The sequence below is a fragment of the Lissotriton vulgaris genome, chromosome 1_1 (assembly GCF_964263255.1).
Source record: "Lissotriton vulgaris chromosome 1_1, aLisVul1.2, whole genome shotgun sequence".
Classification (NCBI taxonomy): Eukaryota; Metazoa; Chordata; class Amphibia; order Caudata; family Salamandridae; genus Lissotriton; species Lissotriton vulgaris.
In genome coordinates, this window is record NC_141685.1 from 78,945,318 (window position 1) to 79,089,496 (window position 144,179).

A 144,179-nucleotide genomic window follows, 5' to 3' on the forward strand; every position below is an offset into this window, starting at 1 on the left:
TGGGTGCCCTTAACGAACTGTCCTGTTCTATATCGCTGGCCACTTTACGTTCCCTTCCACCTTAATAGGTTAGTGGCTGCACAACATGACCAGCGCCATGCATTGCGTTTTTCCTCGATCCCAGATCTCTTATGGCGCACAATTCTCTTAAAGTCCTTACCCTTAACGTGCGTGGCCTGAACAACCCAATCAATCGCAGGGCTATACTACATTACCTTGAGCATTCTAAGGTGGACATATGCTTACTCCAAGAGACCCACCTCCTCTCCAAAGATCATCACAGATTGAAGGCTAGGGCATTCCCCTTCCAGTTGTTCTCCTCCAACACCACAAAATCAGCAGGGGTGGCCATCCTAGTCTCCCGATCCTTCTAGGGGAGGGTGCTACAGAAGCAAGCAGATCACAGGGGTCGCTTACTGACATACAAGTTTTTGTTGGGGGACACAACCTTTGTCATAGGATCTATTTATGCACCTAACGAGGGGCAGATGACGTTACTTCTCAAGGCTATAAGGGAGGCGGCTGCTGCCGCAGATAGGCATTTGCCGATTGGGGGAGACCTTAATGTTGTTTTTGACAATGACCTAGATCGCTCCTGCCAGAGGACGACCCAAGCCGGGGTCTTCCTGCCTTCAGGGCAAGCATTGCTTCAGGAGCTGGGATTATCTGACCTTTGGTGACATTCCCACCCCCGCACTCGTAGCTACACCTTTTACTCAGGGGCACACACAACCTATGCATGCCTGGACTATCTTATAGGCTCCTCCTCCCTCCTGACCCATATGCCCAACATTGATATTTTGACGGCCTCTCTCTTGGATCATTCCCCTGTCCTGGCCAATTTTCACCTCCCTTGCTCACCGCGCCCCTTCAGACACTGGCGCTTGCGTGACACGCTGCTGCAGCTCTCACCTGTACGGACTCAAATCCAGAAAGCCATCACAGATTTTCATTCCGTCAACACTACTCCGGACACTTCCCTAGCTAAGCAGTGGGCAGCCCTAAAGGCAGTCCTCCGGGGGGAATTCATAGCGATCTCTTCGGCTCAAAATCAAGATAGAGAACGTAAGAGAGCGGAACTCACCAAGAGGGTCTCAGACCTTGAACAGCTACATCAGAGGACGGAGGCAGCCAGAGCATGGCGCCAGCTTTGCCTAGAGAGAAAACAACTTGAAGCCCTAGATCAAGATAAAGCGGAATACGCAGCCCTTCGGGGGGGGGTGGGGGGGACAGGTGCAGTTGACTTCTTGCCAACAAACTCAGTGAGGCTAGACAGCCACAAGGGGTCCAGATCATACATACGCCAAGGGGCGAGCCAGGGACAGATGATGGGACTATAGCTGAAATCTTTTGGGATTTCTATGTGGACGTCTACACCGGAGACCCGCTTGATCCCCAATGTAGTGCAGACTACATCGCTGGATCTAGCATGCCCTCCCTTTCCTCAGCGCAGGCTGAGTATCTTGACAGGCCCATACAGGTGGAGGAGGTCAGCTCGGCTATTTCCCGCCTCAAAGTGGGTAAATCGCCAGGCCCAGATGGCTATACTGCCGCCTTCTACAAGACCTTCTGCACCCAATTGGCTTCCCACTCTAACACGACTGTTCAACTCTTTCGAACACACAGGCGCGATCCCAGGGGAGATGCTGGAGGCGGCAGTGGTCATAATCCTGAAACCCGGAAAAGACAAGACGACCTGTAGCGCATAAAGACCTACCTCACTGCTTAATATCGATATTAAACTTTACACCGGCCTCCTGGCGACCCGATTGGCGCCTTACATGACGCAATTGGTCGAACCTGACCAGGCCGGATTTATTTCAGAGGCAGACCAGCGACAACACTAAGCACATATTACACCTAATAGAGAAAGCATCCCGCACCCAAGGCGAATATATGCTTCTGGCCATTGATGCAGAGAAGGCCTTTGATATGGTGCACTGGCCCTATCTGGAGATGGTGTTGATCACAGCTGGCTTTGGTGAAAAGCTCCGCACCCGCATCCTAAACTGCTACAGGTCGCCAATGGCGACAGTCCGCGTTAACTGCCATACGTCTTCCCGGTTCTCTATCGGGAGGGGCACTAGACCCTTCTTTTCGCACTTTATATGGAACCCCTAGCAATCAAAATCCGTCGCCATCCCCTAATTAATGGGATTAAGTTTGGAGGGGATACCTATACCATCAGCCTTTATGCTGTCAATGTCCTACTATCCCTTTCCGACCAGATCATGTCCGTGCGAGCCCTCTTCATAGAACTACACAATTTTACCCAGGCGCCGGCTTTAAAATTAACATGGCTAAATCTCTGGCCCTTAATCTCTCCCTTTCTCCACATGTCCTTGCCCACCTCCAAGAGGAACACCCGAAGCAGTGGTCAAATGAAGCAATTCCATACCTAGCCATCCAGCTTGCTCCCACCACTCAGGCCACCTCCGACATTAATTACTCCAACCTTGTCAGAAAGGAATTGAACAGGTGGAAACACTGCACAGTATCTAGGCTGGGTAGGATAGCAGCTATCAAAATGACTGTCCTCTTCCAAATTATATACATATTTCAGACCCTTCCCCTCCGACCACCGTCTGGTTGGATCCAGCAAGCACAGGCAGACCTCTCACGTTTTATATGGCACGGCCGCAAGCCGCGCTTCCGCCACCAGGTCGCATTTCTATGTCCGGAAAAGGGAGGAGTAGGGGTGCCCGACCTTCATACATATTTTCATGCCGCTCAGCTCAGAGCCATCTGGTGGAGTGGCAGCGGCTGGAATCAGGAAAGCATTGGCTGTTTCAGGACCAGGCAGTGGCTGGCAGACCGCTACAAGGGATCCCCTTTCAACACAAGACTCACCGGCCAGCCAATCTTTAGGCATCACAAGCACCATTTTGGAATCCTGGGATCACACCAATACTCATGCACAATTGACCACGTTCCCATCACCTCTCACACCGCTATTCGACAACCGGGAGTTTCAACCCGGTACTGAAGCCCGAGCTTTGAGCCTGGCGTTCCTCCCCATGCAGATCCCTGGGACACGTTTTTGACTTAGAGGGTATTATCCAGTTTCCACAGCTTAGGGAAAACTATGGCCTCCCCGAAACAGAATGCCTGTCATACCATCAGGTCTGACACTGGGCACTACATCCTCACATTAGGCCACAAGCGCAACAGCTACTATCCCCTTACGAAAAATGGCTGATAACTCGCACCTCTGATAAGAGTATTATATCTGATCTCTATAAGATGCTCCTGGGGCCCACCATTCATACCTATAATGCAGGCCGCGCCCGATGGGAGAGGGGCCTGGGGAGAACCTTCAGTCATACGGAATGGGAGGGTATTTATCACAGGGCACGGCACTCGGCGTACCATATGGGTCTCACGGAGACCTTGACCAAGATAGTTACTAACTGGTACTATACGCATCGCTTTGACCCTCGATGTAGCGATCTGTTGCTGGAGGGAGTGAGGAGAGAAAGCAACATTGGAACAGATCCTCTGGAGTTGCACCCACATACAGCCTTACTGGTTCCAAGTACTGGATGAAATAGATCTTCACTTAGAAACTCGGCTCCCTTGTTTTCCCTCCTATATCCTCCTGGGCCTGCCTAATCCATTGATGTATCCACTTAAATCCCGAAGGGAACGACTAATAGCGATTGCCATAGGGGCGGCCTTGAAGAACATCTTCATTCCCTTGTGCACCGCCAGAATCCCTACACTCTCCGGCTGGCTTCAACGGCTTTGGATGATACTGGGTATGGAGAAACTCACACTCACACTGGCTGGTAGGGGGTTGGAGTTCCCTGAGTTGTGGCGACCGTTCTTGACCCTCCTGGTGTCCGAAGTTTGAGAGTTGACACGCCCCAGATATCTTCGACTAGTGCATGTCCCAGACACGCAGATTCCTAGTGACAGTTCCACGAAAAGTCATACAAGACGACGCTGATCAGGGCGTAGCCTTCCCCTTTTTCCCTCTTCCCTTCCAATTTTAAGTTTTTTGGTGGACAAGGGACGGGTGGGAGGTTAGTTTGGGAAATTCTTTATTTGTTCTTCTCTTGTTGATTCCGTCAACCCGCTCCATGCTTCTTGCCTGTGGTAATGTTATACATTGCGACCTTGTGGTCTCCTTTGCATTCTGTTGTGGGAGCTGAGGGTCCTGTTTTTCTTCTGTCTAAAAATTTATAAAAAGATTTAAACTATAAATATTTGGGCGTGTTTATTACGAGGGAGCCGCAGGCAGGAACATACTCCAGAAATTAGACCGGCTTCGCTGGGATGCCCCACACTTGCGGGCGCTCCCGCTCTCCTTACTGGGCCGAGTTGCCCTATTTAAAGTGACCCTCCAGGGTCTCCTGTACATCGTGCAAAAAACGTCCTTTAAGATCCCACCAGACATTTTCTTTCAAAAGGTAGTCTGAGAACTTTGGCTCCTGCTGTGGGATGGTGGCACTTCGTGCTTAGTAAGGTGCAGAGGGGAGATCAAGGTGGACTGGCGGTCCGGAGCATTCGCAGGTATTACTGGGTCACGCAGCGGGTGGCATTCCACAACTGGGTTTTTGCGGACTGTGAGGATCCTGCTTACTGGGTAGATAGATTGGCCATGGACAAGAGAGGTTACCCCACCCCGGTGCTGTATCGAAGAAAGTATGAGTGCACCCTACCTACTCATACCCAAACAGTGGTAAGGGTGTGGAGAGGCTACCAAGTATTTAGGCTGAGAAGGTAAGTGGACTGAAATTACTCCACTGTAAGATGGTGATCTCTTAAGTGCAGCTGGAGTGTTGCAGGGCTTCACAAAATGGGGATTGATTAGCTTAGAACAGCCGGGCGATGTGTGGAGGGGACAGGCACTTGTGTCCTTCACGATCCTACAACAAAGGTATGAATTAGGTGACTAAAAACGGTTCTGACATTTGTAGGTGATACAACCAGCAAGGAAGTTTATAAGCTGGCACTCAATGCCTACGACCTATCCTGCAAAATAGCCAAGGGAGCTCATACCAAAAAAACTATTTTAGAAGCCCAATGCAATTCCAGCACGCTTTTCAAAGTCCTAAAGAACCTAACAGGAGCTGCACTCCAACCAGAGCCCCCGACACGGTCTACCACACAATGCAATTCTATTGCTAATTATTTCAATGAGAAAATAGACAAGATCTACTCTAATTTCAATGAAGGATGTGGTCCTACAGCCATCCCACTGGTGCCCCCAGCTCCTAAGAAGTCTGCTGACAGGGACAGTACTCCCGAAAATCGACTCGCTGCCTGGCACCCACTAGACACTATTACTTTCATGGGAATACTAAACAGTATCTCCTCAGGCTCACCTTTGGACCCTATGCCTGCACGTATCCTGAAACAGCTTGATCCATACATTTTGGATATAATTAGAACACTGTTAAATACTTCCCTAGTGGAAGCAGTGGTACCCGCAGACTGGAAGCATGCCATGGTGGTGCCTCTGCTGAAAAAGGCGAACGGAGACCTGGAGCTTATTTTAACTTTCGCCCAATATCGCTTCTGCCTATTTTTTCTAAAATTCTGGAGAAACATGTGCACAAACTACTAGCGGAGTTTGAAAACAACAACAAGTTATTACATCCCTCCCAATCAGGCTTCAGAAGGACCACTCTACTGAGTCCACCCTATTAGGGGTAACGGAAGCGATCCGGCAGGAATTAGACAGTGGTGGCACGGTGGCACTCATTCTTTTAGATTTGAGTGCAGCCTTTGATACCATTTCCCACAACACTTTGCTCCCGAACCTAGAGGACATAGGGGTAAGAGGCAAAGCACTGGAATGGCTGGAACAATTCCTCTCTCACCGGACCTTCCAGGTCTTCTCTAAAAACAATGCCTCAGCTGTCCTAAACTCCCCGTACGGCGTTCCCCAGGGCTCCATACTGAGCCCGCTGCTCTTTAACATTTATGTGACGCCGCTGGCCAAAATAGCTGAGGAAATGGGCCTCACAATTTACTCCTATGCGGACGATACTCAACTAGTGTACCCTCTATCAACCACCGATAAGTCCAACACCCCTTCTCTCCGCTGTGGGCTCTTGAAAATGGCAGACTGGTTACACACTAAGAAATTAAAACTTAACGGGGACAAAACTGAGTTGATCATTTTTGGGGAACATAGGGAACTCTGGGGTCCCATGCACTGGCCGACAGAAATGGGTCCTCCCCCGGTTGCGGTCCAATCTGCGCGCAACCTGGGTGTGATAATTGATGATAAACTGTCTATGCGTGTCCAAACTGCCACAACTGCCTCAACCTGTTTCGCAATCCTAAACTGGCTGAGGAAAATCCTATGGCAACTTCCAGAAGGGGCGCAGAGAACGGTCTTACAGGCTCTTTTTGGCTCCAGACTTGATTATGGGAATATCCTATATCTAGGAGCCAATAAAGCTATCACCAATCGACTTCAAGTCGTTCAAAATGCGGCCGCAAGGCTGCTTCTCCATCTTTCTGGACGCACGAGTGTTGGCGATCATCTTAAGAAATTGCATTGGCTAAAGATAGCCAATAGGGTCAAGTTTAAAGCTCATGTTATATGTTTAGGATCAGCACGGGGGAAGCTCCTGCCTATCTTTGTAAGCTGGCGCAGAAATATCTACCCTCTAGAAACTTGCGGTCAATGCACCAGGTCAAATTTTCCGTCCCTAGATTCAAACGGGCACGATTGGGCGGGCGCTCCTTCGCCTATTTGGCACCGGTTCTGTGGAACTCACTGCTGCTCGAGCTGCGTCTTGAATCAAGCTATCTTCAGTTCAGAAAGGGAGTAAAAACTTGGCTATTTAACCAATAGATTCCTTACTCCTTGTAGTAGCCTCCACCTTAAAAAAGCTCTACTCAGATCCAAGGTGCCGGGAAACCCTCAGGGTAGCTGTTGCGCCATATAAATGAAATACATAAATAAATAGGTGGATCACGCTCTGCAAGGTCACATCTGGGAAGGGGGGGAAGTTGCCTGATGCATCCCCACTGGAGGACCAGCTGCTAACTAATCCCCTGACCGAAAAAGCAATCTCAACCATCTATAGGAAGTTGATCTACAATTCTCTGGATCCCTTGGGGATATTTCAGGCGGCCATTCACCAACTTTTACGTTTTTCAAAAACAAGCTTCTAAAGCTGCAGTTGGTTTTTAAAAACCAATAACTAATCACCTTCACACCCATGGAACGTTCTCCCTGATTAATTTACTCCCAGGAAGTGGGATTCATTTAAATACAAATTCTCATCACGACTGCCAGGTATTCCCTGGTGGTCTTGAATAAGAGAACAAGCATTTGCAATGCAATAGGTCTCGCATTAATTAAGTTTGAGCTATTGGCATTGCAAAATATTGCAACACCAATTGCAACAAAAGTCTATAAATCGTAGGCCAAAAAAAGTTCTTTCTTTTTGTAGTAATGGTGGCATGCTGCGCTTTAGATTAATATGTTTAAAAGTAAATTGTGCCATACTGCTATTGCTACAATAGTTAATTGTGGATGCGTTAACAATTGATGTGTGCACGGACGGGTGGTGGTGTGTGTGTGCCTGTAGAAATTGTGCACTGATGGCTGGTGGTGTGTGTGCCTGGTGGAAGTGTGCACTGAAGGCCTGGTGGAAGTGTGCATTGACGGCCGGTGGTGTGTGTGAGCCTGGTGAAAGCGTGCACGGACGGCTGGTGGTGTGTGTGAGCCTGGTGAAAGCGTGCACTGATAGCTGGTGGTATGTGTGTGCTTGGTGAAAGCGTGCACTGACGGCTGGTGGTATGTGTGTGCCTGGTGAAAGCGTGCACTGACGTCTGGTGGTGTGTGCCTGGTGGAAGTGTGCACTGACGGCTGGTGGTGTGTGTGCCTGGTGAAAGCATGCGCTGACGTCTGGTGGTGTGTGCCTGGTGGAAGTGTGCACTGACTGCTGGTGGTGTTTGTGCCCAGTGAAAGCGTGCACTGATGACTGATGGTGTCTGTGCCTAGTGGTTGTGTGTGTGGTTGTGTGTGTAGTTTTGTGTGTGTGGGGTTGTGTGTGTGGTGTTGTGTGTGTGGTTGGGTGTGTCGTTGTGTGTGTGTGGGGTTGTGGCCGTGATTAAGCTTGGAGTTTCTAGTTTCATGCTGCAGTTCAACTTGCCCCAAATCACACAATGCAGAAGCAGAGATGCCGTGATTAAGCTCAGATTGTGGAGGAGGAAAGGGGAAGTGAGAAGGAGGGAGAAAGCAATGGGGAGGAGCTGAATAGGGAGAGCGCGAGCGAGGGAAGGGGGTGAATGTTGGCTAGCTGTGGCACGGCGAGGAGGATGCTGAGAGGTGGTGAGCCAACAAATTAACACGGAGAGGCGAGGCAAGCGGAGTCTTGAGGCAGGCGCCTGCTCCAGCCCCAAGTCTCCAACATGTAAATCACACACAAGCCCCATCAAAGGGACAATCATTGCATCGGACAATTTGCAAAGTAGTGACATTTCTTCTGAAGTACTGAGGGAGAGAAACTCAACATAGGGCGAAAGCATGGGGATTTAAGCTAAAGGGCTCTAGTCATCAAGAGTATCTGGCTGTTGGCAAAGCCACGTTTAGAAGGAGGGGCGGGGATGACGGTCAATTTAATATGTTCAGTTACCAAAAAAAAGTAATGTTGAAATTTAAAAGCTCATTACAGCAAGCTTTACACTCTTCTTTTTTGCAAGCCATATTTAATATTAAATTCCCAAAACCTATTGGTCGGACTGGATCTGCCACTATTAGTCTTTAATTTATGGAGATGGGGGGAGTATATGTACTATTTCCATGTCACAGTTTCACTGTGGTTTACAGAGGTTTTCCACATACTGAAAGACAGTCGGCAAAACAGTAATGAGGAGAAAAACAAGCTCTCTGCATTGCGGGCAGGGGAGCGGCTTCCTTTGAAGTCTGATGCCGAGGCTCAGACAAATGGTGTGGGTGTGCGATGTTGCTGGAGATGTGCACGCGCCCAGCTCACATGAACTGTACCTAATCCGCAGTTTGGGGAAACTTTTCGAAAGCCTTACTATAATCTCGCCAACTATCCCTACGGGATGGCTTAGATGAGACCTAAAAAGGAATAGCGCCCACATTTATTTCATAGAGTGGCATCTGCCATCAGGCGTGCATAGGATCAGCAACACATTTTTTTGCACAGCATCGCCCAGAAGCCTTGGCAAAGCCAAGGAGACCCAAAGGCAAGACCTGTTGGCTTTACCAGTGCTTGTTTTCTTTTCTTGGTAAGGTGGTGGCAGAGGCTTTTCGCTTTCAGAGTGGGGGTGATGGGAGTGGGAGGTGACTGAACGAGGCAGAGCTACTATGTTCTTACGTGTTATTGATGTGTGTTTAATTTTTTTTGGGGGGTGGGGGTGTCTTCTGATCTTGCCTGGCTGCTCTAGGGGATTGAAGGATGTGTTCGGAACATATTTAATAAAACATTATGTAGTGCTTCACAAGGCACGTTGCCATTTCTGAGCACTGTAATGAGCCGCCGGAAGTGTTACTTTAGTTTATGCTACTCAATTTACCAACTTCAAAAGATGGCAGTCCGATCCAGCCATGCCTGAATTCGTGACTTGTAGGTCAGTGGGATGTCGGTGCAAGGGCTGACTCACTGGGCTATCTCGCGAGTGATGACGAGCTATTGGTTTTATATATTGTCCATAAATAGGGGAGGGGCGTGCCTGTCCAAAGGCGGGCTCGGGAGAGGTCTGAGGGGGGGGGGAGGGGGAGGTCTGACTGGAAGTCTTGAGCTGCGGGGCCTGATGGATGCTCGGGTCTAAACCCGCAGCCCCTCCCCCCGTCGTCTAACGTACTTTCCCTTGGATAACGCTGTTAATCTAGGGGGGGGGGGGGCGCACCAGCTGTGCCCTGCCGCCCAAGCCAGCAGGTGCCGTCGCTTCCTGCGCTGCAGCACCGCACTGCCCCCCCTCCCGGAGCAAGGCTTTCCTTACCCATTATGTCTTACCACCCTCCTGTGGTGGCGCGCCCTCGTAATTTTGGCTCTCAGTTCTTGAGTGAGATATAAAAGTGCTGGTACCCGCTGTCTCAGAGTGCCGAGAAGTGCGGGTATCTCCCATCCATGGCACTGTTCCAGCCCTCTGCTGGGCTCACTGTCCTCCCCAGAGGTGGTCTCACCCCTTGGTTGGCACTGTGGCACTGCCTCTGTGGTTGACAGCCCTCTACTGGGCACACTGCCAGCCACAGAGCTGGTCTCACCCCTCGGTTGGCACTGTGGGCACTGCCTCTGTGGTTGACAGGCCTCTGCTGGGTGCACTGTCCTCCCCAGAGCTGGTCTCACCCCTCGGTTGGCACTGTGGGCACTGCCTCTGTGGTTGACAGGCCTCTGCTGGGTGCACTGTCCTCCCCAGAGCTGGTCTCACCCCTCGGTTGGCAGTGTGGGCACTGCCTCTGTGGTTGACAGGCCTCTGCTGGGTGCACTGTCCTCCCCAGAGCTGGTCTCACCCCTCGGTTGGCACTGTGGGCACTGCCTCTGTTGCTGACAGCCCTCTGCCGGGCGCACTGTCCTCCCCAGAGGTGGTCTCACCCCTCGGTTGGCATGGTGGGCACTGCCTCTGTGGTTGACAGGCCTCTGCTGGGTGCACTGTCCTCCCCAGAGGTGGTCTCGCCCCTCGGTTGGCACTGTGGGCACTGCCTCTGTGGTTGGCAGCCCTCTGCTAGGCGCACAGTCCTCCCCAGAGCTGGTCTCACCCCTCGGTTGGCACTGTGGGCACTGCCTCTGTGGTTGGCAGTCCTCTGCTGGGCGCACTGTCCTCTCCAGAGCTGCTCTCACCCCGCGGTTGGCACTGTGGGCACTGCCTCTGTGGTTGGCAGCCCTCTGCTGGGCGCACTGTCCTCCCCAGAGTTGGTCTCACCCCTTGGTTGGCACTGTGGGCACTGCCTCTGTGGTTGGCAGCCCTCTGCTGGGCGCACTGACCTCCCAATAGCTGGTCTCACCCCTTGGTTGGCACTGTGGGCACTGCCTCTGTGGTTGACAGGCCTCTGCTGGGCGCACTGTCCTCCCCAGAGCTCGTCGCACCCCTTGGTTGGTACTGTGGGCACTGCCTTTATGGTTGGCAACCCTCTGCTGTGCGCACTGTCCTCCCCAGAGCTGGTCTCACCTCTTGGTTGGCACTGTGGGCACTGCCTCTGCGGTTGGCAGCCCTCTGCTGGGCGCACTGTCCTCCCCAGAGCTGGTCTCACCCCTTGGTTGGCACTGTGGACACTGCCTCTGCGGTTGGCAGCCCTCTGCTGGGCGCACTGTCCTCCCCAGAGGTGGTCTCACCCCTTGGTTGGCACTGTGGGCATTGCCTCTGTGGTTGGCAGCCCTCTGCTGGGCGCACAGTCCTCCCCAGAGGTGGTCTCACCCCTTGGTTGGCACTGTGGGCATTGCCTCTGTGGTTGGCAGCCCTCTGCTGGGCGCACAGTCCTCCCCATAGCTGGTCTCACTCCTTGGTTGGCACTGTGTGCTGTGGCTGGCTGGCTGGCCTCTGATTTGAAAACACAGACATTTTCTGCCTGTTTTGAAGAAACTATCTCAATCCTCTCCGGCGCCAGGGATCCAACTCCCCTTTCTCTCTCTCCAGGGGCGTCAGAGCTGATAACGCCCCCCCCCCAGATTACCACGCCCTCCCCAAACTTGGCCGGTGCTGACTTGCACCCCCTTCTCTGTCTCCTTCTCCGTCTCCCTCCAGTTTCCTCTTCGCAAATACCTCCAAATCTCTCACTTACCGCGCCCCCTCCCCCCTCCTGACTCTATCCTGCAAGTGGGCAGTGAAATCCCTCTAGCTGGACCCCCTAGTTGCCAAACCTTACTTGATGGCCCTGGATCTGTGAATTGCAGCTGCTCCCCCCCTTAGTAACTACTTTAGCTGTGACTTCCCCGGTTGGCAGTGTTCCCCCCCTCACACATCCCCGCCGCCCCCTGTTGCTACTGAATTTAGCCCATCCGATCACTTAGTCCGCAGTGCCAACTCCGACTCCATTATTTGTCATTAAAGCCTTAATCTGCCCCCTCTGCCCACGGCCCGGCCCCCTCTGTCCACGCCCCCTCTGCCCATGACCCCGCCCCTCTGCCCACAGCCCCACCCCCTCCTTGGGGGCTCTCTATCTGGATAGAGTGCTCTGTGGCGCAGCAGCAGCCCCCCCCCCCCCCAGTACAACTAGTGCCGGGAGTGGGAGGGGCCTGGGGTAGAGTCACATCTGGACTGCAGGGCCCTGGAGATGCGGGGACAGTAAGTGTGGGCGGGTCTCGGTGGGAGGCGGCCCCCCTCCCCTCACCGAAGCCTCACTGGCTGCAGCGTCCAGGGTGGGGCCCCCAGGCACCTCCCGTGAGTACACTATGTAGGATTGTCTAGCGCCTAGCAGCGTGGAGAGGGGTGGGCTGTGGGGTCAGCGTCTCTGTGCACCATTTGCACTGGTGTGTCTTAGAACGATTGTTTCTGATGTGCTTGTGAGTGGAACAAACTGGTGCATTCAAGGCTGTCTGACGGCAGCAGCTTCTGAAAACTCGCCTACTGTATGAGAATGTGTCTGTGTGTCTGTGACCGCTTGTCTGTGTCTGTGACAGCTTATCTTTGTGTCTGGGACAGCTGATCTGTGTCTGTGACAGGCGAAAGCTTATCTTTGTGTCTGGGACAGCTTGTCTGTGTGTCTGCGACAGCTTGTCTGTGTGTCTGCGACAGCTTGTCTGTGTGTCTGCGACAGCTTGTCTGTGTGTCTGCGACAGCTTGTCTGTGTGTCTGCGACAACTTGTCTGTGTGTCTGCGACAGCTTGTCTGTGTGTCTGCAACAGCTTGTCTGTGTGTCTGCGACAGCTTGTCTGTGTGTCTGGGACAGCTTGTCTATGCGACAGCTTGTCTGTGTGTCTGTGACAGCTTGTCTGTGTGTCTGTGTGGAAAGGTCACTGTACCTGCCGTAGCTAAGCGACATCTTCGCGCGGGGAGGGGTCCGTCTAACATAGATGATGCCTTGTTCCCTCTCCATAGGACTTCTTCTCTATCTCTCCCCCTGCAGGGTTGCCGAAACCAGAAACCGGAAGATCGACACCCGGATGCAGTTCAACCTGAACCCGGAAGTCCCGCCCCCGGCTACCTCCCGGAAGGTATAAAAACCAACGAACCTCAACAAAAGGGGTTCCAACCCGCGGACTTGTGGCAGGAGGCAGCAAGGAAGGAACCGGAGCTGAGAGCGAGAGACGAGGAGCCGGAGCTCCAACCGAAAGACGTGGAGGAGGACGCCGACGGCGACGTGTGGTCTGAGGACTGGTGGAGTCCTCAGGAGGTTGCTGGAGAGCGGCCGCAACTCACCAGGGAGTTGCGGCGGGCCACGTGAGTAACCGTCATCCATCTCCGTGTGCCGTTTGTAGATAGTTGTAATTAAGTGTAAATAATATAGCCCTGCACCTACTAGAGCACGAGAGCACTGTATATATATTGATAGATAGGTCCCCACCTTCCTACACCTCGAACACCCTGTCAACCCTTGGTCTTCCCTCCTATTCTTTGGCCTCTTTCACCTCCCCGTTCTACCCGCCCCTCACTTTCCATTTTCTGTGTCCCCACCTCCCGGTGTCGGTGATAGTTGTACAGACCGAGAGGAGTGCAAGACTAACGGTCCTCTATTATCTTTTCTCTCGCCCCAAACCTCCGAGGCTCACCTGCAGAAGTCAAAGACCCACGGCAGTACCGAGAGGGAAACCTCACCCTACCCGGAGGACGTCAGGAGCGGACGGAGCCCTCCCCTTTCCCCACCGACCGGAAGACATCTCTACCTCTGACGTTCCCAGGAGAACTCCATCGATCGCCCTGTGTTCAGAGACTTATAAGCCTTCCAAACTTGTATCTACAATAAACCTCGCTAAACATAGCGCACTATATCTGGCCTCCCCGCCTGTTATTCCGGCCCGCCACATCCCACACCCCACAAGTGGTGTCAGAAGAGGGATTTCCCGGAGGCATGGAGGCCGCAGTCAAGAAGCTGGCCGAAAGCCAGGAGCAGCTCGGACAAATGATGGAACGCTTCCTGAAGACCGCCGAGGACGACCGGGGCCAACTTCACGACGTCCTGAAAGGGCAAGGGACTGCACAGGACCAGGCTCTAGGGAAGCTCACGGAGGCGATGGGACAACAGAGGCCTCTGGCTCCATTACCATCGGTCGTCCTCCAGAAATATGTCGCGGGGGAAGACCCCGACTTTTTCTTCACGAATTTCGAAAGACTGGCTCAAGCCGCCAACTGGCCTGAAGACCGCTGGGGTCATTACTTGGGACCGTTGTTGACCGGGGAGCTACAATCGGCCTATCAACAGGCCAATATACAGGGGCAGACGCCCTATGCCGACATAAAGAAATGTATCCTCGAGCGTCTGGGGATAGACGATGAATCCTATAGGATCCGCCTACGGCAAGTACGAGAGGGGCCCCAAGAAACTCCTCGAGCCCTCTCATATCGCATTCAGGACCTGACGTCCCGGTGGCTGAAAACTACCACGTCAACCAAGGAGGAAATAGTCGCTAAAATCAACCTGGAACAATTCCTCGCCTCCCTCCATCCGAGCACCCAAAAGTGGGTGCGGCAACATGCTCACCTGACACTCGAACGAGCAGTCGAGATAGCCAGTGCCTACAGCAAAGCCCAAGAAGTTCAGAAGAACAAAGAAGAACACCTCCCTCGGAGCTCGCATGGAAGCCACATCCGGCCTCCTCGACCACCCGTTCCCCGAAAAGCAGAACCTACTCCTTTCGTACCCTATCCTATGATGCCTCGACCAAACCCACCTGGACCCCAATGTTACCACTGCGGTGGTTTTGGACACATTGCCCGTCACTGCCCCCAGAAGGAGGAGCCTATGGAAATCGGGGTGACTCGGAACTATGTATGTCTCACCGCGGGAACCTCACCCCCGCCGTTTAGGTGTCCTGTGAAAATCAACAACCAACCCCTTATGGCGCTGGCCGACACTGGATGTAGACACAGTGTAGTGCGACCTCAAGACATGCCGAAACCCGTCGGCCCTTTCACGGGATCAGTAGCTATCAAGTGCGTACATGGAGACACCAAAAGCTATCCCACAGCCCGAGTCACGGTGCAAACCAGTACTGACCACGGAAGAACCCTGAATGTAGGATTGATTCCTAACTTGCCAGAACAAGCCATTCTGGGTAGTGATTATAGTGGTCTTCCCCTTCTCCTCAAAGACACTACCGACTCCTTGGAAAAATGGTGGAAGGAAGCGCCTTTCTCCCAAAACCACCCCTTTGGTCCCTCCTCCGAGAAACAGACTAAAACCAAAAGCCAAAAGAAAAAGGAAAGAAGGAGGTACACAGAAGCATATCCAGTCCAAGAGGCACTGCATCCCTGGGAAACGGACCGTGAATTTAGAGCTGCACAGCAAGAAGATCCCATCCTGCAAAACGCCTGGGGGCAGGCGCTTGACAACGAGGACCCGTTACATGTAGGTCCCTACTTCTTCCGTTCTAGGGGCCTATTGTATCGAAAAACAGACCCACAGAAACCTTCACAGTTGGTTATTCCGGTTCCCTTCCGGGACAAGGTGTTATTCCTTGCCCACAGTCATCTCCTGGGTGGCCACTTCGGGGAAGAGAAGACAGGACAGGCAATACTCGAAAAATTCTACTGGCCGGGCGTATATAGCCAAATCAAACAATATTGTAAGGAGTGTGCCATCTGTCAGAGGAATAGCCGGTACAGACCCCCAAGAGTACCCCTCCGGCCCCTCCCTCTCATCGACATACCCTTTAGCAGGGTAGGAATGGACCTTATCGGGCCCATGTTGCCCTCCAGGAGCGGTTGCAGGTATGCTTTGGTGGTGGTGGACTATGCCACCCGCTTCCCGGAAGCTGTCGCTCTGAAACATCCCACCACCCAGAACATAGCGAAAGCCCTGGTGTCTATCTTTTCTCGGGTAGGCTTTCCACGAGAAATTTTAACGGACCAAGGAACCCCGTTCGTGTCCGCCTTGATGCGTCAGGTATGCTCACAGCTAGGTATCAAGCAGCTGAGAACCTCAGCGTACCACCCACAGACGGATGGGCTAGTGGAACGCTACAACGCCACACTGAAAGCTACTCTGAAAAAGCTATTGGAATTGGAAAGCAAGCGGTGGGAAGAGATGTTGCCCCTGGCACTGTTCGCTATTCGGTGCAAAACCCAAAGTAGCACCGGATATTCCCCATATGAACTATTGTATGGAAGACCTCCCAGAACCCTCCTAGATATGGCCCGCGAGGCGTGGGAGGCAGAACCGGATCGAACCCGGCCCCTTCCCGAGTACGTGGAAAATCTAAAGACCCACCTCACTCAAGTCCGGGACATTGTACGGCAACACATGGAAAAGGCCCAAACATCCCAAAAACAACAGTACGATAAAGGAGCCAAGAAGAGGGTCTTGGCTGTTGGCGATTTAGTGTTGTTGCTACTGCCCTCCTCTGACCACAAGCTTCTAGGGCAATGGCAGGGTCCATTCACCGTCCTTCGTCAGGTGACCCCTGTCACCTACGAAATAGAGACCGAGCCTACCAGAGGAGTTAGGCAAATCTACCACATCAATCTCTTAAAAAAGTGGGAGGGGCCCGACCTGCCTTATCTGGTGAACCAGTGCATACCCCCCTGTCCTTTGAGGGTTGCATAGACCCGGATCTACCCCCGTCCTTGACAGAAGAACTAAAATCCATGTTGTCTCCGGTCCAGAATGTCTTCTCCTCCCTGCCAGGACGTACAACCCTAGTGGAACACGCCATCCAAACTGATCCAGGGGTAACTGTACGACAACGGCCCTATCTGCTTCAGCCCAGCGGTGGGCGCCATCTTGAGTGTGGCAGGTGGGGACAGTGCTCAAGTCGGGCCGTCCTTCCCGCCCTTCTGGTGTACTTAATAGAGCCCTTTGCAGCGCTCGGCGCCCTACAGTCGCTCTCCCTGGTGAGGGAAACTGGGGCTGCGAGCGACAGAGGAATTGTTATAACGAATTAGGCGAGCTATGTGCTAAAAATCGGCGCGTTTTTGCGTCTTGTATTAATTTTAAAAAACCGTCTCATTTTATCCTTGGGGGTCTTAGCTAAAGGGGAATTGTTTTATTAGGCACTCTGACACCCCTACCACATTTGTTTCACTTATTCTTATTGTTCTGCTTCAGCCCAGCGGTGGGCGCCATCTTGAGTGTGGCAGGTGGGGACAGTGCTCAAGTCGGGCCGTCCTTCCCGCCCTTCTGGTGTACTTAATAGAGCCCTTTGCAGCGCTCGGCGCCCTACAGTCGCTCTCCCTGGTGAGGGAAACTGGGGCTGCGAGCGACAGAGGAATTGTTATAACGAATTAGGCGAGCTATGTGCTAAAAATCGGCGCGTTTTTGCGTCTTGTATTAATTTTAAAAAACCGTCTCATTTTATCCTTGGGGGTCTTAGCTAAAGGGGAATTGTTTTATTAGGCACTCTGACACCCCTACCACATTTGTTTCACTTATTCTTATTGTTCTGCTTCAGCCCAGCGGTGGGCGCCATCTTGAGTGTGGCAGGTGGGGACAGTGCTCAAGTCGGGCCGTCCTTCCCACCCTTCTTCCTTCCTATATAATGTGTAAGCCAACCAGACGGCGCAGCGGGCTGGCGCAGCGGGCGCGCCGGACGCGCGCCGAAGCCGCGCCTAAGCCAAGCCCGTCTGCGCCCGTCCGCGCCAGGACAGCGCCGGGCGCGGGCCATGCTGCCCAATTCAACCCTGTTCTCAGGTATGACTCTAACACGCTACTCGCTATGCGCCCGACAACATCTAGCCATAGCTGCAAGGTTCACCGTCCCATTGCTCACCTCTGGGGACCATTTTCATGCCGCTCCTGTAGATGGTCATCCTTGGGACCCACGGGCACCATCCCACACCCTTCCCCTCCACCGTTGCATAAGCCGATCACTTTTCGTTGTGGTCTCATCAACGCCAGATCCTTAGCTTGTCATGGACAAGATATCCATGACCTCGTACTTGCCCATGACCTAGACGCACTGTTCATCACTGAGTCTTGGCTAAATGACTCATCTAATCCTGATCTGGTAACTGCCCTTCCCCCTGATTTCACGATTCTCAGACGAGACAGACCAGTCGGCAGGGGAGGTGGGTTAGCTATCATCATCAGAAAAGATGTTAGATTCCACACATTTGAACTGACCTCACTCAAGGACTGTGAGAGCTTAGGCTTCGTGATTCATATTAACTCCTCCACCTCTCTTACGGGTGGACTTGTGTATCGCCCCCCGGAAATGCCACGCCCTTTCTGGATTCCCTCGATGACACCCTTGGATCTTACCTGACTCATTACCCCAGCTTTACTCTTCTCGGCGATTTCAATCTTCATTTGGAATCCCGCGCAGACCCCCACACCTCAACTTTTCAACAATCCCTTGATATCTTTGGCCTTTCTCAACTGGTCATGCCCCCCACGCACTTGGCCGGACACACATTAGATGGCATTTGCTCCAATTTAGCCACTATAACTGTATCCCCCCCAATCCCACAAATTTGGACTGATCATCATTTTATACCTTTTTCTATCAAGGTAAAACCCTCTTCCCACCCACACAGTAAAAGTTCTCCCTCAACCTTTGCGATAAATTGGAAGAAAGTAGCTGAGTCCATTAAGTCTCATCCTCAGCTCCCTGCCCATCCTCCCACTATCATAGGAGATGTATCGCAAGATTCCAAAAACTTCCACATCTGGATCAATAAATTGGTCCGGGATAAGTCCAACCCAATCAACCAAAAATCAATCTCCCATAAAAGGAAGCCCAATGCCCCATGGTATACTCAGGCCCTCACTGACAGCCATCGTACGTGTAGGGTCCTTGAAAGAAAGTGGAGGAAAACATACGACCCCACCTCTAAAATCCTATACATTCGGCAGAGGAAACTATATCTGTCACACATAAAGAAAGCCAAAAAAGAGTTTTTCACCACAGCAATAGAAACAGCTAATCAAAAACAACAGACCATCTTTAATATTGTTAAGTCCTTCACCCACCCCAAAGCCCTGGCACTGGAAATCCCCCCATCCCAAACTCTTTGTAACCAAATCGCTGATTTCTTTGTCGACAAAATTAATAACATCCACAAGGATTTCCCTCCCCCTGCCACCCCCCCCTTACTCCATAACACTGATTCACCTTCATTTTGCAGTTTTTCACCAGTTTCCTTGCTTCAATCCCAGAAGGCCATCATGACCTGCCGCTCGGGAGCCCCCACTGACTCCTGTCCCCCGGCTATTCTACATCTTCTCATTGAGGCCGTCAACCCTCTTATCAACTCCATCATCAATCAATCCCTCAGCTCAGGCACGGTTCCGGCTGATTGGAAGAAAGCCATCGTAAAGCCTCTAATGAAAAAGCACAATAAATCCCCTACAGACCTTTCCAACATGCGCCCAATTTCCCTGCTTCCAGCATTAGGCAAAATTACCGAGCAAATAGTACATGCTGAACTAAAAGCCTTTGTGGAAAACAACCATATTCTCCATCCTCAGCAATCTGGTTTCCGCTCCAGCCACTCTACTGAAACTGCCCTGATCGAGTTATCCGACACCATCAAGTTCCTGCAGGATGAGGGGAAACACGCAGTTCTCATCCTGCTCGACTTAACCGCAGCATTTGATACCATCTCTCATGCAATCCTTATCCACAGAATGCGTGAAATTGGTGTGTCGGACACCGCTCTGAAATGGATATCCTCATTTCTGTCTAACAGATCACAAACAGTCTCACTTGGCCCCTTCCTCTCCAGCGAAAGAACCATTCTATCAGGTGTGCCCCAGGGGTCCATTCTGAGCCCACTCTTCTTTAATATTTACATGGCCCCCCTGCTTACCCTGATTGAATCCCATGGCATCCTTGTAACATCTTACGCTGACGACACCCAACTTGTCGTCACCCTTGACAAAAAACTCCCCGACGCCGCTCTCAGATTCCAGAATTGCCTTTCCCAAGTCTTTACCTGGCTCAATAATAATCACCTCAAGTGCAATAGCGCCAAAACTGAGATTATACCCTTAGGCAAAGACACCCTTTTTTCTCCGAAAGATTGGTGGCCCCAACACTCTGAGGCACCTCCCAGTGCAGTCTCATCGGCCCGCAATCTGGGTGTCCAATTCGACTCATCCCTCAGCTTTGACGACCATGCGCGCATCACTGCAGGGTGCTGCTTTAACCTCATTAGACAGCTAAAGAAATTTTTCGACTTTCTCCCTATTTCCGCCAGGAAATCAGTGGCCGTGGCTCTGATCCTGTCCAGACTTGATTATTGCAATGGTCTTCTGGCAGGTATAAAAAAGTCCACCCTCAAGAAGCTACAGAGCGTCCAGCACGCGGCGGCCAGGCTCGTTCTCGGACTTCCGAGAAGGTCCTCGGCCTCGGCGGCCCTCAACACCCTCCATTGGCTGCCCCTCCATAAAAGGATCTTTTTTAAACTTCTTGTTACTGTTTTTAAGGCCACTAAGAACACAGGCCCCTCCTATCTTGTCAAGCGCTTCCCCCAGTACACTCCATCGCGTTGCCTGAGGTCATCAGGAGCTAATCTGGTTACCATACCCAGGTTTAGGCTCAAAACGAAAGGTGGAAAAACCTTTTCACTCCTGGCAGCTAAGGCCTGGAATGGCCTTCCCTCTAACCTCAGGCACGCCCCTTCAGAAACCCTCTTCAGAAAACTTCTGAAGACTTGGATCTTCCTTCGACCCGACTCTTTAGTCCTCGCAGCCATATGATTTCCATCTCCATCAGGTTGGTTTCTTCTGTTTGCTTAGCGCCAAGATGCTCCTTTCGGAGCGATAGTCGCGCTATATAAAAATTAATAAATATCAAATATCAAATATCGGGTCCCGGAAGCACGCAGAAATATCATAAAGAAAGAAACAGAGCAGATGTTGCAGATGGGCATTATCGAGCCGTCGGTTAGCAGCTGGAACTCACCGATAGTACTGGTCCCCAAACCCGACGGCTCGGTGCGGTTCTGTATAGACTTTCGAGCAGTAAACAAAGTCTCGCGATTTGATTCCTACCCTCTTCCACGGGTTGATGAGATGGTGGAAAGAATAGGAGCCGCAAAATACATCAGCACGCTCGACTTATGCAAGGGGTATTGGCAGATACCCCTGAAAGAGGACGACAAACGAAAGACTGCCTTCTCTACCCCTGAGGGCCTATTCCAGTTCAGAGTAATGCCTTTTGGCCTACATGGCGCCCCCGCCACGTTTCAGAGGGCCATGAACCGGGTCCTACAACCTCACTCCCTCTATGCTGGGGCTTATTTGGACGATATAGTGATCCACAGCAACACCTGGGACCAACATTTGGGGCACCTCCGGGCGGTGGTGGCCGCTCTGGGCAACAGTGGGTTTACTATAAACCCGGCCAAAACTACCTTGGCCGCCCAAAGCGTCAAATATCTGGGGTATCTTTTGGGGGAGGGTCTCATCCGACCCCAAGACAATAAGATAGAGGCCATCCGTTCCATACCCTTCCCTCAGTCCAAAACCGAACTCCGGGCCTTTCTGGGGCTTCTGGGGTATTACAGACGGTTCATACCAAACTTTTCCCAAACAGCTGTCCCCCTGACCGATCTACTGAAGAAATGTACCAAGACAGATGAGGCCTTAAGACATCCCTCAGTACCCCTACTGCAGGCCTTCGAATCTTTAAAACAGGCCTTAGTATCCAGACCAGTCCTTGTAAGCCCTGACTATAGCCAACCTTTCATCCTCCAAACAGACGCCTCCGATCAGGGGTTGGGGGCCGTCCTGTCCCAGAGAGACCCCAGTGGGAATGAAAGGCCCATTCTGTATATAAGCAGGAAGCTCTACCCCAGAGAAATGAACTATGCCTGTGTAGAGAAGGAGGCCCTAGCCATAAAGTGGGCAGTGGACAGTCTCCGTTATTATCTAGAGGGGAGGGAATTCGTGCTCTACACAGACCATGCCCCTCTGGCGTGGATGGCCCGCAACCGAGGCCATAACGACAGGGTCCTTAGATGGTTCCTTTCCCTTCAGCCCTATAGGTTCACGACCGAACATAGGAAAGGGGCGGAACAGGGGAATGCGGATTACCTCTCTCGCTTTCCCTGTGCTTCCCCCCCTACAAGAAAGACAGCTAGGGAAAGGGGATGTGGAAAGGTCACTGTACCTGCCGTAGCTAAGCGACATCTTCGCGCGGGGAGGGGTCCGTCTAACATAGATGATGCCTTGTTCCCTCTCCATAGGACTTCTTCTCTATCTCTCCCCCTGCAGGGTTGCCGAAACCAGAAACCGGAAGATCGACACCCGGATGCAGTTCAAACTGAACCCGGAAGTCCCGCCCCCGGCTACCTCCCGGAAGGTATAAAAACCAACGAACCTCAACAAAAGGGGTTCCAACCCGCGGACTTGTGGCAGGAGGCAGCAAGGAAGGAACCGGAGCTGAGAGCGAGAGACGAGGAGCCGGAGCTCCAACCGAAAGACGTGGAGGAGGACGGCGACGGCGACGTGTGGTCTGAGGACTTGGGGAGTCCTCAGGAGGTTGCTGGAGAGCGGCCGCAACTCACCAGGGAGTTGCGGCGGGCCACGTGAGTAACCGTCATCCATCTCCGTGTGCCGTTTGTAGATAGTTGTAATTAAGTGTAAATAATATAGCCCTGCACCTACTATAGCACGAGAGCACTGTATATATATTGATAGATAGGTCCCCACCTTCCTACACCTCGAACACCCTGTCAACCCTTGGTCTTCCCTCCTATTCTTCGGCCTCTTTCACCTCCCCGTTCTACCCGCCCCTCACTTTCCATTTTCTGTGTCCCCACCTCCCGGTGTCGGTGATAGTTGTACAGACCGAGAGGAGTGCAAGACTAACGGTCCTCTATTATCTTTTCTCTCGCCCCAAACCTCCGAGGCTCACCTGCAGAAGTCAAAGACCCACGGCAGTACCGAGAGGGAAACCTCACCCTACCCGGAGGACGTCAGGAGCGGACGGAGCCCTCCCCTTTCCCCACCGACCGGAAGACATCTCTACCTCTGACGTTCCCAGGAGAACTCCATCGATCGCCCTGTGTTCAGAGACTTATAAGCCTTCCAAACTTGTATCTACAATAAACCTCGCTAAACATAGCGCACTATATCTGGCCTCCCCGCCTGTTATTCCGGCCCGCCACATCCCACACCCCACAGTCTGCGACAGCTTGTCTGTGTGTCTGCGACAGCTTGTCTGTGTGTCTGCCACAGCTTGTCTGTGTGTCTGCGAAAGCTGATCTGTGTGTCTGCGACAGCTGACCTGTGTGTTTGTTACAGCTTACTTGTGTGTCTTTGTAATAAAGTTATCTGTATTACATATTTATTTAATCAAGTCAAGTTTTGTGTGCATTTAAAAGGCAGGTGTCCGCAGTCACTATCAGTGCATCTTGACGTTATCTGTCACATACATACATCTGCTTGCACTACAGTTGCGCGCCTGCAGTGTCTCATGTACCTGTAACATGCATGCATTACAGACAAGCAGTTGTGTTTGTAACGCAGTTATGAGTCTTTTGTTAGTTCTGCTTCTGTGTCCAGCTCTGAGTGTGTGTGTGTCCAGCCCGGAGTGTGCATGTGTGCCCAGCTCTGAGTGTGCGTGTGTGCCCAGCTGTGAGTGTCCGTGCGTGCCCAGCTGTGAGTGTGCGTGTGTGCCCAGCTCTGAGTGTGCGTGTGTGCCCAGCTCTGAGTGTGCGTGTGTGCCCAGCTCTGAGTGTGCGTGTGTGCCCAGCGCTGAGTGTGCACGTGTGCCCAGCAATGAGTGTGCACGTGTGCCCAGCTCGAAGTGTGTGTGTGTGCCCAGCTCTGAGTGTGCGTGTGTGTCCAGCTCTGAGTGTGCGTGTGTGTCCAGCTCAGAGTGTGCGTGTGTGTCCAGCTCTGAGTGTGCGTGTGTGCCCAGCTCTGAGTGTGCGTGTGTGTCCAGCTCTGAGTGTGTGTGTGTCCAGCTCTGAGTGTGTGTGTGCCCAGCTCTGAGTGTGCGTGTGTGCCCAGCTCTGAGTGTGAGTGTGTGCCCAGCTCTGAGTGTGCGTGTGTGTCCAGCTCTGAGTGTGTGTGTGTGTCCAGCTCTGAGTGTGTGTGTGTGTCCAGCTCTGAGTGTGTGTGTGTGTGCCCAGCTCTAAGTGTGCGTGTGTGCCCAGCTCTGAGTGTGCATGTGTGTCCAGCTCTGAGTGTGCGTGTGTGTCCAGCTCTGAGTGTGCGTGTGTGCCCAGCTCTGAGTGTGCGTGTGTGTCCAGCTCTGAGTGTGTGTGTGTCCAGCTCTGAGTGTGTGTGCATGTGTGCCCAGCTCTCAGTGTGCGTGTGTGCCCAGCTCTGAGTGTGCGTGTGTGTCCAGCTCTGAGTGTGTGTGTGTCCAGCTCTGAGTGTGTGTGTGTGTCCAGCTCTGAGTGTGCGTGTGTGCCCAGCTCTGAGTGTGCGTGTGTGCCCAGCTCTGAGTGTGCACGTGTGCCCAGCAATGAGTGTGCGTGTGTGTGTGCCCAGCTCTGAGTGTGCGTGTGTGCCCAGCTCTGAGTGTGCGTGTGTGCCCAGCTCTGAGTGTGCACGTGTGCCCAGCAATGAGTGTGCGTGTGTGCCCAGCTCTGAGTGTGTGTGTGTGCCCAGCTCTGAGTGTGCGTGTGTGTCCAACTCTGAGTGTTTATGTGTGTCCAGCTCTGAGTGTGCGTGTGTGCCCAGCTCTGAGTGTGCGTGTGTGTCCTGCTCTGAGTGTGTGTGTGTGTCCAGCTCTGAGTGTGTGTGTGCCCAGCTCTGAGTGTCCGTGTGTGCCCAGCTCTGAGTGTGCCCGTGTGCCCAGCTCTGAGTGTGTGTGTGTGTGTGTGTGTCCAGCTCGGAGTGTGTGTGCGTGTGCCCAGCTCTGAGTGTGTGTGTGTGTCCAGCTCTGAGTGTGTGTGTGCCCAGCTCTGAGTGTGTGTGTGTGTGTCCAGCTCTGAGTGTGTGTGTGTGTGTGTGTCCAGCTCGGAGTGTGTGTGCGTGTGCCCAGCTCTGAGTGTGTGTGTGTGTCCAGCTCTGAGTGTGCCCAGCTCTGAGTGTGTGTGTGTCCAGCTCTGAGTGTGTGTGTGCCCAGCTCTGAGTGTGTGTGTGTGTCCAGCTCTGAGTGTGCCCAGCTCTGAGTGTGTGTGTGTCCAGCTCTGAGTGTGTGTGTGTCCAGCTCGGAGTGTGTGTGCCCAGCTCTGAGTGTGTGTGTGTGTCCAGCTCTGAGTGTGCCCAGCTCTGAGTGTGTGTGTGTCCAGCTCTGAGTGTGTGTGAGCGTGTGTGTGTCCAGCTCGGAGTGTGTGTGCGTGTGTCCAGCTCTGAGTGTGTGTTAGAAGGGGTGGTCCCCGGGGGCCAGGATTTGCGCTCCCGTCAACGCCGAGTTCCACCTCTCTCTCCAGAACGGACACCACACTGAGAGTTCAGTACACAAGTTCTTTATCAGCAGTAAATTCAAGTAAAAGGCACACGTATTTACAGGCAATCGAGGGATCGCAAAGGTCTCTGAGGCAAGGAAGAGGGAAGCGGGACAGTCTCGGTATCAGGCCAGTACACAACATACCATATGCACAGCTCTCAATCCTCGAGCCGTGGGGTACGGAGATGGGGATCGTACTGCTGTTCCACTCACTTCTTTTCATACCAGGTCGTGTCGGTAGCGTTGCTGGTCCAGCCGGACCAGGTTCCTCCTCGAGCCACGACAACGTCAGCAGGGCTCGATCCGTAGTGTTGAACAGGTCTTGCAGAGCACGTCAGCAGGGCTCAGGGTGTTACGAATGTCCTTAAGTCTTAAGGGCGAGCCGCGACGGGGTCAGCAGGGCTCCCAGGTTCTAGTTCCTTCCTTCCGTAGTAGAGCCGCAACAGCGTCAGCAAGTCTCGATAGTTCCAGAGTTCAGTCTGCTCCTCAAGGTATGCTGCGATCAGATCAGCAGGGCTCTCTTGTCCAGGATACAACTGCCCGCTAGTTCTCGGACGGGGCTTGGAATAGGGCAGTAGCCCTTTGATATCCGGACTCTCGCAGGCAGAGATCTCAGGCCTCGGGGCTGGTCTTTGGAGGGCTCATCGGTTGGCTCTTTGATCCTTTGGAAGATGCGTCTGGGGATTGCCAGACGCTCAGCATGGTCTGGAGCCAGCTCTTGGGGAGGCCAGAGGTGCCATCGAAACCAGCCCACAGGGGAGGCCAGAGGTGTGAGAGAAACTAGTCTCCCAGGGGAGGCCGGAGGTGCAATCGAAACTCCTTGGGCTTATCTCATTCAGGAGGCCCTCTACCACCCAGCCGGGCATGGCGCGTCTGAAGTCTAAGTTCCGCTGGGGCTGGAGTCATGCCTCTTGGGACGGTTAATGGCGGCCGGGTGTCCTGGGGGGAATGCAGGTTCAGGGCGCCCGGGACTGGGAAGGAGGAATGGCGGAATGCGGGGATGGTCGTCTGTCAGTAGGGGCGTGTGGGTAGCAGGGCGGACAGGGAACTGGACGACCAGGGGTGCTTCGGGGTGCAGGACGGGGCTAACGGGGTGCTGGGGAATGGGTGGAGCCACGCCACGAGGCCGGGTCCAACACGCGTCCCCCCCAGCTGAAAGGCAGAGAGAGCTACCCATCCCCTTGGGGGTTCTCTTCAATGAGGCGGAAGAATCGGGACAGGCCGTCCGCGTTGGAGTGGTCAGCACCAGGCCGGTGTTCAACAGTGAAGTCCATCCCCTAGAGGGAGATGGACCATCTCAACAGTTTGGGGTTTTCCCCTCTCATTTGCATTAGCCATCGGAGGGGTCAATGGTCGGTTTGGACCCGGAAGTGAGTACCGAACAGGTAGGGCCTCAGCTTCTTCAGGGCCCAAACCACAGCAAAGGCTTCCCGCTCGATGGTGGTCCACCTTTGTTCTCGAGGGAGTAACCTCCGGCTAATGAAGGCTACGGGCTGGTCCAGGCCTTTGTTGTTTACCTAAGATAGGACGGCTCCGATGCCATGCTCGGATGCGTCCGTTTGGACCACAAACTCTCAGGAGTAGTCGGGGGCCTGCAGTACGGGCGGTGCACATGGCGTCTTTCAAGGTGTCAAACGCCTCTTGGCAGGCGGGAGTCCAGCTAACTTTTTGTGGCTGCTTTTTGGAGGTCAATTCTGTGAGGGGGACTACGATGCTGCCATACCCCTTTATAAATCTTCGGTAGTACCCCGTGAGCCCCAGGAAAGCCTGCACTTCCGTCTGGGTCGTGGGGGCCTCCCAGGCAACAATCACATCGATCTTGGGTTGGAGGAGGCCACTAGGCCGCTTCCGACCTGGTGCCCCAGATAGACCATGGACCCCTGTCCGATCTGACACTTACTGGCCTTGATGGTGAGGCCCGCACGACGCAGGGCCATCAGCACCTCCCAGAGGTGCTGGAGGTGTTCGGACCAGTGGGCGCTGAACACCGCGATATCGTCCAGATATGCGGTGCTGAAGTCCTCCAACCCAGCCAGCACCTGGTTAACCAGCCTCTGGAAGGAGGCGGGGGCATTTTTCATTCCGAAAGGCATCACCCGGAAGTGGTAGTGACCATCCGAGGTAGAGAACGCGGATCTCTCCAGGGCCCCCTCTGTGAGTGCGATCTGCCAGTACCCGTTAGTCAAGTCAAAGGTGCTGAGATAGCGAGCCGACCCCAGGCGGTCAATGAGCTTGTCTGCTCGGGGAATGAGGTGAGCGTCGGCCCTGGTGACTGCGTTGAGCCCGCGGTAGTCCACGCAGAACCTTAGCTCGGGAGCCTCGCCAGGGGCGGCCGCCTTCGGAACCAGGACCACGGAGCTGGCCCATGGACTGTCAGAGGCCTCGACCACTCCCAGGGCTAGCATTTTGGAAACTTCGGCCTGGATGCAGGCTCGGACTCTGTCAGGAACGCGGTAGGCTCTGTGCCGTACCGGAGGGCTGTCCCCGGTGTCCACATCGTGGACACACCAGCTGGTGACGCCGGGGACGAGGGAGAAAAGGTTGCAGTACTGCCCCTAGCAACTGGCGACAACCCTCGCGTTGCTCGGGGGTGAGGGAGGAGGAGAGCCATATTCAGCCTACAGAGCCGTCTTTCTCTTGTGCACCCAGGAGATCGGGGAGAGGCTCCGTGTCTTCTTCTGCTTTTATGTTATACCTTTCTCAGATAGGTAGTCTGAATGTGGTGTTTTGTTGTTAGGCATTCTGGGAAGGGACTGTGATGAGTAATTACTTTATAGCTAACTAGCTGAAACACCAGAAAAGTAGGAAAATATCAGTCATTACATCAGTCCACACGAAAAGACAACCCTCCTCCACCTGTTGTAGTTGCAGACAATATTGCATATGAAGAAAATCGCATTATAGATGCAAAACGTATACATGGTCGATTACAGTATTTAATTGACTGGAAGGGTTATGATGCGTCAGAAAGATCCTGGAAACAGAAACACATGTACATACTCCAAGATTGGTCAGATCTTTCCATGCCTTGCATCCGGAAAAACCCTGTCACATACGAAGCCCTTTGGGGGGGCAGGAGGCATTTCCTGCATGTGTAAACGGTCATGAATTACTTGGGAAAGATCTTGAGCCCAAATCACCTTCACATGCACACGTGAGAAAACCTGAGACCCAAAGCTATTTAAACCCCACCCACTTGGTTCCCGATGCTTCGCTTCGTGCCTAAACACTCACCTTATTAAGCAAGTACTGTGCACACGTCAAATGTACAAAAAAAACACTGGTTGGTGTTAAGTAGTAGGTGACAACAAACAAAGGAGACACCAGGGTTCTTTAGAAGGTAATGTAGTTTAGTTCATATAATTCATCTTGTTTAGTTTTTCAAAATAGAACATCAGCCGACACGTGTTTCGTCAACAGGATGACCTGTGACTCATCAGGGCTGTGAAGGATATACAACAATAGGAAAATAATTACAAATCAATATACAAGTTTTTGGTATGTAGAGGCGCTACAACAACCAAGCAGCACTGTGAACGAAAAAGAAAGGGGGGAAAAAAAATGAAGTAAAGTGGCCCATGTGTGATAATCTGGACCTCCGCATGAAAGTGTCTACATATGTGAGAATGTGCACCAAAGTACAGACATTACTGTGGGAAAAGGTGCGGGATAACACAAAGGGATGTGCAAAATAACGAGGGGGAATACGTGTGACCTCCACATTAAAACCATGTGGATCGCCTGTGAAGTTGTGAATGAAGAGCATCCAGTCCATGGTGAGAGTGGTGTAGTGAAGGACTGTTCAGGGTAAAAGGATCAGACCCTATTTTACCGAGTACTTGGAGAGAAATAAATATTGCCTACATGTTTGTGTAACGTCCCGAGTGACCCAAGGGCTTCAAGTGACCGTTAAACAGGTGATAATTATAAAGAACCACGTAGGTTTATACGTTTGTGCGATGCAATGATTTAGGAAGTCTAAGTCATAACGTGGGCTAGCCGGCGTGTGACCATGCTGGTGGTGGCGTGACATAACTTAGTACATCTGACAATAAAAAACGGCACACGAACGTCTATGTCGAACAAGTCAACATCGCACAATTTAGGACATTATCCCCGAAAGGTTGTTAGAAGGCAATGATGGTACACAGTGATCATATTACAATTATTACCATTTATACGATGACACGCGAAATCTGCAACGTGCACCGAACAGTGTGAATGAAAAGTCATCATCAACAATCTACAAGGGCGGAAAAGGAGGCACTTAAGGTAGAACTCCGTCACGGTACAGTGCATGCACGGTTAAATACACTTCACATCAAAACAAACGGCAACTGTCAAGTTCAATGCGTATAAGTAAAAAGGTAGCTAATGCCAAGAAACAATGTGCTCAGTACAAAAAGCCGGATGCGGCTCTACAGATTCTATAATGCGATCCCCGGGAGTAGCTGTAAATAAGTAAGGGGTGGAAAAAGAAAAGGAAATGACTCGTGTGCCCATACCTGTAGCGTTGTGTATGGCTTTGAGCTGTAGGGATTAAAGAAAGAGGGAAGAGTCGAGTAAGAAATCAGGCCGATGTAAACGCAGAAGGCGTGGCCGGTTAACTACACATAGCAACAAATCTCACCGGTAATATGTAAACTTGGCGCGTGGTAGGGGTTCAAGAGAAGGTGAGGCAAGGGTAAATAAAAAGAAGGCAAAATGGTGCGCTGGTGGCAAGGTCGGTTGAATATAACTAACACCAAGTCTCACCAGTAAAGTAGAAACTTGGCGCGAGGTCCCTGGTATTTTGTAGGGGACTACGAGCAGTCAAAATAGGAGTAGGTCCGTCAATGCCGTCGGGTCTGACAGGCACACGATCTCCTGTAGGTATTAAGAAAACAAAGGGGGCCATGAGTAAGACTCCAGTTGCTACTGTCACCAGTAATTGTACTCTGTTACATAGCCTCGGAATCCAAACGGGGAAATGCACTCTTACCTGACGTGTATGTCAGTACGCGGGAAAGTTCTCCGGCGTTGGTCGAGATCACCGATGAGACCGAGGGACTCGGCTTAAATGTGAAATTATGGCCGTGCACATGCGCACTGGAGCGTAGTTCCGGAAATGGGAGACTCCCTGGAGCTACTAGAGCGTGTCTAACCAATTTGAAACAGAAGTATGAAAAAATTTGTTGACACAAGTCTTCCTTCCCAACATCAAAGGATACATAATGGAGCAATAAATATATAATCTGTCAGCGTGTACACCGGGGATCGCATTAGTACAATGGTTGTGAATACTGTTTTTTTTACAATGTAGAATGTAAATTACCACCAAACTGTCAGTAATAAATGCTTTTAGTGCGGTGAACATTATAGAAAATAGTTATAAAAGATTACTTTGCCCGAAAATGCATTAAGTGGCAAGCAAATGAAACCTGGCAGAAATTCATCATAATTTAAATATCAATATGCAAAGCTGGTCAAAGTCGACGGTATATTAAGTCAAGTACATACTCATTTTAAAGAAAAACACTCACCTGACTCCGGACCTTGGTGGCAGATCATCCGAAGCTCTTTAGCGCTCCACCCTGCTTCCTTCCCTGTCTTCACTCAGTGTCTTCGGCTGTGTTCTTGCTGCCCGGAGCACATTTCAGCCGTTCCTTCCTGTTTCTGAATTTCCGGCTCCAAATCCTCTCCCGGCACTGTTTCTGATTTCCTGCAAAAGAGAAAAGAAAAGAGAATCAACAAAGGGTTGCCAAGCAACACCTCGCTCTGAATGGTAAAGCGTTATCATGCTTGAACACATACCGGTAAGAATTTAAACTTTATGAAAACTGTGGCAGAACTCTTGACCTAATATAAATCAAGAGAACGTTTTGAAACTCTTCCTGAAACAATCCAAGGACTTTAAGGACATTGAGTAAGTGAAGAATGTTAAAGTAAAACGGACTTTTGTGTAAATACCTTGAGTCTGATTAGAAGACTGAAAGGAAACAGAGAGCTCGATTGTTGTTATTATTTATATATATTTAATGTGAAATTACGGAGCAAATATTGTAAAGGAAATCAGTAACTCTTGAGATAATTTAAGCAATCACAGATTATTAGTGCACCTGTAGTGTTTTTTTTGTTTATTCTTTCTTTTAGTTTCAAGAATCCTTTTGAGAAAAGGTCAAGGGTAATTCAGGTATACCTAATTAGGAGTTCCAAAGCAGATGTTTGACCTAAAGAAGTGATTTAGGGTGTTCAGATGAATCGGGTACATTTATCAGATTATACACGAGCTGAAAACTGAAGCCCAGTAACACTTTGCCTTTCTCGAGAGACATTCTACACGACTGAATCGGTCTACAAGAATCCAGTGTGTCTTCTCTTTTCTCTCGTCCCTATTCCCCCCTCCCCCGGGGTTCGATCAGGGCGGCAAGTGAATCCTATCCTTGCCTATCTGGTGGAGTTCAGAGGGGGTTGGGTAATAGCAGTATCAAGGAACGAACAAACCGGAGTACAGGTGGGTGAATTCGTGACACCCTGGGCCCCGGGACCACTACCTCCAAGGGGCTTTGTACTCATTGGGAGGGGGGGCGCAGCCCCCATTCTAGAGCCCTTGATGGCCTGGGGACTATCACCCCCTAGAGCCAGCTTCAATGTCTCCCGCCATGCCATAGCAAACTTTGCTTTGCCTATTGGAAGCGAGAGCAGGAAACCTGCTCTCGCTTCCAAGAAGCAAAGCAGAATTGCTTTTGGGCAAGGGGAGCTGCATGTTAGCAGCTCCCCTTGCCCAAAAGCAATTATGGCTCCCGCAGGAGGCGAGGAGCCGGCAGGGACAGTGGGGGCATTGAGGCTCCCCCCAAATTGAAGGTCGGCCCCCAGGGATGGGGTCCCTTGAGCCACAAATGGCATGGGAGGAGGGCCACAAAGCCCCCTCCCCTTTAGTTTATTGATTTTTTTAATGGAAGGGCAGCCCTGGGGGATGTGGTCCCCGGGGGCTAGAGGTGGCCCAGGGGAGTGAGGCCACTCTGCCCCCCTACCGGCAAAATGTTTTACCACAAGGCCAGGTCCTGGGGGATTGGGTCCCCGGGGTCAGAAGTGACCCAGGGGCATGGGGATCCCCTCCCTGCAAATAAATAAATAAAATAAGGCTGGGCCCCGGGGGATGGGGTCGCTGGGGCCAATAGTGGCCCAGGGAAGCGGGCCACACGGCCCCCTTCCTGTTTTTTTTTAAATGCTCAGGCCCTGGGAGATGGGATCCCTAGGGCACAAAAACTGTTAAGAGAAGGCGGGCCACACAGCCCCCTCCTAAAAAACGAAAAAGAAAACCGAAGCTGGATCTCATCGTAGGCCCGCCCCCTCCCTGTACCACTTGAAAACACGCCTTCTGGCACGTTTTGGGTTGGGGGATGAAGTCCCCGCGCATCTTATGGGTCTTTAGGGGCCAACTAGCCCACCAGGTACCTCCAGCAAGCACCACACAGTGGGATTGCTGAGGGGTGGTCCGAGGACACGCCTTTTTTACACCACTTTGCAAACGCGCCTTGTGGCGCATTACTGATGGGGCAATGAGGTCCTGTTGTGCCCTCAGGACTAAAGTGAACTTCATCCCCTGAGCAGCAGTGCGCCAGGAGTCGCGTTTGCAGAATGGTGTAAAAAGGTGGCGTGGCCTTTGAACACTCTCAGCAATCCAGCTGTATGCGGCTTACTGGAGGTAACAGAAGGGCTAGTTGGCCCTGAGGGACAGGGCACTGTCGCAATTAAAACTCACATGTGATTATTTTTTTTTTGCAGAGTTTTATATAGCACGAACTAGACCCGAACCGAATCGGGTATCAGAGCGCTTTACATAGCACCAGTTACGTTACAGGAGGACAGACACACATTCATTATAGGCACGGGGAAATTAAGTGATTTGCCCAGAATCACAGGAGATTTTGGCGTTGTTACCGAGACTCGAACCCAGATCCCCAGGTGGCAGTGGTCTGCATTTTCTGAGACTCTGGCTTTACTGCCTCACTGATGAGTGATCCTATCCACTTACGGGTACTCACTGACACCCAAGGTGCTCCTCAGCCCTTACCTCTACGCTCAAAGATATCAATTTATAATAGGATCTTCCAGTTAAGCCATAGGCTAGTTAGTAAATTCTCTCTCTCTCAATCTATGCAGCCTCCATTTGTAACTGCTTCGACTGCCTACTCTTTGGAGGGCAGCACGTTGGCAATCAAAGTCTTGTATAGATCATGATTACTGGACTATTTATACTTCACAGATGTGCCTGGGATTACTCCGTGGCATACTATTTCCCTAAAACAGCAGTCTACAGACAGTATTTCCTTGTGAGAACTAGTTGGCACTGAAAGTCGATGTACCATTCTATTGGGAGTTAACTTCAAAACTGTTTATCCTGAATTTTTTTAATGGATCAATATTGCTGATTTTTCTTTATTCCCACCACCTACAAGTGGTGTAATTGTTTTGATTTTCATTAGTAAATCTCAGTGCAAAAGACATTGCTACCTGCGCCTGGTTATAGTATTTATGAAAAGTGCGTCAATTTATGAGAAAAAAACCTTTAACATCACAAATTCCTTCTCTGCAGCCTTTCTTCTCAGTCCACTTTACTTTCGCTCCTTACATGTCTCTCACAAATGTGGTCCCTCTTCTATCCTTTTCAGCCTCTCATTCCCTCACTCTGGTGGTCCTTCATGCTCTTACTTTATTTCTTACTTTCTCTTTCTAGCTTCTCACTTTCTTTCTCCCGTATTATCTCACTGTTTTCTTTTAACTCTCTTCCTCTTTACCAACAGCCTTTTATTCTTTCAATCTTGTTTTTCTCTCATTCTTTTTTTTCTTGCTTTTCCTTTTTATGTCTCACTGTCTGTTGTATGTTCGCTCTCTTGATCTTGTTCTCTTCTGCTAGCTCTGCTGCTCTTTTTATCCCTCTGTTCTTCTCTCATCCTCATCTTGGTCTCCTTTTATCTCTCTCTTTATTTTTGCCTTATTTGCACTTCTTCTCAACCATTGTCAGCATCACCCTCTTTCTTTCCTCTTTTTCACTCTGTTCTCTGATACCTTTGGGGTTCCTCTTGCTCTCCATTCTCATCTTTCTCACTCTCCACCCTACTTGCAGAGTGTGCACCTTTAAGCACTCTCAATAAGGGGGACATCATATTATTATTATTATTATTATTGCATTTATTGAGCGCACAGCTACCCGGAGGTTTCCCGGCGCTTGCCTTGGGAACCCGTCCTGGCTTTTCCCTGTGAGATAGCCCCTACAGGGCATCCCCAAGGTGAAAGTCAGGCATCCCGCCGCAGGGGGCCGTTGTGGAGATTAAGCAAGCTTAATGCCCAGAGTTGCAGAGTGAGAACCCATGATTAGAGCAGGCACCGAAGCGAGAATTATCGAGTCCGTGGACATTTGAGCTCAAGACCCTGCCGCGTCGGGAATTGAACCCTGGTCCCGGGTCTGACCTCAGCTTCCGGGTCTGCCTGCTCTACACCGTGAGCCACACTTCTCCACATATCTGACAATCTCTGGCTGATATCCATCATCTCACAAATTCTAAATGCTAACCTTTGACTTTTTCACTCTATTCTATGATTCCCTTGATTTTGTGGTCACTTTCATGTTAATTTGTTTCTCTTTTGCTCTGGTTCTTATCCTATTTCATTCTCTCATGCTATTTCTCACTTAGTTTTCACATTCTCTTAGTCTATCTTTCTATCTCTTCTGCTATTTTGGTCACACATAAGACTACCAGATTTTGAAAACAACAAAAAAACGGTATATTTAAAAAAATCTAAAAGAAGAACGACTATTTTACATCAACTGAGGGGTATGGGAAGACAGTGCTTATCAACATCGAAATGCCAAGGAAATAAATAAACGGCCATTTTAAACACTGGTTCATACCTGCTATTAAATTGCTTTCTGATAACAGAAACTAGCCAGTCCTCCAATGGAATACATAAAAATGTGCCTCTTTCAGTTAGCCCCCTATGAAAATAGGGACACAAGACAAATTTCTTGAAATTTGAAAAACTGGGGTTGTCCTGGTAAATCCGGGTCACCTGGTCACCCTAATCACACACGCACTTCATAACCTTTGTTTCTCCTTTGCTGTTTATTGTTCTGTTTTTCTACAACATTCACTGTTTTTTATATCCCCATTTTCTCTTTTGCTTTGTTTTTTTATATCTATTCTCTGCATATCAGGTTTCAAAGAGGCCTTTCCGGGTCGCAGAGTTGAAAGGGTCTTATCTAATGTATGGTTCATATGAGGGCAGATGGAGTCACATGAGGGCACATAAAAGTAAACAGCCCAGTGCAACCAACTCCCAGTGCACCGAAGGTTAGGGATCAAAGTGCAAAATGCTCCTAGGACACAGAACATAGGCACATCTATTGTTAGTGCAGCAGGCACAGTGGCATCAGGGCTGAAGAAGAGGTGAGAGCCGGGGCCGTGGCCAAGCCGGAGACCAAGATGGTTGCTCGGCTTTGAAGCTCTGCCAGCAGTTGTTGCAACAACGTGATTTCCCGCTATCCGGCGTGGCTACCGGGCAGGGAAAAGATGCCTAAATGCAGCAGAAGGGATCCTGATTAAAAGTCTCCCTGCGGTGCTGCGAGAAAACCACCGGAACGGCAGAAATCGGTGACTACAGGCGGAAGGACGACTGTCAAGATGGCGGCATCGACGATATGAGGAGACTCCGGGTGCGGCGGCGGAGGGACTGAGCCAGCAGCTGGGGTGCTGTGAGTCACCGGGCCACGGGCCGGAGCGTTGAGCGGCCACATTCTGGGCAAAGCGGCGCTCGGTACTGGCGGGAGGTTCGTTTGACCTCCGGTGGTCCGAGCGCGGCACTCTTATGTCTGCGCTGATCGTGGGGGCACACAGGGACGGTGCTTGTGATCGTTCCCCCGTCGACACCTGGTACAGCATTTCCAGGGCGCCCTTTGGGATCTCCTCCCCACATATGCACTCGCTCAGCCGCGGCCTGCGCTGTTCTCCCCCTTTTCCCCATAGGGCTCCATTGTTGTAACCCTTCCTGGCGTGGCTGCGCTGCTCCCGGAGCCAAAAACGGAATACAAACCTCAGCAGTGTCTCCGCCCCAGCCACCAATTTATGCTGCAGCAAACTTGAAACATTAACTGCCGACTGCACATTGCCCAAATGCTGCTGCGCCACAAGCTCCATTGTGGGAGACAATAGTGAAATACCCAAAACCTCCCCTGTTGTCACGAAAATACAAACACGGGTTGGATGCCATTCCTTGCTGATCAGTTCTGCTTGCCTAATCTCTCTTCGCCAGCTACTTGCACCGGCTCTGCGGCCATAACCAGAAGACTCTGGCATTGGGCTTAATTAATACTTGGCGGGTGGAACTGCGGTATGGGCCGCAAAGACCCCAAACAGCACCTTCTCCCCTTCGAAAAGGTCACCGAAGTAGCCCAAGAAGCCCCTGACAACATGACGAAAGGTGGCCAGAAAGACACAACACCAGAGGGTGATAGCAACCAATTAGGCTCCCTGCTACAAGAGATGAGAGCGGGGTTCAGAGCCTTAGATGTGCGCTTTGATGCCCTAGACAGGCACATGGTGGATCTGGGATCGAAGATCCAAGTTCACGACAGAAAACTCGACGTGGTGGAATCGCATACATCAGATCTAGGAGATGGAACGGCTCAATCCTTGAAAAGGCTCGGCCAAATGGAACGTTACCTCAAAGACGTCGCGATCAAGAAAGAGGACTTAGTGGCGCGCAGTCGCCAAAATAACGTGCACATTTTGGGTGTTCCGGAATCGACAGCCGCTGGTCGCATGGACACCTTGGTAGAAACAATCCTGATAGACTTGTTTTGTAGAGAAGTCTTCACTATGGGCTTTGTGATAGGACGCGCTCACAGATCACTAGGTCCAAGGCCCAATCCTGGTTGCCCGCCCAGACCCATCACTGCCCGTGTCATGAACTTTTGGGATCGAGACACGGCCATGCGCCTGGCACGAGAACGGGGCGAAACGGCATGGCAGAGCTCCAAGCTGTCCCTATACCCAGACTTTACAATCATGGTACAGGAGGCCAGGTGAAAATACACTGGAGCTAAGGCAACATTCAGAAATCTAGGACTGCTCTATCCAGCTCGGTTACGTGTTGAGATCAATTCTCCTTAATTGACATAGGTTGTACGCAAAACCCGCATAGCACTGACTATATTCACTACACTGGCAGTCATACCACATGGACGAGGCTCGACTATTGGCTGGCATCCCCAGAACTTATCAGCTGGTGTCATGTGATCCAGACGCTTCCTCGCACATATTCGGATCACTCCCCTGTATTATTAACATTGAAGGTGCCGCGACCCGAGGGGTTTGAACGACAGTGGCGATTCCCCAGCCACACATTAGATGATGACGTTTTTAGACAGGAATTACGAGAAGCGATAGAGGACTACTTCGTCATTAACACTGGTTCAGTAGACACTGTGGCAATGTTATGGGAGGGTTTTAAAGCATACATGAGGGGCGTGTGTATATCCAAAAATGCCGGTGTAGTGCGGGATTTGTGCAGTACGTTAGCCCGCCTGAAAAAGGACCTAGGGCCGTTAGACTCTGAACAACGCCAGGCGACAGGTCCCGAAATAGACAAGCAACGTTTGTCCCTGCTCACAGAATTCAAAGATACCGCTGAGAGGGAGATCCTTTTTATGGGGAAATACTACAATGCCAGGAAATACGGCGAAGGTGAGCGGCCGGGACGAGTCCTAGCACAGATGATTAGACCTCCCTATTGTAAGGCATACATCCCCGAGTTGAGAACTTCGTCGGGACAACAGATCACTGACCCACTGGATATCCAGGTGGAATTTATGTCCTATTTTAAAACATTATACACCACTAGATTGGGTCAAGACAGGGTGCAGCAGAAGAGTTATTTGTCTGAGGTCGCTTTAGTTTATCTCGAGAAGTTTATGCAGGACTTTCTCAGTGAGCCTATCTCTGAGGAGAGCATTGATGAGGCATCTCTGCCCTGAAGAGTTCCTCGGTCCCGGGGCTCGACGGTTTCACAGCGGATTTTTATAAGGCCTATGAAGATTTATTGATTCCCCATCTCCTTAAAGTATGTGCAGAAGCCCTGGAGAGGCAGATAATACCTCCCACCCTGTGTGAGGCAGTCATCATTCTTCTCCCCAAACCTGGCAAGGACCCCCTGCTATGTGGTTCCTATCAACCGTTATCACTCTTAAACCTAGACTACAAAATAATGGTAAAGGCTCTGGCATGTCGCCTGTCTCTCTTAATAGAATCTATCATTTCCCCGGCCCAGTCTGGTTTCATACCCCATCGCTCGACAGCCTTCAATCTACGCACATTATTTAACATTCTGCATAGAATTAACCCGGTAATCCCTGCTGCGGCAATCCTATTTGATACAGAAAAGGCATTTGACTCCCTTGAATGGCCTTTTATTTTATCCAACATGGAGCGCATGGGGATGCTGTTTGGTTTCATTGGCACAACTGCCCTGCTATACAGTCAACCGCTGGCCCAACTCCAACTAAATGGTACATTGACGGCTCCCTTCTCACTTTCACGCGGCACGAGACAGGGCTGCCCGTTGTTGCCTCTGTTGTTCATTTTAGCCATGGACCCACTAATACGGCACTTCCAAGAGAAACACCTTCATAGATGTTTACAGTTCACCACCGGCCCATTGTTAGTATCATTGTATGCAGATGACACGATTTTATATGTACGCAACCCCCAGACTAATTTGGATCCCCTTATCCGGGAAATTCTGCGCCTTGGCAGACATTCCCGACTGGGAATCAATTGGAACAAATCTGTAATTTTTCCACTCACTGCCAGCACAGACAAGTGGGACTTGGAATTCCCCCTGGAATGGAATACTGACTCGGTTAACTACCTGGCCATACATATACACTTAGAAACAGAGCAGATCATCCGTCGTAATTACGGACAGCGATTTCCAAATTAGAGACTCAAACAGAGAAATGGCTAAAGCTCCCACTATCCATGGCTGGACGAGTTTCCCTCATTAAGATGGTCGTGCTTCCTACATTTTTATATCTATTTCAAAACATCCCAATCCCTCTCACAAATAAATTCTTTTCGACCCTTCGATCACACTTAATAAGATTAGTATGGGGTGGCGGATACGCCAGGGTAAACTGGCGGGTTTTGACACTCCCCTGCGATAGAGGTGGGTTTGGGGTCCCTGATTTACAACTGTACTATTTAGCTGCACAGTGCAGTTTTGCATAGACATGGTACCACCCTGATGCCAGAATTCCATACCTCCGACCAGAGTCTGACTTAGTCCTCCCGGACATTTTAGAAGCGATATTACCGAAGGGTTTCCCCAAAGATATCTAACGCGCATCGACCACTAGTTGGGCATGGGAGAAATTGTGTTGCATAACACACACACCATTGCTTTATTCTTCCGATCTCCCACTCCCGAACCCTAAATGGATACCTATAACTAGCAAAAAGCTCATGCAGAAGACATGCGCTAAATTTGACATTGCTAAGATAGGCGTTCTATTTCCAGATGGACATATTTCTGATCCTGATGATGATTCCTTGTTCCCTGGTGCCACATTCATGGACAGATACGTCCTTCTATAAATCTGTTCTGCCCTGCGAGCTATTTTACCGGACTACCCTCTGGAACCTCCTTTCTTCCCCCCACTCACGACAGTGATAAGCAGCGAGAGAGGGGTACATCTAATATCCCAGCTCTTTAAGGCATGCGCGCAATCGTAGACAGAGTACGCAGTGCATGGGAGACTGACTTGGGTAATCCGATCACAGACGAACAGTGGGCTGCCTGCTGTGCAGTTACGAAAAATGTCTCCCTTAATGGCCGACACAAACTAATACACTTTACGTTTCTTCGTAGGATATACATTACCCCCTCCAGACTCCACAGGATAGACCCTGCCAGACCGCACCATTGTGCAAGATGCAGCGCTCCAAATGAAGACTTCGCCCACCTCGCCTGGACCTGTCCACGCAAACACTCATACTGGGTAGGAATACATAAGATAGTGAGTGGCTTGGTTAAGGTACCGATGACCCCCTTGCCAGAGATTGCCCTGTTGGGATATGTAAAGCATTTCCCACCGGTAATTCGCAGGTTTGTTGCCATCAGCTTACTTCTGGCCAAAAGGAAAGTATCCATTCATTGGGGTGGCAGAACAGCACCCTCGGTGAAGGGATGGCTGAAGAGCATGGCGTCCTGTTCCACACACAGCGACCTATTCGCAATAACGGTCCCCTCCCACCTCCAGGCCCAGAGATATCTGGGGAACTTTCACAACATACCTAGAGGCGCAGCAACAAGACCTCCCCTACCCAGAAAGAACAGGGCATAGTCCCAACATGGGTGGGTTAGACTGTCCCGAGATACATGTCTATAATCAACTACACCGGATGCTAAACACCTTTTTTGATGTCGGTACAGAGGATGTATTCCCATGCCATGATTATAAACAGCGTTTATGTGAATCAGAGTCAAGAACGATTGTAACAGAAAATATGTTAGCAGTCGAGGGACATGCTTTATTAGGTCGAGGACAGTAGGCTGCGCTTGTGCAGTCTCTGTGAGAGATTTAATGTTTTGTAGTATGGGGGCTTGAACCTGCCTATCTCCTCCATTGGCTGGCTTCCTAAATGGAGGCCAGCCATTGGAGGAGAGGGGCATCACTCCGTTCAAGCCCCGTCTCTTTCGGATTCGTGGGCGTGGTTTTGCTTTCTTTCGACCTGGACGTCATCCGTCACTCAGAACGCAAAAAACATGCCCGATTCCGGAATTTTCAGAGCTTTGCGGCCGCCATTTTGCTGCTCGGTAAAACCAGGAGAGCAGCGTCTACCGAGGACATGAGGTAACTATCCCTTGTCTTGCCTCTGCCACCCTGTTTGTGCCGTTTTTCATCCCAGCCTCCACTCCTCTGAATCCTCCTGGACAGGCCTCAACCACTTTACACCACTCCCAGATACGCCTCACCTCCTCTGCACCCCCAGCCAGGAACAGGTACCACCTCCTCTGCACCACTGGACAGGCCTCACCTGCGCTTAAGCCCCTGGACAGGACATGCTTCACCTCCTCTGCACCGCGGACAGGCCTCGCCTCCTCTGCTCCTCATGGACAGGCATCTCCCCTGCACCCCTCAGGACAGGTCTCACCTCCTCTCCACCCGGGGACAGGCCTCACCTCCTCTGCACGCCCAGGACAGGCCTCACCTCTTCTGCTCCCCCTAGACAGGCATCTCCTCTACACCCCTCAGGACAGGCATCTCCTCCTCTGCACCCCCACGGAACAGGCCTCAACTCTTCTGCATCAGCTTTGCAGGCCTCATCACTTCGGCACCCCTGGACAGGCCTCACCTCCTCTACTCCCCCTGGACAGGCCACCTCCTCTCCTCCCCCTGGGGAGGCTTCACCTCCTCTGCACCTCTTGGACAGGCATCACCTTCTTTGCAACCCCCCTAAAAAGGACATGCCTCATCTCCTTTGCACCCTTTGGACAAGCCTCACCTTCGCTGTACCCCCCAGGACAGGCCTCACCTCCTCTGCACCCCGGACAGGCCTCACCTCCTCTGCACCCCTGGACAGGCCTCACATCCTCTGCATCCCCGGACAGGCCTCACATCCTCTGCATCCCTGGACAGGCCTCACCTCCTCTGCACCCCTGGACTGGCCTCACCTCCTCTGCACTCCTCTGAACAAGCCTCTCCTCCTCTGCACCCCCTGGACAGGTCTCACCTCCTCTGTACCCCCAGGACAGGCCTCACCTCCTCTGCACCCCTAGAGAGGCCTCACCTCCTCTGCACCCCTGGACATGCCTCTCCTCTTCTGTACCTCTGGACAAGCCTCACCTCCTCTGCACCCCTGAACAGGCCTTTCCTCCTCTGCCCCCTGGACAGGCCTCACCTCCTCTGTACCCCTGGAATGGCCTCTCAGTGCTTCTCCCAGGAGCTCTCGGTGAAGGATTCTCATTAAGGACAGAGGAGCCCAGACATCATTCCACCCCATACTGCACCTCTCACTCCGCCCTGAGCCTGGCGGCGCTATGCACAGCCCTCCGAAGAGAGACACTTCTCCGCTGGTCAGGCCTCACCTCCTCTGCACCGATGGACAGGCCTCTCTTCCTCAGCACCACTGGACAGGCCTCTCCTCCTCTGCACCCCTGGACAGGCCTCTCCTCCTCTGCACCCCTGGACAGGCCTCACGTCCTCTGCACCCCTGGACAGGCCTCACGTCCTCTGCACCCCTGGACAGGCCTCACCTCCTATGCACCCCTGGAATGGCCTCGCCTCCTCTGCACTCCCGTGGACAGGCCTTTCCTCCTCTGCACCCCTGGGCAGGCCTCGCCTCCTCTGCACCCCTGGACAGGCCTCCCATCCTCTGCACCCCTGGACAAGCCTCACCTCCTCTACTCCCCCTGGACAGACCGCCTCCTCTCCTCTGCATCCCTGGACAGGCCTCACCTCCTCTGCACCCCTGGACTGGCCTCACCTCCTCTGCACTCCTCTGAACAAGCCTCTCCTCCTCTGCACCCCCTGGACAGGTCTCACCTCCTCTGTACCCCCAGGACAGGCCTCACCTCCTCTGCACCCCTAGAGAGGCCTCACCTCCTCTGCACCCCTGGACATGCCTCTCCTCTTCTGTACCTCTGGACAAGCCTCACCTCCTCTGCACCCCTGAACAGGCCTTTCCTCCTCTGCCCCCTGGACAGGCCTCACCTCCTCTGTACCCCTGGAATGGCCTCTCAGTGCTTCTCCCAGGAGCTCTCGGTGAAGGATTCTCATTAAGGACAGAGGAGCCCAGACATCATTCCACCCCATACTGCACCTCTCACTCCGCCCTGAGCCTGGCGGCGCTATGCACAGCCCTCCGAAGAGAGACACTTCTCCCCTGGTCAGGCCTCACCTCCTCTGCACCGATGGACAGGCCTCTCTTCCTCAGCACCACTGGACAGGCCTCTCCTCCTCTGCACCCCTGGACAGGCCTCTCCTCCTCTGCACCCCTGGACAGGCCTCACGTCCTCTGCACCCCTGGACAGGCCTCACGTCCTCTGCACCCCTGGACAGGCCTCACCTCCTATGCACCCCTGGAATGGCCTCGCCTCCTCTGCACTCCCGTGGACAGGCCTTTCCTCCTCTGCACCCCTGGGCAGGCCTCGCCTCCTCTGCACCCCTGGACAGGCCTCCCATCCTCTGCACCCCTGGACAAGCCTCACCTCCTCTACTCCCCCTGGACAGACCGCCTCCTCTCCTCCCCCTGGGGAGGCTTCACCTCCTCTGCACCTCTTGGACAGGCGTCACCTTCTTTGCAACCCCCTAAAAAGGACATGCCTCACCTCCTTTGCACCCTTTTGGCAAGCCTCACCTCCGCTGTACCCATCAGGACAGGCCTCACCTACTCTGCACCCCGGACAGGCCTCACCTCCTCTGCACCCCTGGACAGGCCTCACATCCTCTGCTTCCCTGGACAGGCCTCACATCCTCTGCATCCCTACACAGGCCATACCTCCTCTGCACCCCTGGACTGGCCTCGCCTCCTCTGCACTCCTCTGGACAAGCCTCTCCTCCTATGCACCCCCTGGACAGGTCTCACCTCCTTTGTACCCCCAGGACAGGTCTCACCTCCTCTGCACCCCTGGACAGGCCTCACCTCCTCTGCACCCCTGGACATGCCTCTCCTCTTCTGTACCTCTGGACAAGCCTCACCTCCTCTGCACCCCTGGACAGGCCTTTCCTCCTCTGCCCCCAGGACAGGCCTCACCTCCTCTGCACCCCGGACAGGCCTCACCTCCTCAGCATCCGTGGACAGGCCTCACCTCCTCTGCACCTCTGGACTGGCCTCGCCTCCTCTGCACTCCTCTGAACAAGCCTCTCCTTCTCTGCACTCCCTGGACAGGTCTCACCTCCTCTGTACCCCCAGGACAGGCCTCACCTCCTCTGCACCCCTAGAGAGGCCTCACCTCCTCTGCACCCCTGGACATGCCTCTCCTCTTCTGTACCTCTGGACAAGCCTCACCTCCTCTGCACCCCTGAACAGGCCTTTCCTCCTCTGCCCCCTGGACAGGCCTCACCTCCTCTGCACCCCTGGACAGGCCTCTCGGTGCTTCTCCCAGGAGCTCTCGGTGAAGGATTCTCATTAAGGACAGAGGAGCCCAGACATCATTCCACCCCATACTGCGCCTCTCACTCCGCCCTGAGCCTGGCGGCGCTATGCACAGTCCCCCGAAGAGAGACACTTCTCCCCTGGTCAGGCCTCACCTCCTCTGCACCGATGGACAGGCCTCTCTTCCTCTGCACCACTGGACAGGCCTCTCCTCCTCTGCACCCCTGGATAGGCCTCTCCTCCTCTGCACCTCTGGACAGGCCTCACGTCCTCTGCACCCCTGGACAGGCCTCACGTCCTCTGCACCCCTGGACAGGCCTCACCTCCTATGCACCCCTGGAATGGCCTCGCCTCCTCTGCACTCCCGTGGACAGGCCTCGCCTCCTCTGCACTCCCGTGGACAGGCCTTTCCTCCTCTGCACCCCTGGGCAGGCCTCGCCTCCTCTGCACCCCTGGACAGGCCTCGCATCCTATGCACCCCTGGACAAGCCTCACCTCCTCTACTCCCCCTGGACAGACCACCTCCTCTCCTCCCGCTGGGGAGGCTTCACCTCCTCTGCACGACTTGGACAGGCGTCACCTTCTTTGCAACCCCCCTAAAAAGGACATGCCTCACCTCCTTTGCACCCTTTGGACAAGCCTCACCTCCGCTGTACCCATCAGGACAGGCCTCACCTCCTCTGCACCCCGGACAGGCCTCACCTCCTCTGCACCCCTGGACAGGCCTCACATCCTCTGCATCCCTGGACAGGCCTCACATCCTCTGCATCCCTAGACAGGCCACACCTCCTCTGTACCCCTGGACTGGCCTCGCCTCCTCTGCACTCCTCTGGACAAGCCTCTCCTCCTATGCATCCCCTGGACAGGTCTCACCTCCTTTGTACCCCCAGGACAGATCTCACCTCCTCTGCACCCCTGGACAGGCCTCACCTCCTCTGCACCCCTGGACATGCCTCTCCTCTTCTGTACCTCTGGACAAGCCTCAACTCCTTTGCACCCCTGGACAGGCCTTTCCTCCTCTGCACCCCTGGACAGGCCTCTCGGTGCTTCTCCCAGGAGCTCTCGGTGAAGGATTCTCATTAAGGACAGAGGGGCCAAGACTTCATTCCACCCCATACAGCGCCTCTCAATCCACCCTGAGCCTGGCGGCGCTATGCACAGTCCCCCGAAGAGAGACACTGCTCCCCTGGACAGGCCTCACCTCCTCTGCGCCCCTGGATAGGCCTCTCCTCCTCAGCACCCCTGGACAGGCCTCTCCTCCTATGCACCCCTGGACATGCCTCTCCTCCTCTGCGCCCCTGGACAGGCCTCACGTCCTCTGCACCCCTGGACAGGCCTTTCCTCCTCAGCACCCCTGGACAGGCCTTGCCTCCTCTGCACCCCTGGACAGGCCTCGCCTCCTCTGCACCCGTGAACATGCCTCACATCCTCTGCACCCCTGGACAAGCCTCTCCTCCTTGGCACCCCTAGACAGGCCTCTCCTTCTCTGCACCCCTGGACAGGTCTCACCTCCCCTGCACTCACTGGACAGGCCTCACTTCCTCTGCACCCCTGGACAGGCCTCCTCACGCCTCTGGACAGGCCTCACCTCCTCTGCACCCCTGGACAGGCCTCTCCTCCTCTGCACCCCTGGACAGGCCTCTCCTCCTCAGCACCCCTGGACCGGCCTCTCCTCCTCTGCACCCCTGGACAGGCCTCACCTCCGCTGCACCCCTGGACAGGCCACACCTTCTCTGCACCCCTAGACAGGCCTCACCTCCTCTGCACCCCTGGACGGCCTCACCTCCTCTGCACCCCTTGACAGGCCTCGCCTCCTCTGCAACCCAGGACAGGCCTCTGCACCCCTGGATAGGCCTCACCTCCTCTACATACCCTGGACAGGCCTCACCTCCTCTGCACCCCTGGACAGGCCTCACCTCCTCTGCACCCCCTGGAGAGGCCTGACTCCTCTGCACCCCACTCAGGCTCAGCAGCAGGAACAGCTGAGCTCTCCTGTCCTCACCTCCTCTGCACCCCTGGACAGGCCTCTCCTCCTCTGCACCCCTGGACGGGCCTCACCTCCTCCGCACCCCTGGACAGGCCTCTCCTCCTCCGCACCCCTGGACAGGCCTCTCCTCATCTGCACCCCTGGACAGGCCTGGCCTCCTCTGCACCCCTGGACAGGCCTCATCTCCTCTGCACCCCTGGACAGGCCTGGCCTCCTCTGCACCCCTGGACAGGCCTCACCTCCTCTGTACCCCTGGACAGGCATTACCTCCTCTGCACCCCTGGACAGGCCTCTCGGTGAAGGATTCTCATGAAAGACAGAGGAGCCCAGAGTTCATTCCACCCCATACAGCGCCTCTGACTCCACCCTGAGCCTCGGGCACTATGCACAGGCCCCGAAGAGAGACACTGCACCCCTGGACAGGCCTCACCTCCTCTGCACCCCTGGACAGGCCTGACTCCTCTGCACCCCACTCAGGCTCAGCAGCAGGAACAGCTGAGCTCTCCTGTCCTCACCATGAATGTCAGGCCGGGGGGAATCTGATCCATGGATTAATAAATTGCAGCCAAGTGAGTTGACAGCTCGCCTACCTGAGCAGAAACCTGTCCAGGCTCTCTCCTCCTCCTAGGGGAGCGGGTCTGTGAGGGTCTGAAGATGAAGGTAACTGCACAGACAGAAAGGGCTCCTTCCTCTTCTGCAGCACACGAGGAGAGACAGGAAGTGATGGCAACACCGCTGCTGGTGCTGTCTCTGCCGCCACTGACCCGGAAGAGGAAACCCTTCTCCCTTCCATACAATTTTCAGCTCAGTGGTTTCATCAGCAGGCGAGGAGCGCCCTCTGGTGGCTACTGACGGAACCACTGCCTCCAGGCTCCAGCAGGGAAACAAGCTTTGGTGACTGTAAAGAACTGGGTTTTTAAATGTCACAGAGGTGTGGACACTCACAGTCCATGACAGGGTCTTGTATGGGAAACAAGCATTGGCACCTGCAAAGGAACAGACATGACATCCAGGAGTTAATTTAAATGAGGACTTGTATTTCATTCAATGTGTGAAATGTAGATTCAGCTGCTGCAATGAGGCTGAGCAGTGTTTCTAATGTTCCTGTTCCTGGGGGTGATTCTGTATATTTGACAGGGCTGTGAATCCTCAAACCATAGCTGCCAAAGTTTCAGATTGCTATGTGTGACATTTTCATAATTTCAATGACTATGAGTGGCACTGACTTGCCGCGGGCAAAATCAAGTAATGAAGATTAGGGAAACAGATAAATATCAGAAATTACCCCCATTTGAGCAACAAGAAACTCTAACAAGGTCTTAAAACTGCAGCAAAGCAGCAGAAATGGAAGGAAGGGCACTAACCGGAGACAGCAGCATGACTGCAGCTCTCAGAGACAGAGACATTTTCCCCTGAAATAAAACTAAACACATAAATCCATGGAAAAAGCGAAATATCAGAAATTACTACGCCCTTTAAAACAGTAATAAGCTTTGGAAAGACGTTCAAGCTTCTGCAAAGCCCCTGAATTGCAAACTTACTAACCTACAACCCCTTTCTAAGATGAATGTTACTGGAAGGGGGCCTGCTAGCAAAAGGCATATGTTTTAAAACTCACTATTCACAAAGAAGGGGAGAGGGTCAAAGAAATAATACAACTCCACCACCCCGAACCCTCTAAGGCAAAGTATACACAGTAGAAGGGGTGGAGAGATTAGAGTACACGTGTAACAACACGAGACAGAAAAAAGAAATCTGTTTTGAAAACTGCCCTCTGTTGGACAGGCCACATGAAGGGCTCGCTCCCTCCCCGCATGACAGGGCCCGGACACCGGCTCTCCAGGTGCTACCCACAAAAGCAACCCGCAAACCGTCTCCTACGGGACTCCTGCTCCCGGACATCTCTGTATCACGGGCCCGGGCCACCGTCAGCACCATTGCCCGGCCCAGCCGCCATCTTAGACACTGCACCACGAGGCCGCATGGCCTCAGCTCGACCCCAACCCTGGGCCTGGCCAGGCCCCGACATCCCGGCACCACCATCCACCCAGGAGGTGAACGGACCACTTGGCAGGTCAATGGGAGGAAGAAGTGTCGATGGCTCTCACCCGCCAGGTGCCGATCGCCCCCAGCCTCCCCGGGCGCTGGCTCCACCCCCCTGCTGGGTGTCTGGACTCCCTCATCCCGGACCTCCCGACCTCCAAGTGCGAGGGTCCGGACATCAAAGGGGACCAGACCTATAACTGAGGCAGCCCCAGAGCAGGAAGGCAGTTGTATCCTGGAGTCGAGAGACACCTAGAAGAACTCATCCTTGACGGACTGCTGGCGCTGCCGCAGCCCTGCCTTGTGAACTGTCGTCCTGCCCGCTGGCGCTGCCGCGGCCCTCTGCAACCTTCATCCTCGCCGGGACCTGCTGGCGCTGCCGCGGCCCGTTGTAACTGCCATCTTCGTCGGGACTTGCTGGCGCTGCCGCGGACCGTTGCCACCTTCGATCTCCTCGGGACCTGCTGGCGCTGCCGCGGCCCGTCCTCCTAGAACGCCGAGCTCGAGGATTGTGAGCTACCCATCATCTCATCGCAACTGCCAGATTGGTAACAAGACTGTCCCGCTACCCCCTTTTCCCATCCAAGAGACTAGAATCGAGGGGACCCCTGAGTCCAGACCTCCTTGTACCATTCTACCGTACTTCAAGATTGCTTATAAAGAACGTTAAACCTTATCTTTGTGTGGTGTCCATCTGTGGGGGGGAAGTTACTTGTCTGTACGATCGCTGGAGATGGCTCTCCCCAGAGACCTCTCCCCTTGTCCTCGGCCGACCCTCCAGGTCCCGTCTAACATTGGTGGCCAGCGGCGCGATCCGAACCAACGCGTAATCGTACAGAAAGCAACTCACCCCACGACTAAACCACAATGTCGACCCAAGAGAGCGGATCTACAGAGAAATTCCAAATGGAAAAACTGGAGGAGTACAGCCATCGAGAATTAAAACAATTTTGTATGGAACTGGGCATTGCTACCACCGGTCTGAGCACAAAAGATGACTTTAAACACGCCCTAGAATCGTGGGCGGAAGCAAATACCGCCGGTCCCCAGGACCAACACATCGAAGCACCGGAGACAAGCACCGCTCCTTCCGAAGAAAGGAGAGCGGGTCTCTCCCGGGAAGAGATCCAAGAGCGAGAAAAAAGCAGACTGCACGAATTAGAGTTGGCACGGCTCAAGTTGGATGGAGAACTAAAACTAGCGGAACAAAAAATGAACCTAGAACACTTACGGCTCCGAGAAGAGCGGGAAGAAAAGCAAAGACAAAGAGAGCTCGAAGAAAAAAGACTGGCATACGAACACGAGCGCAAACTGGCAGAGATAGAACTACGGAAGCAAAACAAAGACCTGGGGGTGCCCGAGCCACCGCGCACCCCAGGAGCTACAGAACCAAAGGTCCACATTCCCAAAGATGTCGTCCGAGAGTATTACCAAAACGACGACATACAACAGTGGTTCAAGGCCTACGAGATCGCCATGACCTCCCACCGGATCGATCGGAGTGACTGGGGAGCCGGTCTATGGGGGAGGTTCGTCAATGAAGGCCGTGATGCCCTGTTACAGCTCCCGGACCATTAAATGACGTCCTATGACCACATGAAGGCCGCCCTCCTCACTCGATATGGGCTGACACCCGAAATGTACCGCCAGAGGTTCCGCGACTGCACCCGAATCCCGGGTACAACTTGGGTGGAATATGTAAACTATTTCAGCCGAGCCTTCGAGGGATGGATCAAGGGGAGCCGCGTAACGACCTACGAGCAGCTTTTTAACCTCTTCGTGTGGGAGCACCTCTCCAACAACTGCTTCGTCGAGCTCAGGCAGCACCTCCTCAACAGTAAATTGACTGATCCACGGCAGCTCGCCGCCGAGGCTGACCGATGGGAAAGCACCCGAGTGGGCCGGGGTGGGCCGAACGAGCAGAACAGGAACAACCAAGGTCATCACCGTCCCCGAGGAGGAGGAGGAGACCAGGGCCGGGGGAAAGACGCCGTCCCGGCCGCTCCCGCTACCAGCACCCCGCCCCCGGCCGGCCGGGGCAACCCCCCGATGCGCCCGGATTCAGAGCCAATGTCACTTGTCACCGATGCCAGCGAGTCGGTCACTACGCCAATGACCCGAACTGCCCTAAGAACCAGACTCCGGGGCCCCGCCAGGTAGCTGCCGCCGCCCTAGGAGAAGAGCAAGTCTCCGAAGAGCATGAAGAATACGAACAGGAGCAACAAGAGTGGGAACTGGCTGCCATGGTCCTGGCGTGCCTAGGGGGAAGAGACATGATCCCGCGGGCTCCCCTACCCGCCAACACCAGAAAATACAGTCAGAGGGTGAACATAAATGGGCGCAAGGCTGAAGCCCTACGTGACACGGGGGCCAGTGTGACGGCCGTCCGCTGTCACCTGGTGACCCCGGAACAAATCCTACCGAACGTTCTCTGCCCCGTCCGTTCAGCCGACAATTCCGAGAGCCTGTGTCGGATGGCCTGCGTCCCATTCGAATGGAGAGGAGTATCCGGCATGCTGAAGGTGACGGTCCGCGATGATGCCCCCGTGGACTGTCTCCTGGGGAACGATCTCGAGAGTTCCCCGTGGGCCGCCGTGGAAAGAAGAGAGCACCTGGGGATGTTGGGCCTCCCGGACTGGGCGTGCGTAACCACCCGGTCCATGGCAGCCCGTGCCATCCCCCAACCCGAAGAACCCGAATGGCCAGCACCTCCTCCTCCGATCGCTCCAGTGGGGGACGCCGACCACGCCGACCCCCCGGCACAAACCCAAGAAGGGCTCGCTCAGCCCCAGGACCTTCCAGACCTGGCTCAGTGGCGTCAAGAAGGGGGACCCACCCAGGAACAATTCCGTCAAGAGCAAAAGACCTGTCCCTCTCTCGAGGGACTACGACAGCAAGCCCTCGCCCAGAGCGCGGGAGATACCGCCGGGGCCCACTGGATCTATTGGGACAATGACCTATTGTACAGCGAACAAAGAATCGGGGGCCAGTCGAGTGTTGGTGGTGCCCCTCCGCTTTAGAGACTTCCTGTTGAACTTGGCCCACGATGTCCCCCTGGCTGGACACTTGGGTCAGGACAAAACCTACAACTGCCTGGTGACCCACTTTTACTGGCCAAAAATGAGAAATGACGTCCTCAACCACTACCGGTCATGCCCCACTTGTCAGGCCAGCGGGAAGAGCGGCCGCAAACTCAAGGCACCCCTGCAACCCTTCCCAGTTGTTACCACCCCGTTCAAAAAGGTTGGAATAGACATTGTGGGGCCCCTGGACCCCCGAACAGCACAAGGGCATCGATTCATCCTGGTACTGGTGGACCACGCCACCCTCTATCCCGAGGCCGTCCCCCTTCGAACTGTAACAGCACCGGTGGTCGGCCGAGCCTTAATGGGGATCTTCTCCTGGGTGGGCTTCCCCCGGGAAGTCGTCAGTGACAGAGGCACAGAGACATAAACTTTATTTCAAAATATATGAAATCCCTCTGGCAGCAGTGCGGGGTCACCTACCGATTCACAACCCCCTATCACCCGCAAGGAAAACGGACTGGTTGAGCGGTTCAACCGCACACTCAAGGGAATGATTATGGGGTTGGAAGAGCCCCTCCGCCGCCAGTGGGATGTGCTACTCCCGTGCCTCCTCTTCGCCTACCGAGAAGTCCCCCAGAAATCCCTTGGCATCAGCCCCTTCGAACTCTTGTACGGACACCCTGTTCGAGGGCCCCTCAGCCTAGTCAAAGAAGGTTGGGAGATGGCCCCCCTGAAAACCCCTCCAGACGTCTACAAGTACCTCCTGACCCTACGCAATCAGACCAGACGATTCAGAGAGATCGCCAAAGCCAATCTTGAGGCCAGTCAGGAGGACATGAAGAAATGGTACGATCAGAACGCCTCCTCCATAGAGTTCGAACCTGGCCAGCAGGTATGGGTGATGTCCCCCACCGAACCTTGTGCCTTGCAGGACAAGTGGACGGGGCCCTTCAAAGTGGTCGAGCGCAAGAGCCCCGTCACCTATCTTATCGACATGGAATCTCCCCGGAACCCCCTCCGGGTCCTCCACGCCAACAGACTCAAACCCCACTTTGTGCGCTCGGAGCTCAGCCTACTGATCGCTACAGACAGTGGAGCGGAAGAAGACTCCGAGCCCCTCCCTGACCTACTGAGGACCCGTGAAAAAGATGGCTCAGTAGACGGGGTCCGACTCTCAGATGCCCTAACCCCGGAGCAGCGCCAAGACTGTCGGGCCCTCCTGCTGCAATTTGCAACCCTATTTTCCCTCACCCCAGGGGTCACCCCCTGGTGCTTGCACGACGTGGACACTGGGGACAGTCCCCTTATCAGATATCGGGCGTACCGCGTACCAGATCGGGTACGTGCCTGCATCCAAGAAGAAGTGTTGAAAATGCTCACACTCGGAGTCATCGAACCCTCGGACAGCCCCTGGGCCAGCCCAGTCGTGCTGGTCCCCAAGGCTGCTGCCCCCGGCACCACCCCTGAGCTACGATTCTGCGTCGACTATCGGAGTCTGAACGCTGTCACCCGAACCGACGCTCACCCCATTCCCCGAGCAGATGAACTGATCGACCGCATGGGGGCGGCCCGCTACCTCAGCATCTTCGACCTGACAGCGGGCTACTGGCAGATCGGCCTCACCCCCAGGGCCCAAGAGCGATCCGCTTTCTCCACCCCGGATGGCCACTACCATTTCAAAGTGATGCCATTCTGCATGAAAAACGCTCCAGCAACCTTTCAACGCCTTGTGAACCAGGTATTGGCGGGCCTCGAAGAGTTCAGCGCCGCCTACCTGGACGATATTGCTGTGTATAGCCGCCACTGGTCAGACCACCTCCGCCACCTCCGAGAGGTCCTGCAGGCCCTCCAACAGGCCGGCCTCACAATCAAGGCCAGCAAATGCCAGATTGGCCAGGGGTCCGTGACCTACCTCGGACACCAAGTGGGGAGCGGTCTGGTGGCCCCCCTCCAGCTCAAGATCTCTGCCATCCAGTCCTGGCAGCCACCCGTCACCCAAACCGAGGTCCGAGCCTTCTTGGGGCTCACCGGATACTACCGGCGGTTTGTGAAGGACTATGGCAGCATTGTGGGGCCCCTCACGGCACTTACATCCAAGAACCAGCCAAAAAGAGTCGACTGGACTCCCGACTGTCAAGCGGCCTTCGAGAAGCTGAAGGCCGCCATGTGCACCGCCCCTGTACTCCAGGCTCCCGACTACAGCCGGGAGTTCATCGTCCAGACTGATGCCTCCGACCATGGCATTGGGGCCGTCCTCTCCCAACTGAATCCCGAGGGAGTCGACCAACCAGTGGCCTTCATCAGCAGACGCCTGTTGGCCCGAGAACAGCGCTGGAGCACCATCGAGAGGGAGGCCTTCGCAGTAGTGTGGGCCCTCAAGAAGCTTCGGCCCTACCTCTTCGGTACCCACTTTCGGGTGCAAACAGATCATCGCCCCCTGCAATGGCTGATGCAGATGCGGGGGGAAAATCCCAAGCTATTGTGATGGTCCATCTCCCTGCAGGGGATGGACTTCACTGTGGAGCACCGCCCTGGCCAGGATCACGCCAACGCGGATGGCCTGTCACGCTTTTTCCGCCTCGACGAGGAGAGTCCCCAAGAGGATGGGTGACTCTCCCAGCCTTCAGCTGGGGGGGACGCATGTTGGACAGGCCACATGAAGGGCTCGCTCCCTCCCCGCATGACAGGGCCCGGACACCGGCTCTCCAGGTGCTACCCACAAAAGCAACCCGCAAACCGTCCCCTACGGGACTCCTGCTCCCGGACATCTCTGTATCACGGGCCCGGGCCACCGTCAGCACCATTGCCCGGCCCAGCCGCCATCTTAGACACTGCACCACGAGGCCGCATGGCCTCAGCTCGACCCCAACCCTGGGCCTGGCCAGGCCCCGACATCCCGGCACCACCATCCACTCAGGAGGTGAACGGACCACTTGGCAGGTCAATGGGAGGAAGAAGTGTCGATGGCTCTCCCCCGCCAGGTGCCGATCGCCCCCAGCCTCCCCGGGCGCTGGCTCCACCCCCCTGCTGGGTGTCTGGACTCCCTCATCCCGGACCTCCCGACCTCCAAGTGCGAGGGTCCGGACATCAAAGGGGACCAGACCTATAACTGAGGCAGCCCCAGAGCAGGAAGGCAGTTGTATCCTGGAGTCGAGAGACACCTAGAAGAACTCATCCTTGACGGACTTCTGGCGCTGCCGCAGCCCTGCCTTGTGAACTGTCGTCCTGCCCGCTGGCGCTGCCGCGGCCCTCTGCAACCTTCATCCTCGCCGGGACCTGCTGGCGCTGCCGCGGCCCGTTGTAACTACCATCTTCGTCGGGACCTGCTGGCGCTGCCGCGGACCGTTGCCACCTTCGATCTCCTCGGGACCTGCTGGCGCTGCCGCGGCCCGTCCTCCTAGAACGCCGAGCTCGAGGATTGTGAGCTACCCATCATCTCATCGCAACTGCCAGATTGGTAACAAGACTGTCCCGCTACCCCCTTTTCCCATCCAAGAGACTAGAATCGAGGGGACCCCTGAGTCCAGACCTCCTTGTACCATTCTACCGTACTTCAAGATTGCTTATAAAGAACGTTAAACCTTATCTTTGTGTGGTGTCCATCTGTGGGGGGGAAGTTACTTGTCTGTACGATCGCTGGAGACGGCTCTCCCCGGAGACCTCTCCCCTTGTCCTTGGCCGACCCTCCAGGTCCCGTCTAACACCCTCACTCACACAAAAGTTTGACATGCTTCATCATCGGGTCTGCTTACAAAACGCTCTGGTGTAGCCACACTCAGGGCGGAGCATAAGGGAAGGGGAAAAACTAATAATGTGTTGAGAACCTAGTCTTCTCTTCTAACACGACCCATCCTCATTCTTTTTAATCCTGGTTGTGGAACCTATAAATAAAGGTTTCATTGGTATCCACAAACCAGTTTTAAAGCACTTTCCCATTAACTGCACTTTGTCTTATCACCGTTCCCAGTCACAGGGTGATATTCACTGTTCTATCACTCGGTTTGTTACATTTGTGTTGTGTCTTGTCATTTCTCGATATTTTATTATTTTTTCCCCTTCCCTTAGGCTCCGCCCTGAGTGTGGCTACACCAGGGCGTTTTGTCAGCATATGTTTTAAAACTTCATGGGATATAAATTGCACACAGATGATCAATCATGGTAATTAAAAGATCATTTTTAGAAACATTAAATGTGAACTGTATCTCGTCCAAGCATGTTTTTTTTTAAGAGACCACGTCTCCCTTTTCCGTCTTCATACTGCGTTTCAAAAAAGGTTTTTGTTTTGGCGTTTATAAAAACAGAAGAGTTCAGGTCTTACAAGCAATATTCTGCTTAGGCGGCATGTGGAGAGCAGGGCACGTGCACACTCCAGTACGGATGACAGCACTAGGTCAGGTGTAACATGAAAACGAAGTACAGAACTCCCATGATCGCTTTTAGGTGACCTCAGAAACAGCCCATGGAAAATAAAATGGAATAGTTTTGACAAAAACGCAGTCATGTAGCTAAGAACCGGAGTATGTGCAAAACGAGAAGTTCGGTATTAAATACACTCATATCTCTGCTAAACAATTCCCAAGCAGGCCTCTGCAATAGGTTATGAAATAATTGCATAACATTATGATGTGAATGCAGAGCCCGCACACTGCCCAGATGAACAGAAGGGCCCTGCACACATTTGTTTTCAGAAGTTGCTGTCAAGGAGAGCTACAACATAGATACTGAGCACGTGAGCTGTGCTGAATTAAGTTTGCTAGAAGAAACCAAGAGAACCCGTTTACTAAATAGAATAATTCAGTCTAAAAACAAAGCTACATTGGCCCAACTAAGCTGACTAGCTTAGACAATTGTGACAAATGAGGCCTCTGTCTTTACAACAATGGAATAAGACACCTGCAATGTATTCGCATGTCTTGTAAAAAAAAAAAAAAGCTCTGTCACACATGCTAATTACATGATGAAAGAGAGCGCACAACGGGAACGTCGTACCACACATAAATCAAGGACAATTTGCAATTAATTTTTTTTTTACTTTTTATGGAACGCTACAAATTGAAGATATTTTCCATTCTTATTGAACGATGCCACTCCAGTAAGTAAAAACATAGCCAGGACTGCATAGAAGAGGGTTTCGCTGTGAATAAGCAGCACAACCTTTTACTATTTAGTACAAACAACTCAGGTCACAAACTGGCACTGAAAGTATTAGGAACGGCAGCACTGGCAGCGCGCTAGCGCTATTAATAAAATGTGAAGTACACTTTGACAAAAACTGATACCTCTCGAGGAGCAGCAATTGTACGGGCCGGACCTCGCCGCAATGACTACCTCCGACAATCAACACACCACATTAGGGGTTGCATTTCTCTGCTGCTTTCTTTTCACCTCCCCCTTCAGGGGATCCCTCAAGAAAACAAGGAAAGAATCAGGTTGTAGTCACAATAAAGTCATGAGACAGAACTATCAGGTGTCACATAAACGCAATTTCTCACACCCCGGGATCATAACATAACATCTGTTAGTGCAGGTGTGTCCAACACAGGCCCTGGAAGGCTGGATTCAGACATATTTTCAGGATATGTGCATGAGCTAGATATACAAATAATTAATGAATATAGCAAATTGGCAAGGTCCTGGCTCTACTTGGTCGCCAGGGGCTATTAAAACATTCAAAAATATTGAGCAGAGTTTAAGAACTGTTGCGCGGCCTCATGGGAAGTCCAAATCTGCAAACAGTTCTTTTAAATGTCAGCACTTCTCTAGTTGAAGTGTTGCAAGAGATACTTTACATAATCCGCACCATGTGCAACGCCCTCTCCATGTTTTGTTTGCGGTCATCTGTTTGCCGCGCTGGCAGACCCACTGTCTGTATCAACAAACGAATACTGCACAGAGGTATAATTACAAGGATGGCGTCACTGAAAAATCCGGGCTGGCCCGTTGCTATGCTTTCACACTGCACACAGTTTTTAGCAGCAGTTGCTTGACCGACACAACGAGCGACCATCCTGTTACATGCACTCCCCCAGCACTATGTTTCCATCCCCTATTACACGTACCCACTCACTCCCTGCCCATTACTCGCTAACATGGGTATGCATATGTAACTGATAGCCCGGTTTGAAATACACAACGCTTTAATGAGTCAAGTCAAGTCAAGTCAACAAATTTGTATAGCGCACTACATACCCAGAGGGTTTCAAGGCGCTTGAGAAGGGGAGGAGGATTATTTGTCAAATATCCACGTTTTAAGCTGCTTTCTGAACGCTAGGTGGTTCTGGGTGAGGCGAAGGTAAGCGGGGAGTGAGTTCCATGTTTTAGCAGCCAGGTAAGAAAAGGATCTGCCTCCCATGGTGGTCTTGTTGATGCGGGGTACAGTGGCGAGGGCTTGGCTGGAAGAACGAAGTTGGTGGGAGGGGGTGTAGAAGGACAGTCGAGAGTTGAGGCAATCTGGTCCGATATCGTAGAGTGATTTGTGTGCGTAGGTAAGCAGTCGGAAAGTGATTCTCTTATTGACGGGTAGCCAGTGGAGGTCTTTAAGGTGACCAGAGATGTGTTCGTTGCGTGGGATGTCTAATATGAGCCTGGCTGAGGCGTTTTGGATTCGTTGGAGTTTCTTCTGGAGTTTAGCGGTGGTACCTGCGTAGAGGGTGTTTCCGTAGTCCAGTCGGCTCGTGACCAGAGCGTGGGTGACTGTTTTCCTAGTTTCGGAGGGGATCCAGCGAAATGTTTTTCTGAGCATGCGAAGTATGTTGAAACAGGAAGAGGATACGGCGCTGACTTGTCTGTTCATTGAGAGTGAAGAATCCAGGATGACTCCAAGGTTCCGTGCGTGGTCTGTTGGGATGGGTGCTTTTCCGAGGGCTTCCGGCCACCAGGAGTCGTCCCAAGCGGAGGGGGATGTACCTAAGATGAGGACTTCTGTTTTGTCTGAGTTCAGTTTCAGACGGCTTTGTTTCATCCATTCGGCAACTTCTTTCATTCCTTCGTGTAGGTTAGTTTTGGCGGTGTTGGGATCATTGGTGAGGGAAAGGATCAGTTGAGTGTCGTCCGCGTAAGAGATGATGTTGAGGTTGTGTTGGCGTGCGATGGCCGCGAGGGGGCTCATGTAAACGTTGAAGAGTGTGGGACTGAGTGAGGATCCTTGAGGTACGCCGCAGATGACTTCAGAGGCCTCGGACTTGAAAGGAGGAAGGCGGACTCTCTGGGTTCTTCCGGTGAGGAACGAGGTGATCCATTCAAGTGCTTTTCCTTGAATTCCGATGTTATTGAGGTGTTGTAGAAGGGTGCTGTGGCAGACTGTATCGAATGCTGCAGAGAGGTCGAGGAGGATGAGGGCGACTGTGTCTCCATTGTCCAGTAGAGTTTGAATGTCGTCTGTTGCTGCGATGAGGGCGGTCTCAGTGCTGTGTTTTGCTCGGAGGCCAGATTGTGAGGGGTTGAGGGATTTATTGGCTTCGAGGAAGGCGGCGAGCTGGTTGTTGACGGCTTTCTCGATGACTTTGGCCGGGAATGGAAGAAGTGAGATGGGGCGGTAATTTTTGAGTTCGGTGGGGTCCGCTGTGGGTTTTTTCAGAAGGGCGGTGAGTTCAGCGTGTTTCCAGTCTTCTGGGAAGGTAGCGGAGTTGAAGGAGAAGTTGATGACGTCTCGGAGGTGCGGTGCTATGACGGAGTCTGCTTTGTTGAAGATGTGGTGAGGACATGGGTCTGTGGGGGATCCTGAGTGGATGGAATTCATCAGGCGGATGGTGTCTTCAGTGGAGATTGGGTTCCAGGCGTTAAGGGTGTTCACGGGGGGAAGGTGATCAGCAGGTGGTGGGGTGGATTGGATTCCGGGTTGGTTGTTAAAGCTGTTGTGGATGTCTGCAATCTTGTTGTGGAAAAAAGAGGCTAGGGAGTCGCAGAGGGTTTGAGAGGGGGTGATGTCGTTGGAGTGGGCCGAGGGATTGGAAAATTCCTTGACGATGTTGAAAAGTTCCTTGCTGTTGTGGGCGTTGTTGTCAAGTCGATCCTTGAATGCTGTTTTCTTGGCTTTTCGGATCAGTTGGTGGTGTATGCGGGTGGCGCTTTTGAAGGCGTCCTTGGTGCTGGTGGTTGGGTCTTTTTTCCAGGCCTTTTCAAGGGAGCGGCAGATTTTCTTGGACTTCTTGAGATCATCGTTGAACCAAGAGGCTTTCTTGCTGCCAGGTTTGCTTTGACGTTTTTTCAGTGGAGCTAAGGTGTCGGCGGTGTTGGATAACCATAGGGTGAGGTTGGCGGCAGCTTCGTTGACGTTAGAAGAGAGGGCTGGGGAGTTTCGAAGGAGCGATGCGGAGATTTGGTCCGTGGTGATTTTGTTCCAGTTTCTTTGCAGGGTAGGTTGGGAGCGGTTGATGGGTTTTGGCTTGTTGTAGGTGAAGTGAACGCAGCTGTGGTCGGTCCAAAGGAGCTCCGTAGTGTGGCTGAAGGAGACATGATTGCTGGATGTGAAGATGGGGTCGAGTGTGTGCCCTGCGATGTGGGTGGGTGAAGTGACTAGTTGTTTAAGTCCGAGGTTGGCGAGGTTGTCCACGAGGGTGGCGGTGTTGCGGTCGTTGATCTTTTCAATGTGAAAGTTGAGGTCTCCTAGAAGAATATAGTCTTTGGAGGGGAGCGCGTGTGGAGAGATGAAGTCTGTGATGTCTTCACTGAATTTTGCGCGGGGTCCTGGTGGTCTGTAGAGGAGAGTGCCTCTGAGTGTTGTTTTGGGGTCGATGTGGATCTGGAAGTGAAGGTGTTCGGAGTTGGCGAGGTTGGCGTCAGAGCTGGTTGAGATGCGGATGGATTTCTTATGGACGATAGCGATTCCTCCTCCTGTGTGGCTGGTACGGTCTTTGCGAGTGATCTTATAGTCTTCAGGGATGGCAATGGTGATGTCTGGTGCGGAGGAAGCGTTCATCCATGATTCCGTTAGGAAGGCGACGTCTGGAGAGATGGTGTCTAGTAGGTTCCATAGGTCAATGGCGTGCCTGTGGACCGATCGGGTGTTGAGCAGGATGCATTGTAGGTGATTGGGGTCGGGAATCTGTGGTGTGGTTGTAGCGGGGATGTTGTTGGTGCCGCTGAATTTGCAGGAGTAGCAAGAGAAAGGTCCATGGGTGTGTCCGGGAGCGGCTTGGACGCAGTTGGGGGCGCGACCAGGGTTAAGGGCTAGGAGGGAGGCGGCATCGTAGGTAATGCGGGAGGGCTGGGCAGCGCGAGGGGCAGGGGGTATGGCACTGGGCGCGGACCAGGCGCGGACGGGCGTAGACGGGCTTACCTTTGGCGCACCTTCGGCGTGTACGTAGCGCGTGGACGCTGCGCGTGGGGGCATTGGCCATAAATGGATGGTGGAGGGGGCGGAGCGTGGGAGGGTCAGCAGCTGGGAGGCGGTAGCAGGGAGGAGGGGCGGGCCAGGGGTCACACAACAAGATGGAGGGTCACAGGGCACCGGGGGCTAAAGGCTGAATTAATTAAACAGACACAGCGCGAGGCTGAATTAATTACACAGACACAGCGCGAGGCGGAATTAAATAAATAAATGCAGCGCGAGGCGGAATTAAATAAATAAATGCAGCGCGAGGCGGAATTAAATAAATAAATGCAGCGCGAGGCGGAATTAAATAAATAAGCAGTTACAGCTCTGTAGTCTCGAAGCGGTACCACCAGATCGTCAACAGGAGCTGGGATCAGGGAGCATGGGGGGAGCGACCGTGCTGGATGAGGTCCAGGTGATCACAGCGCGTCAGAGGAGGTAGGGAGCACTCTGTTCGTGGGTGGGAGGGTCAGCAGCTGGGAGGCGGTAGCAGGGAGGAGGGGCGGGCCAGGGGTCACACAACAAGATGGAGGGTCACGGGGCACCGGGGGCTAAAGGCCAAATTCAATAAACAAACACAGCGCGAGGCTGAAATAAATAAATAAATGCAGCGCGAGGCGGAATTAATTAATTAAATGCAGGTAGGGAGCACTCTGTTCGTGGGTGGGAGGGTCAGCAGCTGGGAGGCGGTAGCAGGGAGGAGGGGCGGGCCAGGGGTCACACAACAAGATGGAGGGTCACAGGGCACCGGGGGCTAAAGGCTGAATTAATTAAACAGACACAGCGCGAGGCTGAATTAATTACACAGACACAGCGCGAGGCGGAATTAAATAAATAAATGCAGCGCGAGGCGGAATTAAATAAATAAATGCAGCGCGAGGCGGAATTAAATAAATAAACACAACGCGAGGCAAAATTAAATAAATAAGCAGTTACAGCTCTGTAGTCTCGAAGCGGTACCACCAGCCGGCCAGATCGTCAACAGGAGCTGGGATCAGGGAGCATGGGGGGAGCGACCGTGCTGGATGAGGTCCAGGTGAGTACGGTTATGAATATGCAATTGATAGTCCTGTTTAAAATATATAATGCCTTAATGTGATTTTTAAGCATGTACTGAATATGCATTGCCCTATAAATACTTATCGCCACAGAAAATACAGAGTATACATATTGACTGACATGAGATGGGAAGCCCTGATTCGAACATGCAGTGCTGTAGAACATCTGGGTGACCAGATGTGGTTTGGATATTATTGGGCCCCCGACTTTCATGAGGGGATGACTGCCTCGGGTTGAGTCACGTATGTGGACTTATGGTGAAATAAGGATTCTCGAGATGGTTTCCTTGGTTGTTGGAGTTGCTATGAGTGAATGCTGTAGAGATGAGTGCAGGCCCCTGCCTACTGTGGGGGTAGAGGTGAGTGCAGGCCTCTGCCTACTGTGGGGGTAGAGGTGAGTGCAGGCCTCTGCCTACTGTGGGGGTAGAGGTGAGTGCAGGCCCCTGCCTACTGTGGGGGTAGAGGTGAGTGCAGGTCCCTGCCTACTGTGGGGTACTGTGGGGGTGGGGTACTGTGGGGGTAGAGGTGAGTGCAGGCCTCTGCCTACTGTGGGGGTAGAGGTGAGTGCAGGCCCCTGCCTACTGTGGGGGTAGAGGTGAGTGCAGGTCCCTGCCTACTGTAGGGTACTGTGGGGGTGGGGTACTGTGGGGGTAGAGGTGAGTGCAGGCCTCTGCCTACTGTGGGGGTAGAGGTGAGTGCAGGCCTCTACCTACTGTGGGGGTAGAGGTGAGTGCAGGCCTCTGCCTACTGTGGGGGTAGAGGTGAGTGCAGGCCTCTGCCTACTGTGGGGGTAGAGATGAGTGCAGGCCCCTGCCTACTGTGGGGGTAGAGGTGAGTGCAGGCCTCTGCCTACTGTGGGGGTAGAGGTGAGTGCAGGCCTCTGCCTACTGTGGGAGGCTTTCGGGGAATGTTTGGACAGAAGTACAGTCCCACTGCCTTTTGCTGGTTGCTTGCCCATATATCTGTATTATTGCTCAATATGCTGCTCTGTCCCTGTTAATTTATATGTGGATAGTCCGTTTGGTTCCGTTTTGCGTGCTTGGAGAGAAATCTACATATATACATATATTTTCTCGCGCTCTGTAATGCTTTGCGACCTGGGTTGAGTTTAGGGGTCTGTTTTCTGCGGGAGGTACCTGTCAGGTTGGGGTCTTATTGCATTAACTGCCCCGGGCTGAGGGACCCCGCGCGCCCTGCACAGGCTCCAGATTCCTGGCACAGCTGTGGTGTGTCGTGTCGTTCTGCGCATGCTCAGCTGCGAGCAGAGGCCCCTCCGTGCAAGGTCAGAAGTGGAGAGCAGTCTCTTCTCCAAGGCAGTAAACAGTAACTCTGCGCATGCTCAGAGGTACGTGGCTCTCTTTTTTCTGCGCATGCTCAGAGGTACGGAACCTACTTTTCTCTGCGCATGCTCAGATGTACCCGGCTCCCTTTTTCTGCGCATGCTCAGATGTACGTTGGTTATCTTTTCTCTGCGCATGCTCAGTTGTACAAAAAGTCTCCTTTTTGCTCATGCTCTGAAGTGACAAGTCGATCCAGCAAATGTGTCTCCTGCGCATGCTCAGATGTACATCCTGTCTTGGGCCGCTCAGCGAGCCCTTCTCCCGCGCATGCCCAGAAGGTAAGATTCAACTTTTGCGCATGCTCAGATCTGCAACTTATTGTTTTTTTTTCCCCTTGCGCATGCGCTTTAGGCTGCGTATTCCTTGTCCTTTAACCCGCTTTATTCCTTGTGCTTTAATCCTCAGTGAAGCCCGGAAGTCGTCCTCCTCGGCTCCTTCGTTGAGTTTGGATCGAAGAGTTATTGTCCTGCCTTTGTCTCTCCTCCCTGCAGCCTCCCAGAGACTGACTCCTCCCTGCCCCTGCCTCCTCCCAGGCTCCTTCCTTTCACCGCCCCCCTCGCAGGATGAAACTGAGACAAGGTAAGGAGTGATGGTTCTTGGTCCCCACCCTGAATGGACAAGGCAGGGTCACTGGGGGTCGGACCTGCGATGCTTCTGTTGTCTGTGTGACTGCTAGAGGTGGGCGAGTCCGAGAATTCGTGGGAAGGGCCGAGCCATGGCAGGGTCACTGGGGGTCAGGCCTGCAATGCTTCTGTTGTCTGTGTGACTGCTAGAGGTGGGCGAGCCAGAGAATTCATGGGAAGGGCCGAGCCATGCTCTCAGCTCTAAGAGCCAAAGCACGAGCCGAGCCCAGGAAATAATCCGTCTGTTGGTAAACCACATAAACAGCATAAGTTAAGCCACGTGGCAGTTTACCTTTCATTCTCAGCCCTGCCAGTCCCTCCTTTCTTATTTTCCTGAAGCCGTTCTTCTCTTTGCCACTCACTTCAATGTATTATTTCTCTATTTCTATTCTTCCACTTCCTGCTTTTCATCTCATTGGTGAGACCTTCCTATGTTTTGTGTATATACTACCTATGTCTTTTGAGAGCTAATGGCTGAGCCCTACCTGCCCTCACCCCCGTCTCTCTGCTCCTTCTCTCTCTTTCCTGACTTTATTTTAAAAGGGTGGATTCAGCTTTGGGTGCAAGAAAGCGCTGTAAAGAAATTAGTGACAAAATTCAAAACTAACTACGATAGGAGGCAAACTATCAATCAATCAGTAAAACTGTATTCAGTGGCAGTTAGCCACCCATAAAAGCAATATATAAAACAGCATACGTTTAAAAAGCATAAAAAGCAACGCATGGCACCAAGTCAAAATATATGCCCAATCGAATCAGAAGACCACATAAATAATAGAAGTTTAAAATGAATAACAATACCACAATATAGCATTAATAAAAGACAGATGTGCATCAGTAGAAAGGGCAGAATATAAAAGACCTTCACATCTAGATGGATTGTTTCTCCACATTCACACAGAGTTCCTACAGCATAGTCGTCTGAAATTCAGCGAAACCAGAGCAGAGAAGGGGGAATAAAAACCTCATAATGGGTCCGCCATGCACTCCCCATCTGCCCCAGCAACACACTTACATTTCTCAATTGTAGGACCATAGATGAACAGTATATACAGTAGATAAAATACACTTTGAGTGCATAATACCACCCAGCGTTGCAGCATAAGATTATACACTGTATCTTGTTACTATGGAAGAGGTAAAGACATTTGTTTTCTGGCATAAAAGACAGCCCATAAAAAAGATGTCATATTGCAGCAAATCTCTAAAGTGGGGAGAGATTGTAGGTATAAATAAACAGGTCGACATTGCGTAAAGCGTATAATAGGTATAATATGGCGCTTCCTCTAGTGGTTAAAAAACTTTCAGAAGAACACCACATGCATAGTATTCTGCGCCATTGCATCACCGTAGGGACAACTAGGTAAAATTGTGGACCAATCATTCATGTTTGGAAAACTGACCAATCAGTGGAAAGTGCCTAATCTTAAACGAGTCAGCACAAACCTGCGTCTTGCATTTAGAACTGCTTCAAGATACGGTTGCATATCATAGGTAGTTAAAATAATTTGATTTTTTTTTTAAAACATTAGGTTTACAGATTTTAAATGCAAGTCTAACATTCTCCAAATGGGTTCATTTTTTAGGTCAAGCCGAGCGGCAGCGCACATGCGCTGCTCACTCTGAAAGACTGCTGTAGGAGAGTATGGGAGAGAAGCCACGCCCACTCTCCACCCATATTTTACATTGGCTTGAGTCATTGTCTTTCGTAAATGTTGACTTCGTATTCATTAATAGGCTTGTTAGTCCCTCCTTAGTACGGCATTGTCTTCATTTGTAACCGCCCATGATTACTGGCCCCTTTTACTTTAGTTGTTACACAGGATCCAGGAAATTTGTCTCCTGCGCACGCTCAGATGCACAAAGTGCTGTTTCCCCCTTGCGCATGCTCAGATGTACAAAGCTGTCTTGACCTGCTCAGAGATGCATGTTCCCGCGCATGCCCAGAAGTAACAATCTGCATTGTGTGCATGCTCAGATCTGCAAATGTTTTTTTCCACTTGCGCATGCGTATTAAGCTACGTATTCTCCGTACTTTAACCCACACTGAACCCCGAAAGTTGGCCTTCCTCGGCTCCTCTGCTACTTCGTTGAGTTTGGATCGAATAGTTATTTTTCTGCCCTTGTCTCCTTTAGCCAGGACAGTACGTGGGCACCATTTCCCCCCTGGTAGGCGTGGGCCAACTTTATGTACTCTTTCCAGTCGAACCTCCGGGCCGTCTTCTCCGAGGGCAGAGGAGAAGAGTCCCACCATGAACGCCTCCGAATCTGGACCCTCGCTATCCTCCTCAAGGCCTTGGACTCGTTTATTATCGCAACGAGAACGATTTTCCAAATCTTCGCCTTTAAGTAGTGAGTTGCGTAGTTGCTTGTGAATGTCGGCTGTGGTGTCTTCTAGAAGTTTGAACTTACCCGCCGCCTCCTGTTGCTGTGCCTCCAAATTGAGTGTGCGTGTACCCACGGAGTCGACATCTGCCTGGATAGAGACCAGCTTTTCGCGCACCTCCGCGCAGAAGGTCTCAAAGGAGGCTAATAAGTCTGCCTTAATGTCCTCCCGAACCTCGGTGCGTAGCTCCTGCTTGAAGTCACGCAGGGAGGACAGGAGATCCTCTCAAGTCAGTGCCATGGTCGCTCCCTCTACCGTCGTCCCCCTTCCAGCCGAGGTGAAGTAGATGGAAACCCTGCTGTTGAGGTGGTTCTTGGGTGGCATATGGGGCCCTCCACCAGGTCAGGCTGCGATCGTCCCTCACACACTGAAGATCTGTTCCTTCTTGGATATCGCTAAAAGTGGCCCCATAGTGGGCCTCTGGGGGCCCGTTACTCCTGCGCCTTCTCTGGATGAGCCTGCCATTTTCTGCGGCGCCATCAACGTAATCAACACAATCAATCAACGCAATCAATCAATTGCTGTCCGGGACTCTACCAAGCATCTCTCGAAGCCTCATGGTCCATGATCAAGCGCACACAGGGCAGCGATATTGCTGCATTTCAAAATCCGCGGCTGTCAAGATGCCTTCATGCCCCTTAGTCAATAGGGCCCGGGACGGAGCCGATCGGTCTCACGTCCAATCAGCCATGTTAGTTGGTCACACCCCCGGGATCTATGTTTTATCGAAGGTTTATGTTTTTTAAATCTTTCTGACCACTCTAAATCTATCCAGTCTCATATTAATGGTTTACCTGAATTATCTTCAGAAGTCCGACAAAATTTGAATCAGGGATGGTGGGATTGGCTCTTCGGGTGGTTACCTGACCAGTTGGTGAGGTGTTCCACTAATTCTTATATTTCTATTATTCTTATCTAACTATCTTCTGTTTTCAGGTTCTATACATTTATATACATATGAGTTCTATATATGTTTTACTGATTACATTTAGCAATTGCCTAGGTGTTAGTTTGAGGATGGATATTTGCTTATAATACAATTTGGCCTACTGTGTATTCATGATACTAATAAAGAAACTCCAGAGTATATAATTATTTGTTTGTGTTCCTTGTGGAGGAAGGTCTGGCCCCTTTTTTACCAAGTGCTTACGGAAGGATGGGTGAATTCCCTTCCAATGGGAAATTGTTGATACGGGAGGGAAACCGGCTCCCAGCAAGGAGTGAAATTCTAATTCTTCCACCCCCAGCATTGTTGTAAGAGGCATTGTGTGTATTTGTGCATTGGGTATATGTTGTTCTTCCTAGGTGAGTATTCTGTAGCGGATTGAAGCAGCAAATTGCCTCACACACAACGCCTGTCTCTAGGGAGATTGTAGTGTGTATGAGCCCTCTCGGCAAGGCATAGTATTATTATTAGTCCTTTTTTTGGGAAACATCCTTTACAACGCAACTAACACAACGCACTAACATTACAACAAAACTTTTACAACGCAAGATCCATTACAATGCATGCCATTACAACGCAGCTGCTATTACAACGCATGCCATTACAACATAAGTATGGGTAAGTATTTAATTAAATTTTAACCCCTACACCATCCAACACTTACCCTACTATTACGTCCCCCTGGAGTTAGAATAATAATTTTAACCCCTACACTATCCAACACTTACACTATAAATTACTTACCCATACTTACGTTGTAATGGCATGCGTTGTAATAGCAGCTACGCTGGAATGGCATGCGTTGTAATGGCATGCGTTGTAATGGATCCTGCATTGTAAAAGTTTCGCTGTAATGGCATGCGTTGTGAAAGCATGCATTGTAATGACATACATCCCTTTTTTTGGGTAAGAAGTGTGGAGTGGTGTGTTGTATCTTTTGGTCCCAATCGGAATGAACTTGCATGGCCTGATTATTGGCAAAAATCGCTCCATTACACCGGCTCCATTTTATGCACTCTATCTCTCTCCTTGTCCTCCAACTCTCTTGGGGACATGTCCTTTGAAGAATCACAGCTGCCTGCTCTGGAAGGGACATTCCTCCCATCCAGGCCCACTGGCCCCTCTAGCTGCCCATTTAAATTCTCTACCTCCTCTCTAGGCTCTTCAGGAGGCTCAGTGGCATTCCTACATTCTACCCAGGCCTTCAGCCGCCTTCTAGTATTCCTCATTCTTGGTGAGGCCTTTCATAGAGACTTTAAAATTTCCTCTAAGCAGCTTTGAGATAAGATGCAGTGTAAGTCAGTCAGTCAGTCAAAACTCTTTAATTCGATTAATTAAAATCATAAAAGAAGCAGCAAGACATACAAACATCTATACATAAAATCAATACAAATTAAAGGAATTAATACAATAAATAAATATATATACACTTGTGAGCAGTCATATATGTACACAATTTACAGATCATATGATGTGCAAAACAATACATGTGTTGTGCAAAGCAATACATTATTTATCTGACCACACTGTGTACAATGTTAAAAATATTTTTTTTTAAAAACCCCAATTCATTTTCCGGAATAAAAAGGACTCGATACCCCCCTCCTCTTCTCCCACTACATTGCTTTGCTTAGTGCATGTCAATGTTTTTTTTTGTTATTTATTCTAGCTGCAGCTACCAGAAAGCTGGCAACGCTAAAAATGATAAGTGTAAGTGTTAATCCCATCTTCTTCGAAATTAATGTCAACAGATGCAATGGATGCTGCTTTGCTCATGGTGAAAAACAGTTGGTAGTTCTCAAAAAGCAAAAAGAGGCTCCAAGGAAAATTCTACCAAAATGTATGTGGTTGCGTTATGGTCTGCACTCACAAGTAGTGTACACCAATCACTGTATATGAGCCACAAATGCAAGTCCAAATCCTCACTCCTGACCACCAATGTTAGAAATGGGCATCTCTAGTTGGCAGAGGTAGGTACCTTTGACCATATAGGGACCCTTCCTTCTAGTCAGGGTACAGGGCTACCCTTCTAACATAACCCCTGCAAACCCCCTTGGTAGCTTGGCACGAGCAGACAAGCTTATCTCATAGGGAATGTGAAATTCAGGGGGAGCTGGTGGTGAAGTCTTTGTGTCCTTGAGACTTCAGAACAGGAGGCAAGCTCAGCTTCAAGCCCTTTGAGATTGTCCTCAAGATCGTAAAAGTACACATAAAGTTCCTTTTTTCCTTTCCTTGGAAATAAAGTAACCACTGCAGGCCAACGCCAACAGCACTCCTCCTTCAGCTTCCTTGGTTCTACTCCTTGGCAAAGGTGTGTCCCCATTCCCAGAAGTGATATAAAGTTCTGGGATCTGGTCCCCAATATTTATACTGCAAAATCCTTTGTCTTCTGAATGCAGAGGGTGCCTGTGTTCAGCCAAAACCAGTTCTGGGTGCACTATGCCAATGCACAACTTCTTCCTTTGTCAGTGTGGGCCAGGGTCATCAGACACACCACAGGAGGTGGAACCAGCATTGTGGAAGGCAGGCACAGCCCTTTTCAGGCCTGTGTGCTACTCCTCCAACCACTCCAAATGCATATAGGTCTATTCAGCCCAGTGCTGACTCACCCTCCCTCCTGGAGTCACCCCAGCCTCTATCACTCACAAACCAGACATGGAATACATAACCTAGGAGAGGCAGGCTGGATGGTTAGGCAAGAAAATACCTACTTTCTAAAAGTGGTATTTTCAAACACAGAATGTTAAAACCAACTTTACGAAAAGGTGTATTTTATCATTCTGAGTTCACGCATACAAAACTCCAATTTCTACCTAGTTCCCTGGGTCAGTTAGGATTATAAGATGTTATTATCAAACTGCCCATTCTGGCCTATGGGAGCAGGTAGCATTGCAATAGTGAAAAACGAAATTGGCTGTAATTCACTATCAGGACATGCCACACACATCGGGGCTTGCCCTACCTTTTACATACAATGCACTTTGCCCATGGGGGTACCTTGGGCCTACCTTAGGGGTGACTGATATGTAGAAAAGGGGACATTTAGGGACTGGCAAGTGAGTGCACTTGCCAAGTTGACTTGGCAGCCCCAGGCTGCTCACAGGCTCTGCCATGGCAGGCCTGAGTCACATTTTACAAGCTGCTTCTGTGGGTGCACAACCAGTGCTGCAAGCCCACCAGCAGCGGCTACACCAGCAAAAACATAGGCGGCAACAGCAAAAAATGGAAGGGAGACCCACACCAATGGTGCCAGGTCTAACAGAGCACATGTGTATGAGTGCGAATGAACTGCACCTGTACTATATTCATGCCACTCCTAAATGCACCAAGAGGATAAGAGGGGATCAGACCGGAAGAACAAATCTGATACTAGGGAGGAGAGGGGTGGACAGGAGGGAGCGCAGCACCTGCTAACTTAAGAGGCTAGAGATATTGACTTGTTTTTGATTAATGTAGTATGTAGTATTGGGTGCAACTGAGAAAGTAAAGTACATTTTTTTGGCAAGATAAGCAGTGTGCTGGTCATTCTTTCTATTGCGACTCTTGGTTTATTGTTCAGCGCTGAGTTCAAGCAGCCGACATTACCAAGCTGAGAATTCTGTAACTGCTCGCCCTCGCTACCTTGAGAGTCAAGTACAAAAAGGATTTACTCAGCCCAGTTTGCACAGTCATTCTGGGATAGGTCTCGGGACATCAAAGGAAAATAACCTCAACCCAGTAGCCCCTGCTTACACCGTGCCACCGGAACTGGACTGAACATAGAGGCTGGAAAGAAAACCCCTTGCTAGGGTTTGTCAAGCTAAGGCCTTTGATCCTTGGCAAGGGACATAGCAGTGTCTTGTCATTCACTTATTCCTATGCAGTAGGTCACATACAGACAGCTTTCTATCTTTTTCTTTTCTCTCCTCTTCTATTTGTCAATGATCAATACTCTGGGCCTGATTTTAGGTCCAACGGGCCGCCTGCCTTGTTTCGAGATTTTCACTGGCCCTGTCAGTTCAAAGGAGCCACAGTGGTTTCTCTGAAGGCATGGAAAGATTGGTGAGCGGCTGCAATATTTCAGACGGCCACTCACCAACGTTGGTATTTTTTATAAACACGCTCCCAAAGTGGGTGTTTGTTTCTGAAAAAACAAATAACTACTCACCCTTGACATTTTCTCCCAGGGAGTGGGGTCATTTAAAAGTTTTTCTGTTCATGACCACCACGTTTTCCCTGGTAGTCCCTAAGAAGAGAAAAATACAGACAGCCCGATCTAAAGAGGATGGGCATCCCTATGTATTTACATCGACGGCACCCAAGTAAGGCTGGACGCAAAACAATCCACCGGACTTGCACTAGGTCAGGCAGACGATCCGTTTGTTGGACAGGATACTCCACCACGCTTGTGAAGGAGTACCCAGCTCACCAAACTCTAAATCAAGACCTTCATCTTGTCTGTGCTATGCATGTATCTCTAGGTCTGCTTCATTATGTCCATCAGTCTTTGTATTATCTACCTGTTATTGAGGCCTGTGTGTTTAGTACAGGTTTAATCTTGATGTGTGTGTGTGTGTGTGTGCGTGTGTGTGTGTGTGTGTGTGTGTGTGTGTGAGAATGTAGGTGTATTGATACACGGCGACCAATAACTCTGACTGTTTCGTGTTCCTCACTGGAGACTAGTTTGTCCTTACGCTTCAACTGTGGAATGTGTTTTTCTGGAACCCGAATCACTCCAACTTTAGTTTACAGTGTGTCATTTTTAGCGGATTTATACTCTGTAAATATGTTGCCATAATATCTAATCCTATATACTTCGCTCTATTGTAAAGCGCTCTGACACCAAGTATGCGCTATAAAAAAATGCCTAAATAAATCCAATGCCCTGCGACCAGGCTGTTGGAGACTCGTCTTGGCCTTAGGGCTCCCAGTCACACGTCCTCAGGTCTGTAGACTAAAGACGGTTGCAGCTTGCAACTCAAAACTGGCAATTCCTCAAGCTCCGGCGGGCTGCTTTTGGAGGCTTCAGGCATGATTCTGAATACTGCAGTAGTCAGCGAATCTCAAGTTGCACATTCTTATCTTTCTCCTGGGCCACCGCAACCACGGACTTTACCCACTTGCTGCCCGCATCTATAAATGATGTTTTTTGACACAAGTGTGTCCACATGAGCATCTTTTAATTTGGCTTATCTGGGATGTTACATGGGGCTTGCTGCAAATATTTTTAGGTCTTGCCTACGCACGCACAAGCACTGCTAAGGCGGGACCTCTTGGAATCGCTCAGGACTTTTGTTTAAACTCATGAATGTTTTGCATTGTTCTCTATTGGCACTTGTGCACGTTTGGTGTTTCCCTTGCAAGAGCACCATCTGTTTTCAATTATCTCGCTTGCGCCTGTGCTGCACGGTAGGTAGCCCTACATAGGCTCATGACCTGTAAACTAAGGGCCACTAGTAGGCTGCAGCACTGCTTGTTCTACCCACTTAAGTAGCCCTTTAAACATATTTCAAGCCTGCCACTGTACGAGACATCCCTGGCAGGATAGGAGGGAGGTAGTGCAACTAACTAGGACCCCCTGTAATTCACTAACTCATCAACACAGACAACATGATAACAGGAACTCATTGGGGCAAGTAAAATAACTACTTTAAAACATATAGGAAATTTATTTTATTCATTTTTTTAAAAAATTCACACGGAAAAATCAAAGCAAAATTGTGGTGCATCATAATTTAGGTACAATTCAATTGTTATGTGATATGACAGAGCCAAAATGTGGTCTAAAATCGAAAACGCACATTAATACATATACACAAACGTAATTTGTAACCGTCTTACAAAGACAAATAATATGAGGTGGCTAGTCTGGGTCGAGTGGACGCTGAGTCTCGCAGCAGTTTTTGCGAGGTGAGTCTCCTGCTGCATCACATCACGCCTGGGCTCGCATTTTTTGTGGTCTTGATCACAGGACCACCCCCGCAGCTGCCGTGGCCCTTGCTATGCGGCTGGTTTGATGTTCGAGGGCACGGTTTTCTCTGTCGATATGCCTTGCTGTCGATCATCACACTGTGATTTCAAGTGCACAGGCTTTTTGAGTGCTGCCGGTTGAGCCCACTTATGAAAGATCTTCGGGACCTTACGTGCAAAATGGTGCTGGTGGATTTTTATTTCTACATCAGCCGTGCCGAGAGCAATTTCAATCCCCTCTGAATTTGACCTGCGACTTGAATTGGCCGTTTGAACTCCCGGACAGTGAAATCCCCACCGAACTCTACCTGATTGTGCCTGCCGTAGCTCCGGTCCTGTCAGTTTCAAACCAAGTAACATCGATACCGATATCGATACAAGCTCGCTTGGAGAGCCTCGGCAGCCCCCGCTCCTACTGACTGACCCGCGGCTGGCTGCCTCCAGCACTCTGCACTCTCCCAACACCGTGCGGAGCCACACCTGCTTCAAGGCCTCCCCGAAATGTACACATGGCCCCTTCACCTGCTGGAACTGCAGCTACACCCGCCTCAGAGCCAACGAACCACCAGCCAAGAAAGACCCCAACCACCTCCGATGCATACTACTGAACACCCGCTCCTCAAGCAAGCATGCCGTCGAGCTCTGGGACCTGATCGACAAAACATCCCCGGACGTCGCCTTCCTGACAGAGACCTGGTTTAACAACCCCTCCGCACCCGACATCGCCATAGCCATCCCAGATGGCTACAAGATCACCCTCAGAGACCGCACCAATCGAGTCGGAGGAGGAATCGCCATCGTCCACAAGAACAACATCCGAATCTCGACTAGCACCGACGACGCGCTCAGCACCGCCAAACACATGCATTTCCAGATCCACACAGACCCTAACTCCACCCTCCGAGGCAGCCTCGTCTACCGACCCCCCCGGACCCCACCCCCAGTTCAGCGACTCCATCACCGAGTTGATCAGCACGCACGCCCTTACCTCCACCGACTACATCCTCCTCGGAGACCTGAACTTTCACCTTGAGAACAACAACAACTCCACAACCCTGATCGATAACCTCGCCAACCTCGGACTGAAGCAACTCGTCACAAAGCCACCCACTCCGCTGGCCACACGCTCAACCCCGTCTTCTCCTCAAGTCCGCACGTCTCCGTCAGCCACACCACAGAACTTCTCTGGACTGACCACCGCTGCATCCACTTCGCCTTCCAGAAACCAACCACACACCACCGCACCCAGCAGATCTCCCGCCGCTGCTGGAGCAAAATCACTGAAGACCAACTACACGCAAAGCTCGCTCTCAGCCCACCCACCGAACCCTCCAACACCGACGACGCTGCTGCCCACAGCCTCAGACGCTGGATCGAGGACTGCGCCAACACCGCGCCTGCTGAAGAAACCCCCCCCCATAGAGAAGAAACCCCCCCCATAGAGACACCAGCAAGAGGGCCAGCTGGTTCACCCCAGAACTCCTAGCCTCTAAGCAATCCTGCCAGAACCTAGAGAAGAAATGGCACAGTGAACAAACTCCTTCAAAGACCGCCTCGAAACAACGCACACAATAGCAAGGAGCTCTTCAACATCACGAAGGAACTCTCCAACCCCAGCTCCAACACCAACGACATCCCGCCGTTGCAAACCCTGTGCGACTCCCTTGCCACCTTCTTCCATCGTAATATAGCAGACATCCACGGCAACTTCAACACCCAGACAGCCCCAACAGACAGCAACACAACAGACCCTCCGTACACCATCGACCATGACCACCTGCTAGCCTGGGCCAGCGTGAGCATCGATAACACCATCAAGAACATGTGCACAATCCACTCTGGCTCTCCTTCAGATCCATTCCCGCACCACGTCTTCAACAGAGCAAGCAGCTCCATCACACCCCACCAGCGCACAGTCATCAATCTCTCCCTTGAGACACGACCTTCCCAGAGATCTGGAAACACACAGAGATCAACGCCCTACTCAAAAAACCTAAGGCAGACCCAAGAGACCTCAATAACTTTTGGCCCATCTCTCTGCTCCCCTTCCCGGCCAAGGTCATCGAGAAAACCGTCAACAGACGGCTAACCCGATACCTTGAAGAAAACCGAATCCTGGACTCTTCCCAGTCAGGATTCCGCAGCAACCACAGCACCGAGACTGCCCTCATCGCCGCCACCGACGACATCAGGACCCTGCTGGACAACGGAGAGACCGCAGCACTCATCCTCCTAGACCTCTCTGCCGCCTTCGACACCGTCTGCCACCGCACACTACGCGCACGCTTCCATGCTGCAGGGATCAGAGACAAGGCTCTGGACTGAACTACCTCCTTCCTCTCTGGCAGAACCCAGAGCGTCCACCTCCCCCATTCCGGTCCAAAGCGCACACACAACCCCACACACACACACAACCCCACACACACACACAACCGCACACACACACACAACCACACACACAACCACACCCACACACACAACCACACCCACACACACAACCACACACACACACACACACACAACCACACACAAACACAACCACACCAAGCACTGGCATAGCCAATAGGTCTCGCCTTTGGGACCTTATAAGTGTTTAGCCACGCAACAGTTGATGTGGTTGCACCAAGGATATTGTGCTACATAACTAAATACTTAGAAGGTCCCAAAAGCGAGACCTATTGACTATGCCAATGCTTGTTCTTGTAGGCTGTTACCTTTGGTTTAAAGGGAAAGATGTTGTTGTGTGTGACCTTAATGCAGCAGTTTGCATTTCATTACCATCATTTGCTTACCCTGGAGAATCGCCAGGGTGCAGGAGGTTTGCTGTTCCAGAGTTCTTTCTTCAGCTTCTGGGCAGTTGTCGCTCTGTGGCGATATGTGGTCCTTTTTCTCTGCTCTTCTTGTAGCAGCTCCTATCAGAGCTTCATCCTCCCGCCAACGATAATATGATGCCAGGCATAACCCAGCACACAACCCAGTCTATGATGGCTACGTATATCTGCTCGGCACAGTTAGAGCGAGGATAACGTTCTCCAGACCCATCAGGCTGTGACTGTAACCTAAGGGCTTAAGATTAAATGAAGAGCTTACCTCCTTCCTGAGTGGCTCAAGACTGCTGTGAGCAGAACCTATAGCTGGCAGCACCCTGGAGTATGTATGTATAAATCAGATTATGTTGGAAGTAACCTGCAATATAGTGGCAGGCAGCACGCTGCCAACAAGTAGGATTTCTCATAGTATTTTATTTCCTGGCACATTAATGGAGATTGTCTTTTAACTGGCAGAAGAACAACACTTAAAGTACATTTTCCTGGGTTTGTCTTTAAAATGACGTACACATTAGGACTGGCATTTCATTCTGCTGGAATAATAACACAAGTTATCTTGCACTCTGCTATGATGTTGCATAGATTGTTGGCTGCAATGCATTCCATGTTTAATTCAAACATGCTTTCTACAGGGTGTGAGAAGTTGGCCTGGTATATAATGCTCACTAATTCTAGTGATCACTTTGTACCATGCCAAGCAACCCTTATGATGATTGGTTGTAATTCAACCTTGTAGACCAGTTATCCTAGTGGTAACGTGGACAAAGCAGTCTTAGGCTAAACTCTGAAAGGCATGTGAAGCCAGCTGTTATACCATACACAACCCCCTTGAATACCAAATGAAAGGACACCACACAGATATATATTGAAAATATAAATTGATTTATTAACTACAAAATCCCCTGGACTCTTTATGAGCACAGAAGCACAATCGTTAAATCACAAGACAGTTCAAAATACACAAAAGTTGCACAATATGGATGAGCCCTAGGGGCCACCTAAACCATATACTAAGAAAGTGGTATAAGAGATACCAATCGGAATGGGAACAGGCCTAGGGCCTTGGGAATCGCTGGAGCTATTCGATACTATCAATGATTAAGTCCGGAAAGGCCCGCGGGACTCGGGTGCAGTGTTTAAAGTGCACGCACTCACCAATGTAAAGTCTAAGGTGCGTAAAAAGTACAAAGTTACTTAGTTCGGAACCTTCCGAGTGACCTAGAACGCTGAAACTTAAGACACAGGCCCTTGAGATGTGTACCAGTGTAGGAACACCGGCGGAGCTGAGTTACCTCACCCACAGGAAGCGGGTGCACAGGGTCGAAGTAGTGTCGGGTTTCGTCACGCTGGTCGATGGTGCTTGGAGCTGAAGGTGCTGCAGGCGGCTCGATGTGAAGAGTTCCGGTGGATCCAAGGGTTGATCTGAAGTTGTGAAGACCTGAAAGCAGAGGGGACAATGTTCAAAGTCACTAGCCAGTGACTACCGTGGAACCAGATTGGAACCAGGCGATGTCGGGTGCAAACAGGCGTTGAGGTGTAGCTTCTCTCTGCAGCCACGTGGACACCGGGGGTCGAGGACGTCCAGGAGTCGGTCACGAGCTGTCCCACGCAGGCTTCTCGCTGTTGGCGGTGTCGGCGACCTGATCGGAGCAAACAGGCCTTGGCTAATGCAAGCCACGCAGGAATCGAAAGATGCTTAACACTCGGGCCAGCAAGGTCAGAGCGAGTGCTCCTTTTCACAGGAGCTTGGGCAAGTCTGGAGCAACCAGACCCGCTGTGTAGTTTGTCGGTTTCGTCGCCAAGATGGCCGCTGACCACGTGGCTAGTGGCCGGGATGGCGCGTCGAGTGGCACAATGCAAAAGGGCCCCACGCAGATCGTGGAGATGCTGGGGGGCTGATCTTCGGTGCAAGGGCTGCTCGGTGGTGGGGGTTCTCAGTCCCCAAAGCACAACGTCGAGGGTGCCTCGGTTGCTGCGCAGTCAGCTTTTCGAGTGTCTTCCAAGAGGTCCGGACCCACGTCACTCGGTGCCTCCATGGGTCCCTTCTTTGCAGGGACTGTGGATCGGGCTGTGAGAGGTCTGGGAGTCTGGGTCTTGTTGGGCTCTGGGCTCGGGCGAGAGGCGGCGGCAAAGCAGACGTCGAGTTGCTGGTTGGTGCCTGCTTTCACAGGGTGGCCACTCCTAGGCCACAAGGGAGATTCTCTTCAGTCTTCTGAGCAGCAGAATGTCGAAGTCCAGTCTTCTTCTTTGTTTCAAGTTGTTTCAAGTTGATTCAGGATGATCTGCTGTGCAATGGCACTGCTCCCACTCTTATTCCCAATCTGAGGGGTGGATCACCTACTAGGTCCCTCCTCTGGGAGGAACCAGGAAGGGGGGCGGTTACACCCCCTTTCCTTTGTCCAGCTCCTCGCCAGGCCTGGGTCTGGAAAGTCCCAGGACCGGTTTGGACTGGCCTATGCACGGGGACACCTTGTGTGCCCCGGGCATGTCTGATTCTATTCAGCCCTGTCCTACCTAATACACAAAACCCTGTCTGGGGTGGTGCTCGCACCTCCCAAGGCAGGAAACCCTTTGTCCAAGCCTCCCTCGCTGGAAGCACTCCCAGCAGCAGGAGGTCAGACTCGTGTCTGTGGTGGCAGCATCCATTTTGTGATGCTGAGGCTCTGGTTAACTTTAACCGGGGTTAAGGCTACACACATGTCGTGTCCCTCCAGAAGGGTGGAATGCTATCCCCGTCGACAGAACTGTCGAGGGGATAGTATTCCAATTCGTATGACACCTTACTCGGCATGTTTTGATAAAGCCAAACCAAAGATAGCATTTAACCGCGAGGATTATAATGCACTTAAGAGTATATGGTATGGCAATATCCCGGAACAGCTTAGGGAGTGGTTCCCGACAGCTGCAGACGGGCTCAGCTCATGCTAGAGCACCATCTCACATATTTCCAAGCACTCTACCTCCAGGATTGAAGAGCCCTTCCATAGGAGTGGCTGATAGGAACATATGTGTTCAGTTTAAGGTTAGATATAGGGATACTATATCTAAGTAAGAGGTGATTACACCAACTTACCCCAGCTGAGTGATCAGCCAGTTGTGTCAAATATGGAGGCCAGGCCAGGGGTGGCACAATGCATGCTGCAGCCCCTGGTAGGCCTTGGATGCACCTATGCCCTGGGTACCTAGGGTATACTGTTACAGGGGCCAAAAGGTGAACCAATTCCAATTGTGTTATGCACCTAAGGTACATGGAGTCCATTTTAAGGAGAGAGCAATCAGCCTGGGGCCCTGTGAGGAAATATAATTTTTGATCAAGTAGTGTTCCCCAACGCGTACCCCACCGTCTCCATGTACTAGCTTGAAGTGCATGTAATTTCCCTCCTGTGCCAGCTATGAAGACGCAAATACATTTGCGTCCACCTTTAACATGTCCTCTTTCAGATCCGCCATGAACGGATTGAATATTCAGTTCCTAAATATGCCATGCCACCGTCTTTTTGTGGTATACTTTACACGTTTTTCAGCTCTGGCGAAGTAGGCCCTGATTCTGCCATCGAGCCTCTTTTTCCTGCCTTCTGACTCTGAGGGCCTCAGCCCAGGCTGCCTCTGTACCAGTGACCCCTGCCTTACTCCTTGCGCGGCTCACGGCGCATAGCCCAGCCTTCTGCCTGCCAAGACTGTATTCAACCTTCGAATTATCTGCTCCACTCCTCGAAAATACATTCCTGTCTCGTAGCTCAAGTAAACATCCTCCCAGCTGCAGGAGCAATGGGCCCGGCCTTTCTGTCTCCGTGCAAGTAATTCATAGACTCCGTTGCCATGGTAGGCCCATGCCCCCTCACCTCACATGCAGACACGTAGACACGTAGACACTTATACACGTACCCACAACCAGTATAGAGTAGCCTCCGTCCGAGAGACCTTTTCCCTTCCAGATACTTCAGTTCCTTAAACATAAGATATCAGATACGATTTGGGATTAGGTTGACCTGACATCCCAGACTTATGTCTACACTTGTAGGGCTAAATGTCGAGTCCCCTTCACCCTCCAGTTATACGTCAGTCATACGTCATGCTGCTGCGCGCGCATCTCTGCCATGTCTTTCTGCTGATATTGCAGGATTCTCTTATGGATCCACCTACCTGTGACCTCACGATAAATGACGTTTCTAGTACACGCCTTTATGCACGCCTATTGCAACGCCTTTTCTGTTACGTATGAATATTTTATCTCTCTTTTCAGCTGTTACGCCTACTGCATATTCCTTTACTGTAATGCATTGACTATATATATGAATAACTGTCAATAAAATGTTGTCTGTCAGTCCCTTCCCGAACCTATGTGGTGACGGAATGGTATGCCACCTTGGCTCGAGCCAAATACCCAATTCCTTTTTAAGAAATAAAACCCTTTTGAGTAAACCTCAATATCACGGATTTTGCCTCTTATTTATCTGAGTTATTCTTATTGATTTTACTGTATAAATTAAGCATGGGTAATTAATTTTACCACAGAACTGGCGCCCGAATAGGGACCCCTCCCCCATCTCACGCGCCGGCGGTGCGTTGCAGGCCTGGCCCCCTGCCACAGCCGGACGGACAACTACGCGTACCCGCAGGATTTCCTGTATCTCCCTCAGGCCAACGGAGGTGACTAAGGCTGCGATCGACACCCAGACGAGGCGGTGAGGAGTGCGGAGGATCCCGACCAGAGCCTAGCTGAGAGAGCAAGATCCGAGGTATACGGAGGCCCACCAGGTTCCGAAGTTCCGAAGTATCTGCGTCACGAGACGAGTCCGAATCCAGTCCGAGTCCAGTCCAGTCCAGGGTTTCCGAGGCCTTCTGTTTCCGTGCTTCCTGGTGAGTACCGTTGCTAGGGACGCATCTAGACGCGCACATTAGTTTGTGCCGGTCAAGACGGGTTTGGGTACACAAGCCTGGTCTGCACTGTTTAGCAGTGTATCTGTACTGTTTAGCAGTATATCTAGTTTGCACTGTTTACGGTGTATCTGTTTACGGTGTATCTGTGCTGTTTAGCGGTACATCCAGTTTCACGCAGTTAGTGGATTTTCATTATAATGTATGTGGTGCGTTTTTGAAATGTTTTAATGTGTCATTCAAATGTCGTGGTATGAGTGAATGTTCGATCTTCTTTATTGTGATTATTGTGTTCATGTTCAGTGTGTTCATATCTGAGTAAGAACCAAGAACCAGATTTCAGAATGCCGTTATTCTCCAAATTAAGACAAATAAAAACCAGAAAAGGGGTACTAGAAGAAGCCGTTCCCATTCCACCTAGGGACACTCCAGGGTACTTTATGTACCATAAACATGGCCTAGATGCCGTTTTATTTCTCGACTTATGGGTGGACTACACTAAAGAATTATCAGAGAATCAGAGATGGCCCGCTGCTGGGACATGGGATGCAGATTGCATCATGAGAGTAGAAGAAGCATTATGGAAAAAGAAAGCTAGACAGTCACAGAAAGATGCCATTGAGCTTTGGCGTAAAGAATCGCATAGGCGTACAGAAAAAGCACACAGACTAGAAGAAAAGAGTAAGGAGGAGTCTGAAAAGACCCGAGAAAACGTATTAGTTGAGGAAGGTGTCCGAGTAAAATTAGAACAAGTAGACAGACAGCGAAACACACTCATGAATGGCATGTACCCCCTCTTGACTGAGGGTTTGCCTAAGGCCACTCCGGAAGTACCGAATAATCTACCACCCCCACTGCTCCCGACTAAAAAGCACCAGAAAACAGCAAAGGACATTTTCCTTTCTACCTATCTAGACGATGTAGCTCCCGCATATGTTAATACTGCACCGCCACGCACACCTTCGCCTGACGGCCAAGATGGTCAGCCCCTACCTCCCCGACAAGCTACTCCTCCTCAGGTTCCCCCTGGTCTTCCAGTCCTCCTTCCACCTCTTCCTGGACCTACTCCCCTTGATATGCTCCCAACAAACCCCTTCGGAGCCGGCGCCTCAGGTGGCGCGTCCGGAGGAGCGGTAGGTTTCCAGACCCCGCCACCCACCCATCGGATGACCTTTAGAGAACAAGCACAACAGCGTACACCTAGAGTAGATATTACAATCTATGGAGATCGTCTTGCAGACTGTAGGTATGACCCAGTACCCGGAAAAAAGAATGACGAAAGAATGTTACTCGCATCAGTACGATTGCGGCGAGTCACGAACTTCTTATTAACACTACCTGGAATGATAGATCACCTAGATCGAATATATAGGTTTGTCCAGACAGGAGTAGGGCCTGAAAGTATCAAGGAGGCCATGGCCTATCAGAAAGTGGATACTAAAGCTAAGATACTACGGTTTCTTATAAACTGTTTAATAAGAGAAGTGGATAGGCCGGGTATGAACCCGGACGACGTAAAAGCACTCCACAGGTGGGGTCAGAATATAGCAGATGGGCACCACGATAAAGAGGCCTGTGTAGATAATATGTACCGAAGAATCAGAACTGCAATAAATAAGATGCATGAGAAAAGACAGCCCCCACCGGATGTAGATTCAGACAAACATGAATCCTCGGAGGAGGAGGAGAACGAACAAGCAGAAACATCAGAGCACACACAGTCACAAGCAAGAGAAATGATAGCTTATGTAGGTAAAGGAAGACCTTACAATAATTCAATGCGTCCAGTACACCCAGAAAGTAAAAGGCTTTTCCAGGAAGCCATGTGTAATCCGAGAACCCCTGAACACTTATTCCAGGCCACTGATAAAATACATCAAGAACGAATGGGGTATCATGTGCTCGATTCTATGGACGAACAAGAATTAGCTAGGTCAGCCGTACAATGGGCTGACAATCCTGAGAAATATAGTGATGATGCATTAGCACATACGTTTTTGAATCTGTCACCGAGTGAACAGCGTTTAGCTGGTACATACATGATACAACACCTGCTCTTATTGTATAAAAGCCAACATTCCGATCCAGGCCCTCTTCCTGATATATTAATAGAACTGCTCATGAACAGATGGAGAGGTCTAGGTACCGATCTAATTAAAGTAATTCTAGAACATCGTCACAAGTATAGTACTTTCTTATGTCCACAGATCGATTCAGCACCTGTTATGGAAAGAAAAATGTATTACATGGATAGACAGAATCCGTTGCGAGAAGTGCACCCAGTACAGAACGCAGACAATACGCTTAGACGCGTGTTTGTTTATACACCCATAACCAAAATAGAATTATTGGAAATGAAAAAATTAGTACCTAGTCATGACAAAGATCCCGCAGGTTTTCACCGTGAAATAAAGGATATGTTATTGATGGGCGATTACACTTTTCCCGACCTTATGAAAATATTCAAAGTACTACTGCCTCCAGGTATATACGAGAAACTCAAAGAAAAGGAGTGGGAGGTGGGAGATGCAAAGATTGATTGGGCTGCATTACAAAATGAAGAAGATACTCGAGTCCCAGGCCTAGGGCTTGGAGACAAAGTTAAGGTGTTACCAGGATTGTTAGTACAAGTATTGCCACGTTTATTAAGTACGAAAAAGGAAGATTGGGGTGCAATCTCAGCATGCAAACAGAAACCCGATGAAGACACTAGTGATTTCTATACGCGATTTGAGAATGTTTTGGTATTAATAGCGGTCTGAAAGCAAGTAGCGAGTCATATCCACATCTTTTTGTAACAAAATTAGTCGAGAATTCCCTGCCCCAGGTTAAAAATAGAGTACTGAAAGTAGAAAGCACTTGGCAAGCTAATACTCCTTCACAAATGTTACAAATGTTACAGTACCACCAGAATAGACTTAGAGAAGAACAAGAACACGAACAAAGGCGTATGAAAGATACAAAAATGAAAATGTTAGTTGCTCAGTCGGTTCCTGCCGATGGTCAGAAAAAGGGTGCGACCCAACCCAGTAATTCGACAGTTCCTGTTAAGGGAATATGTAATTATTGTAAACAGCCAGGTCATTATATAAACGATTGTGCAGTTCTGAAACATAATATCGCCACGGGTAAGACCTAGGAGAGACCGCGTCCTCCCAGACAAGATCAGAGTCAACTACAAGTACCCCAGAATATACAACATATTCCACCCATGCCAGCCTCATCACAGACCGTAGCGATACCCCAACAACAGCCCATCACTGCAACACAAAACACAACACAGCAGATGTACCAGTATGCACAAAATGATTATCCCGATTATCAACGGTACACATGAAACAGCCTAGAGAGGGAGTTTCGCTTGCCTCTTGTTGAGGTTCCCGTAGATCAAGAGGGTCCTTATGTACACAGTCAAGTATTAGGAAAAGACAGAAAGTTTCTCATTGATACAGGGGCAAGCAGAACCACGATAAGCCACAATGAAGTACCAGGGGCACCCCTCTCAGGCTCACAGAATGTGTCCCTTGGATTTTCAGGAAAACCCATTATTTTTTTTTTTTTTTGTTTTTTTTTTAAAACCTTTATTTACAAATGCACAATACACAGCGTCTGCCTACAACCCCGCAGGGCCGGCCGCTATGACCAAAAACTGGATGAGCAAAAAGTGCAATACGAGGCAGTACGTTGCTGAAGCAATCTTTCACATCAACATTATCGGCAAGAGCGTAATATCACACCAATAGGATAAGAAAGGTTTAATTTTATGTTTTTGTCGAAATGAACACAAACAAACAAACACATGGTATCATAGTGGCAAGGGTTGCTGGAGGTGGGAGGGGGGGAATGGATGTAGGAGAAAAAACGAGGGTGAGGGGGGGGTGGCGCGCATAAGAGAGCAAAGCATGTGGTAAGTGGAGGAGAGGAACGTAAATCACGGAGAGGAGGGGAGAGGGACTTCGTAGTCAAGTGGAGGAGAACAGATGTCTCCACGGTAAGTATTCCAGGGAGCCCAAACTCTGGACCACTTCCCTGGGCGCCCCCGGGCTTCATATACCGTCTTCTCTCGAAACATGGACCAGTCCATGTTCTCTTTCCAGGCACCGAGCACTGGCGGTCTCGGGGAGCCCCAGAGCTGTGCGATATCCCTCTTCGCAATCATATTGCCTAGGGTGACCCAAAGTGTCTGGGCAGCAGTGCAGTCAGTAGGTTCCCACACATTCAACAGACAACGACGCGCCTCAGGAAGCAATGGGACCCCCGTGACACGACTCATAACATCATGCACCCTCGACCAATACGCTACAATCACTGGACATTCCCACAAAACATGAATAAAAGTACCATCCATCCCACACCCACGCCTACAGCGTCCGTCAGCAACCAGACCCATTCGCACCAGACGCGTTCCAGTAAGATACACGCGATGAAGGATTTTCAATTGGACAAAGCGAAGTCGTGCCGGAATAGCCACCTCCTTAGGGGAGGACACAGCGGACTGCCAGTCCTCGTCGTCCAATTCAAGTCCGTCAGCAGTCCAGGCAGCCCGGAGCTTCTCGAGCTGGTCAGCTCTGTTATGAATGAGCTTCTTATAAATTAAGGAGATGGTACTGTCTGGGACATGGCCATCTAGAACTCGATCCTCCAGAGGGGAGGACTGCGGAACGTCCGTACCGGAGGGGAAGACCGAAGACAAGGCATGTCTCACCTGCATATACCGGAAGTGCTCCCTATCATCGAGCCGGTATTCCAGCTTTAGTGATTCAAAGGACTTAACCGCGCCACGTGTCCAAAGGTCTCCCACAGTACTAATCCCGATCATGTCCCATTTCTCAAACCCTTTCGTCTTCCACAGGTTGCCCAGTCGCTCCGAGTCATACAGTGGCGTCATACGTGTCAGTCTACCACCCCAGCCCGTGGCCACCGTAGCTTCTCGCCATGCCCGCACTGCACATTTCGTTGGGCCCGTAAGGAGTCGAAAGGGTGCCTTAGAGTATAGCGCCCTATTAAAGTTGCCGCCGGGCAACAACAGTTTATCTAAAGCAAAGGCAGGGGCTGGCTCCGGAGAATATGTCGCATGGTTGATGGCGCTCAGGTGCGAGGCCCAGTAGTACCGTCTAATATCCGGCAGCGCAATACCTCCGTCGTACCAGGAGAGCGTGAGCTTAGATAAGGCAATGCGGGCACGGCCATCCCAGATAAGTTGCCGCTGTAAACTTTCGACTTCATGGAAATAGCGGGCAGGAACGGGGTCAAAGAAGTTCTGCAGGGCATAGAGGAAGCGGGGAAGCGACATCATCTTAAAGAGCGCCGCCCGGCCCAATGGAGATAAGGGCAGATCGCGCCATCGCCGAACATCCTGCTTCAGTCTGCGGAGCGGAGCATACAAGTTCCGCTCATAGCGGACCGAGGAGATCATGGATACATGGACCCCCAGATACTTAAAACCGTCAGTCGCTACCAGAATGGGAAATCTACGGGGGAGCGGCGGTAAAGTACCAGCTATGGCGTAGACACAGGACTTGGTCCAGTTAATGACCAGTCCCGAGTTCTTACCGAAGGACGTGAGGACGTCGAAGAGGACATTGAGTGACTTCTGAGGGGAAGTAAGATAAAGGAGGATGTCATCCGCATACAAGGAGACACGGTCCTCGAGGTCAGGGGACCATCGGATCCCTTTGATCGAGGGTTCCCACCGGAGCCACGCGGCAAGAGGTTCGAGTGCCAAAGCGAACAAAAGCGGAGAAAGGGGACATCCTTGTCGTGTGCCGCGGCCCAAAGGAAAGGGGTCTGAGCACCTCCCATTCACAGCAACCTGAGCTAGCGGCTGTTCATAAAGAAGCTTGACCCATGCGATGAAGTTGGGGCCAAAGCCAAATTTGGCGAGGGCTGCCCATAGGTAGGGCCATTCAATGGTGTCAAATGCCATTGTGGCGTCAAGGGAGGCGATCACTGCTGGCTCGGCGAGAATAGAAGCTCTCGCGAGGACACTGTGGAGCCTACGCAAATTAAGAGCAGTGTTCCTGTGAGGGATGAAACCGGATTGATCCGGATGGATCAAATCACAAATGACCGCAAGCACCCGATTGGCCAGCACCTTAGCAAGGATTTTGGGTTCCGCATTAAGGAGGGAGATGGGGCGGTACGAGGCACAACGGTCACGAGGTTTGCCATCCTTATAAATGACCACTATGGTAGCAAGGCGCTGCTCAAGGGGGAGGCATCCGGCCTCAACCGCCTCGAGAAACATGCGACGCAGGTGGGCGGCCATCTTGTCGGGACAAAGTTTATAGAGTTCAATGGGGAGTCCGTTAGGTCCCATTGCCTTACCCGAGCGAAGGGAACGGATTGCGAGGGCAATCTCGTCAACAGTAAAGGGGGCTTCCAGAGCGAGGCAGTCCGCCTCAGACACAGTAGGCAGAGCAATGTCACGCAGGAGGAACCTGGAGTCGGCCTCATCTCGATCACTAACAGGCGTATAAACCATACGAAAGTGGTCAACAAAGCACTCAACAACCTCACCCGGATCCGAGACAATCACACCAGAATCACGAACAATGGAGGGAACAACACGACTCGCACGCTCAGTCTTGTCCAGCCACGCAAGAAGCTTGCTAGCCTTGTCACCCACATCATACAGTCGACCAAGTTGATTTGACCGCATCAATTTAGCAGCATCCGTGACACAGGCCTTATAATCTGCTTGTTTCAATTCCAATTCATGCAACAGTGCAGGCGTGTCATTCCCACCCAACTCACTTTCAAGCGCAGTGATTTCAGTTTCAAGAGCCACAACAGCCTCCCTCTTGACCCTACGCTCAGTGGCAATGAGTGACAGGGCGGAACCCCGAATAACCGTCTTGAAGGCCTCCCAGAGAACAGTGGGGGAAGTGACGGAGCCCAGATTCTCAGAAAAATAGCAATCTATTGCCTTAATCAGGTCTGAACGGAGCCGGGGGTTTTTAAGATGCCAGGGAGGGAGCGGGGGAACTCTGTTACCATGCAAACCACCCACAGAAATCGTGATCAGCAGGGGGGAGTGGTCCGAGATACCCCGGGGGAGATGTCGAATCTCACGAACAGTGGACAAAGTGGAGGCTAACATAAGAAAGTAATCAATACGGGAGAGGCTGCCGTGCGCGCCAGAGTGAAAAGTGTATTGTTGGAGCGCGGGATGTAGTGAGCGCCAGACATCTACTAAGCCAAAGGTGTCAGCCATTTCACTGAGCCACATCTGGGACTGTGGCAATACTCTAGGGGGCAGTCGGTCGCAGTCGCCGGACATAACAGAATTAAAGTCCCCGCCCAAGACCAACAAGCCGTCTGGCAGCCCAAGAAGAGTCCTGCCTAAATCAGCATAAGTGGTAGCCTGCAGTCCCGGGGGGATATAGACAACAACAAACACGACCTGTTTACCCTCCCACCTCCCCGAAACAGCAGCATACCGCCCACGCCCATCAAGGATAACATCATCAATAGCAAGAGCAAGGGAAGACTTCACCATAATACCCACACCCCGGGAACCCGAGGTGAAACCCGCATGTGCAACCAGTCGATAACCCCGGCGGTCTAGGGCCTTGCAAGCATTGCCAATCAAGTGGGTCTCCTGAAGGAACACAACATCAGGGGCGTGGCGCCTCAAAAATTGCAGTACAATGCCCCGCTTAATCCTGTCACCCAAACCATTTACGTTCCAAGAAAGAATCCGCATTTCACCCCCCCCCATTACGGCAAAAACATTCCACACCCACCCCCCAGCAAAACCCACTATAAATCATTGCAAGATATGAATTACCATGAAACAAAGAACAGAACAAATCGAACGAGACACAAACCAGTCCCCAAACACCAACCCCAGAACCCAAACCCGTTACAACACCCCCCTCCCTGCACCCCTGCTGACTAAAAAGCCACCCCCAACTGCAGTGTGCCTGTCGCCCCATACTTCTACACAAAGAACCCCCCGAGGAGGAAGGGAGAAATCACCCGTTACCACACCGCCACGGGCAGAGTCATTAGGGAATAAGTCAATATGTACAGTACGTTGCATAGTCTCAATCGGAACCTCCAGGGCATCTGTTACTCCTGGGTCGCTGCACCACCTTCCGCACCACCAGGGCCTCCGCTCCCAAAGTCATCTGCCGGCAACGAGTCCAACCAGTCGGCTGCACGTTCAGGTTGATCAAAGAAATAGGCACGTTCCCGATATTCAATCCGGAGCCGGGCCGGAAACAGCATGGCATATTTCAGTCCCCGGTCCCGTAGGCGACGCTTCACTCCGAGGAAACCTGATCTTTGCCGCTGCACTTGAGGAGTGAAGTCGGGATATATGGAGACAGAGTTATTGTCATACTTCAGGGGACCATGTTTACGGGCGGCCTGGAGGATAGCATCCCTGTCCCGGTAATGAAAAAGCTTGGCGATGATAGGCCTCGGCGGGTTCCCCGGCTTCACTTGACCTCCGGGGAAACGATAGGCGCGCTCCACGGCAAAGAACTTACTAAGTCCTGCCGGAGCCAGTTGGGCGACTATTAGTTCCTCGACCAGAAGATCGGTCGCTACCGAACCATCGCCTTCCGGAACTCCGACAAGGCGTATGTTGTTCCGCCTGGCCCTGTTATCATAGTCCTCCATACGCCTGAGCAGTAAGTCGTGCGATGCGCGCAGATTGCCAATTTCGGATTGCGCCTCAGCCATGTCGTTCACCAGGCTCGATGTTTTAAGATCCAGTGCCTTCACCCGCTCATTTGTTTTGGCCAGGTCGGCTCGAATCAGAGTTACATCCACCGCCACCGTGTCTATTTTGGTCACTACGGCCTCAAATTGTTGGCCCATGTCGGCCTTGAGTCCAGTGATGGCAGCCATTAGGTCTTGGAGCGACACTTCCGACGTAGATGGTGTGTCCGTTTGAAGTCCTTCAGCACCCATGCATACGGCCCCGGGGGAGCCTCTCGGCTGGGTATAGCGTTCGATCATGTTCGTCTGGATCGATCCCCCCCGAGTCGCAGCCTTCCGGCGTCTTTCGGCCTCCGCTTTCGTCGCCATCTCGCATTCAGAGTTGACCGGTTAGCCAGAGGAGGTGACGAGCAGGTAGAGAAGTCTTGAAACTCCGATACGCCAGTGAGACAGAGGTGTAGCGGCCTCCTTGCCAGTCCAACGGAGGATCATGCAGATCAAGAGGGCAGCAGGCGAGGCAGAGTAGGAGGAGACAGGAACAAAGGGAAAGAAGCCGAAAGTGAAAGCAATACACCTCCGGCGGGCCAGATGCCAGGCAGCCGTTGTTGTTCAATTACAGGTCGGCCACAGTGGGCAGCCAAGTCCCCGGTCGCGCCCGCGGGCAGGCCAGAAAGTTCCAAGTTGCAGAAAAATGGTCTCCAAGGTCCGATTTCGACCGGAAAAGGATCAATAGCATCAGCGATGATAGCGCTGCAAAAGCCCGTCAAAATGACCAGGATAGGTAAAGGATAGATAAAGAAGGACGGCGCGGGTCTCGGGAGCTCTCTGCTCACGCGACCATCTTGGATGCCCGCGTAGCTCCTCCTCCGGAAAACCCATTATTAATGAAGTATCACAACCCCTCCCTCTTGCAGTTGGTCCTTTGACACGGACTACAGATTTGTTGCTCACGAAATCATGCCCAGAAAACCTGTTAGGCATAAAGACATTGAAAGCTCTAGGAGCTATTATATGCTGTTCTCCGGAAGGAGTACGATTGTTTTTACGAGATTTCAAAGGCCATTACGTATTGAGAGACATGGATCACCGGTTACAGAACGTCCCTGCACACTTGTGGGCGCAAGGCCCCACTGATGTAGGTTGTATGCACATTACACCATATCGAGTCACACTCAAGGCAGGAGTGGTATTACCACGAATTCGACAATACAAGTTACCCCCAGATGCTGTAGTGGCTTTACTGAGAATCATTGACGAGCTCATTGCACAAGGAGTGGTTGTGGAAACTGACTCCAATGTATGTAATTCTCCTATTATTCCAGTTCTTAAACATACTGACCCAAATGCACCACCTGTTTACCGATTAGTTATTGATCTGCGCGAATTGAATAAATGCATCGTACCACAGTATCCTGTGGTTCCAGATATCTCCTCATTACTGACAGCTATTGATTCAGAAGCGTCGTTCTTCACTGTAATTGACCTCAAGAACGCCTTTTTCAGTGTCCCAATCGATCCGGAAAGCCAATATTTGTTCGGATTCAGTTTAAATGGACGATCTTTCAAATTTGCACGCGCACCTCAAGGATTCACAGAAAGCCCCAGCATTTATAGTCAAGCATTGAAGAAACAACTCGACAGTATCCACATGCCAGTTAACACTGCCCTGCTTCAATATGTCGATGATCTGCTGATCACCGCTCGAAGCGAACCCGAATGTGAAAATGCCTCACTGACTGTTTTAAACTTCCTGGCTGACAAGGGGCACAAGGTGTCCCCTTCAAAGCTACAATTCTGTGTTCAGCAAGTTGTGTACCTGGGTCACTTGCTGTCCAAAGTGGGGAGACAGCTCACTCCTGATCGCATTCAGTTAATTGTAAACATGGCACCACCCAGAACACAAAAGGAGGTGCGGGCTTTCATTGGCCTCACTTCATACTGCAGACAATGGATTCCTCAATATGCATTTCTAGCAAAACCACTCATTCAGTTGACAACACAGGAGGCAGCGACTTCGACTGTCCTCCCTTGGACTCAGGAACATACACAAGCTTTTGAAGACTTGAAGAAAGCCTTATGTCAAGCACCAGTCTTAGCAACACCGTGTTACAGTAAACCTTTTACACTTTTTGTCACAGAACGTGAAGGTACTGCCTTGTCAGTCCTCACTCAGGAACAAGCAGGTTCACACAAACCATGTGCTTACTTTTCCAGCACATTAGATCCAGTAGCCCAGGCCCTTCCGGCGTGTTTGAAATCAGTTGCAGCAACAGCTTTAGCAATCAGACAGAGTGATTCCATTGTGTTAGGACATCCCTTGACAGTACAGGTTCCACATTCCGTGGAAGTCCTTTTAAATCGAACTCAGACCCAACACCTGACCATAGCAAGATTGACAGGTTACGAACTGACATTGTTTCAACCACACATAGAAATCAGACGCTGCATCACATTAAATCCTGCCACGTTATTACCACTAAATGGAGTAGATCCATTGGCACATGATTGTATTGAAGTCATTACTATTGCAACAAAACCCAGACAAGACTTGACAGATGTTCCGTTACCAGACCCAGACCTGACACTTTATGTGGACGGTTCATGTATGAGAACAAAGACAGGTGAATTAGTGGCAGCCTACGCTGTCACGACAGACACCGATGTTATTGAAACCAATTGTATTGACACCTTGTCAGCTCAAGCAGCTGAGCTTATCGCTCTGACACAAGCATGTATTCAAGCCAAAAATAAGAGAGTCAACATATACACTGATTCACGATATGCATTCGGAGTCGTTCACGACTTTGGAGTCCTTTGGCGAGAGAGGGGTTACTTAACTTCTCACGGTGCCAACATCCAACACGGTCCCCTCATTCAAGCTCTGTTAGATGCAATACATCTACCTACTGCAATCTCTATCATGAAATGTAAGGCACATACAAAGGTTACCGATACCATCTCCCAGGGTAACGACCTGGCAGACCGAACAGCAAAGCAAACTGCTCAAAACCGAACTCATGTAACTGACCAGACACAAATAGTTGTACCGATACACTGCATGACAGTCAGGGATCCCGCACATGATGTAATTGATATACAGACACATGCTACACCAGATGAAATTAAGGAATGGACTGAACTAGGAGGGATCCAAACAGACCAGGGATGGATGACGAAGGGAAAATCTACATGGTTTCTCCCTGACTCTATGGTTCAAGTTATCATTAACACGATACATAGTCCCGCACACCTAGGAGAAAAAGCAATGCTAGATAGTATTCAACACATATGGTCCAATAAACACTTACGAGCAGCAGCCAAACAGAAAGTGCGTACTTGCATGATTTGTGGTCAGTTTAATCCAGGTAAAAGCATCCCCGTAGAGCAAGGTGGATTTCAGCCTCCCGAACATCCTTTTGAAATCCTCCAGATGGATTATATCCAGATGGAACGTTGTCGAGGATTTAAGTATGTCCTCGTAGTCGTATGTGCTCTTTCCCGATGGACAGAAGCATACCCAGTTCCCGATTATACTGCTCCGACCACTGCCAAGCAGCTGGTTCGTGAATTCTTCCCACGGTATGGTTTGCCCCGTATCGTGTACTCAGATAATGGCCAGCCATTCTCATCCGAGCTTGTGAAACACATTACACTCCTGTTAGGCTATCAGTGGAAATTCCACTGTGTCCGGCATCCCGAGGCAGCAGGTCTTGTGGAGCGCCATAATCAGACTCTAAAAATCCGACTTTCCAAGATCTGTAGAGAGAAGGGTGTTGACTGGATAGTTGCTTTGCCGGTCGCCCTCTTCTATATGAGGATGGTGGCCCATTCTCGAACTGGGCTATCCCCGTATGAAGTGGTCTTTGGGAGACCGCCGAATATGTGGGGGACGCCTATTCCACGTAAAATAACAGATGTTGATTGTCTTATGCTGACAGATTACCTTGCCTCCTTGATGTCTGCACTACAATCTTGTCGTTCACAGGTAGCTGCAGCTTTTCCCGACAACACCGAGGTGAAACCCCACGAGGTGGTCCCGGGGGACTTTGTCTTCGTGCGCAACTTCGATCGGAGAAGTCCATTGGAGCCCCGCTGGCAAGCCCCGAAGTTGGTTCTTCTAACGACGAGGACAGCGGTGAAAATAGAGGGCAGGAAGGGGTGGCTGCATTCCAGCCACGTAAAAAAATATCACGGACTTCCTTCGGACTTGGGCTCTAAGCCCTGCCCTCCTACACAAACTGATTCAAAACTCCCTTTGATTGAGAAAAACGCTTCTGAAAATTATAGACTGAAATTACGATCTAGCAAGTCAGACAGTTTAATTGTTTAAGTCCTCCCCTAGGTGAATCGGTTAAATTAGTTTCTGACATGTATCCCCTAGATCGAGATAGAGAGAGAGATAGACAAAGACAACTTAAGAAAAGTGCATATTGTAAATCACTTCGTAGTCACTGTATAGTGACGCTACTGATTATGTTTTTATTAAGTCTTCTAATTATTACTGCTAGTATTGTATTGCACATATATTACCCTATATTCAAGCGTGCACAATCTGCTTATAACGTCACTGCTGAACATTCCTTTAGTGAATTACCCCCTCACGAATTGTCTTACAGACTTGCGCTGCGCAATAACACTTTCATTAGTATGTTACATCACTCCCATCAGACAACCAATGCTACAAATTGTTGGATATGTGGCCGACTCCCTCCCTACCAAGAAAACAAGGGAGTTCTGCCCCTTTTTCCGTACCCGTTCACTCACAATGGTACCTGTGGTGCATGGTTTAAAATGCTTAATTCCCTAGTTTCTGATGCTGCTGTATATGAAGGTAACTGGGTTTGGGGAAACCTGAACTTAGTCTTGCTTAAAGTCTGCTACCCTGACAAGGAGGGACTTCCCGTAGAGACAGGAACTGATCTAGAAAACGAAGTATATGGATTAGGTAATTACACAGTTACTTTCATGATTCTAACTGTCGAATCCGAAGCTGCACCTGTTTTACCCGCTATGGCAGTATTGCCAGTTACAGGTGAATTATGTGTTCGAAAAAATGGTTCCGTACACTTAGGTCATAGTAAATGTACTACTGTGGTCGAATTCAGTGATCATGGTAAATCCACATTTAGGGCTTTACGTCATTCCTATTTTGTTTGCGGCCATACTGCATATGTCCGCTTACCTCTAGATTGGGATGGTACCTGTTACATTGCATTCCTTCTGCCACCTGTTTTCCTAGCCCCTCCTGACTACCATAGAAATACTAATCTAGTAAACCATAGACTCCGAAGAGACCTCCCGCTTGTCGATTATACTGAAACGGCATGGGAGCAATATACAGATTTTAATAAAGGTTTCTTCCCCTACCTAGGTACTGTTTCTAATAGTAAACTGATCCGCAGATTAACCAGAACTCTCGAAGCAGTAGTGCTTGAGACTACTTCAGCTCTAGGTAACTTAACGGAGGAGCAGTCCGCCATGCGGGTGGTTGTTCTTCAAAATCGTCTCGTTATTGACGTCATCTTGGCAGATAGGGGTGGAGCTTGTAAGGTCATCGGGTCAAGTTGCTGTGTTTTCATTCCAAATAACGCGCCAACTGTGTACAAAGCTATCACACGTCTTCATAAAATTGCAAGTTTAATACACCAGACTCCAGGCACCTGGACTTGGTCCGGTTGGTTCTGGACAACGTTAACTGCTTGGGGGTGGAAGATCCTATCCCTCCTAGGTATTGGCCTTCTCATAGTATTCAGTTGTTGCCTGTGTCTATAATGTGGACCGGCGATTTGCGGCCTGTGTGCCACATCATGCATTCCGCATTCAAATTCCCATTCACAACGCGAAAAGAAGAAGGAAGAGCAAATGATGTTACGTGAACAGATTGATTAATTAATGAGAATCGATGTATCATGAAGGGTCCGTGGGGAACAAGGAGGGAATGAGGAAATATAATTTTTGATCAAGTAGTGTTCCCCAACGCGTACCCCACCGTCTCCATGTACTAGCTTGAAGTGCATGTAATTTCCCTCCTGTGCCAGCTATGAAGACGCAAATACATTTGCGTCCACCTTTAACATGTCCTCTTTCAGATCCGCCATGAACGGATTGAATATTCAGTTCCTAAATATGCCATGCCACCGTCTTTTTGTGGTATACTTTACACGTTTTTCAGCTCTGGCGAAGTAGGCCCTGATTCTGCCATCGAGCCTCTTTTTCCTGCCTTCTGACTCTGAGGGCCTCAGCCCAGGCTGCCTCTGTACCAGTGACCCCTGCCTTACTCCTTGCGCGGCTCACGGCGCATAGCCCAGCCTTCTGCCTGCCAAGACTGTATTCAACCTTCGAATTATCTGCTCCACTCCTCGAAAATACATTCCTGTCTCGTAGCTCAAGTAAACATCCTCCCAGCTGCAGGAGCAATGGGCCCGGCCTTTCTGTCTCCGTGCAAGTAATTCATAGACTCCGTTGCCATGGTAGGCCCATGCCCCCTCACCTCACATGCAGACACGTAGACACGTAGACACTTATACACGTACCCACAACCAGTATAGAGTAGCCTCCGTCCGAGAGATCTTTTCCCTTCCAGATACTTCAGTTCCTTAAACATAAGATATCAGATACGATTTGGGATTAGGTTGACCTGACATCCCAGACTTATGTCTACACTTGTAGGGCTAAATGTCGAGTCCCCTTCACCCTCCAGTTATACGTCAGTCATACGTCATGCTGCTGCGCGCGCATCTCTGCCATGTCTTTCTGCTGATATTGCAGGATTCTCTTATGGATCCACCTACCTGTGACCTCACGATAAATGACGTTTCTAATACACGCCTTTATGCACGCCTATTGCAACGCCTTTTCTGTTACGTATGAATATTTTATCTCTCTTTTCAGCTGTTACGCCTACTGCATATTCCTTTACTGTAATGCATTGACTATATATATGAATAACTGTCAATAAAATGTTGTCTGTCAGTCCCTTCCCGAACCTATGTGGTGACGGAATGGTATGCCACCTTGGCTCGAGCCAAATACCCAATTCCTTTTTAAGGAATAAAACCCTTTTGAGTAAACCTCAATATCACGGATTTTGCCTCTTATTTATCTGAGTTATTCTTATTGATTTTACCGTATAAATTAAGCATGGGTAATTAATTTTACCACACCTGAATAGCAGGATCCCAGGCCAACTAAGTCAAAAACCAGCTAAACACCAGGCAAAAAGTTTGGGGGTAACCATAGTCAGATATCCACCTTCCTACATAACCCCCCCCCCCCTAAACGAAAGGAGATAAGGCTATCCTTGACCAGGTAAGCCTATATTGCCTAAGTGGCCATATAAGGAAGTACCAGCTCTGGCTTGGTTACCCCCTGTGTCATGGTCCACTAAGCAATCCCTCACCCTAAGGGTATCTGAGGGTTTCCACCATAGTGAATCTCTACCTGTGGTGTGTCTTTGCAAAGTTAAAGGCTGGTGTTGGGATGGAGTACTGAAGTGAGATTCCTCTGTAGGACTCAGCTTCCTCCAATCACTCTCCACCATTTGTGCCTTTCTTTCTTTGACTGAGTTGCACTGTGCTCTCAGGGTCAACCTCTGGCTACCTAAAACTGGAGGCTGAGTCCCTCTGTTTGGCTTACTGGAGGGACAGTTCAGGTTTGGGCCCTTAGGGTCCCAGGTTTGGCTGTGCCCACCAATATCCATCTGGGGGAGGTCCCTAACTACTTTTAAGGGGGATCCCTCAGGAGTTTTTAAAGTTTGCACCTCACTAGGGCTACTAGTTTCGGTGCCCCTAATCTGTTGATGGGGTGCTTTATTTGACAGGGGCCCCTTTGGGTCTCACTGTCCTTCTTGTCCTCTGCAGCCCTGGGCTGAGTAAGGCAAGGTAGAGAGGGGCAGGCTACCTGCTCCAGACTGGGTCCCACCTGAGAAGGGTCCACTGCCATCAGAGGCTCTATCAGGCCAGGCCTAACAACCTCCGGGACAGTTCCTTCATCAGGGGTAAGATCAGTTCCCTGAGGAGGCTGATCCTTCCCTAAAGTCTGGTGGGAGGGAGATTTCTCTTCCTCCTCAATGCTCTCTGTTTGGGTGGAGTGATCCATCATTTCAGGCTTCACTACCCATGTATCAGTTTGAGTTTGGGCTGTGGCCATCACAGCCCCACCAACCTTTTCAGGAGGAGACTCAGTTTGGGTATGGGCTGTTACTAGTACAGCCCTGCTACTCTTTTCAGGAGGTAAGTTATCTAAAGATGGGGCTGAGGTTTGCTCAGCCCTCCCAACTTTTCCAGGAAGGACATCTTGGATTGGGGCTGTAGCCATCACAGCCCCACTAACCTTTCCATGGAGATTTACCATTCTAGAATGGATTTGCTGTTCAACCTCAGCCCAGGCTGAGATTTCCAAATCATTACCCAGTAGGCAATCTACAGGCAAGTTTGCTGCCACTGCCACTCTCTTTGGGCCAGTGACACCTCCCCAGCTAAGATTGACTACTGCCTTGGGATGATTGGTTTCTATGCCATCAATGTTTGTCACCTGATATTTGGCATCAGGTAAAAGTTGCCTTGAGGGGACTAGACATTCAGCCACCATGGTGATGCTAGGCCCTGTGTCTCTGAAGGCCTCAACTTTCAAGCCATTGATGAGGGGCTCCTGTCTATACTTGCTCAAAGTGTTTGGGCAAGCAGTGAAATTGGCAAACCCCATGCCAGTCTCATAGACAAGAGTATCTGAGTTAGGGGACCTGGATAGGCCAGAGTCCACTTGTCCTCCAAAAGTAAACCCACCCAAATTCTTGGGGGTGCTCCCACCACCTGGGGGACCACTGCTAACAGTGACAGGAGGTGTTGGAGCCTTACCTGGAGGTATATTCTCTTTATTGCCATTCTTGGGACAACAGCTGTCTGTTTTGTAATGCCCCACCTGTTTACAGGTATGACAATAAGGCTTTTTCTGGGTTGTAGAAGTGTCTTGGGACCCACCCCCATTCTTGGAGTTTTGGGGCCCTGGGGAAGTCTTTTCCTTACTTTTATCCCCACCCTTCTCTTGAGGCTTGGTAGTCTCTTTCTTTTGGTCACCACCCTGGTTCTTAGGCCTGATCCTGGTTCTGACCCATTTGTCTGCCTCCTACCCAATTCTTGTGGGGAGGTCAGATCAGAGTCAACCAGGTGCTGATGTAGAAGCTGATTTTGACAATTACTTAAGATTTGCTCTCTCATAATTAAATTATACAATCCTCTATAGTCAGTAACCTTACTTCCCAGCAACCAGCCCTCCAGAGCCTTAGTGGCACATTCAACAAATTCAGACCAGTCCTGAGTCTGTGTCTTCTGGGTGTCTCTGAACATTAACCTGTACTGTTCAGTGGTTAAGCCCAACCCATCAATCAGAGCACTCTTCAGGACCAGGTAGTTTCTAGAATCCCCATCACTAACTGTGAGGAGTCTGTCTCGGCCTCTACCTTCAAAGGAGAGCCACAAGATTGCTGCCCACTGCTCCTGAGGGATCTGCTGTACCATGCAGGCTCTCTCAAGTGCAGTCATCCATTTGTGGATATCATCCCCAGCTTTGTAGGGGGGCACAATCTTACTCAGGTTTCTTGTATCAAAGGACCTGTCTTTATCCTTCTGGATAGTGCTGCCACCAGTGGATCATAATCCACTCTCTCTAGGCTGTCTTGCTCTAGCAAGTTTCTCTTGGGCCAGGGCAACTTCTAATTCTTGTCTCTGGATCCTCAATTCAGCCTCTCTCATTTTGGCCTCATGTTCCCTTCTCTGAGGGCTAGTCATCCCCCTTCTGGAGTGACCATGAGAACCTCTAGAAGCATGGGAGTTGTTAGAGTCACCTGAGTGAGTCCTTCTCCTCCTAGGCTTCTGGTTAAGTCCACCTGGGGGTCTGAATGGGTTGTTACCAGATTCAGTCCCAAATAGGCTTAAGTTAGCCTGGTTCAGTCTACTGACCAGCACCTGACTATTTCTGTCATCATCTGACTCACTGCTCCCCCCCTTCTGTCTCTTCTTCCTCTTCCTCTTTCTCCTCATCTACCTGAGGAGCTCCAGTGATGGGGGCTTCCTCATCTACTAGGATGATAGGGACAGGGGTGTCTACAGTGTCATCCTCTGAAGGATGGCCTCCTTCAGCATTCCTTGTGGGGTCTGCCTTAGAGGTCTTTAGAGTATCAGACTGGTCCAAGATCTCTCTAAGGTGGTCTGTGGTAGGGGAAGGCCCTGTCCTCAGACCCCTTAAGACACAAAGCTGTCTTAGTTCCTTAAAGGAGAAAATAGCAAATTTGGATGGTGCCCTTGGAGGGTCACTCTCAACAGGGATGTTCCCAGTGGAACCCTCTGCTCCAGACATTGCTCTAGTGTGGGTGGATGTGTTGCAATCTACCTACACTGGTGTTTACCTACTAAACCTATCTAGTAGTTGTAGTCAGGGTGTGCTACTCCCTTTGCTCTACAACAACTAAGTTCAGTAGAACTTAAGTATACTAGTCTTGTTTTATATGTACCTAGCAGGTACCTGTATGATCTTTCAAATGATAATCTCAAAGATTGTAATGGTAAAACAACAGCAAGCTCAGATCCCAATCCGCTGCTCACCAATGTGAGAAGTGGGCCTGGTATATAATGCTCACTAATTCTAGTGATCACTTTGTACCATGCCAAGCAACCCTTATGATGATTGGTTGTAATTCAACCTTGTAGACCAGTTATCCTAGTGGTAATGTGGACAAAGCAGTCTTAGGCTAAACTCTGAAAGGCATGTGAAGCCAGCTGTATTACCATACACAACCCCCTTGAATACCAAATGAAAGGACACCACACAGATATATATTGAAAATATATATTGATTTATTAACTACAAAATCCCCTGGACTCTTTATGAGCACAGAAGCACAAGCGTTAAATCACAAGACAGTTTAAAATACACAAAAATTGCACAATATGGATGATCCCTAGGGGCCACCTAAACCATATACTAAGAAAGTGGTATAAGAGATACCAATCGGAATGGGAACAGGCCTAGGGCCTTGGGAATCGCTGGAGCTATTCGAGACTATCAATGATTACGTCCGGAAAGGCCCGCGGGACTCGGGTGCAGTGTTTAAAGTGCACGCACTCACCAATGTAAAGTCTCTGTTTGGGTGGAGTGATCCATCATTTCAGGCTTCACTACCCATGTATCAGTTTGAGTTTGGGCTGTGGCCATCACAGCCCCACCAACCTTTTCAGGAGGAGACTCAGTTTGGGTATGCTGCAGACGGGCTCAGCTCATGCTAGAGCACCATCTCACATATTTCCAAGCACTCTACCTCCAGGATTGAAGAGCCCTTCCATAGGAGTGGCTGATAGGAGCATATGTGTCCAGTTTAAGGTTAGATATAGGGATACTATATCTAAGTAAGAGGTGATTACACTAACTTACCCCAGCTGAGTGATCAGCCAGTTGTGTCAAATATGGAGGCCAGGCCAGGGGTGGCACAATACATGCTGCAGCCCGTGGTAGGCCTTGGATGCACCTATGCCATGGGTACCTAGGGTATACTGTTACAGGGGCCAACAAGGTGAACCAATTCCAATTGTGTTATGCACCTAAGGTACATGGAGTCCATTTTAAGGAGAGAGCAATCAGCCTGGGGCCCTGAATAGCAGGATCCCAGGCCAACTAAGTCAAAAACCAGCTAAATACCAGGCAAAAAGTTTGGGGGTAACCATAGTCAGATATCCACCTTCCTACACATGGCACATACATGATTTTCTGCTGTAGATAAATAATGCTCCTGTGTACTGTGGCAGACTCAGAAATATTAAAAAACGTAATGATTTCTCTTTCAGCACTTCAGAGTAAAACCTTTCACTTTTTGACTCAGTCATTTGGCAGAAACATAACTTAGTACCATTAAAATAGTTGAGATGTGGAACATTCATGTGGGGTTAGGACTGGCTCGACCAGAGAGCTTGCTGACTCGGAGGAGTATGGAGTTGACCACCTTGCCTGGTCCGGTGTGAAACCAAGCCAGCGATGCTTTGCTGCAGGCTCATTTGCCCTGATAGCTGGTCAACTGTTTGAGGAGGAAGAGGAGGTGAAGAGCTGGCAAAGTGTGTCATGAGGCTGGCAGTTCAGTGCATCTCTGACAAGTGAGCTTTGAGTCGATGTGGTGTTCCTCTTATACCATGTGCAATTCATCCTCTCCAAAGCCACAAGAATTCCTGGCTGTGAATGGCGGCTGATTCTGATTGGGTGCTTGATAGTTTTCCAGAAACTCATGTTCTTGATTGTTCATGTTTGTCAGTAGTTAATTAAATACGCCCTGGGGTTTTATCTCTTCAGTTGACACAAGCTGCAATAAAAGTTTCTTTCTTATTGCAAAAAAATATGACCGACTGACGAGCCTCTGTAGGTCAAAGAATGGAAGGGCTGGGGAACTGTCATTCATCTCACTGCTAAGCAGAGCCATGTCATGCGTCATCCTCTGTCAGGCCTCTGATTTTGACCAACATCGCTTAGAACACTGGGACTTTAGAGCCCATCCTTTTAATGAGAAAAACAAAACTACAAGTCCCATAAGCAATAGTGGTGGAAGGTGTCACGCATGACCTGGGGCAACATCAGATTCAGCACATCCAGTTCCATTTTTTAAGTATTTGACACAATATTGAATTTATAACCTTTGCTTTTTATGGTCATGAGTCACCAGAATACTAAAAACGTGTCTTTTATTTTCAGGGTCAATTAAGTAATGGTCACCAGCTTGGAAGCTTTGTTAATTCTTCAGTATTTGTCATAGATCTCCACATGTGGCTGGTTTGGGTCTGCCCCCTGCATCGTTCCCGATAACTCGCATAGGTAAGGAGCTTGTAGCAGCAACATGATAACCTCATACTCATCTGTAAGAAGTGCGCTCTGAGGCAGGTATCCGATCATTTTTGTGAAACGAGCATGCGCCAATATCTGCTATGTACATTTGTTAAAATAAAACACAATCAAATCACAGTATACTGTTCCGGAGGTTCAGTCCCAGCGATATTATCTGTAACTGAACGCAGACACCCTAGGAAGCAGGTGCTTTTAAGACCAGTTGCGTTCACTCACCTGAAGGGGACATGCTTCATCATTGGGCTATACTCTTCACCAGGCCGGCGCTACAATGCCTGGCGGGCACCACAAGAGGGCACTTTGTCGGAGATCTTTTATTAAGTACGCCGGATGCGCATAGTAGGACAGAGGATGTTGTGTCATAAGATGTGAGATTGGTGAAAGTCTGAATATAAGATCAACTATCGACCAGTTGCCACAATATAGTTAATGTGATCTTCCTGGTCCATGTTGAGATTAAAAACAGTGGCAGAGAATTTGAGGAACTAATGGCCCCTATCACTGTGTGAAAGTGTCGATCACCTATGGACCTGCTGGTAAGCTGAGGTCTGTACTTCAGGTCAACTTTTTTCATGCCTTGTGTAGTCATGGAGCAATCTGTTGGCATTTCATCACGACCAAATATGGGAAAATAGGTAAATGTGAACTAATCTCCACAGCGTGAGGAGCTCTGTAACTCAAAGCCCTGCACCGTGCATAGGTGATACGGTGCCTATTACCATCTTACTACCACAGGTGAGCGCTGTCTAACAGAGTGCACTAGATACAGTAACCCTCCTAAAATTCAGGGCATATTGACTTGTCCAATAGCGAGAACGCCACATCAGAGGGCAACTGGTTTGAAAAGCACATGCTTCCTAGGGTGCCTGCGTTCAGTTAGAGATAATGTCTGTGGGACTGAACCTCCAGAACAGTATACTGTGAGTTGATTTATATGAAGAATGTGTATACTGGACTGTCATTTTTCTTGTCATCTCTTGTGATATATAACCACAACACATCGGGAGGCCAACAAATCTATCACACATTAAATGCAAAAATAGCAAAAGGCCAAGCAAACTACCAAGTGACAATTGTCTTTGCAATGGACGAGAGCATCCACCCTAAAGCAAGTTGGAGTATATAATGCTAATGCTACACAATGTATTTTTATACACTTTTCTCCTAATACAAGTCAATGAAACGTGAACACGTGATAGAAACAGTTACTAGAGAACAACGTTGGATATTCAAACTTAAAACGGATGTGAGGGGTCTGAATGATAACATACCATGGGTGTCGATCTGAGAATTATACTTCATCCAGAGGGTCTGTCATAACTATAACCAAAACTAACACCTATTAATGTAGGGCTCTTCTGTCATGACCAACAGGCATTAATTAGGGCACTCCCCACTGATTTGGCGTTCCACGCATGATATACTCCTGTGCACTTAATGTTCAGTTATGCACCCTTTACGACACAGTCCCCTCTTATACTTCTGGTACGCAAGGAAGACATGAAAATATCAGCGTGCCCTGAAGTTTATTAGCTCAATAACGATCGTTGTGATTTGATTTCCCTTTATTTTTGAATCACCAGGTCTTTGTCCTGCAGCACAGATTCTACCTGTAATATATATAAAATATCACTATACCTATTAAACAACCGCTCCGATGCTTTTAGCTACAATAACCGGAAGTAGCGTTCCAAATCACCATCACACTAGATGCGCATGCGCGATGTAGAGACAGCTGACGTCATAGCGATTTAGTGGTCCGGATAGATGCGCATGCTCGGATGCGAGATATTTTCACCTCGACTGACCGGACGTTTCGCAGAGATTACGGACGTCCCTATAGGTGAAAACAATTAACGCTCAAGGTACCAATCATCGGCGGTATAAATAAGCGCTTCCTTCCACCCATCGGCACCTCCCCTTCGGCTCAGGAACACTCCTGGAGGTACCGTTGGACATGAGGTAATATGGATTTTTTTTGGTCAATTGTGTCCCCTAACGTAGACCCCAACGGCTCCATGTATGTGCTTCCAGTACATGTATGTTCCCTCCACAACCAGCTATGAAGACACAAATACATTTGTGTCCAACGTTAACATGTCCTCTTTCAGATGCACCATGAATGGATCGATAATTCAGTTCCTAAGTATGCCTTGCCACCGTCTTTACATGGTGCACCTTCACGTTTTCCTGGCTCTGGCGAGCTAGGCCCTGATTCCTGCCATCGAGTCCTTTCTGCCTTCTGCCTCTGAAAGCTGCAGCCTGCCACTTCCATGACCCTTGCCTTACTCCCTGTGCGGCGAGCGGTGCCCGGCTCGGCCTGCTTGCCTGCCAAGATTGTATTTTGCCTTCAAGTTATCTTCTCCGCTCCTCGAAAATACATTCCTGTCTAGTGATTTAGGAAAACATCTTCCCAGCTGCAGAGCAAAGGGCCCGGCCTTTCTGTCTCCATGCAAGTAATTCATTGCTCCTGTTACCATGGTAGGCCCATGGCCCCTCGCCCAACACGCAGACACGTAGGCGCATATACACGCATTAGCAGTCAGTATAGAATAGCCTCTGCCCGAGAGACCTTTCCTTCTAGATAATACAGTTCCTCAAACACAAGATATTAGATATGATTTGGGTTTAGATTGTCCTGACACGCCAGACTTCTGTCGCCTTATGTAGAGCTAAATGTCAAGTCCCCTTCACCCTCCAGTTCCACGTCAATCACACGTCATGCTGCTGCGCGCGCATCTCTGCCATATATTTCTGCTGACACTACAGGATTCTTCTATGGATCCACCCACCTGTGACACTTTCATGTGACGTTGTCTAGCACACACCTCCGTGTACGCCCTCGTGCACGCCTTCTGTTACGTACATGTGTTCTTATCTCTTTTCTCTCAGCTGTTACGCCTTCTGTATCCATCACCATTATGTGCATTTACTATATATATTGTATTCTGTTAATAAAGCATTGTCTATCCCTTCCTGAACCTTCGTGGTGATGGAACACGATACCTGGTTCGAACCAATTCCATTTTATGGAATAAAACCCTTATAAACTCAGATGCCACGGACTCTGCCTCTCATTTTCGATTGAGTTATTTTATTGAACTTTACCGCATAGAAATTCCGTATAGGTAATTTTTATTTACCACAGACAGGTAAGGACGCCAGCACCCGCTCGTGATTGCTATCCGATGGCGCCTAGAGGCTTTCTTCGAAGCCACGCCACGGGTTGTGCCTGCTTTTTCAAGAGAGTTCACTTTACAAGTTAGCTGGCTCTTAGACCTGTGTGGTTGTCTCGTTTAGAAGGTTCAAACCTGATACTGATCTTGTTTATTATACCTGTAAATAGAGATATCTGCACTAACTTGCAGATACTTATGTTATCCTGTATGACGAATTCTCTGATTTCCTCAATGAGAATTCCGATTTAATAAGCTTCTTTAATTGGATGCAGCCATCTTTGTGCTGCACATCGTGTTTTAGATTCTATGGGCTTTTTTGAACAACCAAGTTATCTTGTTACGGAATATAGAACATATTTATAGAGTGATAGTTATCATTTCTTGAAACTGTCCCTCTTCATATGTTCATTAGAGAAGGGGCCTCTTTGTCCGAGCCGTTGCCGGGTGAGGTGAGGCCTTCTTCCCACACAAAGCTGGGTAAGTACATGTCATATTCACTTTTATTTTCTAAACAGATTAGCTGTATGTAACCATTTAAAGTGCACAGGGTTATAAATTGTTGTCATAAATGCTGACCGGCCTGCTGAGTGATGGTATTTGCCCAAAATTGAGTTCACATTCACTGTCATACAACGCCACTAATTCGTTGTTGATATGAGTTTCTTTTGATGTTTACAGGAAAGGACTCCTCGTTATACAGTTATTCACGAGGATACGGTAGGGTGGTCAAGTTGGCCACACCCATCTATTTCAGAAATAATCATGTTTTCTGATTAAACAATTTTCTTTATTTCTTTTTCACACTGACTATGGTGTATTTTGCAGTAGCTAATTTTCCAGCCTGGCCCTGAAGAATGCCGGTAAACTTGTACCAAGACGGCAGAAACATGTTGGCCTAAAATTCCAAAAGCATACTGTACAGTGATATTCTCACACTGTCGTTACACTGTTTTTAAACCTGACGTCAAGGTAGATACCAATAAACATATTTTTTTACCCTGACCGTCATCTTAATCACCACCATACATTTCTTGTTTTGAGCACTGTACTTTATCAGCACCACTTGCGGTGAGGATACATCTTTCCTTTGAACAAGGGTCTGCTGATACTAAGCCACTACTCCTGGGCTTGGTCAAACAGAACCTGTTCGAAAGGTCCTAGATGACGACGCTCCGCCATATGGGTGGGCTGATAGGACTTATTTACATGTGATGGTCCTTCACCGTAAGTTGGAACTGTGGTTTGTGTATCTCTCTTTTGGTGTTTTTCTTGCTCAGCCTTCTAGACCTTCAAGTTTTCGTTGTCATAGCCTACTGTACTTGATCACATTGTTCTGTAAAGATGCATAATTAGGTGTCTACACGCTCCATACGTTAGCAGTATCTCAAGGGTTTCAGTATGCGTAGGACCTGTCGGATGGCATGGCCAGGTGTGCTTAGTTGTTTCTGCCAAGCCTGCATGTTGTAAAAATTGCCCCTGGCTTAGACCAAACTCTTTGCAGGCATGTTTAAAGGCGATAAGTCTCATCTGGGTACAATTCACCCTATTGCTCGCAGCCTCCTCACTCCATGCCTGGAAGGACATACTGAGTGCTATCTGCCTGATTGGTTTTAATATCCAGATTGGGAGCTCCCTATGGAATGGTGCGCGCTTAAGTACTCTCACTACAAACCATTGCCATACTCTGGCCGCCTGTCGCACAATATATGGTGTATCACTCGATGTACCTGATTCCTCCATTAACAGCTCTGGAAGACAACCAGCGTCCACCCTTCCCGCCAAGAGCCGCATTTCCCAACTAGAGACTGTGTTGAGCCATCGAGCTGCGTGTTGCAATTGAACGGCATAAAATTAGGGGTCCAAATGTGGGACCTCCGATCCCCCGCTGCATAAGTCCTGGTCAGTGGGGCCAAAGCCACTCTGCTATGTGTTATGGCCTTGTTGAAAGATTTACCAAGACCATGAAGGGCATGATCGGTGGACTTCCTGAAAAACTCAAAAGAAGATGGGATGTCTTACTTCCATGCCTGCTTTTTGCCTATTGGGAAGGACCATAGAAGGGAGTGGGGTCCTCCTTATTTTAGCTTCTGTTTGGGTTTCCTGTCGGGACCACTGTGCCTTGTGAAGGAGGGATTGGAGAAACCTCTTATTGAACCTTAGCAGATATAGTGGACTATGTGCTTGGCTTTTGCTCCAGGATGTATGAGTACGTGGAAAAAGCAAGCAAAAACGTTGCAGCCAGCCTAGTGCTCAAGAAGCTCTGGTAATGCCAAAAGGCTGCTATGGTTGAGTTCCAGCCAGGGCAGATGGTGAGGGTTTTGGGTCCTGTGGCTCCTAGGGCTCTGCTAGGTAAGTGGAGCGGACCCTACCCTATCCTAGAAAGAAAAGGGGCGGTCACCTACCTGGTAGACCCTGGCTCTGACAGGAATCATAAGAGGGTCGTCCATGTCAACCGCCTTACACCCTACTATGACATGGCAGATGTGACCCTGCTCATGGTTACAGATGAAGATCAGGAAGCAAAGAGTGAACCTGTCCCTGACCTGTCCAACAATCCAAAAGATCGGTCAGTGGAAGGTGTGGTCTTGTCAGACAACCTACTTGCCCATCAGGAGACTGATTGCAGGCAAGTCCTAAATCAGTTTGCTGAGCTCTTCTTTTTGACCTCTCGCCAGACTAGCTGGTGTATCCATGATGTAGACGCTGATGAAAGACTACCTTTCGAGAATAAAACATGCAGGCCGACTGAACATGTAAAAGAGAGCATCAAAGCTGAAGTAAGCATGATGCTGGAATTGGGAGTTCTAAAGCCTTCTGAGAGCCCCTGGACCTGCCCAGTTGTCTTAATCCCCAAGCCTCATAACCAGGATGGTAAGAAAGAAATGAGGTTTAGGACCATTGGGGCGTGAATTCTGTGACCAAAAGCGATGCATACCAAATTCCATGGGCAGATGAACTTATTGACAAGTTGGGAGCAGCCAAGTATCTGAGTATGTTTGATCTCACATCATAGGACTGACGACTGCAGGAGCAAAAGAAATATCTGCATTTTCAACCCCAGATTATCAGTTCACTGTAATGCCCTTTGGTTTAAAAAATGCATCTGCCACTTTTCAAAGGTTTGTTAACTAAGCCTTGCTGGATTGGAATCCTTGAGGGCAGCATTTCTACACAATATTGCTGTCTTTAGCTCCACCTGGCAGGATCACCTGATCCACCTTAGGAAAGTACTGTGGGCTCTGAGAAGTGCAGGCCTCATTATCAAGGCATGCAAGTGTCAGATAGGGCAGGGAAAGGTTGCATACTTGGGTCACCTTGTTAGTGGACGCCAGGTTCAACCCTAACAACCCAAGATCTAGACCATTCTGGAGTGGGCGGCTCCTACTACACAGACTCAAGTGAGGGCCTTCCTTGGCTTCCCTGGTACTATAGGATGTTTGTGAGGGATTATGGCACCATTGTGGCACCCCTCACAGAACTGACTTCCAAAAGAATGCCCACAAATAGTGAGCTGGACTGTGAGCTGTCTAAAGGCTTTTGACACGCTGAAGGAACCAATGTGCTCTGCAGCTGTTCTGAAAGCTGCAGATTATGTCAAGCAATTCATTGTGCAGACTGATGCCTCTGAACATGGTATAGGAGCAGTGCTATCCCAAAAACATGACCAAGGGCAAGATCAGCCAGTGGCTTTCATCAGTAGAAGGCTAATCCCCAGGGAACAGCGTTGAAGTGCCATTTAGATGGACGCCTTTGCTGTGGTTTGGTTCCTTGAGAAGTTTAGGTCAAACCTGTTTGGCTCTCACTTCCTAGTTCAAACCGACCACAGGCCTCTCCGATGGTTAATGCAAATGAAAGGTGGAAATCCCAAACGGCTAAAGTAGTCCATCTCCCTACAGGGAATAGACTTTGAAGTGAAACAGAGACCTGGAAATGCCAATGCAGATGGACTTTCAAGGTTGTCCCATTTAGACGATGTTAAATATTATGTTATGTTAAAAATACTTATAAAGCGTGCGTACACCACAAGGTTTCAGGGCGCTGCGGACAAGGGAGTCCTGTCGCTAAGTGATTCATTCATAAGCCTGGTTTAAGAGCCAGGTCTTTAAGAGTTTGCAAAATTGAGGATATGATATCCTCGATCTAATGTCCTGAGGGACAGAATTCCAAAATTGAGGGGCCAGGACCGCAAATCTTAGTTCCCCCAATTTCTAGCGTTTAAAGGACGGAGTAGCTAGGGGATTCAAATGGGTAGACCTAAGATCCTGAATGTGGATATATCTCTGGACTCGAGTAGATGCAGACAATGGGCAGTTGCCATGGAGCGCTTTAAAGAGGAGGCATCCCAACTTGAATGCACTGCGTTCGACTACCAGAAGCCAATGTAACTTTTTCATAAGAGGGGTGACATACTGCATTCTTGGCTGGCGATAGATTAATCTAGCAGCCTGGTTTGGCACTAGTTGCAGTCTTTTAGATTGATATGCCGGAATGCCAAAGTATAGAGTCAGTGTAGTCAATGTGAGATATGACTAAGGCTAAAGCAACTTGGGTAAGAGCTTCAATAGTGAGAAATCTGCAGTAATGGGGAATCTTTCATAGATTCACTTGCTTGAATCATTCCCCGTAGTCGAAGTGGGATTCCCACGGTACATAGAATAGCAATATAGCAATAGCATAGCGAAAGCATAGCTAAAAGAGCAATAGGAAATATTGTAACATGGACCTTAATAGGAAAAAACTTGTCACTTTAAAAACTTGTCCAAGTCATTAGATGTGGTCCAAACTCCAGCCAATTAGGCTAAAGCATCCTCTGGAACCTTCTACTCAGAGGCTCGGGCTCTCAGATTTTCTACTGCACGTCATGTGAAGGCAGTCTCCCTGAGCTCTGCTCAGGACCTCTACCTTTTCCCTGAAGAATCTCGTCAGAATATCTTCACTGCTTTGTCTACTACAAAGAGGTCACTCATCAGACACTGTGAGTCTTGTGGGAATCTCCGGATTCGTTCCGAAGACCCCCACAAAAAGTGTATCCTCTGCCTCCACCCTGAACATCAGGTGAGAGATTGTAAAATCTGAAGGACTTTTCCTCAAAAGACTTCAAGAGACAGAGAGGGACGTCTACTTCTGTGGTTACAGAAACTCAAGACCAAGGATAATCCCTTATCAGATGTTGAGAGTGATTCCTCTCTCGGGACTGTCATCTCTAAGAAGAGGGCTTGTGAGGCGGAGATGGTATCTGCTAGGGCTAAGGTGCTCAAGAAAGACCACACCTCTACTCATGAAGGCCAGACTTCTTCCTCAAAAAGGGCTCCTGCTCCTTCTAAGGGACTACCTATTACCTCTATGTCTCTGAGATCTGCCTCTAAGTCTCAGGCGTCTAAGTCTCTTCCAGAGACAAATTTGCCTAAAAAAATGGGTTCCTTGTCGACGATGACTTCGGTCGCCACTGCTACAACAACGACTTCCACCATCTCTGCTCCTCAACCTACAATGATTATGTCGTCAGCGTCCTCTCCATCGACGTTTGTCATGGTGTCGGTGAATCCTCGCTCGCCTGCCACCTCCCTCACTTCGTCGTTGACAAAAAAGAGATCTGTCTCCGGTCAGTCGTCGACAGATGCCTCCTCGCTGACGAGACGGTCGATGGCTCTCAAGGCTCTACCTGCTTTGTCGACGGTTGCCTCGTCGACAGCACAGAAGCCTTTCCTTACGGAACTTCAACCACATTCTTCGTTGTCGACCGCTGAGTCGGCAGCAGCATCCTTAGTTCCACCTTCAGCTTTGATGTCTCTAGTCCCCTTGAAATCTTCAGCAACACTTTTGCCACTTTCAGGAACGACAGATGTTTCCCTACTTCAACGTAGGAACTCTTCTTTGGATCCATTGCCAATTCAACCATCTCCAAATCTTTCTGTGGAGCTTTTTGACTATGAGGCTAATGAGGAGGTTTCAGAAGAGGATGACCGGTTCCGTGCTGCTCGTACTCCTTCCGAGCTTCTCATCAAATGACAAGATATTGATGATGACCAAGGATATGATTATTACCCTGAGCCTAATACTCAAGCACCACTTGAGAATCCAACTGTGCAGATACCCATGTCTCTCATCTCCAATTTGCAACTTGCGCTTGACGACTACTACCGCCGATTTCCTCCCTCGGCATCTGTCCCACAGAAGCCTCTTCCTCTACCTTCATCGATCTTCTGGCCTCCCCCTTCGGTGGCATCGATGTCTCATCACCCAGAGGACGCGCACACAACTAACAACAACAGAGAAGAAGGGGAGTGGGTGATAGATCCCTCCTTACTGAGTGGGACAATTATTTAATTCTGACTCCGTCACCTACTGACAAAACTGAAGAGCCGACCTGGCACACATCCCTGTGTGCCATTCCCATGAACACTGCTACAGGGATGTCTTATACATATCTCAGGCAGTGAGTTAAAGTTCGCAGATTTATATATTGCAGCTCATCACCTGTGAGGGTTTACAGACGCTGTCTATGGGCATCGGGAGATACAGTGATTGCCCAGAATCACAGGATGTTGCGTTGAATCAGAGACTCGAAACTGGATCCCCAGTTCCCGAGTCGGCAGCACTGGCTGCTGCACCACATTCTCTTCCCCCTGTGAGGGCATATCTGCATGAAATGCCCCTGATGCCCCTGCAATATCCTAGTCGATTCCTGGATATTGTAAGTGACCAGGGAAATCATAGTAAGTACATAGGCTGGACACTCGTCATTAGCTCCATGATGGCTTCACTGAAATATGTGATGTTTGGCACCAAGCATCTCAACATAATAAACTTGTGCTGATTCCAGTGTAGATTTTACTATAAATTGCACACAGAGGGCCCCTTAGAGGGATCCCCTGAAACCTACCAATCCTTAGTGTGGTCATTGACTGGCCCGAGCCAGCCTGCTACTACCAGAGTGTGTTCTGACCTCAGGGGAGAGTGTCTGCGCACTCTGAGGCTGAGAACAATGCCTTTCCTGGGTGGAGGTGTTTACGTCTCCCCTGGACAGGAAGAGCCATCCGTGGAGGGGAGCTTCAGAGGTCTTGCGTCCTTTGTAATGCGACCCCAGCCTCTCCTGTTCGAAGGAGCTGGCCTCCATCCTGTCCTTACCCCCTTTTTGGCGGCAGGACAGGTGGGAAACCTTTGATAGAAGAGCAGATGTGCCCCTCTCTGCCAACTCCAGCCTTCGGGTGCTGGAAGCTAGGTCAAGTACACTTTCCAGTGCCCACCATCTTGAGGATGATGGGACCTATCTATTTAGGGCTAGGACTGTGTCCTCTTCTCACAGAAGGTGGGCATGTCAGAGGGCGTAGACACCCCAGGCAAAGGGTCCATTGGACACCACCTGTCACTCCCTTATAATGCCCTTAAATCTAGTTTTCAGGTGGCATCCCCAGTTTCTGAACTTCAGTTCCTGATGACCTAAGAAGAGCCGGGCACTACCGATGTGCAATAGCAGAGAAGATTATAGAGAAGTATTGTACACAGGTGTTCCAGGACCTTTTGTCTAAAGTAAAATCTGGATCCCCTACGGACTGCTGCCCACCACACCTCCTAAAAGAAGCCTTCACCGGCCTCCCGGGTCCAGACCTCTCTCTTCTGAATGAGTCCCTATTCTAGGGCTGTGTCCCTTAGGCCTTTAAAGAGGCAATTGTGGCTCCCCTTCTGAAGAAATCAGGGGCAAACCCCAGATCCTGTTGAATTACCGCCCAATCTCTTTGCTGACCTGGCAAAGGTACTGGAGACTCATGTGGTGAAGTGCCTGTCCAATTTTATTGAACAATCCAACTATCTCGACTCACACTAAGCTGGTTTTCGGCCTGCCCACTCAATGGAGACCGTAATACTGCGAGAGAGGGCTGACGGGTACTCCTCAGGCCCTGGTGCTGTTGGATCTCTCACCCGCCTTTGACAGGGTCGACCATGGGATCTTATTGGACCATGTCAAGGAGGCTGGCATTCAGAGCTCAGCCCTTAGTTAGATTAGCTCCTTTCTAGAGGATCGCTCCCAGTCAGTCTAGAGACCATGAGCTGACCTCGTCTGGACTCCTCGACGTTACCTGCAGCCTCTGCAAGGAGACCCCTCAACCTTGATGTGCTCTGGTATGCCTTTTCTGACACCAAAAGGCACCCTTGCAACCATCCATCTTGGGCTTTGGTGAAGAGGACAAAGGGTGTCGCTATGTTCCAGAGAATCAAAACTTACGATGACAGCTTTTGGTTTCCTTCGACCGGCCTCCTGGCCTGAGCCTGCAGACCTTTTCCAACTTGGCCTGTCTTTGATGCTGTGTTGGCATCTTGAACCCTATGTCCCTGTGCTGCTGGTGGTGTGGTGTTGTCATGGTGCTGCCTTGGGCCATGTCCAGTGTTGGCCTCAACCCCCAGAGACTAGTTCCCCCAAGCCGTTGTTACTTACCTGTAAGCAGCCTCTGTCCGATTGCCCCAGTCCCCCTTAATTTGTATTGGGTTTCCAACCTTGCACCTGCACCTGGGCGCCCCATTGCCGCTGGTGGTGCACTGTAGGTTCTGAACTGAACCTTGTCCAATACTAACCTTAACTTCCGAAGAATGGTCTTGTAAGGAGATGTTCCCTGTACGTATGTTGAATGTTTTCTTCACCCCCTAGGTTAACATTGGAAAGTCTGGAAATTGCACTAATTGGCCACTTTTTATATTGAACAGAATTTCTATTGCAAAATGTATTTACTCAAGATGAAATTCTGCGGTTCCTCTAAATAAATCTAACCAAGGGTCATTTTATAAATTGGTCTCAGATGTATTCATGAGTGTGTGTCATTTATTGCCACTGTGTGTACAACAAATGCTTAAAACTACCCTCGTATACGTCTAACTGCTCCCCCCCACTACCACAAAAGAGCATTAGTATTATCTACTTTAGCCTCTGTAAAATCTCTGGGGATCGACTGGACGCTCTGCACACTATACCTCTTTTTGGCGTAGCATAGTGAGAGCCGTCTCCCCACGCTCAAGTACTCACACACACTCCAACATATATAGACAGACACACACACTCTCTCTCTGTCTCTCTCTCTCACACATTCTCACACATACCCACCCTACCTCACATCAGAAACCTATATTTAACTTCTAAATGACACCTTCAACTAGGACTATTAGTAAAAACTTTCATGCAGAATTCAAAAGATCCTACTTGTAAGGATATCTGAGCAGTCATCCGCATGACAGGAAAAAAGAAATTCAAATAAATGAATAAAATCGATTAGGAGGCTGAGCACTCTTAAATTAAGAAATGAAAGAAAGATAAACCAGGAATAGAGAGAAACAGACAAAGCAGTAAGAAAGAGAAAAAAAGAGTAAAATAAAGATAATAAAAACAAGAGAAATAGAAAGTACGAAAGAAAGAAACAAGGCTCCCCTATATTAAATTCAGTAGTGCTTGCAATACGGCGGCCAGGATATCCGTCATGTTTCTGTCTGAGTAACCCGGCCAGTCACCCGGCCAGCGAACTCCAAATCGGGCTCTTGACACTTTGCAATGTTGCTGCTGTTAACTGTGTACCATTAGTTCCTCAGAAGTCATGGGCAAGAGACACCTGGTCGCCTTTAACATGCTTTTTATAATTACAAGGATGTGACAACACCGCATAAACAACAAGTGCAGATTAAACCACAGGGTTCAATTAAACCCACACACAAGATTAAACCTGTACTAAACCCACAAGCCTCAGTATCTGATAGAGACTGCTAGCCGTAGATTCCTTAACGTAGAATTATCCCCAGGCGTAAGACTGGATCCGGAAAACTTTTTGCCACAGCATCCCTGCGTGCCGGGGAGACGGCATCACGCGACTCCGCCCAGGTGTCGTCTGCGTACGTGACGTAAGCGAGGTCACTTAAGTGCCACCCGGCGCGCCTACATCAGTTTTTCCGCGTGCAAATAATAAATAATCTTGTCATCTGGTGCTTGCCACCCTCCCTATTTTTTTATTCTAATTTTAATACTTTGTAATATATTATATTTGTATATCGATTTTACTTCTACTTTTAATCTGGTCTCATGTAAAGCTTTATATAATCCTTTGGATCAACAGTTCAAAATTTTTGATTTTAGATTGTGTTTGTACTCTGCTTTTATGGTTGAAAACTGCAGAAATAAAGCTCTATTGACTTGATATCTTTTGGTGGAACACTGTGCGAATGCCTTTGGGCTTCAAGACATGCACGTCGTGTGGGCGCCTTATGTCGGCGACGGACCCTCACCTCATTTGAATGTGGGAAGATCACGGCACCACTGATTGTGAGGCATGTCAACTGTTGAAGCCGAAGCCGCAGCGGGAGCGCCGGAAGCAACTACTTTCTGCAGCGTCTCTCAAGATTGGCTTCATCTCCTCGATCAGCCTCTGCAGATGGTTTCAGAAGCGGCCGTCCTCGTCGGTGTCCTCATCCCTCTCCAATGTCGCACGAGCGTCGCTCCCCGGTGGGTAAGTGTTGCAGCTTGTTCCTGGGGGCTGGTGTTCGGTCTGCCGAGGGCGTGGGTTCTTCGCGGGTGATGCGGCTCGGCGTGTCGTCCTCCTATCCACCGTTTCCCGTTGAGGGGGCGTCGAGTGCCCAGATGGAGACCTTTGCGGCGGCTTTGCAGGCCTCCCTGGCATCTCCTCCTTCCCCTTCTGGGACGTTGGTGGATCCCTTGCATTGCGCTGGGCCCTCCGCGGTGCCCCAACACCGACTGGCTCGGCTCCAGGCTTGGAGGATGTGGTGCTGTTGGTGTGCAGCCGTTCGGGAGTCCCCCCTTCGGACCACGGTGCCTCTGCCTCGCCGCAAACTCCTGCGGGAGTCCCTGTGATATCGCGGGAGGTCCGCGGGGCGTGGGTCGCATCTCCGAGCCCCGCTTGGCCCTCTAGACAGGCGACGGCCTTGTCCACGGCTGAGCTGACGCCGCTACGGCGCCAGCGCCTGCTTACCCAGGAGGAGCCACAAGGGTCAGTAGACCCCCTCGTCCTGCTCTGGGTCGCGGCTGGACGGGGACCCTTCGTCCCCCTCCGGGCCCCTCTCGGCCCTCCACTCAGGGGGCTGCCTCAACGGAGGTTGAGTCGGAGGTTGTATCGGCCCCGGTGGTCCTGCATGGGTCGGCGGACTACCTACATCACATTCTGGGCCGAGGCTGGCAGAGGGCTTCTTGTCACTCCCCTGGTCCCTAGCGTCCCTCCACGCAGGCGGCTGCCTCGTCGGAGGTCGAGTCGGTGCCGTTCCGGCGCTGCCCCTTGGCCACTTCGGCTCCAGTCCCTGGCGCTGCGTGACTTGGGGGAGCCCTGTTCAGCGTCTCCTTCGGCGCCGGATGGTGATGACGTCCTACCTCAGGCTGCACACTCTACGGCGCCGGACAGGCTTCGAGTCGCGGATTCGTCTTCGGACGCTCCCTCTTATCTGGAGGTTGGGTGCCTGCTGGTGTCATCCTGCTGCGTGGTGGCTTTTTCACCCACGTCATCAAAGGGCGGATCCCTGCCATTCCCGAGGCTGCGGTGTTTGCCAGAGGTGCAACAGGTCCCCCACTCTTTGGTTCCTCCTTCTAACTTCCAGGTCTGGCCTTTGCCCGCCCCGCTTGGCTTCGGGGACGGCCGCCTTAGTTTACAGCCGTCGCCCACGGAGGAGCTGCTTTCTCCACTGGAGGGCCCTATGGAGGCGGGTACGGCCTTCACTCATGCAGTGTCCACGGTTGTGGGTATTCTGCGCATGGGTGACCCGGTTGCTCATTTTCCGGCAGACCATCTTTTGGAGGTTCTCCACCAGGGCTCTGGTGGGAGGGAGCTATTGCTACCCTTTGAGGGGTCGCTCCTTTCTTCCCTGATGGGGACCTGGGGGCATCCTGCCACAGGCGATCCGGTGCCCCAACACCTCCTGCACCGGCACCTTCCAGCGCCACGTGACCCGGCGTGTCTTTCCCTCCACCCCTCTGCCTCCAGTCCACTTTTGCAGACTGCTTTTCCCTCCTTTCCGCCACTGTTGTCTCCGCCGTCGCGGGAGGCCCACTGGCTGGACTCTTTGGGACACACCATGTTCGCCTCGACCAGCGATGCTTTGCGGGCCTTTAACACCTTATGTGTGTTGGCTAGGGCCACCTCTTCTTTGTGGGACTCGGCTGAGTGCATGGGATCCGCTGCTTCACAGGAGACTGTTCAGGTCGACTTGCGGCATCATGCGTTCGATGGCTGGGAGCTAGTAGCCTTTATTCTCTGCTGAACCGTGGACATCTCGTAGGTGCTGGGCCATGCCACGGCTACCTCGGTCGCCCTCCGTCGGCATGTTTGGCTTCGGGACAGTGTGTTCCCTGAAAATGTTTGGGAGCGGCTGGTTGATCTTCCATTCGGTGGCACTCTGTTAATCCACCATCCAGAGGTTCTTGGCAGAGCTCCATCCTCCTCCTCCTCCTCCTCCTCCTCCTCCTTCTCCTTCTCCCCCTCAGTCACTGCTGAGTTGATCTGGTTCTTGGACCTTCTTTTGGGCAGGTTGCCCTGGCTGTGAGGTGTGTTTTATGGCCACTCGAGTCCTCCTTGCTGAGACTGTGGCTTTGTTGGCTGCTGGACAGCCCTTTGTTGACTGTGTGTGTATTTGCTCGAGTTATCTGCACAGAATTGGCCCTGAGATTAGGCCTTCCGTTTTTCTCTTGGGCTGCTTGGAAAGCCTTCTGCAGGTTTTTTTTTGTCCCCGTGGCTCTTTCGTTTTTCCTCTGCTGTGGAAGTTTCTTCCAAAGAGGGTTCCCATGTCTTGGGACTTAACGTACCCTATGTGGGGTAGTAGTAGCTGTTATATAGCTTGCGCTCTACTAGGGAGTTATGGTCGCCTTCGGGCCTCTGCTCTCCATGGCGTTTATGTATGTTGCTGATGCTTCTTTAGGTCGTGTGTGCGAACCCCTCATAGTAGTGTGTCCGGGCATTTCCTCGCCTTCATGCTTCTGTCCTGGAGGCTGGGTGGGTTCTGTGTTTCTCCCTTTGTCAGGCGTAGCCTGCCCGGTCCTCCTGGGGCCACAGGCTGTTCGTCCTGCTTCCGGCGGCTCATTACTGCCGGCGCGGCTCTGTCTGATCTGTTGCCTTCCGTTTATGGTGTGCTCGCCTTCTTTTTCCTCGTTTCCTTTGGCCCTCTAGGCTTTTCTTCTTCCTCTTCCTTGCCCTGGCATTGGATGGAAGCTCTGTTGCCTTGTAGGGGCGTGGGGTGCTTTGGCCTCCCTGGCCTTGTCCTTGGTTCCTCTGTTGAGAGTGAACAGGCTTTCTTCTTCTTTTTTCTTCTTCCCACACCCCTCTTGGGTTCAGTGGTTTTCTGCTTGTGGGGGTCCCCCCCTTGCCTGGGAGGACGGGGCTCTTCACCCTGTCCATTGGATTAGTTCCCTGTGGGACCCTCTGTCATGTCCAGGCTGGTGGGGTCCTTCCGCAGACCCTCCTTCCCCATGGGTATGGCTAGGATATCTATTCTACGTTAAGGAATCTGTGGCTAGTAGTCTCTATCAGATGTACGAGTTACTTACCTTTGGTAACGATGTATCTGGTAGAGACGATTCTAGCCGCAGATTCCTTCACTGCCCGCCCTTCCTCCCCGCTCTGAGAGGACCCTTTGGCTTGCCCTTCTGCACTCGCCTCCCGGTGGATGGCTATGATGAGTGAGTGCATTCTTTCGCTCTCTCGCCAAGACGTTGTCTTGCTTTGTTCCTTCCTCTTCCTTGGCAATGTGGAGACTGGGTCTATAGGTACTCCTGTGCCCCTCTGCTCTGGTTGCTCCAGGATTGAGGCTGGTTTTCTTTCGTCCCTCTTGTTCCTGAGGGTCCTGGCCCCTCTGCTATAGATACTATACTATATATAGATATAGATATAGATGCTATACTTCCTATAGATGGTTGAGATATTTTCGGTCGGGGATTAGTTAGCAGCTGGTCCTCCAGTGGGGTTGCTTCAGGCAACTGCTCCCCTTCCCGGATGTGACTTTGCAGAGCGTGATCCACCTATAAATGTCAGAACCGTTTTTAGTCACCTAATTCATACCTTTGTTGTAGGATCGTGAAGGACACAAGTGCCTGTCCCCTCCACACATCGCCCGGCCGTTATAAGCTAATCAATCCCCATTTTGTGAAGCCCTGCAATCCTCCCACTGCACTTACGAGATCACCATCATACAGTGGAGTAATTTCAGTCAGCTTACCTTCCCAGCCTAAACACTTGGTAGCCTCTCTCCTCACCCTTAGCAATGTTTGGGTATGGGTAGGTAGGGTGCCCTCAAGCTTTCTTTGATACAGCACCTGGGTGGGGTAACCTCTCTTGCCCATGGCCAATCTATCTACCCGGTAAGCAGGTTCCTCACGGTCCGCAAAAACCCAGTAGTTGACTGCCACCAGCTGCGTGGCCCAGTAATACTTGAGAATGCTCCGGACCGCCGGTGCACCTTAATAAACTCCCCTCTGCAACTTACTCATCGTGAAGTGCCTCCATCCCACAACAGGAGCCGAAGTTCTCAGTCTACCATTTGAAAGAAAATGTCCAGTGGGATCTTAAAGGACGTTTTTTGCACGATGTACAGGAGATCCTGGAGGGTTATCACTTTAAATATGGCCACCCGGCCCAGTAAGGAGAGCCGGAGCGCCTGCAAATTTGGGGTATCCCTGCGAAACCGGTCTAATTTCGGGAGTATGTTCCTGCCTGTGGCTCTCTTGTAATGAACACGCCCAAATAGTTTGTTTGAAATATATTTTTCTTTTGTAGGTAAAGAATAGAACACAGGTCCAGATAGACACAGCGTTAAGCCCACAACCCTATTTAGGGCCGGCAGCGTACTGTAAGAGAGCCTCCAAGAGTATGGAGAAGCAGTAGCAAAGTAGCTTGAACACATCATGTCGCCTACAACCCTTGTTGGGCCGGCCGTGTGACACATTATGTATAGCAATATTGGTCTATTGTGGGAAGTGGCAGGGCCCTTTAAAAACAACAACACTAAAAACATGGGCAAGAGGCCCATAAGAAGTGAGCAGTGATGAGTGGACAGAAAAGTGTCAGAAAGAGAAGAGGTAGTAGGAAAGACAGATTACGCCCAAATATTTAAAGCCATGTAGTGCCACCCGAACTGTGCACCTTGAGTGCAGCCGCAGTGTACCTGCCTCCAGCAGGAATATTAAGGACTTCTTCCAATTGATCTTATATCTTGAATGGTCTCCAAATATGTGAAGAATTTGTAGGATTCGTTCACTCGAGAAAGGCTGGTTGAGTGTCATATAGCAAAACGTCAGCGTAGAGGGAGATTCTCTCATCCAACTCCTGATCAACTGGAGTACCTCATATGAGAGGTCCTGGCGAACCCACGCACATGAGGGGCCACATACAAGAGCTTGACAGCAGCGCCACTGGGTTAGCAAAGGAATCCCCTGTTGCATGTGGTACACCATTAAGGTGTCAGAGATTTAAGCGCTTTCCCTGGTGTGGCATAAAGCCCGATTGATCAGGATGATCCACTGTTGCAATTACTGTCTGCAGGCAGATCACCTGGGCATACGCAAGGACCTTAGTCTCAAAATTAAGCAGGGAGGTAGGTCTATAAGCCCCACACTCTGTTGCCGGTTCGTCCATTTTTGCGATGACCACCACCTCAGATGTTATTTGGTCCTCTGGGAGACACCCTTATTTTCAGGCAGTCTGAAACCTCCTCTGGAGGCACTCTCTGATTTTATCCATCATGCTTTTATATAATTCTATGGGGAGCTCATTGGACCCCGTCGCTTGCCCTATTTGTTCCTATTGTCTTATTTATTTAGTCTACAGTCAGGTCTTGGTCTAGTGCGTCTCGGTCCTCATTCGTTAGCATTGGCAGGGTCAGGTGTTTCAGGAAGTCTCTCCCGGTATTTCTGTCCCTTTGTTGTCAGTGTCCTCAAGGATCCAGTTCTGTCCTTTGTCTTGTCTCTCTAACCATGTGTAACAACCTGGGGTCGTCACAAGCACAGGAATATAGACAAAATGCAAATGAACAATTGGCCACCACTACCTCTCACTCATTGTACTCTCTACAGAACGTCGACACGGAGGTAGACAATCAATCGGAAAACTGGCCCTTTAATGCTGACTGGGAATACGAGTGGGAGGAGTCACAACAGGACACGGAGACGTCTTATTCCAGGGACAACGAATCAGGTGGGTGTTTATTCACCCGGAGGGAACAGACGGAGGAGCGGAGCGGAGACGGAGCGAGAGACGGAGCAGAGCGGAGTTCGGCAGCGTATGAAGAGAGAAGACAAATAGTCGTTGAAGAGGACGCGGAGGACGAGAAGCCAGGAGGCCACCGACCCCACGAGCCGCCCAGCCATACACCCGCGGGAGGTGTATGGCTCAGCCAGGTACGGGATAAACTCAGGGGCTGGGTCAAACGTAAAGCAGTTGGTACCGATTAAACCTGGGATATCCCCCCCCTCTTCCTGGTACCCCCTTCCCTGAGCACTAAACCCCTCACGCCGGCAATAGCTTACTTGTGTGTCACCGGTAGTTTGGTCCTCACTCCCTTACCCTTTCAGCAATTAGACAGAGCAAACAGACCACTTATACCCGTTATCTTTTTCCCTGTTTTCCAACAAGCGGCAAGACGGAAACCGAAGATCCTATTCCGCGGAGAAGACTGGACAGGGAGCATAGAGCATCGTCGGCGGAATCTGGGATTAGGAAGACCGCGGGAAGTCGTTCCCCGAGAGGAAAGATAACAACTAAGAAGAAAAGCTCAGACTCGTTGTATATCAAAATAAAACCCACTAAGACTAAGATCAGCGTGTTGCCTATTCCTCCCGCACCCGTAACAGTGGTGGAGAATGCAGGCATAGGCACCATCTGTGGAGTGAAGATGGAAACTGTCGTGGAACAGCTAGTAAAAGGACAGGAAAGGATCGAGTGGGTACTGGAACAGCACTTAGTATCAGCACAAGCGGATAGAGAAGTAATAAACAAAGCATTTGAAGAAAAAAATGAACAACCATGGGTCGACCCCGTTCTAAGGGGAGGAACAACTGAGAGAACCATATCACATGGAACACCAGCAGTCTCCCTACAAAAGTACCGTACAGGAGAAGATCCTGGCGCATTTCTATTAAATTTCGAAAGGGCTGCCAGGGCTTGTGGATGGCCTGTAGCCAAATGGCCGTTATTTTTGGCACTGCTATTAGGAGGAGAAGCCCAGGGCGCTTACCAAGTGGCAAATCCTAATGGAAACACTCCATACACGGAGATAAAAAGAATAATACTTGACCATTTAGGATTAGATCCTGAGGCCTATCGCCTAAGATTTCGGAAGGAAAAGGGCTCCGTTGGGGAAAACCCCAAAACATTATTTGTAAGACTTAAAATGGCCGCGGACAAATGGCTTACCCCCACTACGAGCAGTAAGGAGGAAATACTTGACCGCATTTATTTGGAGCAGTTTCTTGAGGCTCTCCCATATGCCACCCAAAAATGGCTGCATCAGCATCATAGTTTAACAACCGCCCAAGCGGTCGAAATGGCCTCCTCCTTTGCTCGCGCACAACCAAAAAGCTTCCCATTTGAGCAGGACAGAGAGAGAAAAATAGTTGTGCGACCTGAAAAAAATGTTTCCCGGGGCAGAGAAATCACACGACCCCGCACCTGGAGAACCGAGAACAGCATCAATTCAGGTCCGCAATGCTTTGATTGTGGGCAGTGGGGACACATTGCAAGGATGTGTCCGAGAAAAAGAAGCGAGGAAGAACCTATGGAGGTCGGCTACCTCCCCAAGGCCGTTCTGTTCTCGGCAGAGATGGGAGGATCATTTAGAGTAAGTGTAAAAGTCAATGGACACTCTCTATTGGCTTTGTTAGACTCCGGCTGTCGCCAGTCCGTGATCCGATCACCATATGTAAATTCAAAACAGTACATTTCTCAGGGGATGGTTAACATTAAATGTATACATGGGGATATCAGACCCTACCCAATTGCCGACATTATCATAGAGTCAACGGCAGGAACCACACAAGCAGTAAGGGTGGGGGTGATGGACAATTTACCGGAAGATCTGATCATTGGAACAGATAACCCTAGCTTCTTGAATATGTTTAAAGACAAGCTGGCAATTCAGGGACACATCGATAATAAGCGTACTGAACTAAAGGAACGTCCACAGGTGAATAGCCTTAGTTTTGTAAAATTGACTAAAAATGCAATGTCTCCCACAGAGGGCTCGTCAAAAGCAGCAGGTTACGATTTATACAGCGCATATGACTATGTAATACCAAGTAGAGAGAAAGCACTGATCAAAACGGACTTACAAATAGCAGTCCCCACAGGGTGCTATGGCAGGATCGCTCCATGTTCAGGCTTAGCCGCTAAATATTTTATTGACGTTGGGACAGGGGTTGTCGATGAAGACTACAGGGGTAATGTTGTGATTCTCCTGTTTAACTTTGGGCCTGAGACATTTCGGGTCAATAAAGGAGATCGAGTGGCACAACACATTTGTGAAAGTATAGCCTCTACTATATTGGAAGAAGTAGACCGTTTGGAGGACACAGACCGGGGGTCTAGAGGTTTTGGGTCCACGGACACGCGGAATGAACAGTACATACGGTTCTTTCTCAAGACCCGTGGGTTTTTGGATAAAAGTTTTAAATTTGCACAAATTAGTGACCCAACCCTGTTCAATGCGTGGGACCAGGCCCACCAAAGAGCTGTAGATTCTAAAGATTTTCCCGGGTTCATCATACAGGATGAGCTATTGTATAGAATTGGAAAGGAGGGGGGTTCTGCTCAACTTCTAGTACCTGTATCTTTTAGAGAGCAAGTCCTTTTTTGTGCACACAGCCACATTGTTGCCGGCCACACCGGCGCTGAAAAAACAACTCAGAATATTCTCAGGCAATTTATTTGGCCTGGGATTTATAAGGATACTGAGTCTTATTGTAGAAAGTGTGAAATATGCCAGAAGATGAATATGGTCAGACCACCAGCTGTGCCCTTGCAGCCGACTTACAAATAGCAGTCCCCACAGGGTGCTATGGCAGGATCGCTCCTCGTTCAGGCTTAGCCGCTAAATATTTTATTGACGTTGGGACAGGGGTTGTCGATGAAGACTACAGGGGTAATGTTGTGATTCTCCTGTTTTAGAGAGCAAGTCCTTTTTTTTGCACACAGCCACATTGTTGCCGGCCACACCGGCGCTGAAAAAACAACTCAGAATATTCTCAGGCAATTTATTTGGCCTGGGATTTATAAGGATACTGAGTCTTATTGTAGAAAGTGTGAAATATGCCAGAAGATGAATATGGTCAGACCACCAGCTGTGCCCTTGCAGTCGTTGCCAGTCATTGGGAAGCCTTTCGAAAGGGTTGGCATGGATCTGATAGGTCCGTTGACCAAGACAAAAAAAGGGTTCCAACACATCCTGGTCATGGTCGACTATGCCACGAGGTTTCCGGAGGCATTTCCTTTATCTGCAGCCAAATCGAAACAGGTGGGAGATAAAATGATTGAGTTATTTAGCAGGGTTGGTTTCCCAAAAGAGATTTTGACGGACCAGGGTACTCCGTTCATTTCCAAGTTGATGAGGGAAATTTGGAATACGTTGGACATCCACCAGATCCGTACCTCTGTTTACCATCCTCAGACGGACGGACTGGTGGAACGTTACAACCGTACCCTGAAAGCAACCCTCCGTAAGATGATGGAAGTCAGCGGGAGTGATTGGGATAAAATGTTACCCCTAGCATTATACGCCATCAGGGCGCAGAAACAGAGCAGTATGGGGGTCTCGGCTTTTAAACTGATGTACGGCCGTCAACCCCGCTCAATGTTAGAAATGACCAGGGACGCCTGGGTAACGAAAATGATGAGGAAATAACTACAACCCTTGATTACGCCAAGGCCCTAAAAGCTAAACTGGGGGGAAATTAAGGGATTTGGCGATGGATCATCTTATGGCAAGCCAACATAGCCAAAAGTCTGCTTATGACAAGGGTAAAAAGTGGAGACAGCTCAATGTAGATGACTGGGCCTTAGTTCTACTGCCTTCCTCCTCACATAAATTTAAGGCCGAATGGATGGGCCCCTATAAAGTAGTCGCAGTAATTGGTTGCACTAGCTATAAACTGCAGATCGGTCCCAATAAACAACAGTCATATAATATTAACCTTTTGAAAAAGTGGTTGGGCCCGCCCCCGCCGACATTCACTTGACAGACGGATCACGATCAGCTAGCTCGACCATTGACCTGCTGGTACACAATGAGGAATTACAGACCCAGCAACAGTTGGAACTGAGAAATACGCTGGTGAATTATGGGGACGTTTTTTCAAGCCGCCCAGGGAGAATCTCTTGCTGAACATTGTATTGATACCCCACCTAACAAGAAAGTTAGGATTAAACCTTACAGAGTCCCCGAAGCCAGGAGAGCAGCTATTAAATCTGAAGTGGAGGAAATGCTTCGGTTGGGAGTGATTCGTCCCTCCAAAAGTGATTGGTCCAGTCCCATTGTTATGGTCGCTAAACCTGACGGCAGTCGGAGGTTTTGTATGGACTTTCGTGCTTTGAATGACATCTCGCTCTTCGATGAATATCCCATTCCCAGAGTGGACGAATTAATAGAAAAACTGGGCAACACTAAATACAAATCTAAACCCTCGATTTAACTAAGGGGTATTGGCAAGTTCCCCTACGGCAGGAAGACATCAAAAAGACTGGCTTCTCGACGGATGAGGGTCATTTTGAATTTACTGTACTACCGTTTGGCCTCCATGGGGCGCCGGCTACATTTCAACGTTTGATGAACACTGTTCTGGCTGGGTTATCGGATTTCACGTCTGCTTATCTGGACGACATTGTCATCTACAGTCCAGATTGGCAGACCCATAACAGGCACCTATCCACGGTATTGCGGACTCTTCGGTACGCAGGTCTTACTGTGAATGCTAAGAAATGTAAATTGGCGTTTCAAAAGGTCAAATACCTTGGTTATGTTTTGGGACATGGACTGATTGAGCCGCAAATTGAAAAGGTGAGGGCAATTGCCGACACTCCTTTTCCATCGACTAGGAGGGAGCTGAGGTCTTTTTTAGGTCTTGTTGGTTACTACCGACGGTTTATTCCACAGTTTGCAGATATAGCCGCACCCCTTACCGATGCCTTAAAAGAAAAAGGGAAGGCGTCTACTCCAGTTCGTCCTACGGAACAAATGCAAGAGGCTTTTTGCATATTGAAGTCCGTAATTACCTCAACTCCAGTGTTGTCCTCCCCAGATTTCTCTCGCCCTTTTTCGTTGCACACGGATGCATCGGATTATGGCATTGGGGCAGTGCTTTCCCAAGTAGGGTGTGTTGGGCATGACCACCCGATCTTGTATGTCAGCAGGAAACTCTTTCCCCGGGAATTGAAATATGCCACTATAGAGAAGGAATGCCTCGCGATCAAGTGGGCCATTGAGAAATTGGCGTACTACCTCGAAGGACGGCATTTTGACCTCTTCACAGATCACCACCACTTTGTGGATGGCCCGCAATAAAGCTAAAAACGCTAGAGTCCTACGATGGTTCTTATCGCTACAACCGTACACTTTTTCCATTCATCACCAGAAAGGCATTGAGAATGTGGGGGCAGACTTTCTATCCCGTCACCCACTCACCGATCGTGAGTGTCCGGAGGGGGAGGTATGAAATAACCTGGGGTCGTCACAAGCCCAGGAATATAGACAAAATGCAAATGAACAATTGGCCACCACTACCTCTCACTCATTGTACTCTCTACAGAACGTCGACACGGAGGTAGACAATCAATCGGAACACTGGCCCTTTAATGCTGACTGGGAATACGAGTGGGAGGAGTCACAACAGGACACGGAGACGTCTTATTCCAGGGACAACTAATCAGGTGGGTGTTTATTCACCCGGAGGGAGCAGACGGAGGAGCGGAGCGGAGACGGAGCGAGAGACGGAGCAGAGCGGAGTTCGGCAGCGTATGAAGAGAGAAGACAAAGAGTTGTTGAAGAGGACGCGGAGGATGAGAAGCCAGGAGGCCACCGACCCCACGAGCCGCCCAGCCATACACCCGCAGGAGGTGTATGGCTCAGCCAGGTACGGGATAAACTCAGGGGCTGGGTCAAACGTAAAGCAGTTGGTACCGATTAAACCTGGGATATCCCCCCCTCTTCCTGGTACCCCCTTCCCTGAGCACTAAACCCCTCACGCCGGCAATAGCTTACTTGTATGTCACCGGTAGTTTGGTCCTCACTCCCTTACCCTTTCAGCAATTAGACAGAGCAAACAGACCACTTATACCCGTTATCTTTTTCCCTGTTTTCCAACGAGCGGCAAGACGGAAACCGAAGATCCTATTCCACGGAGAAGACTCGACAGGGAGCATAGAGCATCGTCGGTGGAATCTGGGATTAGGAAGACCGCAAGAAGTCGTTCCCCGAGAGGAAAGATAACAACTAAGAAGAAAAGCTCAGACTCGTTGTATATCAAAATAAAACCCACTAAGACTAAGATCAGCGTGTTGCCTATTCCTCCCGCACCCGTAACACCATGCAAGCAACTCATTGGCTTTATCACCGACATCATAGAGACAATTCTGGGTAGCCAGCGCATGAGTGCCCGCTATTTTCCATTAGTGCTCTTAATGTGTGCTGCTTCAGTTGATGGTGTAATGGGAGAGAAACTGATTCCCCACTTGCCCAGCGTGCCTCCAGGAAAGCACATTCCTTGTCCTCAGCCTCGCACTTCAATTTACGTTCCTTCGGCATTCCCCCAATCAAGGCTTGTGTCTGGCCTCGAATCACTGTCTTAAATTCATCCTATAGCACGCAAGCTGATTCAACAGGCCGCCCGTTCTCCTTAAAATAGAGGTCTGCTCCATCTCTCATACGAGCTTTGAACTTCTTGTCTTATAAATATCCCAGATCAACCCTTGGGGGTAGGATGAAGTCCACAACCGGACCATCGAGTTGCACCTCCACCAGCGAATGGTCTGAGATTCCCCCTGCTATGTGTGTAGCGGCACTAAAATCATCTTTATGGACAGTCTGGGTGAAAGGATAGTGCAGGCATGCCAGACTACCATGTGCTGCAGACAGGTGCGTCCGGTTCTGATACCCCCTTACCCTCTAAGAGCAATTAGGAGTATCATGAATATAGTATAGGTGCAGTTCTGTCACTCCAGTCACCCCAATGCGTGTATGTTCTGTTGTAAGCGTTTCACCCTTTCACAGAATGAGTCAGTCTTGTCTGGGTCTCTTTCCTGTTTCCCGGCATTTGAATGGCACGCCCAAACACTCGAGAGAGCAGTGACCCACCAGCAGGCTTTTGTGGAGTGCTTTTGTCCTGGAGGTAGTGCTGCATTCAGTAGGTCACCACTCTGTCTTTTCTTTGCAGTTGCCTGAAGATCAGCAGTCCCAAGGTAGCAGTCATACCTGGCCTGTCGGTAAGTGCAGCTCCTCTGGAGGCCGGGTGGACCACAGCGGTAAGCTCAGATAGGGTGTTCGACACTTGAGTAAGTGTAGTCCCTCATGGGCCTCTGACACAGAGTAGTCAGGAATTCAGCCACTAAAAACCCAACTCAGGCTTTCCAGGAAGCCAGTAGATTCAGACCCTGTTGTGTTAGGAGTTTGGCAAATGCAGCCTTGAACGGCTCGGTTGGTAGCACACAATCGTCCAACTGGGCCTCAACAATCACGTTGTCGTAGAGTATTATTTCCGCCTTGAACTCTTGGGAGAGTCTTGAGGGTGGTGGTGGGGGGTGTCCCTTAGACTAGCGGTTTACTCTGTCGCACTCTCACATTGCATTTAACCTACGCACACCAACACCCTAAACACGCACTTGATGTTAGCGCAAAGTTTGGGCACAGGTATAGGAATGTAGCATTACATGTGTGTGTCAGTAGGACGCCACTCCACTGACCATGATGCAAAGATCACATTAGGCTATGGATCCTTACAACAGGCTCCATTGCCACAACCGCTCTTACTGTTAAACCCATGACAGTCCTCTGCCTTAAATAAGGGCACACTTGGTGTGACCCTCCAGGTCACAGGACCGGTCCAAGACCTCTCATAGTCCCTTGTTAGAAGTTGCACAGTACTGGAGTGGCAGAAAAATCTCATGTAATTGTTGTTTTTTTACTTTGTGGTGGATTTACCCCAGTAACGTCCATTTACAAGTTTGACGCCATGGACTGGGCAGTTGCTACGAGGAACAGATTCTTCTCCCTGTCAAACCACATGCCATTCACTATTTCATAGTGTTTTTCTGCTTTTATTTACCACTTGTTTTAAGCAGGTGGTAGATATATGCATGTGGTTGGTTGGGGAGAGATAGGTGAAGCAGGGGATTGAAAGGGAAAGCATTTTCTAATAGAGGGAGTAAGGTAAATTTTATTTGCATGATTAACAAAAATCGTACAATTACTGCATTCTTAAAGGAAACACACCAATTTAAATACAGACCAACAATTTTAAAATTTCAAAAAATCCAAATTAGTTTTCTTAAATAACATAAACACAATTTATAGACATTACATCAGATCGTCATCTTTCCAGGACTTAATATAAATTGTGTCAATTAATATTTCTGTAATTGATGTGTGATATAAAAATATTACTAAATGTTGTCCTTAATTATCTTAGACTTCTAGATTTCCTGTGGGCAACTCTCAAGTATCCAACTTCTTTTTAACAAGTATTAAAAATTTTGTAAAATTGGCGTTCATTTTAATATTCGATGGTCTAAAAAAAACTACCATGGCATGTCTGCAGATACGAACACCTCTGCCAATGAAGCAGTTTTTCAAATATCGTTTTCTTTCCGCCATCATTAGAACACATACACAAACAAAATGCAAAATACTTTCGTCCTATAGGTTGGATTGTCGGCTTAGATGGTCTCAACCAGGGCACTACATGTTTTAAGATAGGTAAATTGCCGGATCGTGCTTTCATAAAGGTGTTTTTGGTTTGTAGAGACCATGGTATTTCTAAATATGGTTGGACCTTAAGACTTGTATATTCCTGGACCAACATCCATGCGTGGGATCTCCTAATAAACAGTTCTTTGTCTTTTAAAAGTGACATTTTTTTATTTTTTTTTATTTTCAAAAACCTTTATTAAGGAATATCAACATGGCAGACACAATACACCGTGCAGAACCGCCGCGCGCGGTAGCAAGATAAATTACAATACAGACATTGAGTTGCAATTGGGTTACGTTTACAGCAATTCAGTAAAACCAGGAATGTCAAAGTCACAGAACCACAGTCCAGGGCTACAGCCTCCCAAGGGGAAGCACGCATAGAAGCACAATAACAGATGAAAGTCTAAAGCAGCAGGGGTGCAGATGGGGAGGTGGGAGCATTCACTAACCAACACCGGCGGCCGCTGTGGACCCAGGGCCGGCGGGGAGCACGGTAGAGGTAGCGCCGCTGGGGTAGGAGCGGAAAAGGAGATAGACGACCAGGGGGGCCCAAATGTCGACAGGGCGGGACCTGGCAGGCATTAAATCCCAAAACTCAGAGAGGAGTCTGGCATCGAGAGGCATCCTCCAACCAACTCTCGACCCTAGGAGCAGGCCGCCAACCCCAACACATGGCCACCCTGCGTCTGGCGAGGACCAAAAGCATCGAAATCAGGCGGCGGGAAGCATCAGGGCAAAACTTAACAAAGCCAAGAATGCACAGGGGAGGGCTGGGCGCACTGCAGTACCGGTGATGTCAGAGACGGTGGAGCACACCGCCTGCCAGAACTCAGAGACCTTGGGGCAGAGCCAAGCTAATGGGCAAAGTCTGCGGCTGGAGCAGCGCAACACATACAAGTATCTCCGGGGGTGAGCCCGATCCGGTGGAGCAGCACTGGGGTGCGGTACAGTCTGTGCAAGTACTTGAAGTGGATCAGGCGGAGCCGGTAATTCGGTGACAACTTTTTGGTTTGATTACAACCAGTCGGCCTCCAAAATGTCAATTCCATGGGGTGGGTTGAGTCCAGGCGTAGATCCGAAAGTCAGGCGCACCCATCCCACCAGCAGACATAGGGAGGGTGAGGATATCGTAGGCCACCCTGGGTTGTTCACCTGCCCAAATAAGCAAAATGACTAGAGAGCGAAGTTTGCGAAAGAAATGAGAGGTGAGGGGGATAGGTATGTTCAAGAAGAGATAGAGAAATTTAGGCAGGACCACCATTTTTGCTATGGCGATACGGCCAGCCAAGGATAGCGGCAGTCGGCTCCACGAAGGGATTCTCGATTCAAGCCAATCAACAGCCCACCTTAAGTTCTACCTCCACAGTTCATCCAAATCCCTACTTAACCAGATGCCCAACTAGCACGTGGGGCCAGATGCCCACACGAATGGAAAGTCCGTTGTGAAGGGAACAGTAGCATCAGTCAGGGGAAATAGGACCGACTTACTCCAGTTCATCTGGATGCCTGAAAGCCCGCCAAAATTTATGATTTCCTGAACCAGGGGGCTAAGATTTTCCTGGGGGTGGCGGACATATAGGGTGACGTCATCCGCATACATTGAGACCAGGAGAGAGCGGGAAGGGAAACCAATGCCCCTGTGTGTATGGTGTTGCCGTAGCCTGGCAGCCAGGGACTCCATGGCGATGGCAAAACATGGGCGATATCGGACACCCCTGGCGAGTGCCGCAGGCAATATTAATTGGGTCAGATACCTGACCATTAATGAGGAGACGTGCGGAGGGACTGGTGTAAAGGAGTTTGATATTACGCAGAAAGTGAGCGCCGAAACCCATACGCGGTAGATTGTTGAACAGGAACGGCCACCCCAAGATATCGAACGCCTTGGTGGCGTCGAGTAGCGCGGCCACTAGGGTTAGTTTGATGCAGGACAGAGAAAATGGTACGAAGATTATGTGAGGTTGCCCTGCCAGGTATGAAGCCAGATTGATCAGGGAGATTTGGCGAAGATTTTATTATCTATGTTTATTAGGGAAAGAGGACGGTAGGAGTCATGACGGTCGGGAGGCTTGTTAGGGTTAAGGAGCAAATTTATCAATGCTTCGCGCAGGGACTGCGGGAATAGCCCGGTGTCGAAAGACTCATTATACATGGCCGGATGTATGACGTTAGCACGCATACTATTACCACGCATACCTTTACAACGCGGTATTTACAACGAATACCGTTACAACGCATAGCGCTTTGAGGTGCTGGATAGTGGTAAGTATAATTTTATATAACTCCAGTCCCCGTGGACACTAGGGAAGGTGTTGGATATAAAATTAAACTTATTCCCTATCCTAGAGCGCCCCCCAGCGCAATGCGTTGTAATGGTATGCGTGGTAATGCCTGCGTTGTAATGGTAGTGCGTGGTAAAAAATGCGTGCTAAACGTTGTATACCTACATGGCCGCCAGATGCGGTTCCAGGATGTCAGCAAACGATTTGTAGAACGAGGCAAGCAGGCCATCCAAGCCAGGGGCCTTGTCGCTAGGTAAGCTGTTGATGTCTGCCAATATTTCTTCCATGGAGACTGGCTCTTCAAGAAATATTCTATGGTAGTCTTCGAGCCAGACGAGGGCGAAGGACTCAAAATATTGGTCAAACTCCTCCAGTGGCAAGGGAGTGCCGGCACAATAGAGGTGAGAGTAAAAGTCGAGAAAACGGGATTTAATATCTACCTCAGAGGTGGTCCTGTCCACGCTCTATCACTGAGAGCAGGTATATAGGAGGCAGCGCGTGGTGGACTTAGGAGGTTAGCAAGGGTACGTCCCGGGCGGTCACCCTCCCCAAAGCTGCGCGCTCGACCCTCTCTACCAAGGAAAGACAGTTTACAGCCGGCTTCATCTGCGAATTCGGTATGCTTTTGGCAAAGCAGCGCCAGCGTCTCAGGGCTGGAGCACGCCGCCTGGGCGGCATCAAGCCACGAGTATTTCACTTCCATATAAGGCTCGGAGCAATTTCGCTTTTATTACTTTTATTAATGGGGTAAAAGTTGGGCCTCCCAAGAAGCTATAAAGTAGGCGAAAAGCCCCTTGTAGACTTTTGGCTCTTTTCTTCATCTCCATTTTATGATATGAAAAAGATCCTTTCTCGTCAAACAGTATCCCAAGATATTTATAACATTGAACTTTTTCTAGCTCTCGCTTTTGGTGGTATGATTTGTATTGGCTGCCCTTCCGATTCTTGGTACTGACTTCCAGTAATTTTGTTTTTGTTTTCGTTTATTGTCATTTTTTTCTCAATTGAATTCATTGATGTTTTGTTTATTTATCGCTGCCGTACTATCCTTGTTTGGCTTAGCAGGACAACGTCCTCAGCGTATAATAAGTTTGATATTTGTTTCTCAGCCAGCTTTGGAGAGTCTGCTAACTCATTGTTCATTGCAAGGGTAACGTCTGATAAAAATAGATTAAAAAAATATGGAGCTAAAACACACCCTTGCTTTAGGCCGTGAGTTTTTAAAATTTTCCTCTAAAGCTTTGAGCCATTCCCTAGCTGGACTCTTGGCCAGGTATCAGTATATAACAATTGCATTGCATTTAAGAGGCTGGAGCTAGTGCCATAACGATCCAGTTTCCTCCATAAAATCTGCCTATTTATGCAGTCAAAGGCAGCTTTAAAATCAACTAAACATAAATATAATGGCTGTTTTTTTGTTTTATATTTTTCCTTTAAAATTCCCAGTGTTAACACATTTGTTGTTGTACCTTGACCGTGTACAAAACCTGATTGGTTCGGTGGAATTAAATGATTTTCATTAGCCCAATCAATTAATTCCTTAAGTAGAACCGATGCAACTAATTTAGCTTCAATATCTTGGAGCGTAATTAATCTGTAATTGGATGGGAGGGACCAGTCCCAACTTTTATATATAGGAGAAATTATAGATCTGTTCCATGCCTCGGGGACGGTTCTTGATTGGAGAGCATGATTAAATACTGCTGTTCGATAGCTCGACCAATATGATGCTTTCTCCTTATACAACACAGCGGGAATCTCATGTGGGCCCGGGGCACCATTGGATCTCAGCTTCTTTATTAATTTACATACTTGGTTTTCTGTTATCGCTATTGAGTTATTATTCTTTTCTCCTCCTTTTCCATTTATAGCCCAATCAGTAAAATTCACAGCCATGTTAGGAGTAGGATTCAAATGCACATCTGTGAACGATACCCATTCAGATTCAGTTACTGTGGATGAAGTAGATTTCCTACTAGATCTACTCAGTTTGTTTAATACAATCCAGAAGCCTCTTGACTTACTCCTTTTGCAAGCATATAGAGCTTTTGCCCACAACTATTGCTTTTCTTGCATTTTGTCTTTCCAGACCATTTTCCTTACTCCTCTATTTATCTTTTTAAGTTTTACTCTGTAAATTAAATTAACTTCGAACTTTTTTTACCAATCTCAGGATTCTGTTACGTCCTTTTTTTAATTGATGGCTTTCAAACGAAATTTTCACCAATGAACATGCTGTGTTTTTTCCCTCCACTGACCTTTATTAGCATATTATTGAGATTGACTGGTAATTAATTTCTTTGTGAAGATAGACCATTTTTCGACAGCATTCGAATGTTATCCTTCGAAGTGAAAATCAACAATTGCCTACGCAGTGTTTGTAATAGAATCTTTGGTGTTATCTGACCAATATAGTTTCTTATAATTTACTTTCATTATTTCTCCCGGAAGTGTCGTATATTTTTTAAATCTTAGGCCATTTAGGTTTAACTCCATTATTTGTTGATTGTGGTCGCTTATATATATTCCCTCTATTTGGTAAGACAAAATGCTATGAAATAGATTCAACAATGCTATGGTATAATCTATTCTAGACCTATGATACCCTGCTTGAAAAGTCCATGCTGATGGCGAATCTTGGGGAAATTGCTCATTTAGCACCCTTAGACCTATGGTTTCTAATTCTTTTACAAGAGTCTTGCCGATTTTTTCATTCTTTTGTTCCCTCATACCCATTGTGGATGAAAAACTTGGAATTGACCCTAAGTAATTTTGCCATTGTATTTCAACATCTCTATCGTAAGAACATAGCATATTCATGTTATAATCGGTAATAATAATCTCAGTTTGGGTGTCATTGTCCAGTTGCTGCAATATCATAATTATCAAATTGGTCGCCATTGTTCTTCGTAATTATATACGTTGATTACTACAAGAGATGTAATTATATTTTGTTCCTTGTATCGTATTTTGGCAATTAGATCATCCTTTTGACTTGGGACGTCCATTTCACTTTCCATTTTTAGCTCAGTTGATATAAAAATAGCCAAACCCCCACAAGGTCTGCCATAGTTACTTGTTCTCTTAGCTAATGAGTAATAACCATATACCCTTCCAATCTAAAAGGAACTAAGCCCAAGTGTCTTGTAAACAAATGATTTGAAAACAGCACAAAGTAGCTAATTGGTTATTCTGAATCTTTGCTTAAACGCCATTTATATTCGACAAACATAATCTGACCCTTTCATTCATAATTCTTGGCCCCCTTAAAGGAACTTCAGATTGTAGATGTCATTCCTGCCAGACATTATGGAGGGCTGCTGTTAGCCAACCTAATTTGACAGTGTCAAATAATAATTCTCCTATTTTTTTCCTCTCATTATTTTAAAAGATGCCCGTTAGTCATACCTATGTTTGTTTTAAATATTGAGTATTACTTATTATTCTCGGTTCTCATTTGGTTATGATTTTGTAATTTTGTTGAAACAAAAGGGCTGGGATAGAAAGGTTTCAGGAGAGTTATTTTTCTTCCCCAGTCCTGAAAGAGATTATGTTCTTGCATAATAAGGCTGGCGGCAGTAGAAGATGTCCAAATTACTAATGTCGATTCTCGATTATTATTCTTGATTATGAGGAATTGAATTGATTCTATGTCGGTACATATAATTTTCTTTAATGAGGGTACTGCATTACACAATTTTAATATGTTCCCAAGAGTCAAGATATCATTATTACCCCTAGATTTATACTCCGGCGTAAGAATTACCTGCACCACTCCTTCTTTTTGATCTGGGTTCTTTAATTTAATTTGTTGCAGGCTATTTTCACCTTGAGCATGTTCAATTAACCTTCCATTATGAATTCTAACAGTTTGAGACTATGATTGTCGATGTTTATGTAACTGCTTCATTTCGGTTCCCAGATCTTGTGGTAATTTAATATCCTTCCAGGTTTTTAACAAATCTCTATTCGTTTCATCCCCTCTGATGCTCTCACTCTTTGCTCTATTTGTTTCCAATTGTGATGGATTATTTTCCACCTGTTTATTACTTTCCTCCACTTGCAGCATTTCAAAGGACTGAATTTTCCCATTCTCTATCATTTCCATAGTATCAGCTTGCTTGTTTAAGCATTTATTTTTCATAACTGCTTGTACCTCCGATGGATCCTTATTAAATAGAGGTTAAAAGGGTTTTGTTGGTAACATTTGTTTACCCTTACCTTCACAATATGATATTTGGTCATGGTTGTTTCCAGTGTTCAATCTCACTATATCTGATGCATTTGTATTTTTTATACTTTTAGAAGGTTTATTTCTTGGTTTCTGTTGTTTTTTCCTCTGTCTTTTTGATACATGAACTTCTGGAGCTGCGTCTGTCAATGTTGATTGTGTCGAGCATAGGTTTATCACTTCTTGATCTTTTGTTTTATCATCTATTTTTTCTTTAACAACAACAGTATTGTCTTTACACTTTATTGTATCTTTGGAGGGGCAGTCGGTCTTGATGGGTTGAATTTCCACATTAGGAAAATTCCCTTTTACATTGTCAATTATCGTTTTTAAAATATCCGGAATGGTAGCAAATTTGTTAATTAGTGGGGCACAACTACACTCTGCATAGGTAGATATTGACTGAGATTGTGCCCTTACTATTAGATTATTTTGCGTTGTTATCTTCTGCTCAATTCCGGTAACAGAGGATGCTATAGCGCTCAAGAGATCTATTTGGACCTCGATTTTGTTGGACTGATATGTTAAAGCTTCCAGAGTTAATTGCGAGGTTTTGAAGAATATATTCCCAATTGCTCCCGCGTTCCCACTTCCTGGTACCCGAGTACCTGGGCTATGATGTTGCCCATTTATGAATGGTAGGTCCTTATACTCCTCTTTTTGTGGTCCTTGAAAATCATGTCCCTCGTTCCAAGAATTAATGAATTGTTGACTACTATTCAAAACGTCTTTTTGATATGGAGTACTCCAACGAGGCAGAGTTTCTGGATTGCTGTGTATTCGTCCTTATTAATTTGAGATCTGTTATTTTGATTAAATTTCGGCTGGTCCAGTTTTTTTAACGGAATTTATTTTAGACAGAGTAAGATCCGATTTCAGTGGGGTATTGGCTTCCCTTATGATTTTCACCCCACCATTTAGTTCATTTGGAGCTTCGTGCTCTGGTTGATTTATTTGGCCCAAATTAGACGGTTCCCCTATACCGTTAGCTCTTCTATTGGCGTTGGCTGCTTAGTTGGTAGTAATTGCTGAGTATCTCACATTGTTAGATTTGTGCATTTTGGGTCCTCTTGTTGTGAACGACCAGTAAGTGGAATAGTTAACATCTCTAGGTCCATTATTCAACCCCAGTGGTTGACTTGGTCCTTATTTGAATTTGACATTCGTTCGACTTCAGCTTCAGACTCAGGGTGGCCTGGTTCACTTACTCCTTGCTTAGGGGAATATAATATTTTTTCTACTCAGTAGTTTAATTGCAGTTTGAAGATCACATGGGTCAGTTAGCAATGTTAGCATAGCACCAGTTGGATCTTTCATAAAATCAAACTTTGACGGCGACTTTCCCAGTTTCCCAAATGTATGGACCTTAGATGATTTAAAGGACTGTATGTCACCTGTCTGTTTTATTTTAAACGTATCTAATATCGGTGTTTGTTGTATTTTTCTTTTCCTTTTGATAGGAGGGAAAGGTGGCCGCTCCTTTCCTGACCTCATAATACACCCTCTAAGGTGAGAAGTCTTGCTTCTTTCAGAGAACCAAACGGGCCAGTGACAAGACCAAAGGGTGCTTTGGTAGGACAAAAACACCTCCAAGGGAAAACACCCCCAAGGCACACCTCAGTACAGAATCCACTGGTACTGCTGGTTACTTAATTAATTAATTAATTAATCAATTGATTAATATCCGGGCTCCTGGTAGGAGTGTAGTGTAGGCAGGCAGAGTAATTCAGGGGTTGAGGGGTGCTTCAACATGGTCAAAGTCTATTGTCACTTTCCCCGTTGAATAATTTCTCAGATTTTGTATTAGAGACTTATTACAGACTCCAATGGCTCAGTGACTTACGGACTGATCAACTTTAACTATTTGCCATACGCCACACACCTCTTGCCACTTGTCACTCACCACTCACTGTTCATTGCTTGTTCGTTGCTATTCATCGCTGTCAAGAGTACAAGGGGGAATGCTGGCAATCATTGAGGAGCAAGTGCGGGATCCAGAGCCAGTCCCACTACAGACAGCAGATGTAGGCACTTCACTCCACTCCTCGGCTCAGTTCTGCTCTGCTCAATGCTTAGTAAATACGTAAAATCAGGCGGCAGGCCAAGGCTCCTCTGGGCCCTCTGTGCTCCTCTGTGCCCTGCAGCAGCCGCCGCACCAGCAGCACCGCAGGCCAAAGCTACTTTGACCCCTGCAGTGGCTGCCGCACCTGCAGCACCAGCAGTGCCTTAGCACTGCAGGGCCGGCAGCGGCCGTTCCTGCCCCCAAAGCAGATCCGTCGAACTTAAAGCACCCGTATAACAGGACACGGGAGAAGTTGGAGAAACCTTCGGGAGCGGGAACCGGTCACAAAACAAACCCGGGCAGTCTTCCCAGGCTCCGCATCTCTTGCTCGCTAACTCCTCCTCGGCTCGGCCTCTCAGCTCTAATCGGTACGCTCTGCACTCAATGCCGAATCACAGGCCGACAACGACTGTGAACACCAACAGAGGGAAGAATTGTGTTTTCCTCCAGTTAGTAAAGAAAACAGCATAAGTCTTGGCTCCTTCTTTTGCACCAAGAGTCTTATACGTCTTTTCAGTCTAATTTTTCTGACTGGAAAAAAATTGTGTCCTGATTTTCTGCACCTAGTAAATACAGGTGCAGAAAAACCTAACAACTGATAATCAGGTGGAATAAAATGAACACATGAAAGTACGCCATAATTTCATTGCCCTTAAGTTCATACTCTGGGCCATAGTAGAGGGATAGGTCTGGTATAGTCCTCGCAGCACACAATAAATTTGCTTGAGGCAGAGGCCAAACCTCAAAAGTCAGGATAGCAGATACAAGTAGGTGGTAACTCAGGGCAGGGGAGAATGCCTGTTGTCCGTGGCGGAGTCCTTAGCGTCCCAGAAATCTGCATTACAAATTAATTAATAGTGTATATTTTTTAATATCAGTTTGGTGCCAGTCCATATGACTTTAATCTATGCTACAACTCTATAGGGTACATGTATCCTTTGTGAGCTTAATAAAATGCTGAAAATTCTACAAACCCTCACTCCTACATCCAAGTACTCTCATGCTACCATTCTACACTCTGCACTGTCTGAAAAACAGCTCAACATTTTTGAAATTGTGCCTTGATTTGGCTTGTAAATTATATTTTTGGAAATGTACATGTATTAACTATTTAATTTTAATACTATAGGTGATTGAAATTACGGACGAAGAACGCAAGATTTAGCACTAAGCAACTGAATGTCAGTGCCATAAGAAGGATTATTTTGAAAAATTGAAGGACATCAAGCATTCTACGTTTAAACAATTTCCAAAAATCTAAGTGTGGCGAGGAAAGTACTATACCTGTAAGTGAAGTCTCTAATTTTGCATTTCATTAACCCAGAGCAAATCCATATCTGTGCACACAATATCAGAAATATGTAGAAACACCACTTCAGCATCCTCATCTGAAATATTATCAGAAAGATAAATTGCCTCAGCATGACAGAATAACGTTCATCTAAAGCATCATGTAATTCTAGAGAGGAAGCACACACTGCATAAAAGAAAGTTACAATAAAAGGATTCTTCTGGATACCATCAAAGAATAGACGCTGAAAGAAGACTCCGAAGCTGACACGTTAACAGCCAAAAGATTGGAAAATCACCTTTGTTCAACAACCGTTTTTAACCAGTTACGCAAGTTTGAGACTATCTGCCTCGGGATATAACAACTCGACCCACTCTGCTCCCTTGCAAAAACCTTAAAAATTCACCACTTTATTGTGTTCATGACCATCTCAGATTGTTTCCTTTTTATTGTCTTCTGTTCTGTAATTCTATGTAAATCGCCTCAACATTATCTGTTGTGCAGGAGTGATATGTAATATTGTTAAATATAAAAATGCATTAAAGGAGCACCGTTGCGCTATAGCTAATGTAAATAAATCCTCGTCTTTAGAACTACAAACTTTAACCTTACACCAAACATAGAAAGGGTAAAAGGAACTGATGTTCTGCGACTAATGATCCACAATAGTACTGTGCCGTTCTAACGCCCTCAATTACTGCCATTACGTCAGTGCAAAAAGGTACTTATCAGTTTAATCATTAAATATCAGACTAACACCTTATTTCTGCATTGCTAAGAACCTATACAAATAGATTTGAGAAAAACTTCAGTCACAAAATAAGTTGCTGCCGGAGAGGCTATTACCTAAACACTATTATCTGCTAGAAAAATTTCAACAGGTGTTACAGGGCTGCTTCCAGACATATTCTGCTCAATTCAAGTGTTAAGAAAATTACACACAATTTCTTTTATGGATAAATGCTGAAAATTATCTAAACAAGCCCGACTCTAAAATCAGGTTCACTCTTACCGTGGCATATAAGCAAGAGAAAACTAAACGTAGAGATATTAACTCTAGGAATACACCTTATAAAAACACGGAGTGTGAAAACAAATTCAGTGTTCAAACTCGCCTCACTCGAGGCAAAATAACCGAAGTTGGGGAAAAAAGTTACCTGTGCCAAAAAAGATACAGCCATAAATCTTATCTCACAGAATTTGACAGAATGCACACTGGGGAAAACCACTCTCAGTGCAATGTATGCCAAAAAAGTTTCAGGCGTAAATCTTATCTCACTGAGCATATGAGAATCCACACTGGGGGAAACCACTCTCCGTGCAAAGTATGCCAAAAAAGTTTCAGGCGTAAATCTTATCTCACTGAGCATATGAGAATCCACACTGGGGAAAAACCTTATCAGTGCTCTGAATGCCAGAAAAGGTTTAGTATCAAACCGAGTCTATATCGACATGCATTAACCCATTCTGTGGAAAAACTTTACCAGTGCGCTGAATGCCAAAAAAGTTTCGACCGTAAATCTTATTTCACTGAACATATGAGAATCCACTCTGGGGAAAACCCTTATCAGTGCTCTGAATGCCAGGAAAGGTTTTGTAACAAACAAAGTCTTTCTCGACATGTAATAACCCACTCTGGTGAAAAACCTTACCAGTGCTCTGAATGCCAGAAATGCTTCAGTGACAAAAACAATCTCACTCGGCATAGAAGAACCCACACTGGGGATAAACCTTATCAGTGCACGGAGTGCCAGAAATGTTTCATTGACAAAAACAGTCTCACTCGGCATAGAAGAACCCACACTGGGGATAAACCTTTTCAGTGTTCTGAATGCCAGAAATGTTTCATTGAAAAAAGCAAACTTACTGAACATACAAGAATCCACTCTGGGGAAAACCCTTATCAGTGCTCTGAATGCCCAAAGCATTTCAATCGTAAATCACTTCTAACTGCACATTTGAGATTCCACACTGGGGAAAAACCTTATCAGTGCTCTGAATGCCAGAAATGTTTCAGTGACAAAAAAAGACTCACTAAACATACAAGGACCCACACTTGGGTAAAACGTTATCAGTGCACTGAATGCGACAAATATTTCAGTGAAAAAAGCAGTCTCGCTCAGCATATAAGAACCCACACTGGGGAAAAACCTTATCAGTGCTCTGAATGCCACAAATGTTTCAGTCAAAAAATCAATCTCATTCATCATATAAGAACCCACACTGGGGAAAAACCTTATCAGTGCTCTGAATGCCACAAATGTTTCAGTCAAAAAATCAATCTCATTCATCATATAAGAATCCACACTGGGGAAAAACCATATCAGTGCTCCGAATGCCAAAAATGTTTCAGCCAAAAATCTCATCTCACTGAACATGTGAGAATCCACACTGGTGAAAAAAAATATCAGTGCTCTAAATGTCAGAAAAGATTCAGAGGTAGAGATGGTTACAAGCGCCATAAGAAAACACACTGTCAAAATAATTCAGTGCTCCGAATGCCAGAAAAGCTTCAATTTTAAACTCAATCTCACTCTACATGAGCAGACGCACCCAGGGGAAAAACATCATCAATGTTGTGAAAGCCAGAAATTCCTGTTTGATAGGCACAGCCTCACTAACCATAAGCGACTCCATACTGTTGAAAAACCTTATGAGTCTCTGAATGCCAGAAAATCTGCAAAGAAAAACGATATCTCACCATGAGAAACTCCACCCTGAAGAAAGTCCTTATGCCATAAAAGCTTGTATCTGAAAGACAGTGTTATGCTTCATGAGAGATCCCACTCTGGGGAAAAACCTTATGAGTGCTCGAAATTCAAGCAAAGTTTTGGTTACAAATTACTTCTCACTTGACATGAGCGAACTCACACGGGAGAAAAAAGCCTTATGTGTGTTCTGAATGTCAGATAAGGTTTAATCACGAATACAATGTCACTTCACATGAGAGAATTCACACTGGTCTAAAGCCTTAAACAGGAGGGAAAAGCCAGAACGTAATACTCGGAAAGGAGATCTCACTACACATGAGAAATGCATCCACACCAGGTGAAAAGTAAGGCATATCTTGAGTTGCAGAAAAGCTTCTAACAACCTGACTTTACATGAGAGAGCACATATTGTAGTTGCAATAGGATTCATCAAGAATCTCTTGCAGGATAACTAAGGCTGCCCGCATGCTACCTCCAAAGAAATTTCTGGCCTGGAATTTTTTTTAATTGCAACAGTATCCACAATTTGAGTATCTGAAAGTTAAAAACTCTCAAGGTCTTTACTTTACACAGAGAAGTGTTAGTACTTGCAAAAATCAACTAATTGTCAAAAAAATCACAATAATAATGTCTTAAATTTTACTCCACCCAAAAGGTTTCTACTCACCCTTGTTTCTTAACATATGACTGATATCTATATTTTCATGATAAGTTTAAGCCTTGGCGGAGTTCCTCAGTGAAGAACTCCGCGAAGTGACAAGAAAACTCTGGCGGTCTACGCGGAGTTCCGCAAGCAGCGAAGTGCGTTAGGGTCATACTGTTCGTGGTGATTTTGATCTCCTGGTGTTTGTCCCGCCCTGTAAAAATAATCGTATATAGCACCTTGTGCCGTACAAGAGGGTGCAGCTGCTTCTAGTCGAGCTGCAGCTTTGTCAATGCGAAGGAAGGTTTCTCAACGCGAGGTGGTTGTGACCTGCCGCGACCACTCACATTGAGAAATCCAACGACCCGCTTAGAGAAATCGCGCAAGGAGGTTGATTTTGCTCGCCAACTAGATGTTG